At 38.1% G+C, this 144179-nt stretch overlaps 3 protein-coding genes across 3 annotated transcripts in view; 1 reads left to right on the forward strand and 2 right to left on the reverse strand.

Annotated features, from left to right (window-relative positions):
* Window positions 1–5856: 5856 nt before the first annotated feature.
* Window positions 5857–59602, reverse strand: LOC139144830 (eukaryotic translation initiation factor 4E transporter-like). The gene is made up of 18 exons (XM_070715623.1): window positions 59322–59602; window positions 39717–39832; window positions 36138–36211; window positions 34440–34576; window positions 33878–34216; window positions 32564–32689; window positions 22978–23138; window positions 22229–22370; window positions 21198–21374; window positions 20171–20430; window positions 17532–17923; window positions 16868–17022; window positions 15692–15950; window positions 15132–15225; window positions 10897–11257; window positions 9707–10197; window positions 8994–9189; window positions 5857–8399 (listed from the first exon to the last, which is right to left on the reverse strand). The coding sequence occupies exons 2-18, from the start codon at window positions 39828–39830 to the stop codon at window positions 8188–8190; spliced, it is 3690 nt and encodes a 1229-aa protein (XP_070571724.1). The 5' UTR covers window positions 39831–39832; window positions 59322–59602; the 3' UTR covers window positions 5857–8187.
* Window positions 59603–59818: 216 nt separating this feature from the next.
* On the forward strand, window positions 59819–68568 carry LOC139144831 (E3 ubiquitin-protein ligase RNF185-like). The gene is made up of 5 exons (XM_070715624.1): window positions 59819–60154; window positions 63183–63314; window positions 63759–63813; window positions 65792–65909; window positions 66663–68568. The coding sequence occupies exons 1-5, from the start codon at window positions 59994–59996 to the stop codon at window positions 66758–66760; spliced, it is 564 nt and encodes a 187-aa protein (XP_070571725.1). The 5' UTR covers window positions 59819–59993; the 3' UTR covers window positions 66761–68568.
* A 3821-nt stretch (window positions 68569–72389) lies between these two features.
* LOC139144832 (probable E3 ubiquitin-protein ligase HECTD4) overlaps window positions 72390–144179 on the reverse strand; it is a 76925-nt gene continuing 5135 nt past the window's right edge. Inside the window, 63 exon segments of the mRNA XM_070715625.1 lie at window positions 72390–74604; window positions 75400–75622; window positions 76084–76279; window positions 76940–77061; window positions 77306–77458; window positions 77977–78149; window positions 78706–78861; window positions 79366–79632; window positions 80229–80419; window positions 81160–81378; window positions 82073–82178; window positions 83079–85139; window positions 85142–85188; window positions 85392–85522; window positions 86260–86677; window positions 87773–87933; window positions 88760–89025; window positions 90121–90399; window positions 90948–91206; window positions 92054–92297; window positions 92412–92560; window positions 93003–93164; window positions 93585–93688; window positions 94662–94777; window positions 96136–96311; window positions 96952–97116; window positions 99923–100111; window positions 100659–100794; window positions 101523–101713; window positions 102335–102413; window positions 102593–102779; window positions 104288–104568; window positions 105169–105362; window positions 106064–106208; window positions 107046–107192; window positions 107579–107745; window positions 109730–109871; window positions 110435–110567; window positions 111315–111508; window positions 113326–113414; window positions 113590–113694; window positions 114093–114285; window positions 115034–115219; window positions 115591–115754; window positions 117162–117266; window positions 117494–117613; window positions 118295–118493; window positions 119132–119244; window positions 120978–121199; window positions 121737–121925; window positions 122705–122825; window positions 123207–123383; window positions 123865–123945; window positions 124145–124212; window positions 125091–125317; window positions 126288–126431; window positions 127117–127230; window positions 127637–127795; window positions 128381–128543; window positions 129125–129337; window positions 130175–130313; window positions 132228–132336; window positions 140065–140285. Of these exon segments, the coding sequence (XP_070571726.1) occupies window positions 74468–74604; window positions 75400–75622; window positions 76084–76279; window positions 76940–77061; window positions 77306–77458; window positions 77977–78149; window positions 78706–78861; window positions 79366–79632; window positions 80229–80419; window positions 81160–81378; window positions 82073–82178; window positions 83079–85139; window positions 85142–85188; window positions 85392–85522; window positions 86260–86677; window positions 87773–87933; window positions 88760–89025; window positions 90121–90399; window positions 90948–91206; window positions 92054–92297; window positions 92412–92560; window positions 93003–93164; window positions 93585–93688; window positions 94662–94777; window positions 96136–96311; window positions 96952–97116; window positions 99923–100111; window positions 100659–100794; window positions 101523–101713; window positions 102335–102413; window positions 102593–102779; window positions 104288–104568; window positions 105169–105362; window positions 106064–106208; window positions 107046–107192; window positions 107579–107745; window positions 109730–109871; window positions 110435–110567; window positions 111315–111508; window positions 113326–113414; window positions 113590–113694; window positions 114093–114285; window positions 115034–115219; window positions 115591–115754; window positions 117162–117266; window positions 117494–117613; window positions 118295–118493; window positions 119132–119244; window positions 120978–121199; window positions 121737–121925; window positions 122705–122825; window positions 123207–123383; window positions 123865–123945; window positions 124145–124212; window positions 125091–125317; window positions 126288–126431; window positions 127117–127230; window positions 127637–127795; window positions 128381–128543; window positions 129125–129337; window positions 130175–130313; window positions 132228–132336; window positions 140065–140285 (12487 nt within the window). The 3' untranslated portion in view covers window positions 72390–74467.

A 144179-nucleotide genomic window follows, 5' to 3' on the forward strand; every position in this document is an offset into this window, starting at 1 on the left:
TCGGTGTTGTCTGTTCACACGTCCAACTGACAAAGGTTTAAATTTATTCCGGTGTCAACTCCGGACTTAAAGGCCCCACTCAATTATCAGATTTATCTAATATAAATATTAGTTACTTGATGAAATATTCAATGGAAAACAAAAGAATGACAAACTGTTAATGGGCTATTGACACATTTGCTAATGCGAGAACCTGGGATTGAGAAGGGCGCCTTTAACTCACAGGTGTTAACCCCCCTTAAATGAGAAAGGAGCAGTTTTTAGTAACCTTTCCTATCTTTTGCAACGTTGACCAACCCGTAAAATCCCTGATAAATCCATCGATTAGCATAATAAGTTGTGTTGACTAATTAATTACAAGATATGTGTATATGAGAGATAAGCGTCCTTGTAATGGGGTGTAAAATAAAGAGTCAAGAGGCTAGGTTAGGCTATATAGTCATTTATTTTATTTACTATGATCAGTCAGAGCATGAAGAAAAGGAGAGGAACTGATATAGAAAACTGAGAATTTAAATTTTTAATCAGACTAAAATTGGACTGTCTTTGAATTTCAAGGTAGACAATTCAAGTGAATTAAATCTAAGATTGTAGTCTTTTTTTCTGTAAAAGATGAACCAAGATTTACTGTCTTTTGCAAAACTTAACATTTCCAATAACCCAATGTCAAGGCAACTTGGGAATCCAGTGATGGGCTGTCATTCATTCATTCACACAAACAGTGCAATATGAGATGAGCAGACGACTAAAGGGGACATAGCTGTAAAGTTTACATTGTTTTATATTGCTGATTGTCATCAAACTGAGTGTTCCAGTACCAACTGTTTCAGAGTTTGAGGCAAAAATTTACTATTTTTGATTTCAACAGTAGAATACTTCAACTGTATGCAGGATATACTAGAAAGTTCTATTCTTAGAATGATCTTTTTGACTGTAAGGGACACACCATGTGATATCCTGGGGGAGGGCTTGAAAATTGTATATTTCAAAGGCATGCAGTGTGTGTGAACCTGTCATACTATGATACGCTACTAGTGAAAATTGAAGACTTTCAAAATCTGATAGACTGGAAGATCCATTCCTCGGAAGCGCTCTCTACTACCCCCCCCCCCCCCTCCCCAGGTAGATAGAGAGCCCCTTCAAGCAATGGATCTTCCATTCTACCCATTGGGTAAATGATCAACAAGATTAATAAAAGCAGCTTTTCTTCTTGTTTCAACTCTTATATGCCATATGTGTATCGCAATAGTATTTGTATAGGCAGGCATCAAAGTGACATATGGATGAATGAATGTGTGCATTGTATATTTGTACATGTATGTGTGTGTGTATGCATTGTAGGTGTATGCATGTATGTATGCGTGTGTAGTGTATGTATTAATGACAATTCATGCATGTACATACGTATGCCCATTTCTAAATTCTTTGTTTTCCCTTCACCAAGACATGGTGAATGTTTCAAGCTATATGAGAGACTTGGGATTACTGAGAGAGAAATAACTATACAAAACCACAGCTTTGTGTGATGTATTTAAGTTTATTGGGAAAAATCTGGCAGCTTACAGGGTTCAAGAAAGATGTGCCACTTGGAATTTCTCTGTCACAGTCTTTGCAACAAAGTTTGCTGACACAAGATGTCAACTATATAGTTGTTACTGTATAATTCAACACAAAAACTTTGTTGTATTTCCATTAAATGAGAGAAACATTAGTAAGATTTTCTCCTGTAATCACACTTTGATCACAGTTTCTGTACAAGTTGTCTTCCAAGTCCTGATTAACAAGCCAGACTTTGGGTACCTGACACAAATAAGTCATGGAGGTAGCCATGTTTGCAGGTGGCATGCCAGTTAACAGGATAAACGTTTCGGAAACAAAAATCAAATGTAATAGTAATTACAACAAATCAAGCAGGTTTTTGAGACATTTACTTTAGGTAAATGAAGTGTCTATGTCATCTCCTCTATGCTTTTATCAGCATACCACTGAAGAAAGTTCCGAGTGACAGTACATATTATACATACTGGTATAGGTCTGATGAAAAGAAACGTGCGGAAATTTCAAGTTAGTGAACTGGAGGGTGCGTTGCTGTATGTAGCCCATGCAGCCATTGCTCAACATGGCTACCTCCACTAGGGCAGGCTGATCACTTTACCACAGTGACAACCAAGGAGTGACCGTGCTTGTGGTCACAAATGGCAAAACATTTAAATCTTCACTGACTTTTGAATACTGACTAGTCTCTGACTGTTCAAAACTTACATGACAATTTATTTTTGCATCTTGTGTCAAGACCAAACAATGCTTTGTGATTTTGTTGTGCAGGTATATAATGATATGAACTTGGCAAGTATTAGTATAGGTGTGTTTCCGAAAAAGATGATATCGGTGACTGGAGTAATTATTTATTGGTAATTGGCAGTTCAAGAATATTGCATTGCTGATACTAGGGGGATAGTGATAACAAACCAAAAATACATTAAACAAGTCGGGTTAAATAGAATATATACCTATTGGGTGTCCTCTTGGAGACATCCTGTGAAAATGCCATCGTTTTACAACCTGGTAAATTTATTGAAATTTATGCTGTGTGTATGAGCATATATTTTGTGAGGGATAGAAATGGGCAAGTTTGCCAAGTTAACATCATTACACTACACATCTATCTAACCCTTCCATCTTCTTTCCCTGTATGAAATGTCCAAATCAAAAACAAGATCGATGTAGATTGAAACACTAGTATTGGACTGAATGATGAAACACAAAAAAAGGTGTTTTGAACAAATCTTGAAGTACACAGACATTCTGTAGCATCAAGTACAAAAGACATCATCGGAATTCACATCAAAATACATATCACATGAAAAAACAATAACATCTAGGGTTCTTCGTTTCTTTGTGTGACAAAAGAACAAAACTTTGAAAAAAAAGGAAATTTCCATGATACTTTCTTGTCAAAATGTTTTTACACATACAATACATTCAGTCCAAATTTGCGTTTCTGCATATGGACTTCTTTCTTATGCAGAGATGTGGAAAAGTCTATGTTGAAAAAAAAGACTGTATATGAACGATTTACTGTTTTGCAGAACATGGATGCTTATAGCTACTGTGTGTGCCTAAGCATTCACAGAAAATATGCAGCAGGTGGTTCTAATTGGGCTGTTAATACAGTGATTATGTTGCTAGCCACTAATTTATTCGATCACTCACAGAATTACAAGCAGTCTCAAAGAGAGTTTCCTGTCATTGCACCAGACACTTGGTCTGTTAGATTTCTTCATTCTCAGAGAGGCATTTTGCGTGATTTTGCATGCAACTATTATCGACTTTGACAAAATTATAGAAATCAGTTTTGTTTTAGGTTTTGTAAACCATGTGCTTTAACAATGACACTTGTCAAAAAAAATAGCATATTCATAGAGTTATAAGTGATACAAATATAATTATAACCAAGTGTATTTACAATATAACATACTTTTCATATTACTTACTAAAGTTTAGACTCACACATAGTTGGTGATGTAGGGTTCACAAGATGGAACAACGTTTTGATAATTAATACTGGTAATATTTCATCCATCCCAACATAGCAATGGTTCATAGTATGTCTGCAGTAGATGCAATTTCAGTCACTGCCAACAAAACGTAGTAAAAAGTCAACGTCTGTGAGATTCTACTGTTTGGGGCATATTGGTACAACTTCACAAGACACACATTCAAGTATGCAGCAGACACGTTGCTGAAATGAAGAATTGTTTGTTGCGTCTGCAAGGATTTTGACTTTCCACCTCATGGTCTTGGGGAGCAGTGTTGGTGGGGGGGGGGGGGGGGAGGGGTGTTGTTTGAGTAGGAAGTGATAATTTAACAGACCAATACTAATGATCAATACACAGTAGCAAAGGTATGCAGATAGCTTGCTTTTTGATAAGTTCTCTTGTCAAAGGACAGTGGTTGCTGCATTTCGGAAACTCATTTCTGTCAGTTTTGGTTGAAATGAGATCTACAATTGATCTAATTAATCTTTAATTGATCAGCAGTTTTGAAAAATATTACAAGTGTGGTCAACTGCATTGTGTTTATAGTGACACTAACGAGAATGGATAAAGAAAGTGGTGACACAGTATCTTTGATGTACCAGACATGTACAGACCTACGCTGAGCAAACATCAACTTTGCTGTGCAGTATAGCAGGGCTAAATTTGATGTTGACAATATTACACATCAGCATTGCTTGAGCTTGTGACTGACTTCCAAAATGACACTATGAACCAATGTCAAAGAATGATTATAAACAGTGTCACATATAATCTTCCTGTGTTGTATACCAAAACTTGTATGCCAAGAGCTTGCAAGAGTTGCCTTTAGTGCATTTGTATATGGGTGCAGAATGGAAGAGCTTGAGCAATGTACTGAAACAGGCATTCACAACACTTTATCACAGAAATGTCTTCAAAACCTGAAACTAATATTGTACTGTCCATCAAAGCTGAGAAAATTTAGCCCAATGGGAATCTGTTGAAGACTTCCGTTCTGCACCGCACTGCATTGCACTGGCATTAACCAAAGTCACTGCTTTTGTTCAGTGGCATGAACTACAGTTTCAGTTACAGCTGATGTGCACTAGCTTAAAGGTATACAGTCACCTGTAATGTAAATATGCCCATATATGGTCAAAGGGGCGTTCCTTGGTATTGAAAATGCCCATGTGAGGGCGCTGTTTTAAAAAAGCGGCCACCCACTTAAAATCTGTGATTGGTGAGATTTTCTCTTTCCATAGTAACTGTGGCAAAATTGGAACAGGTGACAGTATACCTTTAAATTACATTTGCTGGGAAAAGAAGTAAGCGTCCTTTAACTCATAGCTGTTAGCTAGCAATGGCTTGGGAAGACCAAATACCAACACTTAAAAAAAAATAATGCTTGTCAGCTTGTGAAGACGACACAAATCTTTTTCTACCAACAGCAATTTCTCGTTAGGACTGTAGAAAACCAGTGAAATGACACAGTACAATGGTTATCAATGGCGACTGCAAACACAACAATTTCTATAATACAGTTGTTTCAATAAAATTCTACTTGTGAAGACAAAGGTCAACTACAAATTCAGCCATTTTCTGGAATTTTGAGAAAAGGGCATCATGAGCTTCAGTAAAAACTTGGAGAATTGAAAATATTTCCTACAAGTAGGAATCATGCTAAATAAAAAGATCACGATAGCTTTTGTACAATGTCCAGACTATGTTGCTGTGTAAGATGGACACAAACTATTGGAGATCTTAATTTGGTTGAGCTCTTTCTGATCTAATGGAGTTCTGGGACAGTTACCTCCCTCCCTACAACCCCCCCCCAGCCCAAGGGAACATTTACCCTTCAAACATGGTATCTATGCCTAGTCCATTCACTCAAACCTCCCCCCTCCCCTTTCGAATCCTAGCCAACACTGAAAGGTGGCACATATCTGGGTAGTAAAATGCCAGGTAGAAAACCACCTTGTTACTGATGAGAGGATGTATTGCAGAAACAGCTCATGTCATATCTACCAGTCTGAGACCTTGAACCATCAATGTATTGCCAAGTCTGGCGACTTCAAACTGGCCCAGCCGACCAATGAACAAGGCCTGGGGGTCCTGTTACAGCGACACAATGCTAACTGATTTTGTTCACTCCTACACAGCCTCACATACCATATCAGAAACCGGAGAGTTCCCTTCAACATTTGGTTTGAATTGGTTCTAGCCAAAATTGAGCTTCAAATATGTAGTTTTATATGACGCTTGTTGGCTTCACATGTTTTTGCACTTGCTCACACACACTCATTCACACATAAACACTAAACAGTCATGAAGACAAATGTGATATGCAAAATTTAATCAAGAGACATGGACAAGACTATTCACTTTTTTCATGACTGTCACTAAGCTGCTTTGCTTTGTAGTGACTTTGTTTTTACACACTGAACACACAAAAAAATTTGGAAAAAAAATATAATTTTTTTTGAACAAAAAGAATAAGAAAATCTTTTTGGGGGGGGCAAATAAAGACAACACACTACAAATTCAACAGGAAAAAAGATGCAATAGCTTGATAGTTGTGAATTTTAGCGAAATTGCCATCTGTTAAGAACAAGAACCCTTCAACAAGGTACAATACTTTTTTAAGTATAATCAGCAGGTCTGTCGCAAACTTTGATATTGGATTGAATTAATTTGCAGTCAGGATTGGTATATTGAAGGTGGATTTTTAGGGGAGGGATTTGAGGGTCTCCTCAAATTTATAGATCATCTTTAAATGGAAAATCACAACTTATACACAGCAAGCTGCACATGATATTTTGTTGGATTTATAGATACAGCTCAGAGATGAACTAATTTGCTGTTGGGATTTGAAAGGGTATAATCAAATTGAGTGAAAATTTAATATTTTCTCCATGATTCAAGTTAAATAAGGCTTACAACAAACGACATTTCCGAAAAACCCTGTCAGCATCAAAACTCTGTTGATCTTGTTTGTTTTCAAGGATGTGATTGGTTAAGTACAATTCCAGGAAAAGTTCCAGGGCGAAAGAAAGGCATGCAACAGAAAGCGTGATATGATTACATGAGAGTGAACTATTGCATTAACCCTGCCGTTGTAAATCAATAAATGCAAAGTCATTGCAGATAGCCTATTCAAAGCTGGCAAGCCACAAAGATTTAACAATCAGTGAAACTTATGCATGATAATTTTGTTTATATGCTGATGCAGTATGAAAAGGATTAGAGCATTGCAGTGGACTTCAAAATCACTGTTGTATTTCATTCAGGAACAGTGTAGATAAAATTAACTACTTTTGACAATTATTTTTTTTGCGAAAATGACAGGCTTCAATAATTGACATGTTTCCTCATGTAAGAACCTTCTGATGGCTCTTCATGTTTTCTGTTCTGATATTGAAAAATTCTTATCCACCTGCAGTTCAAGGTGATGTTCAAATCTCATGGCAGGGTAGAAAAAAAACAAAGACAAGGAAAAACACACAAATGTACTCTATGGGACAAGCTGGGAGTGACTTGAGCTCGGTGAAACTGAACATGGATTAGATTACAAAAGTTACATAATATTCTGTTGCATTGTTATACTCACACAAACTACATTTGATGTGATTGGAAAGTGACAGTTTTCAAATGCATGTATACAGGACAAGTTCAGAGGAGTGCAACATAACCTCAACTGGGACACCTATGTAATTACATATATATTCGTACAGAGAGAAGGAAATTGAGTGGTGATAATAATCAACGGCCACTGCGAGACAAAGTGTTACTGGGCAGAATAAACAAAATGTACAAATTCACAAGAAGAATAGTACTAGAAAAATGGTCATGATTGAACTCAATTCAAACTTCATATTCACAATTTTCTTTTTTTTAGATATTTTTTTCTGTTATTTAATCAGCTATCAAAAAGTAACATGACACGGGAACTACAAAAGCAAAACGAAACAAAACAGAAATATTTAATACTTTTGATATCCTTCTGTTTTTACAAGTTGGTACCGTACAACAACATATACTATCTTCAATAGCTAGATAAATTTTTTCAAACATTTTGTGATGTGGAAAACATATTTACAAGCAAAGAAAAAAATATAAAGTGTGAATTTTGAAAATAACACATTATATGAATACTCTTGTCCGTCACCAAAACCAGACAAAAAATCACAGTTTCACGGTAATACCAGTCAATGCATATTCACATCTTGAATAGGAAATTTTGTGGGATGTAAATGTAATCAAACCATCTTGGAATACGGTACATTCTCAGTTTCCCACGTGACTTCTAGATATTAAAGCAACATTTATTGCTGTGTTTACGGACATCAAGAAAAAAAACATCGAAGAGCACCGGGAAAAAATTCAACAATTACAAAACTTGGACAGTAGCACAAGACTTATTTTTTGTCTTATTCGAAAAAGTTATTTTTTGAAAACAAAAGGGTTTGTTTAGTTTATGTTCTTTAAACAGCCATATCGGCTTTTTATAATATAATGATTATATATGCAAAACTGAATTTTGACACGTGGTTTGTCTGAGCATACTTTTACAATGGGCATCTTACTGGGCTGTTCCAAGCACAATTATTATGTTGTGTATTAAATATTGCTAGTACCCAAAGTTTTCTTTTTAAATTTAATTTTACAAGACTCACTGATGGCACTCTATATCTTCAACAGAAAGGACATTTGGACCGTGTCGTACCATCGGAGGCATCTGTGGCAGTGGTTGCTGCAGCACTTCTGCACCAAACCATTTGGCCAGGTTGACCGGGGACTGAGACCTCTGAGTCAGGGACGAAGCGCTGAATGTCTGATTGTAGTTCCCAGCCGTGTTGGCCAATGGTGGTGTGTTTGGCAACTCTGTGGGACAAAAAAAGAGGACAGTGTCGATTGGAACCACAGAATCATGAAAAGAGAACACTCTAAAGGGTTCGCAATGAAAAAAAGCACAAACTTTTTGGAAAAGTGACATTGCCAGGTTGGTAAGGAGCAAGCCAAATGTTCTAATGGGGCTTTTCTAACATCAAATTTTCAAATGTTTACACTCCTCTTTTATTATCTCTGTGGATTTTTCATCGGTTCTTGTGCCAATTTTCTCTATAATCTAAATGCCCTTTGTTTCAGAATCAGACTTCTGTGCTGGTTGAGGTGCCTGTTATAACACTGGTATTGTACTATATTGACATCTATTCTAGTTGAGGGGCCCATTTTAGTGCTGGTATAGTACTATATTGACATCTATTCCAGTTGAGGGGCCAATTTTAGTGATGGTATATTACTATTTTACCACAGGCGGTGTGAGCTCTCGTCCAATCAGAATGACGCACTGGCTTACTCGACTCACTGTAAGTACTAACATTATGCATTACGTCCTCAAGCATGATGGGCACTCTATGCAATAACCAACAGATACCTGAGAGTTGATAGCGATGAAGGTAAAACTGGGTGCGTTACCTGGTCTAGGCACATTCTGTGTCTGCTGTGACAGGTTTCTCTGCATTCCTACTTGTGCCTGCATGGCAGCCATAGCTGCAGCTGTTACAGCTGCATTAGCAGGGAGTTGTCCTGCTGAAGTGACCGGGAATGGAGCCCTGGAATTCAACATCATAGATACATTGCCAACTTGCTGCATTCCACGAGGCCCAGAACCCTGCATACATTGGAAAATATGGTCTTGTTATTTGATATCTGCAAATGAAAACTTGATACAAAATACAGGTAATATCTTTCATGTATCAAATAAAATGTGCTAGTTTTTTATGCTGGTCTCTTACAGTTGGTACATCTGTAGTCCATACACTAAAGTTCATGATTACCCAGCAGTATCCTACATTGTCAGCTGTACCGGTGGGTAATTACTGAAATCAGTCTGCTTTGTTGAAGTGGAACCTCCAAGTCTGACCCAAAAATAAAACATGAAGAATGACATTGAAATATAGTACGCCTGGATAAACCTTTTTGGTAACAGGATGAATTTACTGAATATCAATGTAGGTTGAAGTGATTTACCCACTGAAAATGAGTAGTGCTTTGGAACGTACATGCACAAAGACAAGACTTTTCATGATTGGTACCGTTAGTAAAGTCATGAAAAGTACCGGGAATTGTTACTATATTCACCAATATTCAGACATTTTCTAATGATGATGGTTGGTTTCTGTACATACCTGTGGAAGCTGCATGGGCGACATGTTCCTTACATTGGGAGTCAGATTGGAATACAGCCCACGAAGCAATGCTGGATGGATGCCTGGACTGTTGGGTGGACCAGGTGGACCCTGTCCAGGTTGCGAGGGCATGCGTTGCAGCAACGGCACTGGCAGGGATGGCTGACCCATTGGACGGGTTTGCATGGGTACGGGTCCAGCTGGCATCACTCCTGGGCTGCTCTGTCCTTCAACTGCGGCTGCCTTCTGTTGCTGCTGCAGCTGTACTTCTCTGATTTTGTTGTAGTCAATATCTCCGCTGATGTTGGCACTGTCCTTCCTGGGCTGGCGCACTGGGCTGGGAGGTATCCTAGCTGGAGAGTGGGGAGGTTGTTGGTGCATAGGGACAGGTATGGGGCTACTTTGGTACATCTGGTGTTTGGGGGACACTGGGTTCATTACAGGAGCCTCACTTCTTATAGGCAGCCTCTGTGGGGACATCATTACCCTGTCTGTAAATTGACAAATTATATATGGAAGCCAGAATAAGCAAACTTTGTAGTACATCAATGAACAAGCCAGGACTATGTCCGGGATCAAATCCCTCCAGCATAAAATTACATCAACCATATATTCATAATTTTCAAGTTTACAATACTGCACAGAAATCGATTTCAAAGTCTTAATTCCAGATTTTTTAAATGAACACTAAATGTAGTTTGCCACCTTGTTTTCTCTGTAATATGCAATGCCACATGTCAAGCAACTATGAGGAGCAAAATGTAAGAGTCTACATGCTAAACATTAAAGGTATTCGGTCACCTTGTTTAATAGCCAACAACAGATTTTACGTGGGTGGCCACTTTTTAAAAAGGGCGCCCCACACGACAAGCCATGGCATACTTAGCAGAGTTGTCTGCATGACCTTTGACAGATCAAATATGGAGGACCGACAGCTCCCTTGCAGCTACAAGTAGACTGGTTTCATTTACTTCGATCATACCCACTTCAATTGCACTAAATAGGGCTATAGCAGACTGTTGGTCCATCGTATCGACAAAAACATTTAAACTTTGGGGAGAAGAAAATGGCGTCCTTGACAAAAATCAGTCGACGGTACGTACGCTAAGCCCCGCTCCCTTTACCGTATATGGAATATGCAAATTTACGGTGACCGTGTAACTGTAACTGTATGCAATACAGTAACTTACTCATCGGCGATTCAAGAGGTTTAGGAAGCTGTTGCTGTTGCTGATGGTGTTGCTGTTGCTGAAGCTGTTGTTGATGGTGTTGATGGTGTTGTTGCTGCTGATGGTGTTGTTGCTGCTGATGGTGTTGTTGCTGGTGAAGTTGCTGCTGGTGAAGTTGTTGCTGCTGATGTTGTTGCTGCTGTTGTTGTTGTTGCTGCTGCAGAGGGAACAGTTGATGTGGAGTTATATTGGCAGTGTTGGGTGTTCCCTGTTGTTGGCCTTCTCTCTCACCAGTGCTCTGTTGCTGTTGCTCCGCTTTAGTCTCATGCATTTTGCGAATCACAGAGGTCGGTGTGAATGCGGGGACCATGCTAGGAGTACTCTGAGGGTGGTAAACCAGAAAAAAAATTTGGTGATGCTTATCAATATATTTGTGGTGAAATTGTTACTGGTTTTCAAATGGGCCATTCACATTCTGGTATCCTGCATATTACTGTGGTGAAATCTGTGTCAAAAATAAATTTCAAAGTCTCATACTGTCCCTGCATATTAGCATAACAAATAACTGTCGTTACATTTATGGTGGACACTCAAAGGTTAGTTCATTACATTTCTTTAAGGTGGTTGGAAAGGCTAGAGCGTCAGTTATAAACTTCAATAAAACTATTAAAATATAAAAGAAGTCAACATTCTCTGTGGAATAAAAAAAACTTGACATTTGGGGTCAAAGGTATTGCAGAGTTATAGCCTGTTGAAACTTCTGAAAAACTGACCAAATAAGAAGTTGGGGAGTCCTTAGTGTATTGACTATAGTAGAGGTCCCCTAGCTTTCAATAAATGTTTGAAAAGGGAAAGTCATTATTTGCTTTTAGTTTTATTCAGAAAGTTTGACAAGGAGGTGCTTGCATTCAGAGTGAGTGATTGCTATTGTAAATGCATTTTTAGATTCCTTGAGTGTCAAAGAGGTGTCAAAAGTAAGATTAACCAAAAAGACTGCTCTGTGACTTCAAAAGAGGTGTGCAAATATGGCTTGTTTTCAACATTTTTCACAGAATAACAGTTTTCCTACATATTAATATTAACAAGGTTACAGACAAGATGACTATGGCACAATTTTCCTGTGTTTGAAGTGCTTTTTGAAAATTCACATTTTGAAATTTGAAAGATTTTTTAATAATTTTTGATATGTAAACCAATGTAAAATCATAAAAACAAATTTTATTTACAAATCCTGCCATACACATCTTACAATTAATAGTGTCAACATATTTATAACTAATTTGGTAATATTAGGTATAATCATATACCCATGCCCATATTGCTACATCCTAGTGACGTGCTTGATTTATTTATTTTGCTTTTCAAAAACGAGACAAAGTTTTGCAGATGTAAATATTTTTTTCAAGATGGTATGTATGGTAATGTATTCTTTTGTATTTAAGGGCCCAAGGCCTTATATACTGAATAAATCAATCAATCATCCTAGTGACGTTCACCGTAAAATACCAGCCGTGATATTTCACGGTAAACGTCGAGATATGCACGATGAACGTCATCAATTTTAGAGTTTTCCCGAACTACATTAGCAGTTTGTTGGTAAACAGCGTAAACAACAAAATGGCTGCCGCTCCCTGCCTGCGAAGCGATGTCGCCGACGTAAAAACTTGAAGGGCTTTGAGGAACACGGGTATTTCTGGTTGCAAAATACGGAAATATCACGTTGAGTCTTGAAATTTTTTCCCATGGTATTTTTTTGGTCAAGCTCTAGCAAACATTCTGCCGTTCGCACGGCGCCGGCACTGTGCACGGTCTCCACCGAACAGGTAGTGAGCGCGTGGCGTGACAGCGATGTCACGCGCGCGACGACTGTTGACATGGCAACTCTAAGGGTAAACTAACAAAATGGCGTCCTCTCCGCGCGAGCTCCGTGCCGTACGACGATCGAAATCAGGATAGATTTAAAGCTGAGCAGTTTTTGATCGTTACAGTTGTAATAGCATATTGCACCTTAAAATGTTCCTTCTGTATGACGATTTTTGTATCCCGGTGTCTTTCTTCTTGGGTTTCATTGAGATATGGACGACTTGCAGCGATGTCGCGCGTGATGTTGACATTTTCGTCGTTATACTTTATGAATGAAGCCTGTTCACATAAGATTCTGATATTTATGCGCAAGGCGTAATAAAGTAAAGCCTCAAAATTTAAGGTTTTTCGTTCTATTAGTAAAAATTCCCTAAAATTATGGGCATGGGTATATGATAAATCGGTTATTACCCAATATCGCCTGTTCCTTGTGTCATATCAGCATTCGTGTCATTTGTGCTGCATCAGACACTCGACTTCCTCTCGTGTCTGACGCAGCACAAATGACACTCTTGCTGATACGACACAGGAACAGGCGATATTGGGTAATAACCTCTAACTATCCAATTATTATTAAATTCAAATATGTAAAAAAAATATGAAAAATACCGCAATTATACAGTGTCGCTCAAATTTGATCAGAATTGGTATATACCAGTATGGGTTACCAATGATCAACAATAAATGTTGTTTCTATCTGTTCGGTGGAGGAAAATTCTACGTTGATGTTTATGACAATGATTTCTGCACAGTACAACCAGAAAAACAACAAGAAATATTTAAACCAGAAAAACAGGAATGACAAAAGTAATTAAGGTATGAAACTTTAGGTACTGGAGGTCAACTTTAGCAACATGCATAGCAGAAACAAGCCCCTCTTAGTTTGAGTATAGACGGTCTTCGCCCCCTCTACTGTCTATGGTTTCATCAGGTCTGTTAATATGTAACAGTTCATAAACAATGACAGGAAATGAGTCAAGATCAGTGGAGTTGGCCTGTTTCTTACTGGCCTGCACATTTGCAGGAGTTTACTTTTTCTTACCTCATTTGCACATTTTTGACACTGATGTGTTCATTTGAACAAATTCACATCTCAACCCCTACATCTACCTGTACACCAAATACTGAGACGGTAGCTTTGGCGGTATGGGAGCCTTTGTGTGTGACGGACATACATCCGCACACACCCACAAATATACAGACATGCAAATCAGATGCAAATGAATTGATTCAGCTTATTATACGATAACCTCACATTGGTATACCAAATGTGAGCTAAAAATTAAATTTTAATATTTACTGGTGTCATATTTCAAAATCATGGCTGCAAATATACAATTTTTATATACTTTGGAAAAATATTCAGTAAGGGAGTTATCCTGAAAATTTGAACTAAATATCTTGATTCTAACACTTGAAACTTGACATTAACTCTGAGAAAAGAGTTGGTGCAAAAATAGCCTTTCCAGCCACCTTAACCCTTACAGTGCCAAGTTCATATATGTTACCATTTGATGAAGTTGGTCAAAGCAGCAGGGTCCAGGATTCCTGGTTTTTGATAAGTGGCTACTCCCCCTAATCAAGCACGGGTCAGTTTCAGGGTTACACTTGCATTATCGCTGTCCACACAAATCGGTTCAAACCGTTTAGCACCTTTGGCGTATATGAAAGAACTAGGATACTGCATATCATGGGATCAGTATTGAATATTGGGAATCAAATGTGCTACATGATTTTCGAGTGGCATTGTGCTGGCGTTGTACACCAAACACAATAAACCTAGTGTTTCGATGATATCTCATGGTGCTTTGCGAAGTATTGGTGCTAAAGTACAGTTTTCTTGAGACAGCTGACATCACATATTTCGTCACCAGAAACAACATTAACCCATATCACGACTCTGTGTATGTGTGTAATGACAGGCATGTAGACATCTCAATATAAGTACAACACAAAAAGGAAAGCCTTTTGGTTAAGAACTAAAATCATGGGAAATAATGTCAAATAATGAAGCTACCTGGGCTTTAGAAGAGTGGAGTTACATGTTAGAAAAAATTGATGAAAAACATCCAATTCAAGCAAAACTTACAAAAAATGTTATCAACAGAAAGTATGTCCATGGTGCATGAAGGATCTCAGAATATCACTTGTACTAACGCTACCAAGTTTCTCTCTGACTGTCAACATGAAGCTCTGTTACTTATCACAGAGCAAGCCAAAAAGAACAATAACAGTCATGAGTACAATTCAGTTTGTTACCTTAATTAAACAGATAATTCATCCCAAAAATGACAATTATCTGCAACAGAAAGGGTAAGGCCACAATTCGGGCAAAATCAACATATATTGTCAAGTTACAGATTCTCTCTACTGACTACAGTAAGCCCATTTACCTTTTGGATTGCAGTTGTTGGGGGAGTTGCCATCTGTTTTTCATTCATTTGTGCCTGGGTTATATTCATACCTCCAGGAAGGGGAGACTTTGTTCTGCAAAAGAAATTATAAGTATACAATGCACTCAATATGTTTCCATGGAACGCAATAACACAGCAATGTATAGAACAGCTTAATATTTGTACCACTTCATGTTTTCACCATGCAAAGGTTTTGCATAATTATCCCTAAGAAATTTGCATAATTATTCCTAACAAAAGGTGACAATCAATGAAGAACTGTCTTTTTGGCCCCCCCCCCCCCCGATGGTTAAAAGTTATTCATGACAACAATTTGCGATATTCTTGTGTGAAGATCTAAAATCTGCAAAAGTAAAATGCAACAAAATTTAAGAATAGACAACTGTCTGTAACCATTACTGTCTATGCTGTAACACAGTAAATTCAGATGTTTGGGGATAATTATAATATGAATTTATGTATACACATAAGACAACTTGACTTGGGAGTTCCTCAGCTCCATTTTTGAGAAACTGTTGCAAAAGTTCTTTATTGCTTACCTTGCCGCTTCTCTGGCAAGGTATTTCTCCTTCTGTACCTCCAGCTGTTTCTTTATCAACGCCTGTTGGTATATGCTTTGTGTATGCGCCACCAGCTCTTGTGGTGAGGGTACGCGTGGTATGACTGACCCTCTGCTTTGCGGGGTGTTAGGAGGAGCTTGAGGTGCTAATGGGGACTGTGCCAGAGGTGATGGAGGGGGTACTGGAATCGATCCAATAGGAAGAGGAGAAGTTGCTCTTCCTGCTGACACTGGTAAACCTGATTTTAAAAGGAGCAGAGACGTATGATAAGATGACAGTTTTTCTGATTATGAAACAAATGATTAATTAGCACCTGTTTTTTTCTACCAGCAGACAGCAACTGCAGCAATACAAACCGTGCATTTTTAAAATTTTTAACGTAACATAATTGGAACACGACAGTATTTAGGTCAAAGTGGAACAATACAAATCTCAACTGTCACTGCTTCTATCATTTTCATACATAGAAATTGTTTTAATTTACTTTCTTTATTGGTAATATCATACTCAAGACAATATTATAAGAGCATGACCAAAATTTTTCCTGCACCATTTTGACTTCAAGTAGGGCTTAGTTTACGTGGAAGATTGATATCTTGGTTCTGCAGTCCACTCATGCTGGTGTTTTCTGTAGTAGTGAAATTACAAATTATGGTTTTACCAACAGCTTTGAAGACTCTGCCTGCCTTCTCTTCAGATAAAGTGTGAGAAAGCTTTTCCAGGGTCTATACACTCAAGATGACGTAATATTCAAGGACTTTTAAGGATTTTTCAACGATTTTCAAGGACCTTTCAAGGGTCAAAATACCATTAGAATATATCATTTTTACAATTTCACAACTGATCATCTTGTCATTTTTTTTAAATTGTTGATAAATTATCAATTTTAAAGGCCTTTCCAGGACTGAATTTCATTTTCAAGGACTTTTCCAGGACTTTCCGGGAGAGTACAGACTGTATTCCTTGTAAAGCAATGATCTGTAAAGCAATGATCCCACAATCATTTTTTCCAACTTGCCTGAGAATGCCTTTGACAATGACCTATCCTGCTTACCAGCCCTCAAGACACAAATATATCTACAGTACCCTTGGATTACAAAACCCATAATTACTGGAGGTAAGAAAACGCAAATAATACGACTTGAAGGTACTCACTGAGTGGGGAAGGTGATGGCCCCCTTGGGGTAGATTGTGGCTGCATCAAGACCTGCTGAAGGAACTCCTGCGGTGACTGTGGCCTCTGGACAGCAGCTACTTGTTGCTGTTGCTTCAACAGTGCTCCCAGTAATTCCTGGCTTGGTGATACAGACCTTCGAAAGAACAGAAGGAAAAAAGGGAAACGTTTCCTTGTTCTGGTTAGAATTGGTAATCAATCCCACTACGATCAAGATTATAATTGCATGGATCTTGGCAAAAGACTAGATTACCGATGAAACATACACAGAGAATCAGACAGAATTAATGTTAAACACATATTTCAGATTTTCAAATCTTACAACTCTTTTCTGTTCTTAATACTTAGAATTCAATAGCAGTAAATCTTAGCCTTTTACTTTTCCAATCCATAAATTTGCATAGTGACTTCGAACTTTACATTTTTTATTACGGTTTCTTCAAATATGCAAGCATACATGTATAAGGCAATAAGAAAAGCTATAGCTTGAGAAAGATTTTCAAAAAATTCAATAATTCAGCATTGTACTTTACCCCTCTACAGAGATTGTGGATTAAAGTCTGTGTAATTCTATTCTTGAGTTACAGACCACTACTGTCACTACACAAACACTGAGTAGATTATATCGATAGCTGGTGATCTTACCTTTGAGCCATGGTCTTTAACATTTGTTGTTGCTGTTGTGGAGTGGGTTTCATCTGGTTCACAGCCAAGAAATTAGGAGACACAGGTCTCCCTGCTGACAGCTGATTATTCTTAACCAGCTCCTGCAAAAGTTCTTTCTGCCCGGCAAACGTCGGAGTGAGCCTGCCCATCTGGGGCATGGGTATATGAAGTGGCGGTGGGGACAGTTTCTGTTGTGGCATTTTGGGCTCCGGTCTCTGAAGGGTCACCACTCCAGTGTCCTGTGTTGGCGGTGTTGGTCCTGATGGTGGCCTTACCAACACAGCTGGTTCAGGTCCATTGTGTTTTGACCGCTCTCTTTTGCCTTGTGAGGACAGATCCAACGGAGACAGTGGACGTCCATCTGATTTCAGCTGAAAGGGGAAAATGTGCCAGTAAACAGCCTGCACACATAGCTTTTTCTGCATTACAGTTTCATAAAATTCATTCCTGTGGGTGAACTGCAGACACCAAAATCTCCTGTGGTTCATTTATGTATCTTAATATTAAGTATCTCTTAACCATGTAGTAAGGCCGTAATGAGTCATGACTTTGTCATCTACTTCTATTTTCTGGCCAATGCATTTAATAGAGCTCTTAACAAACGACATCATTGTACTCTCATTAATATGCAAAAATAAATATTTGTCAGCATTTTTAGATTACGCTTTTTGAAATTTATGTATATAAGAATGAAAACAATACCATTTAGTAGGCGATTGCTAGTGTAACAATTCATACTGAAAGACATATTAACTGCTCAGACAACACGTTGCAATAACAGCCATGCATACAACGCTGACAAAATTTGTCCACGCTTCAAGTTGCAGTGTCCCATGTCCTACGCATGCAGCTGTATTTTGTGACAAACCTGTGAGCAGTGCTAATGCAAAGCTTTGCATGATTTCATGCCATATGATTACAAATTTGCACCGATTATGACTAAAGTGTTTTCAAGCCACAGTATTTGTTGTCATTCTTGATTCAATTTCGCATGTCATCTGTTTGAAAGGGTACCGTCAGTTGATAATGTGTCACAATATAGAACTGCTTGTACGCTTCTTTTCCTGATGAAGAGTTTTACTCCATTGACAGTGAAAAAATTACGCTTGATAGAAGAGGTGCGACTATCATCTCAATTTGTATCTGTAGAGATCCTGACAGAACAATGTTTTGTGAAGTTTCAATCAAACAGAATGTGCAGATAATGTATTCCTCGGAAAATTAAACTTTTGTTTTCAAGTTGTTTTAGACAAATTTGTTGATGATTTTGACAAGCTAGTGAATAAAATACATGACTAGATGGGTTAAAATACCTTTGAATACTTAATTCGCACAGTACAAAGATGAATAATTTTAAGTTACTATGCTGTACTCACTTCAGCTTTGTAAACTTGCCCACCCATCCACTCGAAAGAATCCCTTTCTAAGATGGTCAATTTCAATAGAAGACGTCTGAGAACATATATTTCTGATGATAAGCTGACCGCACGACGAAGATATTATTATCTAGACAGCATTCATGGAGGCTTTGGAAATAATTATCTTACACAACTACTCAAGCACTCTGATTCGCAGATACAGAGCTACTTACAAGTGTGAAGAAGAATCAGAAATGTTGATCTATTGTTGGATTGACCACATGGTTGTCAAAAATGGTTTAGGTATTTTCACATAACAGAAAGCACTCATTATTTCCTCTGTTCATCCCATGATTTATTCGCAGCGTCACACTTAAATTTGTTTGAAACCTGAGTTGGCAGCTTAAAATTGTCATTGTACGCTCTGAATTTTTTCTCCAACCCCTCTGCAGAAGTGGTACAGCTCAACTGGAAAAATATCATTAAGTGACAAGGCAACCATCACCCCTTTGACAACCAACACTGTATGAATAGGTCAAGAGGCACACATGGCCTATTGGCAACAATTTCACTGCTGATTACAGATTGTTCTGCTAGAAACAGTCACAATCATGATTATAAAGTGATTATTATGTGAAGTTTAGTTGATGAAATAAAGTTATGAAAATACAGACACATCATTCTCATAAAACCTAACATCAACTAAACTTCATGTAATAACACTACAAACTGGTAATACTATTGCATCACAATTTTTGCATTCAATGAGCATCTGGTAAGATAGTCTGATTTCTGCAGGTAGTACGTGCATCGAAATGAAAACACAAAATTCTGCTCAAACCTGCCTCAAATCCAAGGCGGCTTTTAACCATTCTCATCAAAAATCAAGACTGAATATCAAGGGTCACCTAACCATTGATATACCGATCTTTAAAATTCAGAATGGCCCTCATGCTTGTGTTAACTCTATGGAAAAAAATTTTTGATTTTCAAAAATTTAAGACATTGAATTGTGGCCTAAAGAGTGTAAGTGTATCTTCGAGCTTTTATGACTTTGTTAGTCAATCTAGGAATTTCTTCAAATTTCCTTGCATTATCGTTTATTAATACTTGTAATGTGTTAATGTTTTTGAGTCAAAGAATACACTCCGTGATATGTCAAATTGGCACTGCTTAAGACCTTGATATTGTCAATTTTGAAGACACTGCTCTGTAAAGTTTACACTGTCTTGTATGGAATACAAGATGAGTTATACTTACAACTGTCTTTGATACAACAGGTAGACTTCCAGATGCTTTCATGTCGAAAACAAGTCTATCAAATGCTGACATTCCACCTTCCACGTCTCCATTCTCTTGTTGTTTCTCAAACTTCTGGTTCACGGGTGGTGGTGTCGGATGCTGTATGTGTGTTACAACCACTGGTTGCACAGGCTTCTTGTTCTTGTTATTGTTTCCTATAACAAGTTCTTTCAGTTCTGCTTCCAACTCAGCCACACTCTTAGCCTTCCTGGCAATGACTGTAAATGGATGGGAAACAACAGGGGAAAACCTGTTTTTAGATGCTTTCACTAGTTACTTGGCTAGCAGAGCATCCATTACCAACTGCAATGGTTTATTTCCTTTTAGATACATGCATTCACTACATATTTCATGCCCTGCATTCAAGCCTAGGCATCAAACAATTTCTGTGTAGGTTTCTGCTATACCATGATTAGTTGTCAAAGTCAAATTGAGACTGAATATTTTAGTGATAAAACTTCTATTACACAAGAGATACACTGGTAAAGTTTGGGATAAACCTTGATCCTGGCAGATTTATTCTGGCAGCTCTAATCACCAATGTATCCAAGCCAAACTTGCCTTGGTTGCAGTATTGTTCATCAGAAATGACAACAGATCTTTGTGCACCTTGGTTATTGTTGATAGCACTGTAGATCTATCCTTTGAAATCTTGGTCATTATCATCGTAATTTTCTACCAAATTGTGCATCACAACTCAGAAGCACAGAAAAACTCACCTTGGTTATCACATGACTTCTTATCAGTAGTGCACTTTGTTAACCGTAGTAATGTACTTTGTTTATAAAATCAACTTGGCCATTATTAAGCGTTAAACTGAATTTGGCCGAAGACTTCCCATAGCCACTGTTTTAAGCAACTTCGTCTTACATATAATACTTACCTTACATGTACCTCACTAATATGTGGTCTATTACACTCTAATATGTTAATTATTCTGGTTATTTTACCAGTACTTGTCACTTTCACTAGGTGACAGACGTACCTTGGTCATTGAACTGAGCGTTTTGTTCTTCACTACAGCCAGCATTGGCATACGGGTTGATGTTAGCCTTGTGCAACATGTGCAGGAAAGCCTCTTGTCCTTCGGGCGGTGCAATAGGCTGGAAAACAGGTGCTTCTGGAGTAGGTGATGGAATTGGATTACTTCTGTTGGAAAATTCTGTTGATAATGGAGAGAAAATGCCTTTACTTCAGTAGAAAGATACTGGCTAAAAGATGTTATTGTCTCACTTTAAAGGATGCATAATGAACAGTTTTTGAATTTATTTTTCAGGCAATATTATCACATAGTTGCAATAGAATCCCTTCAAGTAGGTTGACTGAGTTATGATCACAGGCAAAGTATACATCTCATAATGCTCAGGTCCCTCAATATGATTTTGCCACTTAAGTGAGTCATAAAAGTCTCGGGGGGGGGGGGGGGGGGGGGGGGGGGGGGGGGGGGGGGGGGGGGGGTGTCAGCCATAATTTCAATATGGCGGCAGATTTCTTCAGTGAAACACATAAGATTACAGAAGCAAATGTAAAGTTTTAGGTCATACAAGAATTTAATGCCAGAAATGTCTAAAAGTGAAAAGATGGATGAGTTTAGCTAGTTTCACGAACAAACAGAAATTGTTGCCATGACAGCAATTACATTTGTGTTAAAAGTATTTATGAGATTGCTATCTCAAACTCTTGCTTTGTTGAGAAGTTGACTTTTTACCCATAATGCATTTTGATATATAGTTTGACCCCCTAGCAGAAGACAAAAGCTATTTAAGGTATTGAGAATTGAAGCACAATCAGGAGCCTCAAAATAATGCCTTTGATAGAGTATAGGGATTCTACGGTCGACAACAAACCTATCTCAATTGTAACACTTATGTGTCAGGTGCATCACTTATCTAAAATAAGAAAACATTCAAGCAAAGGCAACCTGAAGTTAGTGCTACAGCATTTACTGATGAGTCTTTTATCTTTCTGAATAGCATCACAAGGCACCATTCCTGACCCAAAGGTTGAGAGACTCACCATGCAAAGACTCCAGCTCTTCATGTGGAGTAGATCTTCTGCTGCCACCACTATGGCTGCTACTACGACTGCGATTACCACCGGATGAAAACCACTGGCTGAATCTGCTGGTCTGTGATACCTCTACAGGGGAATCCACAATCTGGCAATGATGAGAATAGGTAGTTCTTTTTTGAGTCAATACGCTTGATCAAAATCTCCGTAAACAGAATTTTGAAATTGTGTTTCTCTGTGATGAATCATGCACCACGCTTGTTTAACCCTTTCATCATTATGGTTTGGTCCAAACTCATTGTTATGAATGGTGAATGTGGAGCTGTTTACGTGGCATTGGGGCAAACAGGTTGCAATTCTTTCACAACACTGGTTTCAAATTTTGTACAAATCTATTGTTTCCTGAGGTATACATGTCACAATCACCTCATAATTGTTTTCTGCATTTACTTTTGATGAGAACTTCCGTTCTGTCCTGAACCAGTTTCAACCAAAGGCTATGTCACAATTTACCGAAAAAAATGCGTGACATTGCCTTTGCTAGATTTCACTGTTTGCTGAACAAAGCAGAAAGCATAGCTACAGCCTGGTGTCATTGTTCCTAATATATTCTTCCCTGCAACCAACTATTTATTTGTACTGGTGTAGAAGAGAAGGCAGTTATTCAACAAAATGTTAAAATGTGTACTTCAAGGTGTTGGCACTGTGATTAGTCTGTTCCGGTACCCACTCCTTTCGATACAGAAGATACATACCTCTGGTAGACCCGGTATGGTTTCACCAAAACTGAAAAACTGGTTGATATCAAAGTTTTGATCCTCTGTTGTGGCTGAACTTGTGTCATGGTCATGAGATGCCTCTGTTGAAGTTGAATGATGAGTTTCGTAACTGCCATTTCGGTTTTTGACACTTATTACTGAAACGAATAAAACATGAGTATACACTAAGAACCAGATATGAACTGAAAATGCTCACGTGTTTCATTATATATTGCAGTTGTGTAAAATTGAACCTTTGCCACATGTTTACAACTTCATTGAAAGTATTATGATCAACATAATGAACAATAATCACTGCCGATTAGGTCATGAAGTATACAAATATGTAATAAGCTGAAATAAAAATATTAAAGTTCTTTGACTGCTGTCATTGTATCTCCACTTTATATAGCAAGTGTAATTACCATTGGCCAAGTCCTTCAAGCCATATATGCCGAGCTGTGAAAGCTCATTAGACATGCAAATTATAAATTAGCTGACATGAAAATGTGAAATGACTTTTGATATTGTTTTAACCCGTTATAATCATCAATGTACATAGCATGTTTTGCCAACTTTGATCAAGTAAATCTCGGTATATATCCCTAATAAGCAAAGTTCATTAAATATGTAAATTAGGAATTGGCTTAGTAAAAATGCTTAATGATTTTCAATAATGTTGTATGATGGTATATGCAATAAAAGTAGCAAGTTTTGTCAACTTTGGTCAAGTCGATTCAGATATATATCCCTAATTAGGAAAGTTCATTAAATATGCAAATTAGGAATTGGCTGAAGAGAAAATGCTTAATGACTGTCTTTAATGTACATAGCAAGTTTCATCAAGTCAATGCAGATAAATATCTCAAATTATGAAAATTCATTTAATATGCAAATTAGGAATTGGCTGAAGTAAAAATATGTCTTTTGACTTTCAATAATGTTATATCACAGTATCTTTGATGTATACAGCAAGTTTCAACAACTACAATCAATTTAATTCAGATATATATCCCTAATTGGGAAAGTTTATTAAATATGCAAATTTGGAATTGGCTGAAGGAAAAAATGCTTAATGACTTTCAAAAAAGTTGTATCATAGTAGCTTCAATACATGTAGAAAGATTCATCAACTTTGGTCCCGTCTATTCAAATATATATCCCTAATTAGCAAGGTTCATTAAATATGTAAATTAGGAATTGGCCGAAGTAAAATTGTCTTTTGACTTTCAATAATGTTATATCACAGTATCTTTGATGTATACAGCAAGTTTCAACCACTACAATCAAGTTAATTCAGATATATATCCCTAATTAGGAAAATTCATTAAATATGCAAATTCTGAATTGGCTGAAGTAAAACTGTGAAATGACTTTCAATAATGTTGTATCATAGTGTCTTTAATGTATATAGCAAGTTTCATAAATTTTGGTCCAGTCAATTCAGATATACATCCCTAATTAGCAAAGTTCATCAAATATGTAAATAGGAATTAGCTGAAGTAAAAATGCTTTATGATTTTCAATAATGTTGTATTATAATATCTCCAATACATGTAGCAAGTTTTGTCAACTTTGGTCAAGTCAATCAGATATATATCCCTAATTAGGAAAGTTCATTAAATATGCAAATTAGGAATTGTCTGAAGAGAAAATGCTAAATGACTTTCAATAATATTGTATCATAGTATCTTCAATACATGTAGCAAGTTTGGTCAATTTTGATCGTGTCAAATCAGATATATATCCCTAATTAGGAAAGTTCATTAAATATGCAAATTAGCAACTATCTTTCACGTCACCCCTTAATGGTTCCCACTGCTGATATATCTTGGTGTGATCAACATTTGTAGCAAATCTCATCAAATTGTGTGCAGTTGTTTTAATGTATATCTGTTTTCTCTAAAATCATTAATTATGCAAATTAACAAAAAGTATGCAAGCCACGCCCACCAAAACCTTTTCAGTTCTAGCCATTTGAATTCTGAAGATGTCTACCAAATTTGACTGAAATACGTTCAGCCATTTTTGAGATAATGGGGATACAGACACACGGACACACACACAGACACACAGACACACAGACATGGCTAAACCATATGCTCACGTGTGTGAACACGTGAGCAAAAAAAAGGTGGTACATGGAAAGTATTAATACACTAGCTGCAGGTCTTTCAGCCAGTCTCTTCCTTTAAACCCTGGCTCGAAAGGCCCAGGATCGGGATTATCTGAGGTATTAAGAAGATTTAGGTGTTTCTGTCTTTTGTCTTCTTTTGAAATTACAATCATTGTGTAAATATTTAAATATTTTGCTAGATTTTTGGATTAAGTCCAGGGGGGGGCGAGGGTAAAAGCTTAAAGGCAGGGGGAGCCTATAAATACCCCCTATCTCCCTGGGCATTCATAATCCAACATGAGTGGCACATGGTAACAACGTCAACGAATGCTCCCGAAAATCTGGACCTTTCAACAACCATGGTGTAAATTAAAGAATTGTTCCAACATATTACGTTTTGTGAATACTTGTGGCATCACCTTGTTGGCGAAATTCTCTCATTTTTTCCATTTTAAGTTGATTTTTGATGCCAAAACTGCTTCGATGCTGTATTCGAAGCGTCCAACAAACAATAGATGAAAGCATTCAAACAGCTGCCAATCACGAGGGGACGCGCAAAGGTGCAAAACGATCAAACATTTGTTGTGTACATCGGATCGATTACGATGTCAACAATGAATAACGATTCTTACACTGAGCAAAATACTTGACCAACGGTTACTGAACACGGGCCTCAGATGAGTTCAGACACAAACGGACTATTTCATGGTTTCAAGCAGATTGCCTCTCCCTGTTTGTTTGTCGGTCTGTGTACCTCTAGGCCTATGAATGGGTGATGTGTATGTTGACCTGCAGTGCGATATTTTACGATAGATCTCTTTTGGAAGTATGTTGTCGCCTAGCCCTGCGTACAATGCCGTGTGTTCCCGGCGTTATACGGCCTCCGTAATTAATTGCCACGGACAAAACCGGCAACAAAACCGGCAACATGCGGATCCAATTTGGACGGAGCACGAAAAACTACTTTTCTAACTGTTTTCGCCGAAATCAACTCGATTCCGATCTATGCAGCCTATCCAAATCACTCCACCGCTCACAGACTGCGAAAAAATGCTCTCGTGACGTCAAAACCGTTGTTTGCTGGCGATGCACGCCGGCCATTGGATACGTTCATACGACGATTATACAGGTGCCAATGAGCTGCATTATTTTCTGTCGGGTCGGGGCGATGAAACTAAATCGCGATTGATTCATCTCTGTCAGATTTAACCAAAAAGAGACACTTGACATAGATTATAGCATCAAATGTTGACCGTTCAGACTGAAACATGATCAAAGGTTTGAAGATCGCCGTGATGTCGTTCATCTCTATACGTTTTTCTGAGCTTGTTTTTTACTAAATTGCTCTAATATTATCTGACGTTTTTTTGAAATCTTAATCAACTTTTCTTTCCCAACCAGGACACAACATTACCTTTTTACTTTCATAGTAACTTAGGATTCATTTAATTCGCAGATTAATAGACTCTATGTTCTTCCTCGATTGTCTGTGACTGATTTTGCTATCCCGATACCGATATTGCGTTCGCACTCAGGTGTCTTGAAACTTACGTCATTCATTGAAATAGTTTTCGGACAAAATCAAGAAATTCGACAACTACTAACGAATGTTCGGCAAAATTTACAGAGATAAGCAATAATAATTATGGTCATTTTACCGTCTTTAGCTAAGCGGACTCGCTTGGCGGAAGCAGTATATAACGTTCTGAGTTCCCATTTTTACCCTACCGTGCGAGTGTAGTATTCGAACGAGTGAGATCATAATCTTACGCTGTTCCAAGTGGCCTGGAGATTTTTTATAATATACAATAAATTGACCTTATCAAAATTGCTCTGTTTTACAATGCTTGGATATTGATATTTTTCTATACTTTTTTACTTTTGATTTGAAGTCTTTTGATTCTCCATTGGCGGCAGCACATGTACGGTCACAATCGTCATGTGATGACGAGTGTGCTTGTAAAGTTGTCGGGAAGTTGTCGGGAAGTTTGTATTTAGAGGCTGCAGTTCGGGATTTTTCAAGATGAACAACACATTATACATTTACTACATCTTTGAAACGGGGATTACGGTAATCTTTCATGTGATGAAAATTTTTTGAACGTCTTTGCAACGTGTTCCCACGATAGGTGTCAACTGATTCTTTGTTTGTAAAAATCGTCAGAAATGGTCCAGTGACCGTGTTAAAATAGACACAGATGTAAAACCATTGCGATGAAAATAGTAAAAAATTCACATTGCAATATTTGCTGTAGTATTTCTCAACAGGAATAATCATTTTTTACACGTTTTGTATAAGAACAGCAAGCAGGTGTTCGGCGGTCAATTGCTTCTATCATAATGACCTTGATCGCAGCTATTTGGCGAGAAGACAGCGGGTATTTATAATCTCGCAAAATTATTGATATCATGTCTTTGTATTGAAAATTTTCGATCGGAGGCAGCTCAAATCAACAGCCGTGCTATATTGGGAAGTGTTCTCACTGGACACCGAACTACCTGCTATCAATAGTACGTTATGTACCATCGGCGGTAACACATTGGTCGTAATCTTGTCTAATTCTACCCCGCCTTTTGTACCGTCCAGAAATTTCAAAACTAGATTCTTTTACCCTGACATATAATACAGCGACCTTGCACAGTGATCATTCCACTGTTTCTGTTGGGATTTGTTGGTTTTATAATTTGTTCCGTGGCCCCGGTAAGATTTTTTCAATACGATACACAGTTTGAATTTTTTTCAAGGTAAATTTAGTATATTCCCAGTTTGTGGGATAAAGTTGTCTGGAGTGAAAGTTTGAGTTGACGCTGATAGAGTCGACGTCGAGCCCGGCACAGTTGACTGAGATCCGGTCGAGTTTGGGGTTGTTTAGTCCAGAAACTGCGCAGAGTTCTGTATGATCACCGTTCGGCATTTGGGTGATTTTTTTGGTCAAAGTAATTTAGTAACAATATACGCCAGATTCCTTGTGTTGTTTTTGTCACTGTCATACGCGTATACGGACGGCTTTAGATTAAAAATTGTAAAAATATCCAGTCCTCGTAAATGCGTGCAAAGTTTATTTAGTGACTGTTTACGCAGCAGTCGTAAATACGACTAGGATTTACCACCACGTAACAACTGTAAACACCGCATCAACAGTTCAAACGAAAATTTTGTGCTGAATCGAGGGAGATAACAATTGCGGTAGGAAAGGTCAGTCCACCATCCGTCAAAGTTGTTGATCCGAAAAATCTTCACTGTTCACAAACTACATGAGTGGCTGTTATAGTTGTACACGTAGTTCCATGGGCTTTCCACTGTTCCTTGTTACGAGCTATGTTCAAAGTGCGTCAAGCTACGAATATTTTCATGTATGGAGTTACTGACATCGGTGAAGTACCGGATACATTTTGTTCAAAACCCCTGTCTGTTTGTTCCTCGTGTTGTTTTTTGTGTCCCTAACGTTGACTGGCTCTATGTGCGTACAAACATAGCAGTCGGGATTAAGATTTCCTGGATAAATAGATACACTCATAGTTTATTCCGCCTCTGACGCAAAGATATACACTGTTTTACATGTGCCACTCCTAGGCCCTGGGATCGATTTCCATACCTTTAATAAGAAACTTTTGACAATATTTTTTTTAGTATTTTGCACCACGGACGCCAGAATCACTTACATTTTATTGTATTTACATAAAACACATTAAAATATTCAACATTTGGCTTGCAAAATTGGTGCAATTATGTATCAGGGACTGTTATTTTGACACTCAATCTGGAGGACAAGTTATTTTTCAATATAAACAACGCACAGATAACAGATACACCGCTTTGTTGACTAGCTAACTGTAGAGTATTTCCACATGTTGTGGGGATTATATAGACTGCAATTGATAAAAGAAGAAATACTGTTGGCAAAAAGATGCTAAGTTACAATTACGTGACCTTCAACACTTTAAGTAGAGACTCCAGTTTGTAGATCAATTTTAGTGAATTTTTCATTTCAAATTTTAAAATTTGGTCTTTCTATTGTCAATGAGTGCAGGCCACATTTGACGGAGAAATGCCTGAAACACTCATAACAATGCAAATGTGTCTTATAATTTTCCTTTTGTCAGAACAGACCAGGATCACAAGCCAATAGCCACAGGATATGGACAAACAAACAGAACAGGCAACAGACAACAGGTCAATAAAAGGAAATCCTGACAAAATTTATGATTAACAGAAATCAGATTATTTTGACAGACAGGAAACATATTTGCCACGATGACATGCAGGATTAACAACCTTGAATAATCAATGAGAAGATGACAACAGTCTGTTTTCCTACATACGGAAGGTGAACCACCTCTCGTGACTGATTGTGACCTTTTTGCAAACGAATTATGAAACTTGAAACAGCAACTATGGACTGTAAAAATATTGAGTAGAATACTAACAGATTATGCACAGTGTGTCATATTAATGGTACTAGAATAATGACAAATAACAACATACTGTATTTTTAAATGTCAGGATTAACTGGCTTGTTACGCTGTGACAGAAGCCTGATACTTCATTCATTCGGCCCTTCCCAAATAGAACAAAGTGTGTTCCTATTTAGTTGCTCAGAATGCATGCTAGTAAATGTGTGTACAAGACCATAACCCTAAAAACAGACTTTTTTTAGGGTCTATGACAAGACTAATACTGGTTTACCGTACCCTGCGTATTGGCCTAATAGTGGTAAATTTCGATGAAACCCTTGAGCTCTTCACAGTCTGGCACTAGATACACACACAGCTAGGGAACAATTAACCTTTTGGTGGTTTAGCCTAATTTTGACAAATCTGAATTAGATAGACATCCACAGTGTTTTCTCCAGCTTTCTCTAACAAGGGATGAATGCTCCCCTGTTGCCTTCTGCTTGAAATTTTGGGGGATTTGGTACATATTGAGGGGGAACATAATCAATTATGCAAATTTAAGCTACGCAAATTAAGATTTTTCAAGGTATTAGTAAATTAAGGTTATTGTGTGGATCAAATATCAAATTATTGACAGCCTACAGTTTCTGCCTTTTTTCCATCTAGTTAATGTTTAATACATTTGAAGCCTACACACATTATTCACCCTTCATTCAATTCATGTGAGTTCACATACAGTTTTGTAATCTGGAGTGGGTTTCATAAATCAACAATGTGATGTTACATCATAGACAGCAATCATGGTGTAGATTGCTACAATTGATACTCTGTGTATATCAATTTCTCAAGATCTCATTATGTCTATTGTAAGGGGGATTTTATTTAAACAGGGGAGGATCCGTACAACCATGCATTCTAGAGAAAGCACTGCATCCAAAAGTAGCCAAAGACCAAATAGCCACAAATCTGAGAGCAGCTTCTAAAATTTTTGAATTCAACATAAAAATATCCTAAAATATAATATTGCTGTTTTCCTTACAATTGCAGTAGATCTGAAAACGATTTTCTACGAAACCATAAACAAGAGTTTCACAGAAACTGGAATGACTCTTTCTGAGAAGCTGAAATAAACATCTTATTACCAAAAATGAACATAAAAGAAAATTAACCACAAACAGAAATACATGTTACTAAATGACACTTCCCGAAAAGATCATTTTCACCATTTATAGATGATTTACACATATTTAAAATGGCATTTTCCTTTTACCAAATATCTCATCGAAACCAATGACATATGTACACATCAAACACCATGGTTACAAGTGTTTTTCTTGTGATTGCGCAAATCTCCACCTATTTCAACAAAGCCCTCCTTTAAAATAAACACAAACGTGCAACATGTCCCCCCTATACAATGAAATTTGAGATTATGATTTATACAGAGTATTTATAGTAGCATTCTGCACCATAAGTTCTGTCTATGCTGTAAACATCACATAGTTGATTTTACCCACTATCTGTAGCCACAGTAAAGTGATGCAAGCTTCCTATCTGCTTAAACAGGAACTTCCCCTATAAAAGTCGGATTATCGTAAATCTATGCAATGTAAAAAGCCTCGCTACTGATGAGATATGCTGTGTTTGGTCCCATAATCCCATAATTTTGCCATGTTTCAGGCATTCATTGTCATTGAATCTTGCATATGATGTCTTTGAATAAATAGCAACTACGGTAAACCCGAGTCGAAAATAAACAAAAAGAAATGTTCCTTTTTTTGTCGGAGAATGCATATTTCAAAATGTTTTCTATGTTTGACCCCTGTTGAATATGTCACGAAAGTGTCCATCATGATTGTCAAATTTATCATACAGTCAAAGTGATGTTATGAGAATTCAAAACCTCCCGCCCAGTGTATGCTTAAGGCTGCGTCATCAGTAATCCAACTATTTTGCACCCACGATCCTGTAACTTAACTTCCTGTTTACGGATGTGATAAAAAGCTAAAGACTATCAACTAGAGTTTACCTCAACAGTCCACTCTACAAAGTTGTCTTTGAACCATGTGAATGATTAGTGTAGACTTCTACAATTCTCTCCTTTGCATCTATAATTTATTGAAAATTTACTGGATTGATAAAAGAAAGATACAGGAGTGTCTTGTATTTGATATTTCATCAATGCTATGACCTTACAAAATCTTTATTTGCATGATTTAAATTTGTATAATTTATCATAGTCCCAGAGGACAACATTCCCCCCCTCTCAGAGAAACCTAGAGAAAACACTGGGTGATACTAGCAAGTTGGTTCTAAAGCTACTGCTGTTGAAAACACAGATGTACTGATACATACCGGTTCAGTAAGGGCAAACCGATATGATGCAACAGCATACCATGTTACATGTGTACACAGCAAATGGGAGCTGCACTTTCGCCTACCAAACTTTTTTTCATCTGGAGAAAGTGTACGCCAAATAGGACCCAAATTTTCTTGAAATGCAAAGACTATAATCCGCTACACTAACAAATATGAAGCTGCTGTAAATCAACATTCAGCTGAAAATTTGACTTGTCTAGTCAACACATATGTCTTTTTGCTTTAGTTGAAGATCTGTAACTTTCACATTTTAAAATCTCTCACAGGTTCCTATTGACCATTCCTCTGATCATGGATACTTATTTTTTTTGGCACAACATGGGCTATAAAACAGACATTCAAAACTTTAAAATTGGAGGATTAACAAGCAGTATTTTTTTTTCATACAGAGTACACCTAATTTACAAGGTTTCTAATATTTGGAGAACTTTTACCACTTTCTGGAAATTTCTATCCAATACCAGGAAGTCAACTCACGTACAGTAGAAGAATTTTTTATGTTAGACAGCACTTTGGGCATAAGAGACATGTCGTATTTCATCACAGTGTACACCATTCAAGTAGCCCCATTTTCAAAACGTAGGTACATAATAGACAGACATACACAGATACAAAACTATCATAATCACAAGCGTCATATTCTCACATGGTGTACATTCACATACTATTACATCTTTTGAAGTTGTAAGTTACCTTTGGGCAAGTTGACTTCTTTCTGAAGGTCTTCAGTTTGAAATCCATGCAATTCAATTGTTTCTGACTGACTAGATGGACCTGCTGAAAACCACTCTGGCTCCGGCTCCTTGTACTGGCGTCGAGCTGTGGACAATGAATTTACACTCTGAATATTTTGTCTTTGTTGAATCCCTACATGTAAATTTCTGTGTTAGGAAGTGCCCTGTAGTTGACAAAATTCACCAACTTGAGTTTGAAATATTTCCCTTCAAAAGCAAATGATTTGTTCATGTATCATGTGTAGTTTGTGAAATATGAAGTTGCCAACGTGCTTGTCAGAAGTACTAAGATATGATAAGCAAGAATTAACACACTGGGGTCGTGATATAATATCCTATAATTTATGTATCACATGGAGTATGTTTCTTCTTTATCATGGTGCAACTCTGATGTCAATTTCGAACTGGGCCTGTTCTGGGCGACACTGGAAAGCCTGGTAGTACAAGCTTGTTGATATTTTGCAAAGTGCCCTCATTTTCATATTACACAAACAATATTGCAGAACATACCACATGAGAATAAGGGAAATTAATCCAGTTGTTCCCATGGGATTATTTCAAACCTTGGTGAATACTTCAAGCAAGCCTGGTGTTAGCAATGGGCATTATAACAAAACTGAATTTGAACATGAATTGTAATCCACTTTTGAGCTACTTTACAAAAGAAAACTGGAGACTGGTGGATTTTTGCTTTTTTCAAAATTGTGTTCAGAACTCATAACACTTAGTCTAGCTTATCCTATAAAAGCAAATCATGGAAACTGTTCATTAGATCATGCTCTTGTGAGAAGTACGCCTGTAGGAATCAAGTATTTCCTGAAATACAACATATGTCTCACTTGTTAAGACTGAACTATATAACCTATAATCTATGAATATATGCACCTTACATAGATAGCAAAGTCACATTTAGAAATTGTGCTATTTCATTGCAAAAAACACACCTTGTGCTGAAAATTTTGGTCACTTAACATCAGTCACTTAACCCTTTGAACCCGGCTCGGACATAAATGTCCGATGACGTCATAGAGTACCAGGGGGTCAGGGTGCAAGGGTTAAGGTAAGCACAATTGCTATTTCACAGTATCTTCAAGGCAAACAGCTTATTGTATGCCTATGGGGTTAAATGTACTGGGTGTGAAGTATCGGTGTTTAATCCTTTGAGTGTTGTAATTTTTCCCACCAAAGTTTCAGTATGTCATTGTCTGAGATGTACATTGAACGATATATTGTAAGTCTTCCTGACAAGAACTTATTGCATGAAAAATGTTACCTTCACTCCTTGTTAATCTTCGGGTATCTTTTGGTCCATATCTGTCAAATCGCCCATCTTTATCATGATCAAAATCTCTTTCATATCTGTCTCTAACCTGTCTGGCTGTGCTTCTGTCATCGTAATCAAGGGATCGTGTCCTGTTTGTGAGTCTGCCACTCCCAATGCGTCTCTGTGCTTGGTTACTGCTGTTGCCATCTCCCTCCTTCTGTTCTAGAGGACTCCCAGAACGCCTGGTGAAGGCACTCTGCGCGGATACCTGGCAACCGTGACCAAAGCTGCGACGCTGAGGGCTGAGCACAATTCCATCTCTCTCTTCCTTGATTCTCTCTTTTGCATCTGTGATTTATTGAAAAACAAATGGTTTGGATTACAGATTGGGAACATTGTGGTATGCCCGTCTGAGCTTGATTCATGCTAAAAATTTAACACAATGTACTTCAAACTACTGGACAACAATTAGCAATTTTGGGGGTTTTCTATCCATGAAGCAACCACTGATTATCAATAAGAATCTTTTTGTATTACTTTCAACCCCAAACAACAGGGAAGAGTTACTTACCTGAAGGTCTCCTCCGGAACAGTTCTCTGTCTAAATCACTGGGTCGTCGTTCCAGTGTCAAGATCGGTGACGAGCCTCTGGATCTTCTCCCAGACAGATGCATATGCCATCTTTCTGGATCCCATTTACCATCAGGTCTGAAGAAAAAAATGCAGAAAATACTTAGTTATTACAAACATCTATGATTTGAAATCCTGATCTTATCACGTCAGATCACTTTGCTTCATCATCATTAAACTATTGACTTCTGAAATAAAGTTAGCTCCAGTCCAACAAGGGCAAGTCAAAAAGGCTGAAAACCCCAGGAGGAATTGAGAAACTAGGTTTGCCTTATACTGCTTTTTACATATGTTTCCAACCACAACCACAAAAGCAACACAATGCAACTAGCATATAAGGATCTGAGTTGTTAATGAAAACCTGCTTGTTCTGCTGAGTAAGATAAAGCAAACATTTTTATTAATGCAGCATTGCTAATGTTATGATATTGTCATTACACACATTGCTTCAACGGAATTCCTTCCTGATGAAAGAAATTATTCTTTCGCAAACAACTAAACTGTAAAGGTTTGACTTGAAATAATACGAGAGAAGGTATCACATGATAGGGATGCAACAATTGACACTATTGTTGAAATGAAAACAACTTTGAACCTTGATTGAAACTGGGTTACCTTGGTGTTAATAGCACTGCATAAGCATCTGGTAGGCACGGATGTGTTCTGGTGCTACAATTTGGGAAGCAACTCTTTGCATTGTAATATGCAATATAGCTTGGCAAGTAAAACTAAATACCTGCCTGTCTTTACTGACGTCAGCATACCTTTCATATCAAATTACGGTATAAGCTATCCTTGCAATAATGTAAAATGGGACTTTAGTTTTATGGGTTTTTTTATCAAAAATCAAATAACCAAAACTACCGACTTTTACCTTTACGAGTTTTACCTTAAAAGTTTTCATTTCTACAACATTGGACATGGTGGGTTTAGGTTGATGCCAATAGCTTTGATTTCACGTGAATTAAATTGAAACTTTAGTGTGATTTGCTTGAGCAAGCCTTTTATGAAAAGGCATCATGGACAAATCTCAACCATGAAATGGTTTCTTTGTTAACAATAATTGTAAGAGACATCTGATGCGGTGATGTTTCTTTGTTATCAATAATTGTGAGAGACATCAGATGTAGTCTCTTGTCAATGTCACTCATGGTCCCAGGGGGCTGGCATCACCAATTACAACTTATGAACTAAATAAAGAAATATATAAATCCCGTATCCTGCAAAATTCATAGTTCACAAACAAGTTAAGTTGGTTAATCAAGTGAAGCATAATAGGTCGCATTTGTTGCATTTTACAAGAAATTGAACATTTAAAGGTCCCTGAAAAGATACCATAAACATGATTTTTCCGGGCTTAAGCTTCCATTCCATACTAAGCCAAGCGGGTGAAGATACATGTGGTTTTGGCTCAAAACTGCTTTTTACTGACTTGGCAGATGGGGAAGTGATAGAGTCTGGCACAAGAAGGGTTAAATTGAAAATTTTTGACACTGACAGTGACATTTGAGCAAAGTAAATTGGACAACTGGCACAAAAATCAGATTGAATGAAAACAATAAAGCAGTTATCAACCTACAGAGAAGGACAGATCATGAATCTATAACACAATAATGAAGGCAGTAATAAAAGGGCTTACCCGTCAAAGTCTTGAGAAAGACATGGCGGTCTTACACTGGCTGCAGGACTGTTTGATAGACCTAATAACTCATCCTGAAAGATCAAAAAGGAAATGCACAACATAATTAACAATACAAATACCAGTATGTGTGGCTTGTTGTGTGCACCTCATGTCATGATCCTTGAATAGATAGGATTTTCAACATTTTTCAAGCAAAGATATACCTGTAATTGTTGAAGGACAGTTGTTTGGAGGATACTGCGACATTGGCACTATAGGCATTATCGGATAATATTATCTAAGTTATCTAAGTTAGAGTCTTATATTAGACTAGTGGGGAAGAGGCAGATGCCCGACATGCTGTTTTATCGGATAATATCCGATAAAATCGATATATCGTCTATAATCCAGCTAAGTTAGAGTCTAATATTAGACGAGTTGGGAAGAGGCAGATGCCCGACATGCAGTTTTATCGGATAATATCCCATAAAATCGATAATATCATCTAAAATCTAAGTTAGAGTCTAATATTAAACTAGTGGGGAGGGGGCAGATGCCCGACATGCTGTTTTATCGGACGATATCCGATAAAATCGATAATATCGTATATAATCTAAATTAGAGTCGAATATAAGACGAAGTTGGGGAGAGGCAGATGCCCTGACATGCTGTTTTATCAGATAATACCAATAAAATTGATATTATCGTCTAATATCTAAGTAAGAGTCTAATATTAGACAATTAGGGAAGAGGCAGATGCCCGACATGCTGTTTTATTGGATAATATCCGATAAAATTGTCTAAAATCTAAGTTAGAGTCTAAAACTAGTATTAGACTAGTGGGGAAGGGGCAGATGCCCGACGTGCTGTTTTATCGGATAATATCCGATAAAATCGATAATATCGTCTAAAATCTAAGTTAGAGTCTAATATTAGAAGCAGATGGGTGGAAAATGCTAAAAATGCTGTTTTATCTGATAAAATTGATAATATTATCCCTATTAGATCACTTTGGTCTCATGTTCATGGGACTCTCTAACTTAGAAATTTTAGACGATATTATCCGATAATAAAGAAAAAGCCTATGTCGCGCCTTCATGGTTGTTTGAACAGGTGTCATGCTATTGAAAGCTAACTGGAAAAATTCCCAGATTATCAACATTTCCAAAACTTCCTGGCTGTGTGACCTGTGACACTTCATTAGCAGTCTCAACAGTAACCTACTTTTTTATACGATGCAAATTTATCCTGTTGATATTATAATTCAAACTTTCAATTATTTAAACCACCTTAATCTTTTTCCTGTCAGTTTACATTTCAGGGCAAATAATAGAGAGGGAAAAATTGTACAATATTCTTACATATATGATGAGCATAAAATTTTCATGCTCAGTCAATCATCTCAACAAATGCAAGCATTTTTTTTCATTCTGACCTGTCTGTTTTTTATTCCAGAATTTAACTAAATTTTATGGAGTCTCGTTTGATAAGGTCAAGATATGCAAATCACAAGAGCAATCAGTCCGTTACACAAAACACCTTTGAAAGATTATCTCCCACATTATTTATTTATCACTGCAGTGTGGTGCACATCTTATGGAAAAGGGTAATGCCTGTAATGTTATAAGGAGGCCTACACAAATTTAAGAGCAAATTCATACATGTATAACCATATAAAATTATATACTTTTTTGTTTTGCGATGTATTTCTGTCTTTATGATACGAAGGGGATGGAGACAAGTTCTTCAGAAACTGCAATACCTTTCTTTTTCACTAAAACACAATGTCAGGATTGCAAAACCCTTTGAAGTCACTGTTATTATTGTACAGACAGAAGTTCACAAGATTCTCATAATTTGAGATTTTCATATTACTTAAATTAATTGTATTTTCACTGTTCAGTGCAACTTGTGTGAGATGTATGATCTGTATACGTATATCAAAATTTGGGATCCTACGACATCACATGGTACTAGTCTTCACAATTTTGCAGATTGATATATGAAATCTTGAACAGAGCAAGCTACTTGTATTTATTAAAGTGAAGGGTTGGGGGATAGAGTTGTACATGTATTCACAAAGTGTAAAAGATTTCCATACAGAGAAATATGCAACTTAAATTCGGGAAGTGAAAAGGTTGACGGTGATATTTGCTAAGATCTCCTTCCTTGTTAGCCTCTGATTTCTACACATCAAAATGCATATTTACATTTTCACAGTATCACACATCCCACTTTGACCAAGTTGGAGTCAGTTATAACTAGTACACACAGATCAACTGATACCAGCCTCTTGAAGGGCTAGCCTACTCCTATATTTCTCCTTCCTTTTTCAAAAACATGAATGATAAATTTTTTTTAAAAAGATACATTCTACGGCACCCACTGATACAAACAAACCTTGATACATACAATATTGATCACCCAAACAGGTAGCAGGTAGAGTTGATCAAACCTAAACGCAACCTTGATATTTTCAATGCGTAAGGCAGACTCCTACATCAAGACACACATCAGTCAATTTGTGAGTTGGAGAGAACTGTTCTGAAATTCATGTACTCAGGATATAAATTGCCATTTCCATATATATAATTGTCAGATACTGCAGTAACAAACATGGGAAATCACATGTAAATCATGGAAAAAACTATAATTTTCCTAGTAAACTGGGAACAAATACAGAACGTGGACATGCTCATGGCCATGTCATCCTGTTGATGGAGATGATGATGTATTGTTATGAAGGCACTTACTGAGACAGGCAGCTTTTGCTATTGATTTCTTTCAAGTGGCAGTACATTATATTTATGAAATGTAAACAGTAACAGTGGAGTGAAAGCTCGGGTCATCACTGGATGACTCATGATCAGAATGATAGATTTCCACATTTACATTTATCTCGGACAAGAATCTCATTTGAGACTTCTCTGTACACATGTCGCTTTCTTCATTTTGCAATCGCATGTACTGACTTCCTGTCATCCTCAAATTCATCAATGTCAACGGACTCTATGAACAGCGCCTAGACTTGTTTTTTTTCTTGTACGCTATACATAATATATATATGCATTTACTACTGTCCATATAATCCACACATGGGGACTTCTCTGTTTTCATGACTTGAAGCAATCTGAGATTACTAGGTATCTAACCCTGGAAGCCCTGATCGATGTCATAGAGAATAAGGTCTGATGACTCCTTAAGAAAGACAAAACAAATTACTGGTTTGTTTCTTGTCCTCGGTTTCTTGAAAACGTTAGAGTATTTTATTTTGTCTTTTTAAGACTTTCTTAAAGGTCTTGGTTTGAGAGAAATCATGCTTTAAACATTTCACACCAAAATTTCAGTATACCGGTACTTTCATAACGTAATAGCAATAAAGCAGGCTAACATTGAGTGTACAACTTAATTTTGATCAGTTTTAGCCATATACACACAAGCAACATAGAGTGCATGTATATTGTGAACTGTTCAAAATATCTTGGTCTGTCCACTGCTGGAGGTGGTACACTTCTTAAATGAAGCTAACTACAACTTGATTCTGTATCACAAGATGTGGATAACCAAAAGAGTAACAGATAATGGTAATGTACTTGCCTTTGAGTACTGATGAGCTGGAATTGACTGCCTCCTATCATCTTGACTTTCATTATTACCGGTGTGTCCTTTGTGTTCATTCTTGGGTGTTTCTGCCTTGCAGTTGCTTTCCATTTCTAAGGTGAAAACACAAATAAACAATGAACTCAATATTGATCATCAGTTTCACTAAAAAATACCGTCAAGGACACTATGTGCTCACATTCGGTTTGAATTGGTCCATTCGAGAAATATTTAAACCAGGAAAAACAAGAATGACAAAAGCAAATAAGGTCTCCAACTTAGGTACTGGAGGTCATCTTTAGGAACATGCATATCAACTTCTATAGCAATGGGAGAAGCAGATCCTAAATACATAAGCAAATGTCAACAACAAAAAAACAGAGAAGGCTTGATAAAAAGAAAAGGTGGGAGTGGGCAAAAAATGCACAAGGGATCTGGTGAAAAAGTAATGCTACATCATTGATCTTCTAAACCCTACCCCCTCCTGCATATCAAATGTTCCACCCCTTGGTATTACATAAGACCAAATGACAGGAAGTACATTTACAACCTTGGAAATTTTAATTAATGCCATGAGTGTTATCATTCTAATGTAAACAGCACTTAAGTTAGTTACAGATAGTGAAATGCCTTCCACTGTGGGTGGTGATTACAACATCTGGAATTATCCTGGATCCAAATTTCTCATCAGTTTTTGTATGTCTTACATAGAAAAGTTGCAAAAATTGGTTCAAAATGAAAAAAATCACCTCAGCTTTGTTTTCTGGATCAAATTTTCCTACAAATTGGTATCAAATATGACAAAATTACGTTCACAGCCTTCAAAATTGTCTCACAACATATCCTGGGTTAGTATAGGTCATTTAAGGTCACAAACTGAGAAAAGTACCTAAAATATACAAATTTTGGGGTTTCCCAACACTTTGAGCAGAAAATTTATCTAATAACATCTTTCGGGACTTTATACCAAATTACAAAGCTATCAAACAAGGGACTTTATACCAAATTACAAAGCTATCAAACAAGTAATGTTGAGATAAAGTTTTCTTGACCAAAAATGACAATATTGTCTTAAAAATACAATTTTTTATATTTCAGGACAATTTCCACATATCTAACTATTGTCATCTCTGTACGTCTGTGTACGAAATATGAAAGCTGTCTGTCCAGGGGTTTTAAAAAGGAAACACTGTCTAAGATTTTTTGACCAAAAATGACAAAATTGCACAAAAATAGTAATTTTCCCAATTTTGTCATAATTTCAACAAATTAGAAGAGTAACACCCTTGCAAAGAGACAACCAAATTTGAGAGCGATTGGGCCGGCGGTTTCAGAGAAGAATAATTTTTACTGAAAATGAGAAAAATCACAAAAAAATTCAGCAAAAATACAAAATTAAGGATATCTTCACAATATTCATAAAACTGTATAAGGTTAACCTAAGGTACTTGCACACAAATTTTCAAAGCAATCAAAACAGCGGTTCTAGAGTTATTAATTCTTGACCATTTTCACATTTTGTAAGCTAATTTGCATAATTTTGGCAATGCAGACTTCATTTGAACAAAATCCCATCTATAGCCCAGGATGCATCCACACACCTAATACCAAGCTGAAACGTGCAGCGGTTTGCGTGTTTTTGATGTTGACGGACATACTGTACATACATACATACATACACACATACATACAGACGCCATTGACTTCAGCCTATACGATAAACTCACATTGGTAAAACCAAATGTGAGCTAAAAACACCGCAATTAAAATGGCCTCTTGGAAAAGATTAGTCTTTCAAACCTCTACTGATGGAAATGGAATTATATTATGCATGTAATTAGCATATCCCACTTTACTCCTTTTTAAAATCAGGGTTTTTTTACCATCTTGTTTGTGTCCATAACACATTAAAAATATTGGTCCTTCCGTTCAATGTACTGTACTGGTAGTTGCCATTAATCTTGCAATGGATGGGGCACTGACGAGTGGACGTATCAAATCAAATGAAAACTTTTGGAGATGCTTGTTAAAAAGAACAATTGACAAAGTATTACAAGTTTTAAAGTATTATGGTGACCACCTGATGGAATCCTCAGACATGCAAATTTCACATTTTTTGCCATTTTCACTAATATTTTATGCAAGGTTAATCATTTTTGAACTGTTGAGAAAACGTTCATTTCAAGAAATTTATAACTTCTTATAAATTTGTAACTTCTTATAAATCCTTGTTGTCCATTGACAATATACCATACAATGACATGTAGTTTGGCGGCATTTTGCATCAGACAAAAAATACCGCAATTATTCGGTGTCGCTCAAATTTGATCAGTATTGGTATATACAGTATGGGTACCAAAGATCAACAATAAATGTTGTTTCTATCTGTTCAGTGGAGGAAAATTCTACGTTGATGTTATGACAATGATTTCTGCTCAGTACAACCAGAAAAACAGAAGCAACACTGCCTCCACAACAGGTCATAACCCATAAGAGACATGTGTATGCCATATATACTCCACATAGAAACTGGAAGACAATCTAAAACCCCTATCAACGAAAGAATTTGCAAAAGATGTACACATAATAATATTGAAGATGAGACTCATTTCCTATTTTTGTGAATACTATAAATCAGAACGAGATACATTATACAATACTATTCAATCAGTACACCCAACATTCCGATCATTATCACATAACAGTCAACTAGAATTCATGATGAATAACAAGAAATTATACATTCCCATAGCAATGTACATTAACAAGTGTCTACTTCTGAGAGATCAATAACAAACAAGTACGATGAAAAACAAATATTCTTTCCAGTTTGTGTTCCATTTATGTATGTACCTTTATTTACTTATTTATTTATTTCTGATTTTGACTTTTTTTGGCAACTTATTGTATTGCTTCTTTGAAGTCTCTATGTATGACGATGTTTACCTTTTCCTTAGGGTAAAGTGTGTCAATAAAGCAGTGATATTATAGGAGCTACAAGTTCCCTGATTTTTTTCATGATTGTACACAATTTTTCTGGTAAGGTTTCGGAAGATAGGTGAATTATCAGAGGACCTGATACCATTTCTGCTGTCCTCCTTTAAATTTACCAGGGTACTGACCTTAACAAAAACAATGATACATCAAAATGCAAAATGGTAGAATGTAATGCTGAAATAGCACAACACTGTACTTAAAATCATTTGTGTGTACATACCAAAGAGACCAGGTAAGTCAAAAGTATACATGGCTTTCTGACTTGTTATCCAAGAGTTTATAATAGTTTCTGAGTATTCATAAAGCTCAAACCATAGATCCTCTTTTGGAGGGTTTATGCTCAAACCTTCCTGTTCACTCCATTATACATATTTGTAAGTCCTCCCTATTTAAGGTTAAGACATGGTGTTTGCTGCTTGGAGCCAACTAAAAAGCTTCTGCCACTGAATTAGTGAATGATATAAACTGCTACCATGATAAAACAGTGATATGAAGATGATAAAGTCTACATGAATGACTTGGCAAGTCACTGATTCATCCATGATATCAATATCACGCTTTCATACAGATTTTTTAGTAACAAAAATATTCTAATACACTAATGTGCTGATTTCAGTGAGTGTGATGTACATATATGTGTAGAGTACAAATTTACCCATAATTTATTCAAATACTACTTGGATACTGCACAAAAGTAGACTTTACAATTCAACCAGAAGGCCAAGAATACAATAAATGAACAGCTATGTGTAAATGGAAATTAATTCGGTAATAATGTTTCACCTGTTCACCCCCAATTCTCTGTAAACAGGTCTACAATTAGCATTGATAACAATTGGATTGGGCTAATCCATGGTGGTGAAAGGGTTAGTGTGTACTTCTATGGACATTAGATCCTTTGCAAAGACCATGTGAAGTTTACAAACCAAGGTAAAAGGTCACCTCTTTCAAGAATGAAGATCTTGCTGTGTCTCTCTTGCAATAGGGTGCCAAAGTGTCAACTTGTGACAAAAGACAGCAAAATGTCCAATATTTAAAATAATGAGAGAAAGAAATTTTCTCTTGAAAAAACACTGACTAAGAACTGGTGCTTTGACATCTGCAAACACAACTTGAGTGAGAGAAAAAGCATTGGAGAAATAATCAGGTTTTTTTAAACCCTACTGAGTAAGATTGTATGTAGGACAAGAAGGACTAAGAAATACAAGGCATTCTATGAAATCAAAACCAGAGATAATGCTGCTGCAATCCAGCTTACAGAGACAAGCTGTCCTCTGTAACATTAGCAGCTGCTTTATGCCTTGCCCACGACGAACAATCCCTCAATACAACCTGAAGTTTTTAAATGTCTCACCTGATACAAATCATCTGGCTAATAAATATAGTCAATTTACCAAAAAAAGAGACTGCAACTGCATGGCAACCAAAAAATAATTACAGTATCAGCTATGTAAACATTTGTCAGGAATATTACAGTGTTTTAAGCACTGAGGACAAATTGACTTGGGGATACAACATTGCTAATGTCTGGGTCTCACTGACAGTGGGCAAATTTAATTATTGCTTCACTTCTGATTCTGATCATCTCTTGTCAAGGTCACGTTACCCCAAAGGTCAACACTGATGTCACACAATGGCTGACGATGTTCTTACCTGAAAACTGACACTGGTTCATGGTGCATATGTGCTTTGTATAAGAACCAATACAGATACAACTTGGATGTAACTGAATATTTATTAAACTTTATTCCTCAATTTTTCATGAACACAGACTTCAAAGCAAGAGCCTCAGGTAATTCACCAGAACAAATAACCTCAATACTGCACTTGAAAGGTTTGGCATCATTATTGTTAATTATAGAAATCATGAGCAGATAAACTAAAACTGCACACACTTCAATATTCTATGCTTACATGTGTTATAATATTAAACTTATTAAACAAGTATATGTCATACTTGTTTGCAAAACCAAAATATCTCCTAGGGAAACTAAAATCCCCCTTTTTTTTTAGACAGGTATAATAACAAGCTTCATGAATTATTTGCACTTGTTCAGTTCTTGCAGATGTCTGAAGGACTACTTCATCTTGAACTGAATTTTGATGTAAGCATGGATAAACATTAACAAGACTTCTTTAGAATGGCTGTCTTATTAGAAAGTGTTCTAAATAATTGATGAAGGGAAAATCTGTGACAGTGCCTGGAAATGATCTTTGAAAACTGACATTACAAAGACAAGACTGCTCATTACAGTTAAATTAATTTTAGCTTTTATTTTAATTGTTGAGAAATTAAATTTACGCATACGTAGGTAATGATGGTGAATGGCAAATGACAACCAGCAGAGGACAAATTTTGTGAGACCTTGATTCTCTGTTGCAGGAGTATTTAGCTCTTGATGTAAAACTAATGTATCAGTTGGAAGTGCAACCATATTTTTTCAAACTAGTCATCATAATGACATCAGAGTTCGTACACCTTGGGACAAATAAAATTCCAGGGCTTTCCAGGGTTTTTTGACCAGTTTTCCAGGGCTAATTCTACTAGAATCAAGTAATTTTCCAGGGCTCTTGATCATGAAAACAAATTTATACTCGACTTCTATCGTCACACCGTACCTATCTACTGCTTTAATTCCTGAGCTTTTTCTTCTAACTGTATAGCTACTGATTGTATTTCAGTTTGTTTTTCTCTTTTGCAGTCTTAGAATTTGCACTCCTAAGACTTTAACTTTGCGACACAAGACATTTCCCTGTAGATTCAGCTTTCTTGGAATACTTATTATCAGATTTGTTAAGTTCAACTACATCAGTCTCAAGTATCTTCACTTTCCAGGGTTTTCCAGGGCTAAAATAAAATTCCAGGGTTTTCCAGGACCGTACAAACCCTGGACATAGTCCCCGCTATATCAAATTGTCTTTTGGAGCTGTTGATCCTGATCCCTGTTCAGGTTTGTAACACTTGTCTGTGACTGGTGCAATCATTGAGAGGTCGCGTTGACGCTAAATCATGCGTACATGTATTTGATCCAAAAAACATTGTTTTGACTCGAAAAAATTAATAATGCGCATATCAAATTGATGTGGCCATTTAGGAGACTTTCAAAAGAAATGAGTAAATGTGCGATTACATGTACATATACACATTTTGCTGCCAAAAATATCATGTTGCATTGCACTGGGTACATGTATGGTGAACTGAGTGTCAAGCAATGTAAATAACTGTCACTAAAGAAAGCCTACCGCAACACACATAACATGTATACAGTCCGGGTAATGTCCATATAGAGGATAGTTGGGAAAAGCCAATGGCATACCGTATATATAATGAGGGTAAGGCAAGAACCAATCACATACTGTATATGTAATAAGGGTTAAAGGTTATGTGTGTTCTCTTTGAAATGTTATTCTGAGATCGGATCTGACCTGATTGATCCACCGATCGAGTGAGACTGTTGGCTTCCCGGAAGTGTCTCAGCCCGAGTCGATTTGGGACGTTCTACCGTGTTAAAAATTGTAAGAATTTCTTCAGGAATAGTTTTCTGAGTTTATTTACCCTTGAACATGTTCATCAAAGAGTTATTGGACGTTTTTCGTTCTCTTTTCCAGCTTTTGGTTAACTTCTCAGCGATTGATCCGGAGCGCATTTTTTTTGCGCATAGGGTCAATCGTACTGGGAAATGCATTGTGATCGAAAAAAATTGTGTTCCATCGTGCTCCGATGACCAACAAGAGCAGTTGACCCATCATTGCAAAGCTTGATACATTCTCCATACTACAGATGGCAAGGTTAAATTAAAATCTGAACAAAAATAGGCAGTATTTGGCGACAAATAACTTCTAATACATCTAAAAACTATTGAGTGCTAAAAATAAAGGTTGGAATAAGGTGGAATCTAGCCGAAAAGTTACGAGCTTGTTGTAATCTACGAGCCTAGGTTTGCATGGTTAACTGTTAACCCTTTTCCTGCCAAGTCGGTGAAAATCCGCTTGAAATTCGGTGTAGCTAGAATCTGAGCAGCCACGGCCGTTATCCTGCCAAGGCGGTGGAAATCGGGCTACTTTTTGGTACCCCCTTTCCTGCCTAGTCGACGGAACTACGTGTAGCAAACCCTTGCTCGCGCTAGGGGTCGTTCGAGGACAGGTTTTGGGCGAGGAACGGCGTTTGCTCTCGAAATGGGTTCACAGAGAGTCCAACGACAGGGAAAGGTGCGGAAGCTACCCAGCCAGTCCCCCACCCCGGTGGGGGACTGGTTTTTTTTTTGGGGACGAGTAGCGTACTTGGCAGGTTAGCACGTTGACGTATTCTAGCGGAGTTTGGGGTAACTTGGCTCTGAGGCACTACATAGATTGCGGCCGAAATTGACCGTCTCGGCAACGCTAATCTGTAAGGCAACCGCCTAAGACCGCCTCAGCTGGCGGTGCAATTTTTTGCCAATGGTGCGAGACGAAAATCACGGACTTGGTCCTGATTGACGGGAAGTGCGGACGGATTTGACGGACTCGGCTTTCTCGAAGGCAACCGCCTAAGACCGCCTCAGCTGGCGGTGCAATTTTTTGCCAATGGTGCGAGACGAAAATCACGGACTTGGTCCTGATTGACGGGAAGTGCGGACGGATTTGACGGACTCGGCTTGATTAGTCCCTGACATGGAACTGATCCGAACGGACTTGAGCGACATTTGTGAAGGGTAACCACCGCTTTTAACCGACTTGTTACCTTCTCGAAAAGACTACCCACTCAGATGTCGGACGTTGTCGGCTGCACTTGGCTCTAGACGTTCAAGCCGTGCAACGAAACACACCGCCTCAGCCTTGCCATTCAGGAACATGGCCTCAAAATTTGATACCATTGTTCACCGACTTGGCGGCTGCGGTTAGGTGCGTGAACCGTTGTTCACCGACTTGTTACGCCTATGTTGTCCCTGTGAAGTTCGGCTAACGGCCGAGTCTAACGGGAGTTGGCAGACCTGTGTTTGTTTATACCGTAGTATGACCGACTCAGGTAGAGGTACCTGTCGGTATATTCCGAGTTTTACGCACTCGGGCGTCAATGACGGGTCGTCATCACCGCTGATGACGTAGACGTGCTGGCCACGTTATTTGAAGGAGCCATGTTTGCCCAACGGACGAGGCCGAGACAGCCGTTGACAATTTTGGCATCCTTCATCTTTGACCGCCTTAGTTGGGTAAGCCGCTCGGCAGGCGACGGTTATGACCTAAACAAGCCGCTGAAGCACTGTTCGTTGCCGTACAAGAACGAGACGGCCAGTCCATTACTGCTTAATGGGCAATCTGTCGGGTTGGCTTGTCACCGACTTGGATGACAATACGCCCTGCGCAGGCGTACTTAGAAGGGACATGAGGTTAAAGATACGGGTTTCCCACCCGTACTAAACATGGGCTTGGGGCAACGTCCTTGGGTGGCAGGTGCGCATGCCACGTACCCAGCTGGACGGAATGTCAAGTTGAGATGCTAATGACATTGACTATGTTATGCTAAGTGCTCGATTGATTTGCATCGCAAATGAGTATTATTAGCATATCAAATGGTGCGGACAGGCAATTTACATGACGGGTAGGAATGTCAGCGCCGGTTGGTGGACTGATTGCCGTAGGTCCATTATAATAACAGGTGGATGCATATATTAACACCCCTGCGTCCAATCATGTCCAGGGCTTTGTTTCCCTGTGGCTTTAAAAGGGAGGGACCTGCTAGTCTGTCGACACTGTTCCAGACATGAGCTTGACGGACCGCAAAAGTTTTCTGAAGGCGAGCAGACGACTGAAGCTCAAAGATGCAGAGTCTCCGGGCGGTAGTGGTAGCGATCGTTGTGATGTCCCTAGTAAACGTTCTAAGAAGTCGGGCAAGAAACGCTCCCGTAAGGCGAAGCCATCTCCGGCTGAAAAACCCAGTGGTAAGCGTAAACGTAAGACGATCGTTCTGCCGATGAGGATGATGACGGGTCACCGGTTGCCAGTGGTTCTCACCCGGCTGCTCCGGGAGAGACTACTTCACCTGCAGAGACTACATCTGCTCTTGTGGGAGATACTTCACCTGCACAGACTACGTCTGCTGCTGCTAGTGAGACAGTGAGTAATGAGACGGCTGATGCCATTGGTTCTCCCCCGGCTGCTCCGGGAGAGACACCACCTGTTGCTACTATGAGCCCTCATCCTGCGTCAGGAGAGGTTCCTGTGCCCAGTGCGAAAGAGCTTGAGTCCTCGTCATCAGCAGAGGCTGCCGAGCCCGCTCCTGCCATAGTTTCGTGTGCTGCGATGTCCCCGCCGAAAAAGATAGTGCGGAGGGTTCGTTATCAGGATAGCCCACCTGATTTTGAGCCAGATATGATCCTTGATGCCGCTACGGGCGAGTTCAGGCCCAGACGCCCAGACGACGGTGATATCACCGCTGAGTCCGACTCGGAGGTTGACGAGGATGCGGCAGAGGACGATGACTTTTATGACAGGCAGTACGTAGGTGAGGCAAGCTCTGACGACGATGATGACGTTGCTGCTGTGTTGGCGGAGGACGACACACCTCCTGTCTGGCGTATGTCGGAGACTACCGATGCTAATATATTTGAGGAGACCGATTTTGACCATGAGAGAGGACCGACTTTCACCTTGCCCAGCCACGCCCGTGAGCTCGATTACTTTTTTAAGTTATTCCAGCTACACTGATCAGATTGGCCAAGGACGAGACTAATAAATACGCCAAATTCCACCAGCGACATATCGCTAGGAAAATAGATAAATACTGGCGTAACGCTGACTACCGAGAGGTGCAGGCGTTCATTGGCGTCTTAGTCTGTATGGGTATCGACCGTAAATCATCAGTGGAGGATTATTGGTCTAGCGATCCCTTTCTGAGAAACCAGGGTATTTCTACTGTGATTACCCGCAGTCGCTTTCAGCAGCTTATGCGATACTTTCATCTGGCAGACCCAGAGAACGATCCACGTCGTGATCCTGATGAGGCACGCCGCCGACGTCGGTGTCAGGAGGATCCCCTGTATAAAATCAATCCATGGATGGAGCCCATAGTTGACCGGTGCGTAAATAATTATAAGATGGGTAGAGAGATCTCCATCGACGAGGGCATGGTGCGATTTAAGGGCCGTTCTAAATTTAAGCAGAGATTACCGCATAAGCCTGATCGAGACGGTTTCAAGATATGGCAGCTGTGCGACTCCACCACTGCATACATAGCTAACTTTGCACCGTACCTAGGTGTGAAATATCGGGATCGGACTGATGGGAGACGGCAGGAGCGAGGTGTGGTGAAAAGAATTACGATGGAGCTGGTCCAGCCATTCTGTGGATATAATCACAGCCTATTCTGTGATAGCCTGTTTAGCACGGTCGTTACTGCTAGAGAGCTGATGGAGACCGGATCTACATGGTCGGGAGTTTCAACCGCCGTAATCGTCGCACCATGCCCCCTCAATTAATTCCGCCGGTAAGAGGAAGCGCCTTCCTCTGTCTGTTGGGGATATGAAAGCCACGACCAGAACGGACTCTCGTCTTAACATCACTGCTTATCAGGATAGTAACGCTCAGGTGCTGATCTTGAATACGGTCTATCCACCCTTGGAGTGCGTGCCAGTGGGGGAGGGAGACGAGCGGCGACAAGTGCCTCTGTCGCTGTATAATTATCGCCGGTACATGGGAGGCGTCGACCGAGCCAACCAGAAGCGCAAGTACTTTCACACTGGGCGCAAGAACCACAGATGGTGGACATATCTGGCATGTTACCTGATTGATGTTGCCCTGGTAAATGCATATATATGCTTCAAGCATGTACACCCTGATAGTAAGCTGACCCATAAGATGTTTCATCTGCGTGTCGGGAAACAACTCATTGGCGGTTATTGTGGGCGATCGCAGCCCAGTGTGAGAGAGGTCGAGGCCACTGTTTCTCTTGCCTCGTACATCAATCCACAAAATCAGCCGATGCACGTTGTCAGCCGTTTGGAGGGCGGCAGAAATGCTGTAAAGTATGTAGCAGAGAGGGTAAGACCACTGCGAGCGGACGACTGTCTGAGACGTCCAAAGGATGTAGTCTGTGCGGGGTTCATCTTCACGAGGGCGAGTGTTTTGCGGCTTTTCATCATCGCATGATGCTACGAGGTAAGAGGAGCATTGGCGTGCAGACCTCTACTCACACAGCCCCGACGACACCCATCAGCAAGAGAACCCGACGTAAATAACGGACAGGGGACAGCTTCGCCTAACAGTGGCTTGACTGTATTCTGAACACGGACCATGATCACATTTTGAGCACGGTTGTGCCGTTTGTTTGTGCTTTACGATCCCGCTGATTGTAAATTGAAACACGGATTATTTTGTACAATCCCCGATTGTAATCTTTGTAACACGGACCATGCACTCGGACGTCGAGACAGACTCTGAGATTATTATTCGGCATAATGTAAATTATTCCCGAATAAAATACTATCTATGGATCGCATATTTTCGTTGTTTTGTTTTGTTTAGACGGATTATTTTGTACAATTCCCCTATTATAATTTTTGAAACACGGATCTGCCACCCCGATTGTAATTTTTGAAACACGGACCATGCACTCGGACGTCGAGACAGACTCCGAGATTTATTGTTCGGCATAATGTAAATTATTCCCGAATAAAATACTATCTATGGATCGCATATTTTCGTTTGTTTTGTTTTTACCCCCACTTTCGTTTTTGGCAGATCCGTAAGGACGCTATAGTAATGGATGAACGTGCGTTGTATCACGTGGGAGGGGCACAGCCCAACGGAGGCTGTGCTCGTGCGACGTAGACGTTGTACCAACCATCTGTCGTTGGGGTTAGTGCATAGAGCAGTTGCACTGTCCAGAGCTAAGGTGGTACAAAACTGCACCTTAGTAACAACTGCACAACTAACGTGTTAGGAAACGGTAACACTAACGAGCTAAGTGTTCACTGAACTGGCCAAACTACGTACACGCCTTCCTTCAATGGCGGAACTATGTCGTTGACACTACGTCAAAGCAGACTGCAATGTGCGACTCTTCCAAGTCGTTCAAAGTACGTGGCCAAGTGACACAACCCAGGGGAAACAGGACAGGTTTGAGGGTGCTCCCGCACCATAGCACTAACCCCTGGGTCTTCTACTAACCCACGAGAGAGGTGACGTTTCCCCGGTGTGGCCGTGCGTGCCGGCGAACGAGCTTTACTTCCGCGAAAGTAAGCTAGAAAAGGGCATAAAAGTGCACGTCCCCCGGGGCAAACAACGCCCGTGACCTCGTCATTTTCTGGACACAACCTCATCAGCGGTTGCCCCTCTATACGGGCATGCAAAAATTTTTGAAGTCTAACACGTATATGGTCGGTAATCGTACCCCGAAAATGCGGTATTTTCCCGCCAAATGCCTGGCAGGAAAGCGTGCAGGAGAGCCTATCTTCTGTAGACACGGAAAAGGGGGCCGGTTTTGACCGACTTGGCAGGATAACGGACAGGGGCGCTCGGCAGGAAAAGGGTTAATGATGTTGGCGACGGCAGGTTCGCTGATTGGTCTATTGTAATATCCTGGATTAAATGGATATTACCCGGACTGGTATATAAAATATTGCTGGAATAATGAGACAGAGGACCTTACAACAAGTTTGAGTGTGCCACATATATATAATTATATATATATTGATAGGTGGCTTTCATATGAATGAGAATGATAGAAGAGATTAGTTGCAAGTTGATCTCCCGGCCAATAAAAATCCATGCATGTTGTTGATGGTACAAGTCTCTTTTTGTCAATTATTTAATATTTTCCATTGGAAATTTTATGTTAGACATGCAAATATGGATGGAAAATTCAGATCATGCTTTAACCCTTTTCCTGCCGAGCGCCCTTGTCCGTTATTCTCCCAAGTCAGTAGAAAACCGCCCCATAATATGTGCCTGCAAAAGATTGGCTCTCCTGCATGTTATCCTGCCAGGCATTTTGGCAGAAATCGCCCATTTTCAGGGTAGTTTTAGCCGTACTTATACGTGTTAGACTTCGATAATTTCTAAATGCCTGTAGACAGGGGAAGGAGCTCAAGGGTTGCTGCAGAAAAAAATTGAGGTCACCGGCTTTGTTTGCCCCTGGGAGTGCGTCATTTTATTGCCGTTTCATGTTTATTTTTTCGGAAATAAACTCCTTCAGTATTACGCACGTCCGCTAGGCACAAACATCACCTCACTCGTCTGTTAGTCAGAGACCCTGAGGGTCGTGCTAGGGGTGCAGAAGCACCGTCAAACCTGTCCTGTTTCCCCAGGGTAGGGTCAATTGAATACGTACCTTAAACGACTTGGCAGTGTAGCACAAAAACTACGTTTTTGCCGTTGTATTAACGACATGGCTGAGCCATTGAAGCACAGCTTAACGTAGTTTGCCAGCTCAGTTGGGAGTTGGCTTACGAGTGTTACCGTTCATTACTGACTTAATCGAGTGGTCCTCAGTCAGGTACGGGTTTGTACCGACATGGCTTGGGCTGCAGCTAACCAGTGATAACCAGTCACTACCCCCAAGTCTTCAGTTCACTTTTGCGATGCACGGGTGCAACGCAATATGCTTCCATTGTTCTAGCCATCGACGTGTCCACATGCCTGGCAGCCATATTGTACTGCTAGCTGGTTTGCATAACAAAAGCAGTCCCTGCTAACTGCAGGCGGTATCCCTGTAGCATATTGACCTTATGTCACCTTTTGAATTCTCTGTACGCAAACAGCGTACGTAGTTACTAATGCGCGGCAAGAGGATACGTTTGCCTGCAAACCAGAGCCAATACTTCGGACGATGGAATAAATAAAAAATCCAAAGCTACGTCCATTGAATGGCACGGCCAAGGCAGTGAAGGACGTTGCCTGGCTTGAACTTGCAGAGCTGAAGCCCAGCTTAGTACGTCGGACACCAGTTTGTAATGGTATTTCCGAGTCGTTCATATCCGTTCCATGGGAGGAACAAGTCGAGCCGTCCCGTCAAAAATACGTTCTCATTTTCAGTCACGCACAACTGAATAAGTGACTTTCGTCTCGCACCATCGGCATATCTGCCAAGTCGTTTGCAAGAGGTAGCCTTCTAGATTAGCATTGCCGAGTTGGTCAAGTTCGGCAGCAATCTCTATAGTGCCAGGCAGCCAAGTACGTCCAACTCCGCCAGAAAACGTCACCATGCTATCCTGCCAAGTCCGCTAAAAAGCGGTAAAAAAAAACCAGCCCCCCTCGGGTGTGGGGGACTGGCGGACAGGTTTCTGCACCTTTCCCTGTCTATCGACTCCCTGCGAACCCATTTCGAGGGGAAAAGGCGTTCCTTGTCAGAAAACCTCTCCTCGGATGACCCCTAAACGCACAGGGGATAGCAAAACGTAGTGCCGTCGACTTGGCAGGAAAGGGGGTACCCAAAAAGGGCCCGATTTCCACCAGGTTGGGAGAATAACGGTCACCAGTGCTTAGATTCTGGCTACACCAAATTTCAAGCGGATTTTCACCGACTTGGCAGGAAAAGGGTTAAACATCTCTTTGACCTTTTGACCTTTGATCACGCTACTTGCGGATCTAGGCAAGTCAAAATGGCGCACTGATTCAAGGTTAGAGTTTTGTAAGCCAGTTTATCAAATGTGGAGATGGTAGTACTACTATTTTCTACATTGTAAGATTCACTTGATGTTGAAAGAAGTCGTACAATGCTCCTGAAGAATTTGACAAGTGTTCATGTTACGTTCAACTTCCGATGTCAATTTTTGGATGTGCAATAAGTGTTAGCTTGTTAGCTCCATTTCTTGTATGTAGCAAGTGATTGAAAGACACTTAGAAACTTAATAAAAGCAGCTTTCACTGACATCTATTCTTTGACATGTTTTTTCTGTTCGGTGATGTCATCTTTATTGCTTCAGCAGCACATAGGAAAATATATTCCATGGTACTGTAGGTACTTGATAAAGCAACTGTGAGACAACAATGACTTTATCAAGATCTACTCTGGGAGATGGCACATGACATCAGCAACAACTTTCACATCAGTTCTTCTGTACTACCAGTGACATTGTTCTATTTTACCACATCTCTTAGAAATTCATAAATGTTGTTAGTAGGCCATACAGGCCACATTTGAAAGCACCAGACGTGGGTACATCTACGGTCAAAATACCAGAAGTGGGTCAACATGACAGTGCTCACATGATTACCCAGAAAAGATATCAATAGACTAATTTTAAAATAAATGTAGTTCTTGTATTCATCACCTGTCAATTAAAGGTATACAGTCACCTGCAATCTAAATATGTCCATATATAGTCAAAGAGGCGTTCCTTGATATTCAAAATGCCCATGTGAGGGCGCTGTTTTTAAAAAGTTGCCACCCGCTTAAATTCTGTGATTGGATAGATTTTCTCTTTCCATGGTAACTGTGGCAAAATTGGAACAGGTGACGGTATACTTTTAAAGTTCACAATAAGAGAAACACTGTGCGTAATTAAACAGTCATTGAAGTTTTCATGTTGATTTGACCTATTTTAACCCTTTTCCTGCCGAGCGCCCTTGTCCGTTATTCTCCCAAGTCAGTAGAAAACCGCCCCATAATATGTGCCTGCAAAAGATTGGCTCTCCTGCATGTTATCCTGCCAGGCATTTTGGCAGAAATCGCCCATTTTCAGGGTAGTTTTAGCCGTACTTATACGTGTTAGACTTCGATAATTTCTACATGCCCGTAGACAGGGGAAGGAGCTCAAGGGTTGCTGCAGAAAAAAATTGAGGTCACCGGCTTTGTTTGCCCCTGGGAGTGCGTCATTTTATTGCCGTTTCATGTTTATTTTTTCGGAAATAAACTCCTTCAGTATTACGTACGTCCGCTAGGCACAAACATCACCTCACTCGTCTGTTAGTCAGAGACCCTGAGGGTCGTGCTAGGGGTGCAGCAGCACCGTCAAACCTGTCCTGTTTCCCCAGGGTAGGGTCAATTGAATACGTACCTCCAACGACTTGGCAGTGTAGCACAAAAACTACGTTTTTGCCGTTGTATTAACGACATGGCTGAGCCATTGAAGCACAGCTTTACGTAGTTTTGCCAGCTCAGTTGGGAGTTGGCTTACGAGTGTTACCGTTCATTACTGACTTAATCGAGTGGTCCTCAGTCAGGTACGGGTTTGTACGACATGGCTTGGGCTGCAGCTAACCAGTGATAACCAGTCACTACCCCCAAGTCTTCAGTTCACTTTTGCGATGCACGGGTGCAACGCAATATGCTTCCATTGTTCTAGCCATCGACGTGTCCACATGCTGGCAGCCATATTGTACTGCTAGCTGGTTTGCATAACAAAAGCAGTCCCTGCTAAATGCAGACGGTATCCCCGTACATGTAGCATATTGACCTCATGTGCCCTTTTGAATTCTCTGTACGCAAACAGCGTACGTAGTTACCAATGCATCGGCAAGAGGATACGTTTGCCTGCAAACCAGAGCCAGTACTTCGGACGGTGGAATAAATAAAAAATCCAAAGCTACGTCCATTGAATGGCACGGCCAAGGCAGTGAAGGACGTTGCCTGGCTTGAACTTGCAGAGCTGAAGCCCAGCTTAGTACGTCGGACACCAGTTTGTAATGGTATTTCCGAGTCGTTCATATCCGTTCCATGGGAGGAACAAGTCGAGCCGTCCCGTCAAAAATACGTTCTCATTTTCAGTCACGCACAACTGAATAAGTGACTTTCGTCTCGCACCATCGGCATATCTGCCAAGTCGTTTGCAAGAGGTAGCCTTCTAGATTAGCATTGCCGAGTTGGTCAAGTTCGGCAGCAATCTCTATAGTGCCAGGCAGCCAAGTACGTCCAACTCCGCCAGAAAACGTCACCATGCTATCCTGCCAAGTCCGCTAAAAAGCGGTAAAAAAAACCCAGCCCCCCTCGGGTGTGGGGGACTGGCGGACAGGTTTCTGCACCTTTCCCTGTCCTTGGACTCCCTGTGAACCCATTTCGAGAGCAAACGCCGTTCCTCGCCCAAAACCTGTCCTCGAACGACCCCTAGTGTGAGCAAGGGTTTGCTACACGTAGTTCCGTCGACTAGGCAGGAAAGGGGGTACCAAAAAGGAGCCCGATTTCCACCGCCTTAGGAGGATAACGGCCGTGGCTACTCAGCTTCTAGCTACACCGAATTTCAAGCGGATTTTCACCGACTTGGCAGGAAAAGGGTTAATTAATATACATCCATTTTCATAAAGAAAGAAATTTCGGAAAGATTTACAATATAACAGTTAACATGAGAAACCACTGTTATACCTTACTACACTTTGTAAATCTAACAGTATGTTTCCTGCATGAGAGATGACTTTTCTAAAAATGATTCAATTTACGGGGTCATTTCCTGAAGTTGGTTTCTCTCGCAGATTACCAACCATACATGTGACATTTGTGTTCCTAGGTGTTTCAACTTTGAAAAAATTTGCATACTCTAGAAATTTTAACACTTTGTCTAAAGGAAAAAATACACGAGCGTACAACAAAACGAAGTGCTTCACATTGTTGCATCAATCAGGGAAGTTGTTCTTCATGGATGTAGACACTGATTCAAGGAATCCATACTTATCATAACTTTTATCACCTACGTTGCAGGACGACACCTCGCAAAAGGACAAAGGGTATGTGAGCTACACAGCACAGAAGATACATAGAATACATCTCATACAGTACACAAACAGAAAATATGCCAAATACAATGTAACGTTACTAAAAACTTAGTAAAAAGATTGTTTAGCGGTGGTCATGCAATTAAGAGTATGCCATAATCCTCTAGAAAAAGGAGATATTGGACAATGGCACACATGCGGTAAATGTCAGTCAAAGTACTTTGGCAGCCTGTCCTAAAACTGTGCTTTGACTTGCTCATTATTCATGTGGTGCAGGACAGAATGTCAAAAATGCTCAGGTCTGTAATTGCACATACTCGTCACAACTGTTTGGAAACAAGTAATTGTAAACAACATATTGCAAGTCTTCTTGAGTCTTGATAATAAAATGTCAGCAATTTTGATCTCAAATTACAGCATATATGAACTAACTTTGAGTTTCTCCAAATCTGTTTTATTCCTGTTCATGAAAACACTATCACTACTGATTTAACTTTAATTAATTACTCCGTCTGAAAAGTGATACACTTTGTCTTTCAAAAACCACAAAATGATTATCAGATCTCTAAACGTGCTTTGCTACATATTTAACCCTTTTCCTGCCAAGTCCATATTTCACCATCAGGTTAAGATGGTTAAAATTAATGAAACACAACACATTCCATATAGTGTATTTTAACATAATACTGTACATTTGAAGGCTGTTAAAAACAAAAATACTGTAAACTTGATTTTTTGGACTAAAGATGATGTAACATACCAAGCCAAGTGGTGAAAATATGTCATTTTTTGGCTCAATACCGCTTTTTACTGACTTGGCTGATGGGAAAGTGATACTGTCTGGCAGGAAAAGGGTTAACAAACTCTTTAAATGATGGCCTTTCTTGTCACTTTTTATGATTGGAAGAATGATTCTAAATAACAAAGTAGCAAATCATGTCAAAGTTTATACAAAATTCACCTAGTTCCACAGTGTTCACCAAAACAAATGGCTGTGTGAGGGCGAAAAAGTGTAGCTTCACTTTCAGATTTGCCTTTCTTGTAAGCTATTTACAAGGGCAACATATTACATGCAGGTGGCTTGCTGCACAATGAATGAGTGACTAAGAAGAGTCCAAAGTTCATGAACATTACCAATTCAGATTTGAGATTTGCTTTGGGAGTCCCTGCTATTTTTTTGTTGCACAAATATCGTTGAAACCGGTTAAATTGGATGAATCTTGATGTAACTGTGTATCCTCATGGAGGTTATTGCTGTCGTAAACCTGAATATGCAACATACATGGGGACTTCCAGTTTACAACATGTACAAGGTAAATGGCAGTAGATGCAAACAGGAGAAAGAGTAAAACTTCCGCAAGTAGTGGTTCAATTGTAACATTCAAGAGAAGCCATACAGATTCCGCACTAAAGATCCTACTGTTAATTCCCATTGAAGGAAACTCTTGTAGTAGTACAGGGGAGTGTTAACATCCCCAACATTGTTCTTTTGTTTTTATTTTTGTAAATAACAGGTGTGTCAGACACAAAAGGCAAACGAACAAAAGAGCGAGAGATGCCACTTCCTGCTTTTACATGTACAGCAAAACAAACCCATTTTAGTGCGTTTACGGTTTATGAAACGCTAGTTCACGCAAACTGCCATAATCTGTAAAAAGCATTCTCCGAAATAAATTGGGTGACTTTCATGACCAACATTTATCTTATTCAGTCTCAAGGGGTAAAGGCCTGCGCTTATGAATATGCAGACAACATGAACCTGACTGAGAGAACAAAATAACAGTAGTCGAGCCAGCGCTGCGACAAGGATGGAGACATTACAAAATTTCTGTCTTAGATTTTAACCTTCCGTGACATGGCACACTGGATAATGCTAGAGGCCTCAGATTATATGTATTTCTATTGCAAGAGAGTAATTACGGTACAATGGAGACCCATTTGTGTGTTTTGACACATAAAATAATGAAAACAAAAATGTCTAACCTCGGCAGCACACACAGGCTTGAAGCTTGCCACGTTGTTTCGGTTGTAAACCTTCTGTGCAAGAGCACCTCTAGAAGCAACTCCAAGACACTCAGGTAGACTAAATATCCACTAAATGCGGGTTAGAAAAGCAAGGAATAATTCTAAAGGCGTCGAATGTCGCTAGAGTAACAATTTCACTAACATTTTCCACGAAATATTCGACAACAAAAATGTGAAACTTGGAACAGCACAGTAATGGAGAAACATCAGAAATTGCCCGGATGTAAACAAGGTTATTTGCATAAATGACGTCACAAATTATCGCTTCCGGGTTAACCTGGACCAGTTTGTATTTCGAAGTAATTTTCATGATTCAACCGATTAAACAAAAAAATACGCGACAAAAGGGCAAAGTAAGTTATTTTATTGGGACAAAAGACATTTTGTCAGCAATGGAATATTAACGTCTGAACACGATGACGAAACTCCATGAGTAATTTAAGTGTAGGAGAACATACACACCAAACAATCATACACAGGTGCTATTTCCGCGATCGAGATAAGTGGATCAACATTGTGTTTAAAAAACCAAATTTTACACACAAATCGTGGACATGTGGTTTTAAAATTCGGTTAATTTCGAAGGCGCGATTGTCTTACACAATAAGAGAGTCGTTTAAAGCGTCAAAAATGAGAGCACAGGGGTCCGAGTCGAGTGCGGGGGCATCATCGGGAGCGTCAGGAGGTGCCAGTCCTACGACGTCAGAGGAGGGCAATGAAATGTTTGAGTGTAATATTTGTTTGGACACTGCAAGAGATGCCGTCATAAGTTACTGTGGACATTTGTTTTGGTAAGTAGCAATAAATCATAAATTTCCATGGACTTCGTCTGACTTCCTTGAGCACCAACAAATCGCCATATTTATGTTCACAAAGGCTAAGACACGTCAGCCTTAGGAACACTATGATATACCACGGTCCGTGGCTATACCATCGAGTTAGTAGAGAGTACACACGCTCACCGTGGTGGAAAGAGAGTGACCTCGTACGACAACTCTCAATGGCAGACACAAGCAATGACTTGATTTTCTATAGCATCAGTATGCATGTTTGCATGCAGACTTTTTTTTAGGCCATTGGTTGTTATTGGTTTCGTGTACTGTCAGATTTCCTTGACAATCAGTTTTAAGGTAGTTTACAATAGTACCTATTTGCATGTTTGTTAACACAAGAATCACAATAATATATATTATAGCCCAAACATGAGACTATGTGCCCGAGGGCGGGTGACCATTTGCCCGACGTAAGGAGGGTAAATGGTCTTTTGCCCTGAGGGTACATAGTCCCATGTTTGGGCTATAATGTTTTTATTACATGCCTCTCTTACACACTTTTCACTCAAAATATTTAGATTTATTGCCAAATGATAATCCAGTGCTTTATTTCCATCTCAGATGAAAATCCGTTAACAATGGAACGATTTTCATCATCGAATGGCGCAATGATATATTTAAACTACTGTTATGCGGTTTATCAATTTTTTTTTCTGCAAAATTTTCCTAAACTGGATTTCCTGTGCAAAACATGAAATTTCAACATTTTTACATAAAAAATTTGTCAAGTTGAAAATAGTTCCAGTTCACTTTCAGTCCAATGATGACTATGCGGCCCGCAGTGTCATCGACGAGTTACTATTGAATCCTATGGAGCGCGCGACGTTCGATATACGAGGCATGTAATAAATACTTCTGTACATGATTCAGTGGAATTTTTCATGATTTATTGGCTATGTTTGAGATCCCCGAAAGTATTAGCATCAAACTGATGTAACAAGCAGACCAAGTTTTAAATATAAGACTGGTTGATTTTAGCGTTAAATTCAGAACAAAAAGCCACAATCAATAAATCGAATACTTTGTTTTCATTTAAGTTTAAATTTACACTGTCCAATGGAAAATTTCGTTTTGCAACTTAAGAATCCAACTCTATGATCTAAGCACAACATCGACATGAGGTCAACAAAACAGACAAATGAACAAAAATACTAAATGTGATTTGCAAATTGTTTTAAGACTGAATTGTAATTGAGAGAAAAGGATATACAATTTATAAAGAAATCATAGCTATCGTCTCTTCTTGAGCTGTTTCCGGTAGGTTGTCAGTAGTGTTATTGATTGTTGATATTAAACACCGTCAAGACTGAGCCCTGCGTACAGGTCTGTGTCTTCCCGTCGTTATACGGCCTCCACCACAGCCCTGCAACGGTCTATGGAGATAACTGGGGTCTCTGCGGTCCAAAGTTCTGCTGTATCGGGGTAAAATCCTTTCCCTGCCAACCTTTACCTCCTAACTGACCCCAGCAAAGATGGGAGTAACTTCTCCTAACGTCCAAAACCGCTTGTTTTCTGAAACATAACATACTCAACAAGTTGTTTACCCATGGAGATCGCCATTTTGAATCTCACTGCAGAGACCCAGTTATCTCCAGGGCTCGAAATTAGCGGTAGTCCTGCGTCCACAGACTACCATCTTTTCCCTAGGGCTACCAAAATCCATGAAATGGTAGCCCACACCGACTACCACAGACTGGGACATAAAATTCAGTCAGTACTTGGCGTGCAATGGCAAATATCTGAACTGACGTACTTGAATGACAGGCAATGGAAGCCATAGACCATTGCAGGGCTGTGGTGGAGGCCATATAACGCCGGGAACACACAGACCTGTATGCAGGGTTACGTCAGGACTATACCACCACTGTCGGGACAGGAGTGGTATTCACTCCATCTTTGCAGAGTGAACAGACAGAACCAGTGTATATCAATTGCTGATTTTGAATTACCACAGAGATGAGCACCTACTGTGCATCACAGTCAACTAAGTTGCACTAGTGACCCATGGTCACTAAAGGACAGATATTGTCAGGACAGATATTGTCAGTAACATGACTGTCCTGTGCTGGAGGAAAAAATGCTACCTCAAGGATGTGACAAACATTACAATTTGTAGATTTTAATAAAATATGACATCAAAGTTTCAAAGCAACACTGTCTTCAAAAAGGAATAAGACTAAATGTAGTTGGTAACAGCAGAACACAAAAAGTGGAAAAATACCTTTTCAAACATTTGACAGGTGTTTATGTAATGCGAAATATGCTTATAAAAAAATTAGAGCAAAATATTGTAAATGTTTTCTTTTGTTGGGCTGTCACCAAAATTTGCAGTTTTAGTAATAGATGACACAATAGCTCCTATTTGTAAAACTTTTTGTCTTTCTGGACAAAGAACATGACACTTCAACCAATAGACACTATAGGGGATGACTGTCTATGGGTCTAAACATAGTCCTTCCACAAAGGAACCAAACAAAAGACAAGCTCGACCTCAATTTTACATTTTCATTTAAAGATATAAGCGTAAGATTTTTCAGTTGGTCAATCAATGTTGATGCTACAAAACAAATTCCCCATGTCATTCTCTAGCTCTCATACATTTTCTCCTCTTCAGGAAATTTGAATTTTGCTGCACTAACATAGAATGTATTGTGTCAATGTGCTTATTGATGAAGACAATGGATTGCTCACTTACATCCTGTCTCTTCCTACCTCCATGTTTCTACTATATGGGTCAACCAGCATTATTCTGACCAAATAAGCTGCCAACAATGGCACATGTAGTCGCTCTTGTTATTCTCATAAAAATCTTTTGAACCTAATCATAATGTCCATAATAGTTTTCACTTTTTGATGTAGACATGTGTTTTTGTCTCAATTTCAGAAGTAATTTTGGCGTCAAATGCAACATGCCATCACAATCAAAGGTAAATTGTGTTTGAAATTTTTTTACACAATCCTCAACATGTCTTCTGGTGAATTTCAGCTGGCCATGTTTACACCAGTGGTTGGAAACTAGACCAAACAGACAACTTTGTCCAGTGTGCAAAGCAGGAATCAGTAAAGATAAAGTTATCCCTCTGTATGGAAGGGGAAATACAAAACAGGAAGATCCAAGGTGTGTACATGGATGATGTGTGTATTTTAGTCAGATGCCAATAACCTTGACTTGCATTCATGTCTGTTATGAAAGCTTTGCATCAGTGCTGTGTTGTTGCTCTGAAAGGAGTGTAAAATCCCAAGGTCAAATTCACAAGTGCATGATATATATTCAAGTAATAAATCTTATCTTATATCTAATCTATGGCTTGTCCAGTTCAAAAATTCTTGACAGATATAAATTCAAAAGTCATTTTTTGGTTTTGAACTTCCATTTTTCTGTAATCTAGGAATGGAAATTTCACAGGAATGCCATCTTTGACTAACACTTCCCACTGTTGTATTTGTTACCATTCTTTATTGAGAATTGTGCTTTTATATCAATTTCTGTGTACTTTAGCTTCCAAAGATCTATTCCTGCTAGTTAACAGATGATAAATTGTAAATTGTTTTTGTCCTGCAGGCAAAAATTACCTCCAAGGCCACCTGGTCAAAGACCAGAACCAGAGACACATGGGGTAAGTTCATACACAACTCTACTGTCATAAGTTTAGTTGTGTATTTTCTTTTCGCGAAAATCTCACATCTGCATATTCAAATGAGGAAAGATTGTGGTGACATTTTATTATACTTATATATTATTTATATATATATTATATTTATCATATTAAATATTATATTTATGTTGTTCAGGTTCTAGTTACTGCTGAGGCATTTACAAGTGTTAGTTTAGTCTGAAGATAGTTTGATTTAACTTTCATGGTAGGACTTGTGGAACTTCTCATACGAAATGGGCAAGTTGTCTCCTCTGTTAGACCACTCATGTCAATGCTGTCAAACTGTGAAGCTGACATAAAAATATTCACGAAGCATTGATGATATTAGTAAAAATCTGTCTGCAGATTTTTTGTAATCATCTTGTTAAATCTGTCATTTTGCCAGACTTATCATATTTATATAATTCAACCTCTGCAACTGAAAAATCTGACACTAGCTTCTCCACATTTAACTTTTAAAAATCCATCATCGTCAAATGAGTATCATATATCGTTTGACAGTATGATTCTAGTCATTTGATGTATTGATGCAATATACACCTTTGAGTATCAGTGTCTGATAGTTAAACCTGTTCACCCCCAATTCCCTGTAAACAGGTCCACTATCACCATTGACAACAATGGGCTTGGGCCGAACCATGGTGGTGAAAGGGTTAAGAGAAAATAATGTATACTCATGTCTCATAGGCAAAAGCCACTGGTTGCCCATTGTTGCCAAATGCATTCTGGGATTCATTGTATGAGTCAGACCCATTTGATAATGAATCTTGTATCACGAAACAAATTCACTGGAGGTCACTATACCTTCTCATTACATACACTGATTTTTTGGCGGAAATCACTGTGGGTCAATGTTTCTCTTTCTCATAATAATAGCAGTGCTATCTAACAGTCTTCATTGCGTCATGAGAACTTGGTATTCGTGAATTATTTTTGAAGCAAGATCCCTGATATTACGTGTTTTCCCTGTGTTCTATTCTGATAATCTCTCTTTGTGAAGGGTCAAGGAGAGCTGACAGGGCAAAAAGAAGAAAACGATTTTATTCAATTTGACCTTTGGCTATAAAAGTCAAAATGACTATTAATTGTCAGAGTCACATAGACTAATCTGTAACCATGGTTACAGTAAGATCATTTCAGGAATGCAACTGAAGTAACAGTCAAAACATAAAAGAAAATTTCGCTTGTAATTTCCCGACAAAACCTTCAATCTTTGAATATCATTGGGGAACGATCAATATAAGAATCATTTTGTACTTCCACAATGAAATCTGTAGATGTTTTTAAATTCAGCTTTTGCTACAGTCATCTGGTCAAAGTGGTTTTGTAATCTCAAAACTGTTATCATGAAGGTTAAGGAGGCTGACCAAAAATCTGTACAAAGAGAGGACAAGTGTTTTGCTAAGATAACTCCTTGTTACATGTTGCTGTGTTCTCACAGTTGAGACTCATTGAACTTTCACCTTCAGGTTTACTTCTTCACTGACCTCGACGAGCACAAGCATGTATACCATGACTTAGGTACATGTGTTTCATCAGAGCTGGAGTGGTAAAAGCTAGTAAAATGTCAACATGTCAGTTGTTTCTGCGACATTCCATTCTGGAGTCACGATATGCAAACATTCATTTTCAGGGTCTGTCATGCTGTGGCAATAAGCATCTTGACAGTAATAGATTTAGAATAAGTAAACTCTGTATTTAACTGTGCAGTTGGTGTTGAAAAGTTGAGGGACATCTGTCATGTGAAATTTCTGCAAGTTGTAACATGTAACAACAGTGACATTGAAAGAGAAATTTTTTTGTTCATTTTCTTGTAGAGTATGTGTAATGTCAGTATTTAACATACATTAGGATGCCTGAATGTTTGATCTAATGTTTGAAAGTTTACTCTGTGCTGCCGTGAGAGTTAAACATAAATCACAATTTTTTTTCCTTTCAGCCCTTCCAAGGGTTTGGTTTTGGAGATGGTGGTTTTCAGATGTCCTTTGGCATAGGCGCCTTCCCCTTTGGAATATTTGCATCAACTTTCAATTTCAATGATGGCAGGCCTAGAGCAGGTAAAGCAATTGACTAGTCCACTGAATCGCCGAACAGTCTTGTGAAAGCTTCAGAACTGGAGCGCTGTAACTCACGGCAAATGCTCGGTCAATGACAAATAAAATGAAAGCACACACTCTACATAATGACTACCAGGTTATAGATGAATGAACCATAGTGTTTATACAAGGTTTGCTAAGTCTTACAAGATTGTGCAATATCCACATTTGCCATCTTTTCAATAACCATACAGTGTCTTGGACAGAATTACTATGCTTTACTATGGTTACATACCTTAAAGGATGGTGATCACTTTTGCTTTTTTCAATATGTTCAATAATCAATGGTCTCTTCTGCCAGGGGTTTCAAATTTTTGTCCTTGACCATTTTCAAAGACAGAATTACAATAAAAGCATTTGTTTTCTAAATACAATACAATGTCCATTTAAATATGCAAATTTCTTTGAATGCCTGTGGGCCATCATGCACGTGACCTTGACCTCGACCATTGGTTGGATATTATTCACTTTTAAATTAATGATTTCTTGTATGGATAGTCTTTCCTTTCCTTGTACCTGTTGTCATGACAGACATTTAAGTTTGATTCTGTAAAGAAGTGCGTGGCCATTGATGTTATTTTGCTGTGTCTCTTTTCACACTTACATGTGTTACAGTAAATAGGCTGTCAACAGCACTATTTGCTCACCAGGTAGCAGTAACAAAACAATGAAAGACATTTTGAAATGCTGACAACTTTTCCTGCTTGGTTTCAGCCGCGCCAGGAACTCCACAGAATGAGGAAGAACAATTTTTGTCAAGGATTTTCCTCTGGGTTGCCCTGCTGTTCATGTTTTGGTTGCTAATTGCTTGATTCTCTTGCATCAAGTCGGCTACGTCTCTGTGGACTGTGACTCAGGGGCTTACTGCTACTGAACCAAAGGTTGATGAACTTTTGACAAGACAAGCAGCCACTGGAGACGAAAAATAGCAAACAAACAAACAAACGGATAATATTTATGACTGGTACTTCCAGTAACCGTCTCCCATTTTTGAAAGTCAGTTCTCATGGACGTTGGGAGAAGCCTTTATTTCAGTGATAAAGTAAAATTTCTAGTGACTGACATCAAAATCAGATCAGAATCCAGGTATGATCCTAAGATTTCAAATATAGTGGATTGTACAGTGCCGACAAAAAGCCCTATTATTTATGGAATTCAGGGTCCTCTATAGATAACTGTATAATGCATAACCTGGATGATGGCCCTGATTGGCAGACAAGTTGGGGAAATTAAGTTTCATCTTGTCTCGCAACTTGGGATTTTTCCTAAAGAGAAAGGAGCATTGTCCACGGTGAGATCATTTGTAGTTAGTTTTATTTAGGATGTCATCAAAATATTAGGACAATTTCTTTTCAAATTTACAATCAGTTTGTTTCAAGCAGTAACCTTTGTAGTAATTTTGACTTTTACTGAAACTGATGTCATCAAGAAAGGAAAGGTGTTCCTTTCAAACTTTCATATCAGATGTTTATGAAATGTTATTTTTTTTCTAGTCGTTTCTTTCTCTCTGTCTTTCTGTTGTAATTTTTTTAAAATATTGTTACAGTATCCCAAGCAAAGCAAAGATGTTGTAGAGAAATAGCAAACGTTTTGTTGGGAGCCACAAAGATGATATTGGCTGTATTACTCATCCAACATTGCATGCACCAAGTATTCTAGCATTCAACCCTGTATATTGAAAGAATGAAGTCCGGTCGGATTAAAATAGAAGGAATATCAGGGTCTGTACACTCCTGGAAAGTCCTTGAATTTTAAAGCCTACCATAAAGTCCTGGGAAAGCCTTTGTAATTGAAATGAAGTCATGGAAAATTGATAAGCCACTCAAAATTTCAAAATTGGAAGATGATTAGTCATGATATTGTAAAAAATGATAAATTGTACATTGATGTCTGGCAATTGGCATTTTTGCATGTCAAAAATCCCTTTGAAAATTGCTGAAAAACTCCTTGAATTTTAGGTGACTTTCAGTGTATGGACCTTGGGATATTACCAGTATGTCAGGGAAATGGAATTATTGCATAATTTTATTGGGTCATGCTGTAGTAATGGCTATATCAGTGTTTGATAAGGCTGTTATGTGATAAGCTTAACACTGTAAGAAAATGGAAGTTGAGATAATAGTATTTCTCTGGGTCCGGTTCCAACTGAAAGAAAGGACATACAATATCAAAACAAAGGTCCTTTGTTAAAAAATAATAATAATGAAATATAATGGAAATGAAAAACTTCAAGAACAAGTTGATAGCAGGGTTAAAGATAAACTTTGTGTGGTTGCCATGGTATCTTGCCCTGCCGACTCTAGCTTTATGGGATGCAAAATAAGGTACTTGACAGATTAAACACCTCAAGTGGACACCTAGGCTCGACTGATCAGTCAAAGGCAGATAGTACTGTCTATGGATTAGAGGACAAGCTTGTGAAGTTAATTTACATGTGTATGTACATTACCTGTAAAATGTTTGGGCCCCTGTGGACTGGTATATGATTGTGTCATTTTAACGAGAAAGGTTTGCAATTTTTGATTTGCAATCAGGGTGTTTTTGATGAAAAAGTATATTTTATCCCAATTGCACTTAATTTTGGTGTAGTTCATGGAATATAGTTTTCAGTTTGATCCGTGCTCTGTCTCTTGTTCACCATTTTGTTGGTGTGCTGTGGGATTATATTGTAAATACTCTAACAAAGCCCTAACTACAACTTCTTAAATGGAGTATTGAATTTCAGTGAAAGGGGCAACCCATGCAAGAATAACGTCTTCACATTAATCACAGGGGCAGAAACTTACTGCTAGCGAAGTGTCCAAAACAGACTGTTGGAGTTCCAGAGCTGTGGGTAGGATCCAGTTTGGACTCTTACACAAAAAATATCAGCTCTTGGTTTATTGTTTTAGAAAGCTAAAAAAAAAGTTAAAAATAGGATTGAATGAGACTGTTGACAGACGAGCGCATGCAGCAATCAGAAAATGAGTCGGTTCAATGGAAAGGGTGCTTTAGTCAGCTGAGGTTACATCCGACTCAAATTTGCTCATGTCCTATATTTACATCGTAATCAATAACTGTTATGCTACTTTTTTGTTCTGTCACACACTATTTGATGCATGAATGGGGAAGGAGGGATGGGGGGGGGGGACGTGTGTGATGTCGTCTTTGTTTTAATCGTCCATGATGAGTAGCACAGTTTGCTTTCCAAAGCCACAAAAGAACTGGTAATTTGATGTATTGAGATTGTAATATGAATTGCTCTGAACAAGGAGCATTTATAATTTCAGTAATGTGTTTTTAATTTTGGAACTCTTGAGTGGTAGCTCAACTCTGCAACAGGTTTTGCATGTAGAAAGTAGTTCCTTATGGATGCATTCTCAAGGTATAGCTTAAGTCAGAAAAATCACCAGTGGCCTTTGTTTAAATGTAAGTACTTTGTGTGATTGTTCCTTAACCCTTTCACCAAGAAATTTTATTATCACTGTATTGTTTTCCAAGGCAAAGTTGGACCGCAATACATATAAAAAGGGATGAAAGAGTTAGATTATAGGTTATTTCTTACAAGAAGTGAAAATTGCGTTTGTGTTGCCTCCCTTACTGTATACCGCACTTCAGTATGTAGTACAGTGCTTTTTATTTTTGCCCACTTTTCATGTCTATGTAAGATGTTCTATTGCAAGAATTACAGATGGGCAGCCGTAACTTCACTCGTTCTGGTGTTTCCTACCTATATCCTTCTTACTTGCAAAAATGAAAGAATCTCCCGATCTGTCAGTTTGCTGGACCAGCTTTAGTGTTCAACATTGACATTGTAAACAATTTTAACAGGCCGAATTACCCATGGCATGCTTCGAAGACGCAAGGTGAGTTGTATTGTTCACCTAGGTACTGAAACCATGGGAAGAATACAGCATTGTTAACAGTAGTGAAGTATATTAATGACCGGTATACTGTAAGAAAAATCAGAACTTGAGAACATGTAAATCATAGTTTTTTTTGGTGATGGGCTTAATTCAGAAGGGAGTACAAATGCTTTTCAAGGGGGGAGGGAAGAGGGGGGTTGGGTGGGAAAGGAATACAAAGTGATGTATATTGTGGCCATTAATAAAAGCTATAAATATTAAAAGAAACAAAGAAGAGACCTTTGTGTTTATTTATGTATCATGGAAATAAACAGTTGGTACATCTCCATCACCAGGCTAAATGGCTTCTTAGGACAAATGTGAATTTGTGTCGTACCACTAGAGAGTTTGTCTGATTCAAAACGAATTATGAGTGGAAGACCAGCAGTCTTTTACTTTGGATATGTACATAATTTGTAGAGTGAAATGCTACCACATTATTGAAGTTTTTCCTGTCTTGGCAACAAATCTGAATATAGTCTAATATTAACTTAGTCCTCATTAGTCTTAACGGAGAAAGTATGGGGGACTTAATATAGATTGGGCTCTGTCCGTCTATCGTTTCACATTTGGATCTCTGACATGCCTGGCCCAATTTCAAACTTGGTACATACACTATATCATTCATATGCACATCAGTTTGTTTTGTGATATGATCCAATGTGGCTGCCAGGCAGCCATTTTCTAGGATGTGCCTTTATTGTCTAATTTTAAACTTGGCACAAGATTAACACATTGTGACTTACGTAAGCATGTCCAAATGTTTTCATGGTGAGATCCAATACGGCCACCAAGTTGCCGTTTTCTTGCATTTTTTTCATGTCCAGAGCCGTTACTAAGATGTGCCTTGACTGTTTCCTTTACCTTCCCACAGGAACTGAACACTATGACTTACATGTGCACATCAAATTTCTTCACAATACGATCCAATATCCAGGCAGCCATTTTTTTTATTTTTTCATACCCACTCTGATTACATTACGTATTAAATGACTTACTTCTTTCATTATGACAGAACCCAGTTGATGTTGAACATGTGTTTAAATATCTTGTATACACATATGCAGTTCAGTGAAATGCATGTTTGTACCTTTTACATGCTGCATTACTGCACTAGGAACAGAAGTATTTCATTGTCCTCTATGAAACCGAGGGAACCTGTCAACATCATTCACTTTTGAGCATTGCACAGGCACAATCAGGTCAACCTCATCCAGTTCACTTTGAACACAGCTACATGCAAGCTACCATGTGATAGCGCCCTCTATCAGTATACTTACAAAATATCCACCACTACTTGCAGGGTACTTGCCTCGATTTCTATCCTTTGACTTTTTCACTATTACCATTGTCATCCCCTAGGAAATCTGACCTTGCCAAAACAATTCTCTTGCAAGTATGCCACAGGCACATTCAAGTCAACCTCATTCAGTACAATTTGAACATAATCAAGTAGTCATGAAAGACTGTATGTGATAGCACCCTCTTCTGTGTATTTTCCATGTTCTGATCCCATTTGTTTAAAAGAATACAAGGCACAAAGGATATGTCACCACTTCTATTGAAAGAGAAAAAGGAAACATTCTTTTGCCAAGTTGGCACTTCTGGAATTGGGAACTGCATTTACAATCACATCTGTACACTTTTACTGATGCACATGGACAAATTTATATTTGGGGGGACTATGTCATTGACAATGACTTGTTCAATGACAGTTCTGACTTTGTACAATAGCTGGCCACTGCCAACCAAAAATTTGTCAGCATTCGTAAAAAGAACTTTTAACCCTTTTCCTGCCAGACAGTATCACTTCCCCATCAGCAAAGTCAGTAAAAAGCGGTATTGAGCTAAAACATGACATATTTTCACCTACTTGGCTTGGTCTGTTATATCATCTTTAGTCCAAAAAAATAAGTTTACAGTATTTTTGTTTTAAACAGCTTTCAAATGTACAGTATTATGTTAAAATACACCATATGGAATAAGTTGTGTTTCATTAATTTTAACCATCTTGACCTGGTGGTGAAATATGAACTTGGCAGGAAAAGGGTTAATGTGCAGTGTATTCTGATGGAGAACTGAAAACAGGTAGCGCATCACTGAGATAGGAGACAACACTTGAGATACAAAGTGCAAATTTTAGATATTCAGTCTTTTCTTTGGGTTGATACAAATTGAATTGGAGCATATGTGTACCTCTAATCCACAGTTGATTGAAAAGACAAGCTATCATTCTGTCATACAACGCTACAACAATCCATCATCAGAATCGAGAATCATAATTAATTATCCTTGCTGATCATGTTATTTTTGTCACAGTGACCACAGAGGGCGTTTTCTGTGTCAACAACGGGGTTCAAAGAATGCATACAATGCATGGGTCACTCTGGTCACAGCCACACCAGGCAATTGACTTTACAGCCATTGTAAATACCAATGCTGATGATCTTTTGGAAAGAAATTTAGATTTCCTAACTTGCAGAGTATCCACATTTCATTTTTACTTCAAATGGCACACCAGAAGAAAATCACGCAGACAGTGCAAATTTGCACTGAATAACATTACACATTTTGTTTTTTTATTCCATTTTCTCTCATTCTAAAGAACTCATACACACATAAAACAAATTCATAATCTTAAAATTCATCGTGTGTTGTCACTAAAAGTGCGCACATTTCATTCTACTCACATTGCATCTACACGGTAAGAGACACCTGTACCCTTTTAAAGCTAATCTCCATCGCCATCTGTGAATTTCACAAATCGGTGTACATCTCTGTCCGTCCGTCTGTCTGTGTATTTTTTTGGCATATGTACACAACAATAATTGAAGGGTTAGAATTGGCTGGATGTTTCCATGAACAAGTTTTCATTTTTTCATTCATTTTTAAAGGTACTATTGGTCTTTCAAACAGAGCATCAGTATTTTGAAGCGGCTAATTCTAAATATTCTCACAAGATAAACAAGTAGCAATCTTTATGATCTCTGTTCTGTGTCCATGTTTGTGATTTTCTTGAAATCTCCAAAATATTCTGATGCCTACCCTACCTTTCATTCTTCTGCCAGAATTTTGACCTCTGACCCCTGAAATGACTCCCCCAAAATGACCTATGACACTTGAAGCTTGCCCCAGCACATGGAATGTAGCTTACAGATTACAGAAATGCTTTTTCTGAAGCTAGAGAAGGGAAAGAATATTTTGCGGTTGATCCGAGGCATACCAGAATGGAGAACTAGAATTTAAGAACAACACTATACACATACTAAAATCAAACATTAGCATCTAATTTAAAGAATCACGCAATGTAAATACAAACATTTCCCAAAGCACTAATATTACACTGTTCAATACACCAAAAAGTGTAATTATCTTAAATTTTTTTTTCAATATCTTTGGTTGTCTGACCATCAACCTTTGTAAAAATCTGAAACTGCTCAGAAGCACCCATTTGCCTCTTAGAACTGATCATGAACTGTGAGCTCAGGACATTCTTGGTGCAGGAACTTATGACCTTGACAGTATGATAATCACATATGACCTTTGACATGTATTCCTATGACCCCCTAACCTCTCACAGAGCCGCATGAAAGGAGTACATTCTTCAACAATTTTTCAGGGCAAATGGTAGAATGCTGATGTCTGTTGCAGTTCTGTGCACAGCCTCAATTTTCTATAGTTGCTTTCCACCAGTTTCACAACCCAATTACCTGGTGATATTTCGATAGTCACACTGGACTTGACATCGCAAAGAAGTTCGCAAAATCTTCACACCAATACATAATCAAAACCAGTGTACACAAAGCAAATGCACTGTTTTATCAGAGACGGAGCTTGTGGCTTCTGCATCACCGTACGCTTACGAAATGATACTGTGTGCAACTTTTTGTAAATGTCGGTAAAACATGAGTTGATTTCTCAATCACTGAGGCTTTGGCAAAGACATTCAGAACAACACGCGTAAAATCTTACTGACTGGACCCCACTGTGGCAAAAAAGAGACTTTTGAAAAAGCTAAGACGCATGAAAATACAACCATTTAATTTAAATACAGTGTTTTGATAATTGTTCTCCTTAAGCTGCAATACAGCTGGCATGACATTAAAATGAGTAACACCTCTTACCATACAATGTGTTACAGGCAACCTATGACAATGCTCATGATAGTTTAAACACTGCTTAGCGCTTTCCTATTGCCAAACAATAACTTTACAATGGAAGAAATGTCTTTTTTTGTTGAGATATTTGTATATTTGTGAAAAGTTCCAAGAATCTCAGTTCATCAAAGTAAAAAAGAGTAAGCAAATGCTGAAAACTGTTGAAAATAACTTCATTTTGCACAAAGCATAATTGGAAATACAAATAGATATTCACTAATAGCAGATCAAAATATCAAATTAGTTGTTTGCTGTAGATACATCAAAAAAAGGCAAAAAAAAGAAATAAACACAATTATGAGAGGTGCATTGTGGGAGTCCATAGTTCCAATTGCAACTCACAGACATAACATTCACTAGTATACTAGCACCATCAAAATACATGTTTTGTCACATTTCAGTTAGTTTTTACAGATTCGTTTGTCTTGAACAATCCTTGACACATCGATCTCAACAGCTTTCATGGCTGTGTTACTTTTCATCCGCTGAGTGGGTCTTCGCGGCAATTGACTGCGTACAGTAGTCTCTGGGTCATGATCTGTTGGCTTGAGTACTGGGGGAGCTTGATCATGAACATGCAGGTCTCAACACGGATGAACCTGGAGTCTGGAGACCCTATCACCGAAAAGGAAAATACATTATATTTCAGATTTTGGATGTCATGAAATTTTGAAATGTTATTTGGTGATGGCAGAGCAGAATCTATATTTGCTTCCTGTGAATGACAAACCAGATGAGAACAGTGCAAATTAAGTAATTAGTGAAACATCTAATTATTCAAGCCCATTGTAAGGTGGAGAGCATTGCTTGCTTGTCTTAGTCTGAAGTTTTATGTGAGGAAACCCTGTTGTTGTATTACATTCATTAATTTTCGTATGTTTGCATATGTTTGCTTCTCTATTAAATCACTAAGCCCAGACAGTAACCCCTGTTTTTTTTCTTGATCATGAAACAATGATGTAAAGTTTTCAGAGATAGGATTGAGCAAGTTTCGAACTTTGTGTTTCAAGGTGGGATTTTTCCAACTGGCTGTTAGAAGAACTGAATCTGACATGTGCATGGTTAGTTCTCCATTTCAAAGAGTTTATGTGCCTGCTGATGCTAGTTTTCTGACAATACTACCTTTGAAGAATTCAGTGGAAACTCATGCTGCATCGCCAAACACAAGCAACTGTGCTTTTCTGTACAACCTCCATCAATATGAATATTCATGACTACACTGCGGACACTGTTTGAAAATTTCCTGGATCAAAACAGAAACTAAACAATTGGGCTGGTATTGCATGCAGGCAATTATGTTTAACAGAAAAGACATGTTACAATCACATCACATTTTCATTGACTGGTATTCCATGCATAAGTGCAGTGATGTTATCATACAGTCTACGGTCAAACAAGGGTAACCCTTACCACTTGGCCCATCTGGAGGCGCTATCTTCATTGGATATGGAGGTACATGAGCAGTGTCTGAGACTCCATCTTTGCAGGGACATGTACACGGTATCCTCTCTTGATTGCAGGCAAACTTGACAAATTTACAGAGCTCCTCTTGCGAGAAACTCTCCAAGGCGTTCCAGAAGTACTCGATGTGCGTGTCTGTCTCCATCAAACCAACTTGATACATCGTATGGGCCTACAAACATGAAAATTACGAAATCTTAGCTTTCATAAGTAGCTTGTGTTATCATAATAAAATAAATGCAAATTTTTAAAAGCCATACCTTCCATTTTTGGCTCTTCTTCTGCACAACTTTGTCAAGATTCTATTAGTGAAGCAAAGAATACTCTATGGATCAGTGACAGAGTCTAACAAATAGAGCATCTGTACCATAAACATTTCATGCAGGTTTACCTTTTTGATACTGTTGAATATAATCAAAACTTAGGAACTTCTCTTCTCTGCAATGAACAGATTTCCTTACAGCGACAACTTTTGACCTTTTCTGACCTATACCAGGGTATACACAATGACATTTACATAAACTGTAAAGTCCCCTTCACTGTAACCACAGACGTAAAGAATGGTTGGATATCATCTTCCTTTCAAATGCACCAGCGCTAATGAACAAAGCAATTAAGTTTGACATCACCTACCTTCAGAAAGTCTAGATCTACAATGGGAAGTCCACAGGTTCTGAGTTCCATGTCGTAGGGTGTCATGAGTGGTAGCAGCTGTATGGGTACTACCGACGCCAAACCACACTTCACTGCCAACATTCTGACGCTACACTCTAACTCTTGCAGCCTGAGTCTGCGGATGCATTGCAAGTATTCCAACCTGTTCTCCCAGCTGCAAAAATAACCACACAAACATAATTACTGAAGTACACTTCACTAAAAGGTAACGGGTACTTCATAATTTGCAAAGGCCAGACTGTAGCAATGGGTGTACCATGCTCACTCCCACCATACACTCCCCAGGCCTTGTGCATGGGTCCTAACACTATAGTAACAATATGCCACACAGAGGGAATGGCTTAAACGGATTTTCATGCAGAGTGCTGCTTACAGAATTCCTGGCTTACATGGAGGATACTGAGTCCCAGTCCTTTTTCTTAAAGTTGAAATATTGGTCTTTGGGTGCCTTCCTTGACAAAACAGCATTAATATACCTGGTACCATTAATTTACAATACATAGTTTAACAAGTGCAGTCATGCCCTGTTCCTCCCACTGACTTGGACACTTTACAGTAATGACGTTGACAGTTTGCATTAAAGGTATACTGTCACCTGTTCTAATTTTGCCACAATTACCATGGAAAGAGAATATCTATCTAACCAATCACAGATTTTAAGCGGGTGGCCGCTTTTAAAAAACAGCGCCCTCACATGGGCATTTTGAATACCAAGGAACGCCCCCTTGACCATATATGGGCATATTTAGATTTCAGGTGACTGTATACCTTTAAAATCAAAGTTTACTCAGCAGAGTATGATGGTAACACTCACCACAAATGAACATTTCTTCCACCTGGCTTCAGTTCTACTTCATCACCTGTCAGAGAGGTGTACGTAAACCTGTACATACACCCCTCGGAGTAATGGGCGTTGAACTCACTTTCATCCTGTAGCTGCATGAAAAATACAACAACAATATACAAAGTGTCTTTATTTGACCACTGTATCAGACATAAAATACACAGGGCATGTCAAAAAGAAATTAAGTGTTAAATATGTTTTCAAAACCTCACATTTTGTGACTGCTAACATATATTTATGTAATGCTATTTGTCATAATCAACTCTTAGTGATTCAACATCGCACACATTGGATGCACTCTTTACAAGAACTCTTGTCTTGTGTTCCTGAGCCTACCTGTTCTAATTTTTTGATGAATTTGTAGGTCAGGACATCAGCTTCTTTAAGATCTTCTTCCACAGTGAGTGGTGCATCTACCAGACACTTCCAGAATGTGTGTAGCAGATCCATGGCAATGGGAATGTCTGCCCGGATTGACACGCCAAGCAGCTAAATATGGGGAAAAAATCATGGAATATCAGCTGTGACAAGGTGGACCACGGTCCCTCCAGACTGTGGGTGGACATAGGAAGAAATCAGGGAATAATAGCTGGGATAAGCTAGACATGGGAATAAATCATGGAATGTGAATTGTAATAAAATGCTTTTAGAAGAGTGACATAATGACAATGTAGCAGTGCTCTCCGAAACAAATCTCACAGCATGAATCAACAAAGTGCACATCCAAAGTAAGACCTGGTATTCAGTTCTTGGTTTTTTACTGCCAAAAGATTTGATGGCCTTCTCACTGCAGCTTTGATTAATAAACAAGATGGCTTCATCGGAACTTCAATCACACAGGTTCAGTTTGTTGAAAGTTGAAGAGTTGAAATATCTCAATCAATGAGTAGTGAAGCCCTCTGTGAATATAAGCACTTACCCTCTTGCAAAAGAACAAACAATCCCTCTTCATGTTGTAACGAGATCTCTGAATTCATTACAAGATCGCAAAACAATAAGATACTCACCTGACCAAAGAACTGTAGTAATTTTTCCTCAGCATACGTCATAGGGCCTGGTTTTAGGATATATTTACCCTTATTTCTACCAGCAGAAGAGCTTGGACACAATATTAACAGTTTCAGAATAGGGCTCTGGAGTTCATGCGTGACCTGCCAGAGAAAATGCCTGAAGGAACCACCTGTAAGAGTGAAAGAAAATATCGTACGCTCTCAATTTTTGAATTTTGTTGGTCTCGGTACAGAAAATTTTGGCAATTCAACACCTGCACAACCTTATTAGAATGGATAGTGTTATTACATTAGTACTCATAGACAGTGGAGTGGAGAATACTCAAATATCAAAGACTGATATCTTTATTTTCTGTTGAATCCTTATTTTTCCTGTTTTGAAATGTCAACAACACCCAACGACCCTGCCTCCAACTGGCTTTAAACTCATCAGGATCATACGTTCAATTGTTAAAACAATATTTTCATTTAATTCAAAACATTTTCCAAGCAAACTATGTTTTTTGCTGCAAATGAACTATACTTTGAAAGTTCTTACACTTTTGGTTTCTTAAACTCTTAACAAGATCAACCAATTTCTTTCCGTATTTATTAAATACAGGTTTCTAGTCAAGATGCATACAAAAGTTCACATACACTGGAGGAAAGGAATGAGTCTGGACTGGTTCACACAAATCGCCATGCAAGGGAGGTTCTGATATGGAGAATTCATGGAAACAGACTTACTTGTTCCATGGACTTCTTCACCTGCTAGCCTAACATTGAAAGAATAAGTCGGATCACCACCACTGGCTATGCGGACACACAGTTGAGCTGACGGTATGCTGTTCAGCTGCCGGAATGCCTGGCAAAATTGAGTGGACATCACATCCTTGGGCTCACCTATTGTAGAGCAAAAAAGGTACCATGGTTATGTCCATTCAACTGTTGTGTTGAAGAAATACCTGTCCTTATTGTGAGAATGGTAGTTTTGAGCTCATTTACCGATATCCAACTCTCGGTATTTGTGAAAACCTCATGGAAACACTGCAGACTTTGCAGGAATAAAGTTTGACCCTTTTTGAAAGCATGATGACGAGAAAGATAGGCAAACCAGTGCTTGATTGCTACAATATTATGTTTGGAAAATAACTCAGTGATGAAGAATATGAACAGCTCAGTGGTCAAACATTATAACATATGGCAATGGTAAAAGACATAGAATACACCAAATTTTGTTCAAATGATCATGTCTAGCTTGCAAAATTTATTGAAAAACTACAGGAATTGTGATTTCTGTCTTGGATACATTCAAGGTCTTGCCCTATATCTACATTATTTTTTCCCGTATTTTTAAACACATTTGATTGAATTTCGTGAACACCTTGACCTTTGACAAAGACCTACCCCCTACTACTTCAAGAGGATCTAGATTAATCTCAGGGGCCGCTTGGTCCAGGTTTCTCTGTGCTGTGATGTTCAAGATGTGGTTCAGCAGTGCCGTCTTGGTGTCGTAGAATGTCAGGCCCCTGGCATTGGCAAGCAAGGCAGCAGTGCTCTCGCTAAACATCTTGTAAGGTCGAAGGTCAACCATGGGCAGGAAGAAAGACTGTAGAGTTGTGTTCAAGGACTGGAGTAAGGCAAACCGTAGTCGTATACTTTCTGGTGGCAACCCTGCAGACAAAACATGATACTAGAAAGTTCACACATCATCTTCGATTGCCACTACAATCATTTGTTTCATCTAACCATCAGAGGTTTTCATTCACTTAAAACACATTTTATTCAAATATTATTAAAGCACTTATGAGAAGCCTGGTGAAATTGGTGTTTGTCAATATTTTTAAAGGGACGGTATGTCATAAAAGTCTGTATGTGGTTCCACTTTGAGTGATTGCAAGTCCTTACACAATGTCTACACTGTTAGTATATACTGTACCGGTATATCTGCACTGCCTTGATGATACTTTCAAGTGTAAGCACATGTAGATTTTGTGGTACAGTGTGAGTGAACCCCCCCCTACCCTCCCCCGAATTCCTGGAGAAAAAGTTATTTTTGCATATTAATGATGTTTCTCTGATGTCACTAGGCATAAACCCTCCTACCATATACCCCCCGCCCAAATCAAACAACATGTTTCCATGAGAATTATGGCACAAACTTTTCAACTGTGGCTATGAATATCGTCAAAAGTTGCTGGAAGGGAAAAAATTACTATGCCCATTTTTTTTGCGGGGGTGGGGGGCTATTCTGAATAGTTATCACCCACCTTGTAGACAGTTGTAATCTGGATTTGCACACTGGGCCTCGGTAAGGTAAATTTCATGGGGATGAAGTCTAGCTGGTGTAACAGCCAGTCTTCTGCATAAGGAATTGATGAAAGAGACCAGGGCACAGTCCATTTCTAGTGTCCACTGCTTACAGAGCTGCAAAGCTTCACTAACTTCAGAACATGCACACCTAATATGGAAGGAGCAAAATGACATGTGTTTACAGTAATTCAATGGAGAAACTCTTCAAGTTTCAGACAGAAACTTGATAAATACTTTAAACACACATCCAACTGTTTTCATGGCAAAAAGTTCTGTTTGTTTGTGAAACTCGCTTAACTCATATATCTTGTCATATTTTTAGGCATTTCTGGTATAAAATTCCTGTATAACCTAAACTTTACTTTGACTTTGTAATCATGTTTTACCTGTAGAAATCTACCATGTTAAAAATATGGTCGACCACCTGAGACTTTCATAAATCACTTAGGTGGCAAAATTTTATTCGAGACACCAAAAGACTAGGTAGCTTTTGAATAGTTCATTTTATTGTATGTTGAGTGCTAAAGTGACATATGTACCTTAGACGATTTAACATTCAACAGTAAAGTTTTAGAAACTTATTTATATATTAATATTAATTCGTTCATTCCATTTATTTATTGATCAATAGAAACGGCTTATTTTTCATTATCTATTTTCAAGGGTATGATTTTAGTCCATAGATTCACATCCATAAAATAATCATGAGTGTTAGTGTATTAATTTATCATATGGATTAAAGTTATTATACAAAGAAAAGAACTTTCTCAGTTTCAGTATGTAACCTGTGACTGATAATTCTATGATCAAAAGCATTTCTAAAAGGGCCAGGAATGACTAGAAATGTGTTATCTTCAGTTTTTTATAAGACGAACACTTACAACTTACCTGTCAAAGTGTAAATCATACCCACAAGCCATGATGGCTCTCCACGCTGCCCTCACATCAACCTTTGCTTTATCAGCTAGGTACTGAAGAAAGCCCTCTAGTGTCAGCACCTTGTCTTCACTGGACTCCTTAACTTTGGCATCTTCTGTCTTGGGTTTCTCACTGGTCTCCTTAGCTGATTTCTCCTGCTTCCTGACTTTCTTCTCAGTACTGGTTGTTCTGATGTGAATGTGGATAAAGTGTTCATGGGTTCTTAGTATGTGCCTGGTCTACATTAGATCAGTGCTTCTGGAGTTGTGTTACCTTGGTTTTGTCAAAGTTACGCTTCAGCAAACATACTATGGCTACCCATCATCAGGTTTTCTGTGCCAAGGCTTACCAGCCCTCCCAACCAGACATTTTTTGATCATGGACATCCTCTGAGATGGAGCCCTTGAAATCTAACCTTGAAAAGGTTTAGGTCTAGGGTTCAAGTAAATCAAAGACTAATTGATTGTATCCCCAAAAAAGGTTAGTAGCCCTATAGTGTCATATAGCTGTAACATTTGATGCATGTTTTAGTAATTTAGTTCTGTCTTTCAACAACAGTCTGTTGTTTATGTGGAAATGTCTGGTGTATGTTTGCAATGTCCACTTTTATCATGGACAACTGAGTTTAAGTCTGGACCGGAATTCATTTGTCAACAATAAAATTACATTGAGTGAGCATGGCTGATGCGGTCCTTTTGTATTTCAACATATTTTGTGGAAGAAGAATAAGAAAATGCCTGTGTTTTACAGAATAAAAATACTTCAAATATTGTCAAAGGTTACAGCTATGGTCCCTATCAGAAAGTCGTTTCCATTTGGTTCAGTTGGTCATTTGGAGTTAAAACTTTTCATGGGGGCGTTAATCCAATTTTTAGAAACTCACTTGACTTTGACAGTGGTCACATCTCCTAATGCAAGTCTTTCTTTGCTTCCTCTACTGTTCCTCTTGACCGGTTTAGCACCTTTCTCTACATCTTTCCCATTCTTTCCTGTTGGAGAAATTACATTATTCATGGAATATATAAAGTATCAGGACTGTGTGAGAGTCATCATGAGGCTGTACTCAAGAACATCAATGTGTAGTCTCTTCATGAAAGAATATGGGTGTGTTACATTTCAGATGCAAAGATTCAGTTCTGAGAATTTGAAACTACTTCTTATCAGACTTCTTTAAGGTAGAATGCATCTCAGGGACTGATATTTTGACTCTTAAACTTTTAAAATTCTGATCTACCACTTGTGGGGGGTTCATTTTGAAGCAGCTTTCGCTGTCTTAGTTGTTTGATTTTAAATCGAGTTAATCTTTATAGAATTAACACAAGGATGGCACCAATTTTGAAATTCAAATATCAATAAAGCTTGGATAATTTGCATCTCTAGTACCAAAATTTGTGCCGTGACCCCTGATTTTTATTCTTGTTTTTGAAAGAGAATGGTTGAAAGATTCCTTGAGGAAAGTTGAGCAAAAGCTTAAGTCTTTCACTTTCGAGGCACATACAACCTTACAGTTGTTTGAATGCTATCCTCAAGAGAACCTGACATGCTATACAGAGAAACCCGACACCGAGAAACAATCATGTGTTTGTAGACCTGGTGTTTTCCACAATAGTGATGTTTTGTCGTCAAAGATAGCTTTGCACTTTGATCAGCATTGACCACCATTCATTTAGTGTTAGGGATGGAGTTCATAGCTAGGGGTCCCCCTCCCTCAACACCCTTTTTGCTGAAAACCCGTCACTTCCTATCCAAAGATTGTGTGTGCACTAATCCTCGCTTGTGCTGCTTTCTGGTGGTATGTGGTCTTTAAGAGGATACTGGCATTAAAAAGACCATTCTGTCAAACTGCTTTTGTAATAGTTCTATGACATTCTTGCAATGGGCTATCTCACCTTGTGCTTTGACTTTGCTTGGTTTTCCCACACCATACTGTCTGAGTACGTGACTCACATGCTCCGACACTGATTTCTTAGGAGGTCTCACATTTGAAAAGAACTGATAAAGCAAGTTTCCTGGTGTCTGTGACAGCATCTGGTCCTTATTCAAATACAACTCGCTGGCTATGATCTCCTTGGTGGCCGTGTCCAGTCTAAGTTTCTGTTCTGCGTAAGCACAACTGGTGAATATTTCAGTGAGGGAGTCAACAGCTTTCGGGTGCAGCCCTGCGCTAAGTTTCTTTGTGATGAGTTTCTGTTCAAAGTATCGATCCAAGGTGTCGTTGGTGTGAGACTCGGCTAGCAAGCTCTGATTGACAGGAAACACAGACAGCATGGTCTCAGAGGTTACATTCACAAGGTCATCGTCCTCGTAGGTCGTGGACAATCCGATTGGCCTGCTCTTAAGCAGCGCTGCTTTGATGTCCTCAACTTTAGCCTTTGACCTCACTTCGATCACCGCCACACCTTTGACACAGTGTATTGTTTTCACCTCCTCCTTCTTATCTCCCTCTTCTGTTTTCCGTTCTCCTTCAGTTGGAGCTGAGGGAACATCTTCTGATGATGGTGGAGGTGGAGGCGGTGGTGGTTGAGGAGGCTGCTGTGGTTGTGGGTCAGATGCACTCTCTGCATCCACATTCGCCTCTGCCTCTGTAACATCCATGATTTCAATGTCCTCTAAGTTGACCTCCGACCTCTCCTCTGCAAGTGGCTCTTCCCGCTCCCCTTCAGCAGTGTTCTCACCTCCAGGGAGTGAACCCCCCTCTGGTACTGCGGTTGGAGCCACCGCAGGCGGCTCTTTTGACCCCTGACCTTCACTGACCTCGCCTTCACTACTCTGGGCCTGTTCCTTCACCTCACTGCCCCCAGTGTCCATTTCAATTTCTTGAGTTGGTATGTAAATTTCTTCCTTGTAGAGTCCCCCTTGTCCATTACAAGCCTTCATGATAGCTTTCCTCACAACTTCTTCTTCCAGATGAGTGGGGATACCTGAGACTACAAGTAACCGGGAGTGTGCAGTAGGCACCATCAAGGACTGACAGGCATCGCTGATGGCGTCCTTCGTCACTGCTTGTCCTTGTGATTCGCGATATGCCAAGTGTCTCAGTATCAAAGACATTGTAAGTGCTCTGTGAAACCACAGCATGTCTTCTGGTTTGGATCCATTGAGGCTGACATCACCCGAACTGTCACTTTCACTAGGCTTCAGACTGCGTTTCGCACTGCTCAGACGTTTGGTTTTGATCTTCTTGCGCTTGGCGGCTGTGACCGGGCTAGTTGGAGTCACTGGTAGCGGAGGCACGCTGGTAGAAATGCCAGTGGCGACTCCTGGTGCTGTTGATACCGTCAGTGAAGAGGCAGAACTCATGGGCATGCTGATTTCAGATAATGCCAAACACACCTCCATCAAGGCATGGAAATACGTGGTATGCCTGACTAGACCCGACGCACCTGATCCACTGGATTGTGTCTCACTGTCATACAATTTGCGAAGTTCGGTCTGCAACTGCTGTAACTGCATGAGCAGCGACAGCGACGGACTCGGATGAGGCAATGCAAATTCCATTTGCTGTGTCTTGTGAAGCCTGCGCAGAAGCTGGGCCAAGAGCAGGAAAACATATTCCTTGATCAATGCTGGAACATCCGTGTGCCACAGATAGTAAGTCAACAACTCGGTTGCATGCAGCAATACGCTTGCTGTTATCACAACAGGCTCCTCATCCTTCTTGTCAAATGATGCCCTCTCTTTAAAAGTCTTTCCGCTGGCCAATGTTTCAACATATGCCATGGCTAAAGGAAATTCCGGAGGCAATCCATGCAGGTTTACAGCAACTCCAGGGGGTGGCGAGACTCCCATCTGTACCTGTATCCTATCACAGGGCAGCATTATGGTTGGATACTGATCAATCTGGCTGCTAGGGGGCGCTGTTAATCCACCAGTACTGCTGAGAGATGCTTCTATTGGATAACTGATGACTTCTTGCCTCGATGATTGCCCAGTTTTCCTAGTATGGTGCCGATGCCATAACAGTAGATCCTGGCCCAGGGTGATTTGTACAGTGATGAACTGTTTGAAGAAAGAGAGAAAAAAAAACTTACACAGTTTACACCTTCCTCATGAATCCCGAAACGATGAGAAAACTATGACTTGACAATTTCATTTCACATCCTGTAAATATATTTCTCCCATTGACGGTGATGAAAGGGTTGTGTTGGGACTACGGTCTCCAACAGAGGAAAGCGTCAAAATTAGTAACGAACTTGACTTACTCTTTCTTGGATGACTTTGGATCTGTTTTACAGCTGACCACTATCAAGGACGCACCAGGGAAATGCACATCTGAGTTGAGTTTACTCTCTGACACCGGTAGGACTTCACACAGAAAATTACTTGGAGCATTCTGTACAGGAAAACCAAAGTATAATCAAGAAAGATCGGTACTATCCCTTCCTGTCAACCCTGACTCTGAAAGCCTTCCTACCCAGTCTCAGTGAATAATTTACCATTTCCTAGCATGATACAATTTTGGAAATGATAACAATAAAAGATGAATTGTCCATGAAGTTTTGTAGCTGACTGAAACTCTGTTTTCAATTTCTACATAAAGTTAAAAAATGACTGAATTACATCGAAACAGACCCATTTGTTTCCACAATTTTACCCCAAGTGACAAAAAAAAGCTTCAAAAAGGATAAGTAATGCAAATTAGGCAGTCTACTGGCTGAAATCCACTTCAAACCGATAAAAATCCTCACTGACTTTGATGTATTGTTTCTCAGTTGATTACATCTAAGATATTCATATGGAAAAAAAGCATGGCTGACTGTACAGAGTGGATACCATGTAATCCTACTAAAGAACAAAATGACGCACTCTGAGAAATGCGGAGTTTTACAGAAAATGGAGGTACGAAGGCATGTTACAGCGGTACCAACAAATACTTGTGGACAAACATGTCCTCAGGAAAATACATATTCTAATGTACATTTATGCACAGGTTTAGTTTACACCCTGTTCCATTTAATTTCTGGTTTTCAACTATTTATTGTGTATTTAGCGTAGTCCCAGCTGGTAGCCGCAGAAATGTCTCATGCTGAAGACAGGAACCATGTAGAATGTAGTTGACCTTTGACTTACCTGTAAACAGGTACAAAGCTGATTGGTCAGTTCCATCAGCTGATCTTCACCATGCCTGGCAGCAGTTGCTATGGCAATAGACAGTTCCTCCCTCAACTTGTAGTTGTCATGGTAAAACACATCAACGATGGAGCCTGTGTTGGAGGCGAGGCATTGCCATGGTGACGGCGTGGATGTTAGGGAGGAGGCTGTGATACCTCCATCTGTCTGTGGTGATGCCAGGAGGTCATTGGACAACAGCTGAAGGTGGGTCAGATCAAGTTCAGGGACAGCTGTTGCCGCGGCAGCAATCAGGGCTGGTTCGATGTTTTCAAGGAGTGAAGGCTGCCTGACTGGACTGCGGCATTGGTTGATCAACTCCAGCAGAGCACCTCTGCAATGCATTCTTGCAACGGCTGCTTCATAGCGAAGTAACTCCCTATTGAAATGGCAACATTTAAAAAATGTTATCTATCATCTAAAAGCTACATGACATACTGTTTAACCACACAGTTAGACAATTTTACTGAAGTTTGAAATCTGAAGAGATTTGATATCCAAATGGGATCATGAATATGTCTATATGTCAATCAGAGCATTCTTCAAGCAGATCCACCCAATTTTAATATCAACCATAAATGAAAATATGTTGTAAGTGTATGGATTCATCTTGAGAAAACCACAAATCCCAAATAGTTTTTCACAAGAGATCAAAGCAATATTCTGAGGCATATACCGTACTTGTTCGAGTATAAGCCCCCGGTTCGACAACACAAAACGGCGGTAAAACTAGGGGAGGGGCTTATACTCGACGCTTAATTTATGCTAATTTTACAAACAATTTTTTTTCAACACCCCTTGAACTTTCTATCGCTTCCAAATTGACTTACACATCCAAAGAAATTGATTATACAATCTCTGAATACAGAAGTGACGTTTTGGTGAAATTTCAGCGTCAAAACAACCCTAAACTTGAAACAAAGACGTCATGCATGCTGCTGATCAACAGTAATGCGAACTGGCATGCACTGCTTACACGGAAAGGCAACTCAATATTCCAGTAAAACTGTCTACATCTTGTGAAAACAACAACATAGCAGTGAAAATTGTCATAGTTACCAGGAAAGTCTCCACAAATGAAAGGATAATTGCTTTATACAAAAGAAACTGCACGTATAGAGGATGAAAACATCACGGTCATGGTCGTGAATAAAAATAAACAATGGCAGACGTGAGTGAGACTATTCTATTTAGGGGACAGGGGTGAGCAGGGTCAAAGAATCAAGAAAGTACTAGAGAAACGTGTCATTTTCCTTACGATGCTGTCAAGGGAACTCCAGTTGCACTAGGGTAGGGGCTTATACACGGATGTAATGCATTTTCAAAAATCCTCTGAAATCAGGGGGGCTTATACACAAGCAGGGGCTTATACTCGGACGAGTACGGTACGTTACAAATTTCAACAAAAGTCTGAAAGACATCATCCGTAGGCACCAACAACTAGACATGAAATACCAATGGCTGAATGGTATACCTGTGTATGTGTAGATTAGAGGTGTCGATATTTGAGAGACCTGTTGTAGAATTCTTTCGATACCCTGGTGGTGGTCTTTCAAGCATGTCGATAGGATACCAGTATCTCACCAGCACTCCTTCACTGCGCAGGTATGTCTCAACTTGGACCAATTCATTATGCTGTAGGGATGGAAGAGGTTTGAGGAAGTGTTCAAGGCACTTATGGGGGCTTCACAGAATTCTCATATTATGTACTTCCAAATGAGTTTTACCAGTTTCTCAAGATTTTCATGTCTTTTTTTACCAATACAAAGTCAGGGTAACAGCGGAAATTGAAGTTCCTTTGTAAGGGCTGCACAGCAACACATTTGGTTCAACTTGCAGTAATATCATGCACTGTGCTAACTAACAAGAATTTATTCTCTTTGGATAAATATGATACTGTCTGGAAATTCCCTCAGGTCATTTGTGTGTGAAAACACTTTCTTGAGTTTAAGAGAAGTCTTTTGCATTAGCAATCTGATTAAAATAAATTAAATGATACATGTAGCAATTTCAACCTTTTCTAGCTCTTTGCAATAGGTTAAACCCAGATTTCCAATGGACCTCGGTATAAACGAAACTATTTGCACAAGCGTGCACAGAAACACATGTATATCCATACGCATTTGTACACATGGGTTTTTTGTACCACCATCACGTGATCTGTCAGGTGTACCAAGTACATAGAACATATCAAGCCATTTTTATTCCAGAGGAGAACCATTCTCATTTGCTAGTCTCCTACAGCATCAGTGAGGCATGACTGACAGTAAAGACGGTGCCACATCTACGTCTGATTTAAGTCATATTGAAGCATTACGAGCACATCACATTGACTCAGACAGTACATAGAACAGGTCAGTCCTTCCATAATGTATATCCAAAATAACATAACATTGCTTTTACAGATGCATGTTGCATAAAACACTGACATCAGCATTGATCACTTTGATATATCACTCACAGTATCAACATCCAAGACACCTCCAGTCAGGCCAAACGTCTTCAACATTCCCCTAACGGCAAACTTTGGTAGCACAGTTCCCCCTGACACAGTCTCACTATTATACTGCCTGATGACCACAGATGTTCCCTTTCTGACTCTCTCAATGGTGAACTTGGCCGCCTCTGCCTTGATGTCTTCGATGGTTGGCAGGTGAAGATCACGAGGCATGCCACCATTCTCCTCATAGAGAAATTCAACTGTCTGTCTGGCAATGTCCGTCATTCCTGTGTGGAAAGCAAGTTTTATACATAATTATTTCAAGTCCATTGAAAACAGGGTATTCTCCACAAGGGGAAAAATAATATGGTTTCACTTTCCAATTGGTAATAAATGGTTCATTTGTACTTGATGTTACAGCATAGTTAATTTGTTTGTATTTTGTTGTCCTCCAGGCTACGGCATTCTCAAACATTAAAAAGTAGACAACAAGTAATGGCTACACACTGAACTGACAAAAATTGTAGTGATACTGAAAACCCCAGTGATGGTATTGAAGCTCTTTTTTGTTAGAATAACTTCAGCCAGCAAACCATAAGTACGAGAGATTCTTTTTTTATGTTAGTTATCAATCTGTGTACAAACACATGAAACATTTGCTTTGACTTTATCTATCAATCTTAAATCTATCAAATCCTCCTTCCTGTTGTCATGGCAATAAGAGCACAGCAGGGCTTAAACGGGGCAAGTATTTCAAGGATGTAATTTCAATATCTCTGGTCACATCCTGTACATTGGTTTAGCACTGTCTTACAATCCTCTGAGTTCAATGTATAACATGAAAGGTTTCACAGCCGTACCAAAAGTCAATTTTCTACATTTCCCCTACCACGTACAATTTTTCTACATTCTAACATATGAAATATAACATGGAATAGAACTGTGGGAATCACTGATTGTGGAGTATGGTGTTATGGTAGCATCAGCATTATTTGCAATGAAGGGTGGGTGTTCAGAATTGTTTTCAAATAAGCGGTAACATACTTGACAGCCAGGTAAGGGCAAAAATCCATAAAGGATGTATTCTTTTTGTCATCAGACAACTTTTGATGGGAAAATAGCATGCAAGAATAGGCAAATACCAGCTCAACTTTTCCTGTTTCTCAGCTAAAAATGAGTACTCTGACAACCCTATTGTCATGGGGAGGACAAATCAAAATGACAAATATTACGTATTTCTTTCGTTGATTTCCAGTATGTTGGCTCTACAAGATCTTGGGTCCACCCATAGTCTAGGTCAAAGGCCATTATTGAAAACAATGATGTTCATCAGTCTGTACCAAATCATTGTAGTGAAAAAGCAAAATATCAAAATCCTTTACCAAGTTGCAGTGCTCCTTTGATTTGCTCTAATCCAGATCTCCTCTCGGCTTCATTCCTGAACCTCCTCCGAATGACCGGAAACACTTTGCATTCCCAGGCCTTCACTAATAAAGCGTGGTGATCCTCATGTGGTTCATCTTCAACATCGCCATCATCACTGTCTTCATCTTGAACTGTTGTGGTGGTCGTTGCCATGGTGTGGATGTCAGGTCCAGTGGTTGTGAAGTTGTCATAGCTATGGTGCAACTTGTACAGCACAGAGATATCCGTGTTGTATTCTGTTTGAGATAAAATCAACACAGCATTAGAATCCGTAACTTTTCATTCAGAAATAAAACGGCATGATAATGTATAGGTACAATCTTATTGAGCATTGTATATTATTTGTACTTTGATGTAGATGTAAATAGTATTTACATAGCAATAAAATATTAATACATACTTTGCATCTATGCTAAACTAATATTCCTGTAATACTACAGTAACATAACAACTAAGTTTGGCCCAAAACACTGCTATGAAAGGGTGTCTCTGTGGCATCTGCAATGCTGACATACACTATATATCAATTGTGGTTGAATGTGCGCATGATCTTATGCCTTTATTCTAATCTGTGCCTGTGATTGTGTACAATTTTTACAGTATGAAAATATTTATTTTTATCACCACACAAGCTGGAAGTCTCTTATTATTGTCACAATTTCCAATAAACTATAAAACATCTCAACCATCTAAGTGGTGATTTGCATTAATTTCTTTTGTTTAGATTGTTAAATGGAATACTGTGGAAAAAAATTGGAGACAAAATCTTCACATTTTCACTCACCTTTCAATTCTTTGGAAGATTCCGCTATCCTGCAGGGTGGTCCTGGCGGAAAGCTATCGTCTGCAGTGGATACTTCAGGTACGATGTCATTTCCTGTCCCTTCATTATCGCTGTCTTCCCCAAGGTGAAATGGTAAATGCCCAAAGTTAGCACTGATCTCCTCTGTAAGGTCTGAACATTCATCAGCCGCGTTGCGGTGCTGACGTCCCTCGGCATATGCAAATGAGCGTGAGCCGAAATTCGCACGAATGCGGGTGTTCTGAAAGCAAACAGAATTAAATCATGTACATGCAGTACAGTGTTCCTCTTACAAAGGGGGAATAAAATTGGTAAATTTGACTCCGATTGATGGTGATCTTGAGAAATGATGCAAATTTAAGTTACCATTTTTCAAGGTGTTTACAAATTAAGATTATCGCATGTATCAAATATCAAATTGAAGACAGTCTTTCTGTGCACTAAGTGTTTGATATATCAGAAGCCCACAAATCATTCACACTTCATTCACATAGTTTAAAATACAGTATCAATACTTTATATCTATATCTTAAGATCCCATTGTAGAGGGGGGCCTTGGCACACATTGGTTTTTATTTTAGAGGGATTTTGTTTGAAAAGGGGGATTTGCACGATCATGCAATATGGAGAAAACATTGATAGCAATGAAAAATATCAAGTAGACAAGGCACACATAATCCACACTAAAGTACTAACAATATTGTATCAATGGTATTGGAAATTTTGAGTCACACTACAGGAACAATATTTATGTCCCATTTTAACACTTAAACATGCAAGAACATTATGACTTTTAGACAAGTACATAAACTTAAAGATGTGTTTTTACAACTTTAGTTGAAATTTTGCTATTGTCACAAACTTAGAGCATTTTAAAACATCATTAAGCATACAATAAAATGTCAAAATTAATCTTCTTTCTCCCAAGTTGTATTAAATATGGTTTGTCTATGAAGCCTGGTAGAATGAGGATCAATCTGTTATCTACACTGAAAAAATAATATAGCTAATTGTCAGAATTTGAACATGATTTACACAGAAGGAATGATATATCTCTGTCTGCGAGACAATTGTATCTTCACAAGTACCTTTTTCTGTATGTGTACCACTGGCCAGAGACCACCAGACACATCATCTAACATTGGGTTCAACCTCTTGCCATTGTACGTGAAATAGACATGACCTTTGACCTGTTGTCCAGGGAGAGGTGGGGTGTCTCCCTCCCTCTCCCATCCACAGCCTGCAATATCCCCTGCATTGAGTGTGATGTCGAGTCGAACACTCTTCCACTGCAATAGACTGGATCCGTTGTAATGCACAGCACGTCCATTACTGGAATGTAGAATATACAGGGAGTCAATTTTCTGCTTCGTCTGAAAATTGCTTTTTTAATAGTGGAGTGAAAGTAAAAATGTTTCCTTTTTTCTGTACTTATTGTATACTCACTTATGAAACAGAACAGTTCCGACTGGGTTAGTCCATGCCCCGTCTTTTCTCTCCGCCGCTGGAGCAAACCCGAAGGACATGATAGGTCCAGATTCATCACCAGATTCTCCATAGGAGCAGATCTCCAATTCCCAGTAGAATGACGGAGCCTGATTGTGACAAGGGAACGGAAGTTATATCAATAACCGTGGAAAAGCAGTTCTGTATAAAGCTTGGAATGAGAGGTATCAATAACACTTTAATTCTAGCAAGACCTGACATGTAAAACAAAAGAACCATCAGCTCCTAACAATAACATCACATAGTTTGATTCAATGCTGTACTATTTGAGGCTCTGAAGGGATCACAGATCTTACAAACACACCAGATCACTTTTCTGTTTTGCCAATCTTTTTGCAGTAAGAATGAACTTGCTAGTTCTAACTTTGTGTTTTGTATTGTTAAATGTAATCAAATTATCCATTTAAACAACGACGAACACAAACAAGCTGAGATCTTTTGGTAACATTTCATTTGTCATAGATATGTTACAGTCACATGTAATGATGGCATTGTTGCTCTGTATGGTATAAACACATTGCAATGCATTACCTGTGATGGTATTGACTGTGTAGCATAACAGAGTGTTCCTCTAGGAAGCCCACTGCTGGCGCTTGGATCACCAAGGAATGTGACTCCCGTCAAACCGTGGGAGAACAGACACGCGCGGACTGGAGGAAATGTACGTGATGGATCCCAGGTGATTTCTTTGCTCTGAAATTGTAGACAAGGATTTTTTGTAATCAGTAGATGGAAAGTGTTTTTGTCATCAAATTACAATGAATCAACCATGAATATGAATATAATATGATTGGATGGATGGACGGATGAATAAAAAAGAGCAAATATTTAGTCAAGATGGGGGTTACCACTGTGCATATCATTCTGTTGCAGTACAAGGGATAAACCTGTCAAATTGATGTTTGAAGAATTCTATGTTGCAGATACTTGTTCATTTTCCATCCTATAAACAGAATCTGTAAAACCATCGAACAATAGTTTTCAAATCAGTAAGAACAACACACCATTATTGGACGATGCAATACTTAAAGTAATGTTGGTATTATCATATCAGCTTGTGTTTGTACGCTGTCAAAACTGAATACAGCTGGAATACACTGGACATCTACTTACATTTCTGCCCGCTGTTTTGCTTGGTGGAGGTGGAGGCCTAGCACAGTCTCTGTACAGCATCCGTAGTCTCTCACACTGTGTTTCAATCACAGGTAATCGTTCACCTGCAAAATGTACACAATAACATGAAGAAATATCAAATTAAAAGCTTACTTCTTGATGAGAAAAATCCTGAAAAACTGAAAATTCCAATCTAATTTTTTTATTTTCACTAACTTATAAAGTACAGAAAGTATTGTACTTTTTGGCATTTTTCTAACACTCCTAGCTTCAGGTATGTTTTGGAGTTGGATTGAAGGGCCGTTGAAATTTTCTTGACATTATCATTATTGAAGCCAGCTTTCACATTATCTAAGCTGTCAATCTTGAAATTTGTATGCAATAAATCAGGTAACATTGGCCACATCTCACTGAGATCTAATAGTAACTATATCATACCATTTTATTGATGGTGGAAATGCTGCGATCTGATTGGTCGAGACGCGATAACAACCATGGTATATTGGCGATATACCATGGCAGGCATGAGCACGAGCTATCAGCTTGAGTAAAAGTCCGTTTTTGACATTCCACGCCAGATTTCAATTTACTGTTATGATATAATAGCAATAAATCACACCCAGCGATGGCATACCACTCGATTTTGACCAGTTCACTTCCTATATGCACTTGCTATCGCTTGCGCATATATGTCGTGAACTGGTCAAAATTTTGTGGTATACCATCACAGGGTGTGCTTTATTGCTTAACCGTATCACAATGCACTTCACTTGACTTTTGGTGGGTTACTTTGTCAGCCCAAACATCCCTATGACCTCTGATGGGTATCTTTGTCAGCCCAAACATCCCTATGACCTCTGATGGGTATCTTTGTCAGCCCAAACATCCCTATGACCTCTGGCGGGTATCTTTGTCAGCCCAAACATCCCTATGACCTCTGGCGGGTATCTTTGTCAGCCAAAACATCCCTATGACCTCTGATGGGTATCTTTGTCAGCCAAAACATCCCTATGACCTCTCATGGGTATCTTTATCAGCCCAAAAATCCCTATGACCCCTGACCTCTAGGTGAATTACCTGAGTTGCACTGCTGGGCGAGTGATTTCAAGATTTCCATTGGCTTGGTACTTCGTCTTATGAACTCTGCCGCAAATGTTGACTCCTTCATGTGGGCAGACAGCACCATACATGCCCTGGTGAGGGACAGATGAGATGCATAGAAATGTGAACAACAGACACTGATTCAAAGATACAGAGATTGTTGAGGTGAACCCTAGAGAACAGAGACAGTTGCAGAAAATAATTGGAGATTTTTTAGAAGACTCTTCCAAGATTCCTGATAGAATGGCATCCTTAAATCTAACACTGAACAATTAATTACCCTACTTCACTGAATATGCTGATCAAATAATGTACGTTTACAAATTTGAGTGTGATGCTTTGCAAATGTAGTGTATGTAGTTGCCATGAAATTCCAAATGAAGTCTTCTGCAACCAATACTTTGTTCAGTATTATTGCTTTTAAAGGGACATAAGCTGTAACTTGTGGCAAATTTTTCAGTATTCTGCTTCTGTATATCAACTACCATGTCTGACCCTAATCCGTTTGTCATGCTGAAATTTCAAGCATTCTTTTTGTCAACACAGCTTGTATGTATGTAGTGATCATTGTTTATTGTTTACAAATGAATTCTAGTCCGGACTTGAATACAATTTTCAACAATAACAATGGAGATTATACTCATATAGGTTGTGTTGATATGCTAAATACTTGGCATTAAATTACAGTTTAGGGATTCTATGCAGAAAGTGTAGGGAAACCACAAAACAAAAGTTCTGAAAAAATAGCCAAAAGATACAGCTTTATTTTATAATGCGCCTCAGGGAAAGATATAAGGACTCTAAAACTATGACAACACCTCTCTGATCTACCATTGCATAGTCTGATTTTGAAGATCATGGAGTAACTAAGGTTCTCACGTGCTTATTTTGTGCAAATCGAAATTAATTTTCCCTCATTGAGTTAATACAGAGATGGTGGCCATTTTGAATTTGAAATGTTGGTAATTTGAGTATTGGTTAATTTGTTTCTCTAGTACAAAATTTAGCATGGTGAGTTTTGTTTAGATTTCGCAAGGAATGATTTACAGTTCCTTATGAAAAGCTTAAAGGCGCCCTTCTCAATCCCAGGTTCTCGCATTAGCGAATGTGTCAACAGCCCATTAATAGTTTGTTAACCTTTTGTTTTCCATTGAATATTTTATCAAGTAACTAATATTTATATTAGATAAATCTGATAATTGAGTGGGGGCTTTAAGCTGAAATTTACTTCTTTAGATTTGGAGGTGCGTACTACCTTAACAGTCATGGCTGGGTTTTTATGAGGGGCGATAGAGTGAGAGGTAAAGTGATATTAGTGGAAACACTTCAGATCAAGTGAATTTGCAGAAGTCAAAGACTGACTAGAGGGTCTTAAACAACCATGTTGACCTCATTCAATACAATACACCTGAAAGTAGTCCTAGGATATTATATTAGCAGCAATCCTTACCTCGTTCTGATTTCAGCCAGTATTCTGCAAGTCGCCATAGCAATAGAGGAGCCATCTCCTGTTGCAGGTAAGGGTGTTTGCAAGGGAGATAACCCACTCTCATCAACAGGAAGCAGTAATGAGTGTAATGCCATGGCTACTTTCTCTATCATTGACAGCTGTTCCAATGACAGGGGCTGTGGGACAGAGGGGAGAAGTGTTCTTGGTTAGTCTGTTTGAGTTGTAGATTCAGTGACTGGTTGTAAGTTTGCCTAGATGCTAGGGGGTCAATAATAAAGAGTTGAGTCTCAACAAATCTCCTATTTTACCTTGGCTGGTGAATTAGACAATCAGTGATTTCCATTTTTTTAAAACTTTCATCCTTCTCATTTCAGTTTCCTCAACACAAATCCACCTACTAATCTGAGAACAATACACAATAGGAAGGCACCAAGTCTATTTAGTAGTGAAGGGGTTAACCTGGTAGCCCCTAATTCTCTGTAAACAGCTCCATGTCCATTACTGATAACAATAAGTTTGGGCCAAACCATGGTGGTAAAGCGGGTTAAAGTGCTTCTTCCTTTATGCATAGCAGGTTCTTTATTCAGACTTACAGAAACATACCAATTTTACCAAACTGTTCAAAAGACAAAGAATTGTTTGACAGAATCTCCCTGGCAAATAAATAACTTTGATTTAAATGGCATAAAGTTTACAAAACTTTTACTTTACTTCTGTAAATTGTAGCCCTCTCTTTTCTGTATGTACAGCTCACCTTAGTTGTGATAACATTATTTAAGAATCTTTAGGGGTCTCAATATGGATGATGATACTCACCTCACTCTTAGGGGGTCTAAGTCTTGATATGGGTACCTCCATGGTATCACTTGCCCTTGGTGCTGTATCATCTGGTGAGATGTCAAGTTTGACAGTTGCCAAACCCTGTTGTTCCGATACACTGATTACCTGGCCTCTCACTGGCAACACTCCTTCCCCAATGATCTGGGAACATGAATACTAATTATCAAATCCATGCTACAACAATTCAAATTCTCTAGTACACCATGGTGACTTGCCAAATTTACATGTAACAATGGGTATGACAAACTATAGAATATAGTTTAACCCTTTCACCCTCAAATCCCTGTGGATAGGTCCACACACACCATTGAAACCACGGGTTTGGACCAAACCATGGTGGTGAAAGGGTTTACAGTTTTGCTTTTCCATCTTCAAATAAATCATCCAAAAAGTTTCTTCTCTTTTAGGAAGAAGATGTTTTCATCATTATTGTATGAAACAACTGTTGAAAGAAAACTTGTCAAGAATCTCATTTGCTACAACTTTGAATCTAACTTCCATGCACATCATTAATGATCACAAAATGACATAATTGGAATGCTTTTTGTCAGAATGCCAAGTTTACTTTGTATCAAAGTGCAACATTATATTTTTCATCCACACATTCTGTATTTTGTGACATGTCATTGTGTGTCATGAGCTTTCACAAAGCTGTCACTACTTTTGTCCACCTGTCACAATTAATCTCTCACTTTTAATCAAACTATCTTTAAAGGGCCTATGACATGCCCATAACAACCTAACGTAAAATCACTCTTGGGTCTTGAAGTTAGCTCACGTCACGGTCTTGCTTTGCGAATCGCCCCCCTTGTCCACATAAAACGCAAGTAAAAGTTACGGGTGGGCGTGTACCCCTTGCCCAACTTCTTCGACTTTTTTCGGCTTTTCGAAGTTGAGCCGACGACTTATCTTAATACGGGCAAACAGTCTTTCACACCTTCGCAATCTCATGTCCGTAAGGGTGTTTGGCTAGGGCTTCCCTTACCCAGCGAGTAACGCACCAGAAAACATTGTAAGCTTAGTGTTTAGTTTGCTATAATGACATGGTCTTTTCAGGAGCTCGAGATCACCAACGGTAACATGTCGCGTACGGTCAATCGCCTCGCCGATCGAGTATAAAATAAAATGACTTGTCAGGCTATGTGATTAGGTATACTATGCTTTCGTGCCAATTATGGCAAATAAACATTACAAGAAGGGTGACAGTTGATGTCACATTCTCATGTATCGGGAATTAATTGTGCGGCAGGAAGCTTCCCATCTCTCTCTCTCTCTACACAATCGTGAACGGTGAAGACGGCGATTCAAAATGGCGACCCGACAATGTGGCTACAAGCTTTCTTTGTTTTACTTCATCAAAACATGTACAAAATTGGGACTGTGGCCTAGCACATCACTTTTTGTAGGATTCGTTTGCTCTTGAAATGCACGGGAACATGGGTCGATTGCATCATTTGTCTCGTGCTCCAAGGAAATGAAAGTTCTGCCAAAGGTCTACATCCAACACAGCTACACTCAGAGTGATAGTTTTCGGCAGCGTGATAGTTTTTGGAAAGGGTAGTGAATTCCCCCAAGCCGTTTCATAAATGACGAGCACTACAAATTCTTATTACCATACGTTTTGAATTTTGTTTGTTTTATCCTCAAACTGTTAACACAACGGACGTGGTATTTAGGGCGTCAAGTTACAAAATTGTTGACATCGTGTGAGTGCGTAGTAATCGGACTGCTATCGCAGTATTCGGAGGTTGAATTTGGAAAGTGATTAGGGGATAAATGTTGATAATTTGAAACTTGAAAACTGCGATTTTCATTTTCGATGTTTAAAAAACTGAATGTAAATATTTCGTGATAATTAGTTACGTTTAATAGACGACATAACCATATTTCGACGTGTTTGGCGCTTACCTACCGGACATATGGGCTGTCTCTGTGTGTTGCTTTCGGCACCTTTTATCGTGTGGTCTGCCCACTTTGGTGGAGGGACTGTGGTCTGCCTAACTTCGCCAAATTTGTATAGCCCGAAATAGCTTCTAATAAACAAACTATCCAAAACGGGACGGCAGTATCACTTCACTTAATATAAGGTCACTCAACTTGTAAAACACTATCATTACGGAGCGAAGTGAGTCGGACGAACAGCATGTGATTGAATGTCTGTCACACATACTCATGGAGGTAGGAAGAGATTACTGTACTGCAGCTACAACATGCAATGTATTGAATCGAAACACTCAGGCGCGGGATTGATCCACTTTTTATAAAATAAATTCAACCGTGAAAAGTTCAAACTGAGACTGATACTGTTTATTTCATACAAAGAAATGAAATGTAGCCTCATCGTACTTTCAAATCTGTCCCGAGCTACTCGCGCTTTGTTCTTCAGAGTCAGAATCTGACTCTGATTTTGAACCACCCGTCCCGGATGCCTGGAGTTGCCTATGCGCCTTCAAGCTAATTCCCCTCGAAATCACTTTCTGAATTCTGGTCAACACTGTCCTCGCTGGAAGCAACTTGATAAGTCCCTGCAGCTGGACCGCCGGTGTGCCTTTCTTGCCAGTGTTTACTGGGCGTCTGTGAGCACTGTTTATATAGCTGACATTGTTTGTAGCCTAATTTATGCGAGGACCGCTAAGTACACTTTCGTGACAATAGCGTGGTCAAAATGACGTCAATTGTCCATGTTGGTCAATATGCAAATACCGCTGCCTGGCTCGGGTGCGAAGAGGCCCCCTGATCACCAGGCATGAAAAAGGAGTCAAATTTCGCCCTTCGCGCACATCTTTCCGAACTGACACTATATGCAATCCATAGACAGGTCCCCTGGCTAGGTTTTTGAAGGGAAAAAATAAAAAACTTTGGAAATCATGTCATAGGCCCTTTAATACCACTCTCATGTTTCACCTAACCATTGTGACATATCAGGTAACCTCACAACAACACTCACCTCCACAGTGGATGCAACTTTAATGCTCTCTCTAAAACCACCCAGTGCACAGAGCGCAGCCACTGCTTGCCGACACACTGAAGTCAACCCATCAATGACTTCGCCATTTGAACACGATGACAGCAGATCAGCATGATGTAATAAAGTATTGGTGAGTTGTGATACACAGGTTAGAGCATGTGAGAGTACCTGTTGTGAAAAAAAAGACACAATCGTTGCTGACGATTCTCAGGTTGTCAAATCTGATCAATTTACTAAGAGTGTAATTTTAACTCATCCAATCAATAATCCAGTTGTGATTCATCAATTCATGGTCATGACGGAAGGGTCATTTTGGCAGTTACCAGTTACAAAAAAAAAGTTTTGGAACTGTTACCCTGCCCAGCAATCGCATATTATTTGAACTTTGAACTGTGGATAGATGTGGTTTGACAGACAACTCAAAAACTTTGCTGGTATAATTTAACATACAATTGCAAAGCAGACTAAGATTGACTTTGGGGATTCCTCAGTACTGTTATACTTTGGAACTAAAAACTTATACATAAAGAATGAATGTGGGCTGTCATTCCAATGTGTTCCTTATGGAAAACTTTATATGAAGCGAGAGCCGATAAAAATATTATGGACCACATTGATCTCACGGCTGAATTTTCCAGCTAAAGGAAGAATGGTGCAAGATCAGCTGCTCTGTCTAGCAACGTAGTTGGGTGTATGAAACTGTAACATGTCTTACCCTTTCCACAGCAGAGGCCCATATCTGTGCTGTGTTGGTTTCTGGTGCCATCAGTAGCCCATGGAGCAGACCAATTACTTCTGATGCCATGCTGTTGGCAACATGGCCACTGATGAAAGGTCTAACTGGATCAGTCCTGCCGCAAAAAAGCACAAAAATATTGCTGTTTATGATCTTTCCTCACACTTTACAAAAGCATTCACAATTCTTAAATCTCAATAACCATGCTGTCTACCATGCTTAGGCTAGACTTACTTAAGAAAGCATGGACAAGATATGTTAATAAATTAACTTCTATCTTATATTTAAGGTTATGTAAAGGTCCTATGAAAGTCTACTTTGATAACTTTGAAGGGTAGTTCATAATCTAGATTATCAAGCACTTCACGTTGCTTTCAATGCACTTTCAACAGAAATCAGGATAATACAATTTGGGCAAGTTTGAAAATATTTTCACTTTCTTCAGTATTGTATTCGGACCATTATAATAACAAGCACAGCACAATACTATAGACAAGGAAAATATTTTAAAATATTTAAAAACCAGTTTTTCAGTCTACACAGAGGAACTTTTCAAAACATTGTATGAGCCAATAGGCTGCAGATATTTACTCTATTGATGTCCAGCTTTCCTTTGCCAATAGCAATATAGACATGCAATGTTATCAAATGCAGTCTAATTAGCATATGTAGGGGATTTGTAGGTTACATCTCACAAAATAAATTTCTTGTTTGCTATGTGTATAAATCTATAGTGGTATCTCCAATATTGCGATGCCCATAGCTGACTGCACAATGGTGTGATCTGTGTCAAAAATGTAGATCAGACAAACAGCTGTCAACTCCTCAGTGTTGTTGTCTTACCTTGCTAAGTCAGCGTTTTTCTCCCTACAAACTGCTTCACTTGTGATCTTCTTCTTGTCTCTGCTCCCATTGTCCTGGCTACCGCTCTCTGCTGGGGGTCCTGTACTGACAACCAGTCCACTCTGTGCCCACTTGGCCGCCCTCCTCAACGCTGTCACCGCATCATCCATAATTACCTCAGCTTTGTTGTGCTGTCAATCAAACAAGACTTCAGATTTTCCTGACAACTTCTCTGCACTATCGTTTACCTTACACATGTAAAGGTCTATGTGATTGTTGTAATACTGATACAGAGATACTTTTCTTTTCATGGTAGTTTAAAATGGCAGTTTAAAATTTTACTCTATGCTTGAATCACCATGTAACATATTATTTACTGTAAGACATGTTGAACTCTTCATCAGTATGTTAACTTTGTGGTACAGGTGAAGTATTAGAAGAAGCTAGACTTTATGTGAAAGCTTTAACTCTTTCACCTCCATTTCCCTCTCTAGAGGTCTAACTTTACCATAGAAAACAATGGCATTGGGTCAAACCACTATGGTGAAAGGGTTTATGCATATACAATATCAAAGCAATTCCTGGCAAGACTTAAGAAACAGATATCATATAAATCATTGATAACATATAACGGAGCTAGCCTTTGGATCAAGTGAGACACTATCCTACATTTCATCTATACATGATGTACACATGGTACATGTTCAATACTTTCCACACATTATCTAGTATGGTTCATGAACAATACACAAATGACCATTTATGATTCGTAACAAATACACAAATTAGTCAGGCAAGAAATACAGCCATACCTTTGTCATTTCCCTGTCCATTCTCACGACTTTCTCCATGTTAGCACCACTCCCAAGCCTGAATGGCCTTCCATCAGAGCTTAAAAATAATCAAAGCAAATTTAATAAAACACTTCTTGGCTTATCAAATGCAAATCAAAACATTCTTTATATTGGAAATGCTCTTGTTCTTCGCAGATTAAAATAAACTTTCTGAGGCTTTCAAAAAAACTTTATACAAAAACATCATAACTCTGACACAAAATCAACATTAGATACCTAAGCAGAGGTTGGATGACTTCATGGGAAGACTGATCTTCTCTCTTGTGTATAAACACTGATATCCTCCCATCCTGGGCCTCAGACTCTTCGCCTCTGTCTCTTTCAACTGTAGAGGGCACTGTTTGGCTTTGAAGCATTGACTGTTCTGGGAACTCGGTGGTTGGTGTGGCTGTGGTCTGACCACCTGTGACAGGAAAATAAGAAAGTGAAAATAAGAAAGTCATTCTTCCCTGATTATATACGAAGGCAGCAAATCAGAAGAGTTTGAACAAGGTCTATTAGAGCATGTCAGATATCAGGATTGTGTGTTCAACACTTTAAGTTCATTTTGAGGCGGACTGGCTTTAAATAGGTGATTTTCACCAGTTTCACTCAACTCTGTGAATATGTTTTTTGTTTTGTTTGGATGACTCTTAAACTGTAAAACATTTTGAATTGGCTGAATACTTTTTTGAAGCATTTTTGAATTTTCATGGCAATCAGCAGGTTTGTAATTTAAAAAGTCATTGTATTAACCCTTTGAACGCTGTAATTTTCTCCCGCCAAAATTTTAGTGCAAAATTTTACCAATTTTTCTGAATTTTTCTGGAATTTTTTGATAATTTTGGACCAAGTGGACATCATATTTCATTGGCTGAGTTTTTTCTTAAAATTTTCACAAAAATATGAGAAAAATTGACTTGAGTTTATTTTATAAAGGGGACAAAAATAGACTTTTGCGCTCAAAGGGTTAAACCGTGATAAATACAGGGAAAAGTTTAAATTAGCGGAATCTTAAATCAAAGAATGGACAGACTTAGCTTAATTTGCTAAAAAAGGATGCTACCTAAAAAAGACATATTTTAAAAGTAAAAAACTAAATAAATAGACAAATACACAAATGGAAATAAAATACATTTTAACTGCAATTTTTTGGATGAACCTTGACAAATAAAGAATAATTACATTTTCCTCTAAATCTTATCAAATAAAGTAAGACTGTTTCAGACAAATGACTTTGGTAAATTATCAACAAAGGGACATAAACAAAGAACATATGGGCAAAGACATTCAAACCTTTGTAATACAATATGCTGCTGAATGACAGTAAATGCCCCCTGAATGAGAATTACACCTGCCATCATGTAATGTCGACATCATTAGACGCTCTCCCTAGGGACTTCAAATCATTTTCCAGTATCATTTTCTAAGTTGTTAGGGATTCCAGGGGGACTGCGTCTCTCTTCCTTATATCTCACTAAATTCCTAATCACAACACGTCTTGAGTGTGTTATGGTTCTGCAATTCAATACCTTTACATCAAGCCTAGGTGTACACTGACTAGACTTTCATCACCACAGTACATGAGATGAACACACCAGGGATTAGCTGCGTTCTTGGAAAATATTATCACAGCAATGTCTTTTGCATAAAACATATTGTCGCGTCCTCCATTTGTATTTTCTGGAGGCATTTTCCTATGAGCACAAACAGGGGAATTAGATTGCTCCCACCCTCAGATATACAGGTGCATTCATCACTACTGCCCCCAGTCTCGTTTCCCACAGTAACAATTTTGTAGTTGATGATTTCGTCTTCCAAACATCCTTCAACTCTTGGTTTACATGTAGAGAAAACTAATGGACAATATATCCATTCACTGTATGGACATCTGGCATTTTTGATATTTCCCAATGAATTTCAATAACTTACCTGGAACAACATAGTCTCCTAGCTTAGCGAGAAGCAGACTGCAGATCTTGGCTGGTGGGTCGGACAAGTTTGCATCCTCACCAGCTAGCATGGACACTTCTTGACCCCACGAGGGCAGTTTTACATTCTCACAGTCTTCGGCATTCATGAGAGGCAGGGCAACATGGCACAGTTGTAGGATTATGAGAACAAGTTTTGGTGAAGGTCTCTGATCCAGAAGTAGAGAAAGTAACTTGGAGACACAAGCTGGCTGGCTTAGTATGGCTTTACCCATGTGACTTCTGCAATAAACAGATCACAACAAATTCATCACTGGAAACCATACCACATTTAGAGGTTCCGAAGTATTTTAACATTACCATTGGATGGACATCAGTATGCCTATTCATTTTTTTGAATGACTGTAAATTTTAAATATTTATATCTAGTTCATTGTTCAAGCTCAGAAAACAGTTACACGAATTTCCTACCAAACGGTATTTAATCATATTTTCATCAACATTTGTTGATACCACATCATATACTACACTTTTTTAGACCCTCAACAAACTGACTCACATTTTTAGAATTTATGCAGAGATTTACAGCTGTGTGCAACAGCAGTTTCCTATAGATAGAAACTGTGCCAAGATCAACATATTTCACTAGCTTACAGATATTTGAAAATTTAGCATAAAACTGATACAAGGATTTTGAGTGAATATCACTTAGTCTTGAATAAATTCAAACAAAGTTTTGATTTTTGAACTGAACTTCAAAGAACAAAGATAAGATAGTATTGTTGCTAGTATGTCATAGTGAATATACAGACAACAGAAGACAACAGGATCACATGAAACATTGGGTCAAAGGTCAAAAAATCTATGTGACCTTCAACTGACCTTGAGAGATTGTTCAACAGGCTGAGGACTTCCTGCAGCGCTTCACTGCCAGCGGCTTCATTGCCATTACACTCTGTGGCCCTTGCTAGGTGATTGGTCAACAAGGCTGATACCTGTCTGGCTAGACCAGCATGCTCTAGTACATCCTGACCACCTTCCTCTGTCTCCCAGGAAACACACCTGTTGGCAAGTACCTTAGCAACAAGAAATTCATAGAGGATATTTGACAAAGCCGCTTGAGGGTATGATAGAAGCAAACTCTGACATCAATCACAATATTTCACAAACTTGGCATACATGTTTCAGTTTGAAAGACGTAACTTAGCAAATGCTGCTTCAAGAATAAATTATTTTAAGTTTAATACTCATACACACTCTATTCAGGTTATTTGATATGCAATTTGGAGATCAAGGAAAATGCTAAAAATTAACATATAAATCCATTACTTTACAAGTCTGCATATATGACACTCTATCTCTCATTTATGGTTTATTAATTTGTGATTACAGTCCCTGACTGGATACAGAACACCTCATGAATCAAAGTTACTGTATACAATAGTGCAATATGAAACTGAAAGGTGGATGGTATGACATCAACATTACTGGGTAATCATGCAGGCATGAAGAGTAAATGAGGGGTTGTCCTTGACAATCAAGTTTTTATTTTTCAATATTGTTCCAAACACACTATTATTGTATAAATTCCAAAGTTTGGATGCACTTGCGAAAATCTGACCATTATTGATGACTAGAAAAACAAAATAGATCTTCACTGGGTTGAGTCATCCATCCAAAAATCTATCAAGAGTCATGGAAAATATGTGTTTTTGTAGTATTTCGTAGTTACCTAGTTAGAGATCACGACAGTGGATAACCCTGAACTTTGACCTACCTGAAACCCTGCCCATGCTAAAGCTGACACTCTCTGTCTAATGCTCTGTGTCTCAGCATTGCCTTCACCTCTGTCACTTCCAAGACTGCATAACTTATCCAGCAGCTGTACCAGTCCACTCCTGACCAAACACGGCTCTTCACTCCTAAAGTATAATGCAGACGGTAGGAAAAAAATCAACACAAATGTTCACCAAGACACATTTTCATTTTTGCATTTCTTCTCATGTTTATCAGAGAGGGGCAGAGTATAGAGATGAGTACATCCTTTACCAAAAGTCCCCTTTTTGTTTCAGACAAGACCTGTACTGATTTGATACAATCTAACTTGAAAGGATTGATTTCAATGATGCCTACATGCACACAATGCATACATGCCTCATGCAATATAATGACAACCTGAAAAATTTACAGCTTAGATCACACACAATTGAAATAAATCTAGAATTGAAGCCACGGGGGCTTCCAGTGTTCCTTCTTCCTGTGATGCCACATAGTGAACTTGGGAATTACCTTGTGTATGGTATTAACTGAAATACATCGTATGGTATGATCTACAACAGACCAATACTCTAACCTGTGTATGGTATACTTAAGCAATAAGGCACACTCAGCGACGGTATACCACAAGATTTTGACCAGTTCACCACATACATGCACAAGCGATAGCGAGTGCATATATGAAGTGAACTGGTCAAAATTGAGTGGTATACCGTTGCTGGGTGTGATTTATTGCTATTATATCATAACAGTATATCGAAATTCTGGCACGGAACATAAAAAATTTTTTTTGCTCCTGTCGAGAGCTTGCGCGTTTGCTAGCCGTGGTATATCGCAAATACCCCACAGTTCTTTTCGCATCTCAACCAATCAGATTGCTGCTTTTGCACCATCACTATACTGGTATGATATAATATAACACATTTTACACAAATACTGGTACCTTGTTTGTGGTATAACACACAGAAGACCGATAAATTTACCTTGTGTATGGGATAACACAGAGCAGACCAATGCTATTACAGCAAGCTATGGGATATCTGGCTGCAAGTTGAACAACTGTTGTCATAGTCTCAGCGAACGCTTCTCTCACATGGTCCACCATCCCTCCACATGTCAACTCCTCAATTCTGAATTGGAAAAATAAACATACAGAATAAACAGACAATCACAATAAAATACACTATCCATTTTATTTCAAAAGTGCTGATTCCTTTCCTCAATTATTGTTGATGCAACAATTTTGATAGAATTTGACATGCAGATGGGTTGTTGACGTGATATACAACATCATCTGTTGCCATATATTCATCACAGTTTTCATTACATCATAGATGCAGAAGTTCATTGGACAAAAGCAATGACACGTGATAGACAACACACTGTAAAGCATTCCTCACAGGAAAATTCAACAGTTCTGTATTCACCATACACAAACACTACTCCTGTTGTCGTCCAAGCCCGAGTCGAGTTTCCAAGCTTACAATAACCCTGAACTATCACAGTTACACTTTACCTAGGTCCACTCTGTAACACTGATGTGACTGCGGCTACGAGATGAGTTCCTCCGCCAACCCTGGATGCTGCTGTAAGTAGTTCCTTCATGTGAATCAATGCCTGCTTTCTGGTGTTACCACGGTGCCATCTCACATGTGCCGCTGACAAGAAACTCTTGCATGATACCTACACAGCCATGACACAAAGGTATTATATATGAATGAAATTATTGTAAAATTTATTGATGTATTTATTTAGTAAATTTTGTTTGTTTGTTTGTTTGCTCTTTTGTTTGTTTAGGGTCTTGTTGGTATCTGGGCACAGCTTCTGAAACTGTTCTCACAGATAATTTGACATATCAATGACAAAAACCAGAGTTCCCTTTCACTCAAGAATTGAGACATATTACATGTAAATGTATTGGTAAAGGGTTGACTCTGTAAAATATTCACAAAGTCCTGATTTGTCCCCAAGAGTCAAGATCTGAAAAAGTTTGACGGTTCATTGTTTTGGAAAGCAGCCTGATACACAGTCTACAATCTCTGTTACACTGTCCAGTGCTATTGACAGTGTTTCATCTTGGCTGCGCGATTGCGCGATTCCCCCTCTTTGGTGTGCTGCGTGCCGCCAATTGCACGTAGAAGGGGTGACCCGTTGCGCACTGCACTGAGCTGGCTGGAATGGCTGCTATCAAGGTTGTCACACTTCAATGCATTTGACCTGTTGTCGGCACCTGTTAATAGTGTGGCAACAGGCATTGTATAGTGTAGCAAAACATTTACATGAAAGGGACTAATTTTAGTTCGATTTTGATACTTTTTGAACTGCTTCAATAAAAAATGCTGTTGAAACTATACCACGCGTAAATTTCCGTACGCTGATTTTGCATATGAAAGCCTATATCAGCCAGTTGAGAGTTACGTTCACAAAAGTTCATAGCCCTAGCCTGATAAGGTTGCTGTGTCACATCATCTCTTTACGATTGAGAAAAGGAGACAAACTGAAGTTTTTGTGCATCATATGAATGTCCATAACACTCTGAAAATAATTCTGATAGAAAATTGACACGAAAAATTGGACTTACTGTCACAGAAACGTGTTCAGTGTAGACTGCACAAGCATAGCGCATTGAAGCAAGCTGTGGTGTCAATGGGCCCGGTTTTTGAATTCAGTGAACAGACACTGACTCATTTTTCTGGGCAAATAAACCCTAAAATTAACTGTCGAACAACCAACCTTTCTGTTTGTTATTTTCCCCATTCTAAAATGACTGAAAAAAGCAACTGGAGCGAATCTGACATCGAGAAAAACTCGACTCCGCAAAATACGGGATCTGACCCTCTAAGTTGTTCGTTTTAGCTCTACTGAGTCTGCGCACAAAACTACAAGACCAGCTAGGTCACTAGAAAAATACAGCTCACTGGTTTGCAAAGGGCAATCTTGATCCAAACTTACAGTAGTGAGGGATGATATACGCACAGTAAAAACGTGACAAACAAGCACATTATTTTTTCAGAAGCTACAAAACATTCTTTTATAACTACAATAGATTTTTTTCTTTGTTTGTGTAGTGCAGACAGTTCAGTGAAAAATGAAAAAATACCTTGAAGGTACAGTGGGAATGACTGGCTGATGTTAATTTTGATGTTATGCTATGAAAGCAGACTTACAGAATATGTGCAAACAAACATACAAAATATTTAAGCATGAGGGAATATGCTACAATTTTTTAGGGATATTAATGCTTATGAATATTAATGAGCTGTCCGCCACTCTTGGAAGCCCTATACATTCACAACAGTGATACCTAAATTTGTTGACTTTTGAAAAAATCTTATAGAGGATGGTCTTTGCAGCCAGCAGCTTGGATTTTGTAAGCAAGTGATTTATGGCTTGTAGTATGTATATCACAAGTGACATCACTGCAACATTAAAATTATATATAAGATGTCATTAAATGTTTCAGTTAAATCCCCCCCCAAATTTTAAAATCCCCCTCAAAAATTCCAGTACAGGGGGGACCAATCCCCCCCTGTTGTAGTATCCTAGATGAAACACTGCTATTGATGATATTTTTGATGAAGTGTAGGTTTTGTCCACTATAGTTGCATATTTGGCAGCCATACCAGGGACAAGTGGAAAAATTTCAGCAAAAAAAGTAATGACTCACTGTCTTTTCTAGATTGCTTCCAATGAATGCAAATAGTTGATCCAGAACTTGCGAGTGTAGTGGTTTGTCTTTGTCACCCAGACTCTCTTCAGATATCAGTTCTTGAAGCAGAACCACAGGACCTTTACGTGCTCCTCTCCACCTGGAGATGAATGTGACATGAGAATTTATCAACACTTGTGCAATGCGATATTGTGCATTGGGATACGCATGACAGTCACTGCATTCACTTGATGCACACAACAGATACGGCCTCAAAGCTGTGTTTCTAGACAATATCAGCACGGGAATGAACCACCATAATGATAAGACACTGCCTTACTATGTGAAGTAACTGAAGGTCAGAATCAACTTTTCATCATTCTTCAAAACAGCTTGTCTTTCATCAAAATCTTTTTAAAGAATAATCTGGCAGACACTGCACATCAATGTCACATCTACAGAGGGCGTTTTTGTTGTAAAATATCAGGGAAAAATATCTCAGACCACTTCTTTTACAGTGTTGAGAAATTTTCTTTATCTTTTTTCCAAATTTTTTTGAATATTTACTTCCCTCTCTATTAAGGCCCATCTATGTGTTTTTGTCAAAGACTTTCTCAAACTATGAATGCTACACCCCTATCCCCATCGATGGATCTGACCACACCAATAAGATGGGCAGGATTAATCCAAACCATAGGGGTGAAAGGATGACAGAACTTGTACCTGTGAGGCCTTCTAATGTCATGTCCACCGTCCCACACATCAGTATTGACTTCAAGTTCTGATGGTGCTGACATACTTCTTGCCAGGGGTACAGGACCACTGTATGCTGGAACCGCTGTATCGGATGTAACGGCTGTTGACAAGACACAAACAAGTTAATGGTGTACATTTATAAAGTAAATACAACAGGATATATCACCAAAGGGAATATTACAGGATAATAGAATGGAGTAGAACAGATAATAGACTTTGATTGAGAAGTAAGGCTGTATCAGTGAAATCAGTATTTCTGATGTACATTTGACAAGAGATCTAGATTTAGCTAACCTGTTTGATGACTTTCATCAGCAAAATGTCAAAGTTCAACAGAAATAGCTGTACTAATACACTCCTTTCACATGAAACTGGCCTACACAATGTGAATTTGCTAAACCTGTAATTGGCTAACATAGCATCCTCCTGTGAGAAGTGGGGCAGTGTGATTTCAGTATTCCCTGAATTTTGATCAAAATCTGACTTGAAGAACCAAACATCCACTGATTGTGATATATGTTCACCTTGCACACATGGTAAAGTTATGATCTGCGTTGAAGACAAATTTCCCATCTTACAAACTCCCAATTTATCATGAACTATGGTATTTGTCACTATCTTTTATCCATTGCTAGCCACTCATCTTTGTAATGATATGTACTTGTTTGACACTTTTTTTATGATTTTCACACTTTAATTTCTATTTTGTTTCTTCCCAACACCTGCTGCTGGCAATATTTTTTATTCTGCGTATCTTTCCATATTTTTTAATGCATCCTTATTCCACACCAACATCTCCAGAAGGAGACCGTAGATTTCCAAAGGTCTATTCCACATTGCTACATACCTGTAACTTGACTGTCAGGGTACTGCGACATACTTCTGGCAAGAAGACCAATGGCTGTACTTTCATTACTTATGGTCACATGAAGCAAAAGTTCGGCTCTCTCTGAAATTCCACTCATCAGAGATTTGGTCTTCGACAGTGTCCGTTTGGTGTTCTCTTCCTCTTTCAGGCTGGCTTCTGCTTCAAGTTTTTCCCTGGAATCAAAAAATTGAATAGCATTGAATAGACTGGGATTGTACCCATGTTACAAAATATGATCCAATATCGATTACAAACAGAAATTCCAGACCAACTTTGTTGGTTTTTTGTTTCTGTATTTATTACTGTAGTTTATAGTGGGGACTTACAGTCACTGACTATCATTCTTGGCAACATTCAAGAAGTGGTACCACCACAAAATGATGATGTTGCACCTGCTATTGACAAGACACAGAAGCCCTGCATAGGCAGCACGTCCAGCAGTTTCTTGCCATTCCACTTCTTGAATATTGCCCCATTCTCAGCCTGTACGTATAATTTCAAAGTCATGTTGAAAACTTTGAACAGCTGCTTATTTTTCGCATATTAATGATGAGAGTTTGGTAACATTTTAGAAGAGACATGGATAAACATAGGGCCAAAGTCCCTGAAGCTACTATAGACATGGATACAAAATTAAGTATTTCCTGACTGTATGAAATTATCTCACTAAGGTCATCCTAGGGACTTGTAAACCAGTAAGTTCTGTTGAATAAGTTGAGACTGTACGTACTCAGAGAAAGCACACTGAAGACAAATGTTTGAAACTTAAGAAGTTCAAGGTCATCAAAAGCATTATAAGGAATCATGTTACACTTTCATTGCACTGTTTACACAGATTGCATAATTGCTACAAATAGCACATGAGGAATCTTACAGCCAAGCTTTACCATAAAAAACCATATCACTTTGACCACTCTTTTAATTGACCACTCTATTTTTTTCCTCAAAAAGTAATCTTATTTTATCCTTACCAAGTCAACCATAAATGGAAATTAGAACTTTCTCTATCTCTATTTATTTGACCACCCTATCATGGCAAACTATTATGAGCAATTTCTTTTAGATAACATAAATGGTGGTTCAGAATATCAAAGTTGGGATTCAGGAAAGTTGCCTTTACATGTTTTAATCCTCAAGATGGTAAGCATTTCACTATGAACTGTCAAAAAAAGTTGAACTTTCTGATAATTCCACACTAAAATTATTTTGGCTTTGATGATTTCCTAATTAATTCAATTATTTAAAATCATATTAATTATTTTTTTCTGGGTGAATTGATAGGGTTTATACAGTACAAGAATTCCATACAATGTAAATCAAATTTTGACCAAAAATGACAAAAAAATTCCTTAAAAATACACATTTGCATATTTCATCACAATTTGAACAAATCTAAGTTGGGTTATCCCTAGGGACCTGTACCAAATAACAAAGCTGTCTGACCAGCGGTTATGAAGAAGAAGATTTTTTACCAAAAACACCTTTTTTGGCATTAATTTGCCTATTTTCAACAATATCAAAAATTAAAAAAAAATAGTTTCTCAAAATCATATTTTTCATCTACACAACAAATATCAAATCAGTAAGTACTGCGGTTCTCAAGATATTTGAGTGGACGGACGCCTCACAAACGGACATACATACATACATACATACATACATACATACATACATACATACATACATACATACAGACTGACGACGGACGCCGGACGGATACCCATCCCAATAGCTTCTATAGACTATAGTCTATAGTAGCTAAAAATCTGATGACTTTGACATTGATGAGTAATTATGTGTTATCACTACAATGGTTGTGATGTCATCCATTAGTGGCTATACAACTTCTTGAATGTTGCCTTTGAAGAATTGTGACATCACTCGGAATTAAACCTGATATTATACTTTTGAATAATTTTTTTCTGCCAAACGACCAAATGGAAGTAAATACAAAACAAATACATGATTGTAAACGTGATGCAATCCTTACCTCAGAGAGCTAACAGCTTCTTCAAGATTTGATGGATCTAGTGTTAAATCTTTCAGATAACACAGGAAAGCTAACTCCCTTCCCTTTGTCTGGAAGAAGATGCGAAAGCACGATGTTATAAACATTCATACAATAAGAATTCAGAATACAACATAAAACTTTCTGCAGAGATAAAGGCTAAAACCGATCATGGCAAATAAAGTCCTCTGCTTATAGCTAGAGGACTTTATGAGAAGCAAATCATTTAATTTTTTTCTTACTTACTTCTTGTAAATGATAATCAGCAAAGAAGGCAATTCCTAGCGGTAAACTTCCTTTCCTCAGGTCATCCACCTCATTTTGCCATTTCTGCTCCAACTCAGCCAAAGCCTGTGAAAAAATTCATGCGTAACATTGTCAAAATTCATGTTATTTCACTTAAATATTAATACACCAGGAAATCATCTTACTGTCCAGACACTTCCCTTATTATTACAAACAAATACGTTTCACATTTCTCAATAATTTTCTGCAATAATTGTCTAATTATTCTGAAAAAAGTTGTAATTTAATTTTATGAGAGCAAACAGCAGACATAAGTGCTTGAAATGTGGAAAAATATTGATAGATCCGAACAACATGAACTGCTCTCAGGCTGGTGGTACAAACGCACCATGAAGAAAATATCATTACAATACCTATCGTTTCTATTATACAGTTGGACTTTTACAAAAGTGAAATCGGGGTGATAGCACTGATCTCAACTGCTTTTTATCAGTTTATCTTACCTGTAGCTGTCTCATGACAGCGTCAAATCTCCGGTAGACTTCAGAGATGACATTACACAGAAGTTTGTAGTTTTCACTCTGTTCCTTGGGAACATCTTCACTTCCTAGATACTGCAGGCTCTCTTGAAGACCTAGATGTTTGATCACTGCTGAAATTATGGACTCCTCTATGACATCAGGTTGAAGTACCTCCCTGTATCAAACAATGGCCATGAAATACATATCTGTTACCATATATTTATGAAATGGCAGTGATAACAAACATGTATTTTCTGCGGCTTTCTACTGAAAAGACAAACTTCATTCATAACTATGCATCTAACACAATGGATAGGATTTCTTCTTGAGAGAACAACCCAGTGGTCATACCATATCAGTGGTATGATTATCACTGATTATCAGTTATATTATCAGTTATACTGATTATTACTGATTATCAGTTATAGCTGGTTCTGATTTAATAGTGAACTGAACTTTTTCCAGAAAATCAGCAAATATATATATGGCTCATGCAGAAAATGTAAATGGACACCATTCAGCCATATTGGATCACATAACACAAAGTGACATCTGTATCAAGTCAGGCCACTGGCTATGCAAGAAATCCCTCTGAAAAATTACACAATACATGAGAACAAATGAAGTGAAATCTGTCTCCATTTAGTACTTCATCTTTCTATAACTTGGAGCACATGACAAGTGTGAATGATGTCTGTACAAAACACTTCTGGGATGGTATAGTAAATTTTCTTTTCTTTTTAAATATCATCTTGAGCCAGGCAGGATAAGTTTTGAGTTATCTCCCTCTAAACCTTTAAGACAATCAACTCGGAATATTCTTCAGAAAGACACAAATGATACCAACAGTTACAACATGTTCACACTCTGAGCTTGAAATAATTATTTGAACATTAGAAATCAGTATCCAAAAGAGGACTTACCTGATGCTTGGTCTGAAATGAGGGGCCACTCTTCCGGACAACTCCCTCAGTTTGCATATAATGTCAGTTGTGAGTTTGATCCGGGGCAAGACAGTTCCAGCGACTCCAGTGGGTTCCTGATCTTCCCTGACAGCAACACTAACAGGTTCTAAGGGCATTTTGCCAGACTCCTGCTGCCAGATACACCTGTGGCAAACCAAAGATATGAAATATGTAAATGCTTATTTTTAACAGGAATTTGGATGAAAATTTGTCTATATTTACATTAAAATTTAGAAGTCATTTCGATCTGGTGTTGGACAAGACTAGCTGAATAGTTTGAATTAAGATATATGAAAAGCAAATAACATGTTTTGGATTACTTTCTCACTTGGCCCTCTAAATTTAATATCTCGATATAATACTTTTATTAACTATGTGGTAAAATTGGATCAAACATAGGGAAAGAGACGGTGAAAAGTTCTAACTGAAAGCAGGACGAAATAACTCTGAAATGTTCAACGGATTGTCCAGCCAAGTTCAATGACAAACTGGTACTAGGATTAGCAGGTTCTGACCTTTGTAATAGTTTGGATTTCAGTAAGTGTTGGCAGGCCTCCTCATCTGGGCCCTGTTCTGGGCCTTGATAGAGCAAATGTAACATGGTACAGCCTAGTACAGAGAGTCCTAACGCTAGATCTGCTAGAAATGGTAAACCAATAGACGCCTCCTCTGCCGACTCCTGCAAATATAAGTTTCAATAGTTAATTTCAAAGTGATATTGTGACAGCACAAACACTGATCATGATTGTAGGTTTGTTAATATAGCACTATCAGCATGACATTGACAGCTGCCAACAGAAATTAGGACAAATTTTTGTATTTTCTTTATTATTGATGCAGCTTTATTATCAGTGTGTTTGACACGTTATTTCAATAGTAACTGCTGCGATCAGAACATGGAAGGTAACAAAGTATCATTTCTGTCAGAACATGGAAGGTAAAAAAGTATCATTTCTGTCAATCTTGTGATCACTGATTTTCAAAATCTTGACAAAATTTTAGACAAGTCTGTCTTTGTGATATTTCTGACTGAATCACTGACACAATATCAATCTCCAGAAGTGGTTTCAAATGCTATCCCCGGCAAATGTACTATCATCCCCTTTCAGGCGTTTTTGCGTCTCATTATATTACCATGCCCTGCCCGTCGCATTTTGATTGGTCGAGCTGAACCATGTGACTGACCACAAATACACAGTAATGGTTTGTTTACATGCCCGTGAATATGAATAATAAGATTAACAACTCAAAGTATCATAACTTTACAGCTCAAACGTAAATCATAATCAATCACAAAATAAAATGGAGCACTTGTAGGTCAAGTTGAGATACTTTTTTCTGAAAGGATATCCGGATTTGCCAATCTTTTACAGCGTGCGTGACAGTGCGTCGCGTATTGCTCAGTTTCTGGGGCCCAGTTGTCGTTCTCTCCTGAAATTTTCGGAAATTTTGACGGTTTTCTTGGGTTCGCTGATAATATAATGGAAATAACAGACTCCGCTCTGACCATTAACGTTTATTTGTGGGCGCGGGCTCAAGGAGAGCCAAATTAACCGGCTCGGCAAGCCTCGCCCGTTAATTTTGGGCTTTCCTCTCGCCCTTGCCCACAAATAAAAGTTAATGGTCAGCGCGTCACCCATTATTTCTATATTATACATATGGTCTTTGAAATGTGATCCCTTTCTGCAAATGCAATGTATCTGTTAGGCAAAAAAGGCAAAATTACAGCACCTGACTCTAACTATTAGTAATTTTTTAATATTTGAAATTTGTACTGCACAAAATAACAAAAAGCTGGACTTCAAAAATTACTTAGAATAACTTGTGGAGACCAAAGATAAAAATACTTGTAATTCTCAGACAAGATGTGATGTGTCTTAACACTGAATTTCAGCAATGCTGTGTTGGTGTTGAGACAAGGCATCAATAGAAATCAGTCCACAGCAAAATGCTAAAGATAAAATTTTTGACTGATTATCTAAATTCCAATCTTCATCGAAAAAGTTATTCTGTTATTTTCCTGTATGCTTTTCTATAAAGAAGAAAGGCTTTCCTCTACAGGAATGTAACCTGTGTTTGTTTTTACCTGAGCTCTGACAGTGCATCCAAATCCCCACATGGCCTTGTCTGGTGTGTTGTGCTCACGACCACTGCGCATCTCAAATGCAAAAGTCACTGTATTACCTTCAACCTGTCAATTATAACACAGACACTGTAATCAGCAAAAAGCAACCAAAAAAACTTAGTACATGGACAATTATTTGCATGAGTTAACATTTCAAGTATCATTTCTTGAGCTCTGTAATTCTCAATCACTTGTTTACTGTCTAGAAAGAGTGAATAAACAGGGAATTCCGGCAGATTTGAAATTTTGATTTGATAGTATTTTCTCTATGATATTTCTTAGCTCAATTTTACCTTGACAAGATCTTTTGGCCACCCTGAACCAAGGACACTCCTACTACCGTACCCATGTGTGTTACCACCATACTCTGCAACCTTACGAGAGCTCGTTGTTGGACCTGCATATATTACAAGCTGTGAAGACATACACAAAAGAGAAAGAAATAAGAAATCATCAATGCAGCATGAAAAATAGTGTCTGTTACTTTGCACGGCATTTCATTCTCTGCGTGACTACTTATTTGCAAAACTGAACAACTGGAACATTGCACAGGATATGTATGATGACTTATCAACTTTGCCATGGTGAATCTTTTTGGTAATTGTTGCCAAAAGTTCTTAAGTAAAAGATAGAAATCTCAGAATTCTTTTCTGATACTATGAGAATTTCGGTATGCCAAAGTTTTGGTATTATAAAGTAATTATATGCCTTAAAACTGAAAGTTTTAAACTTTCACTCAAACATTCTCTGTGGAAGCTTTAAGCCATTTTCTTTCATCATCAAAGAATAAAAGTATGGGGTTACTGTGCAATATTTGGGAATAGAGAAACACACAACACATACACTTTAAAATTCAAATTCGCAGCTTTACCTAATGTTAAGTCTATGGGAAAAAATTTTTATTTTCACAAAAACATGAAGATGAAAATTTCATTTGCTCAACATGCTTTCAAACAAGTTGCAGATCACAATAGTCAAATACATGAGAATTTGAAGATTTGTCCTGAATGAGCAAGTTTTTCTGGTAAATGATCATGTATGCAGCAAATCTATCAATGAAATTTGAAATTCTTCCATTGAGATTCATGTCATACCTTATCATAATCATACTGCGATGAACATCTTGGATCAAATCTCAAATACAGACACCTTGCACCCGGTATATGTACAGTTTCTCTGAATTTGTAATTATCTCGGACTGGATGGATGGTTTCAACCGTCTTCCCAGTTGCCCAAGGGGCTGGAATCTTCAGCCCTGCTAAAAAGCCTGTCTCTTCTTGCTCCTGTAAATCACTGTTAAGATGGAAACCGTATTTGTGACATTAACCATTTGAGTGCCAAAGTCAATTTTTGTCGCCTTTAAAGATATAGGAAGTCAATTTTTTTCAGATTTTTGCCAAAATTTTGATAAAGAACTGTAGCTGATGAAATGTGATGTCCATTTAGTTCAAAATTATCAAAACAATTTCAGAAAAATTCATGAAAATTGGTAAAATATAGTGCTAAAATTTTGGTGGGAAAAATTACAGCACTCAAAGGGTTAAACACACACATACATTCTCATTTATGATTATTGTTCTCCCTTGCTGTACAAAATCTGAAAAGCTTATCACTGAAGATTTCAAATAATTTATCAACATTCTTTCATAACATGCAGATTAAATGTACCTGTGTTTCTTTATATTCATGACACAATAGGGTAAAAAATATTAATAAGTACATAAATTAATCTTCAGCCTAGTGAAACACACTTCTACACAGAAATGTTAACAAATTATACAACGGAAGATTTGTAATTTCACTTTGAAAAGATCCTGAAAATGAAAGCATAAACTTTCTTACAACTGCTATGAAAGGTTTGAACAAACTGAACACCAATTGAACACTGGCCTTGTGACCTTTGCTGACACAGAATCTGACCTTTGACCTACCTGTCAGAGGACAATGCTCCAAGGAGTTCAAAGACATCAGCATCAGCGCTGGCATTTACGCTCTCATCCAACTTATTATTACATGGACTCTGTACCTTCATCAACAGTGCAGCCTACAGGAAATATGAAAATATCATTTTGAAACATGAGTCATTGCCAAGAGTCACTGATGCAGTCAGTGTCAAAGGTCACTGCAAAAGGTCGCTGATCCCTAGTAAGGTTGAGGTAAATCCGTGTTGAAAGCTTTGATGTAAAATGTTGCAGGGAGAGAATATAGCGAGTGTGATAAGCAAATGATGCATGTGTAAAAGATTAGAAACACATAGATCTTAACACTGAATCAATTACCATTATCAGTTTCCCCCAAACGGGAGTGATTTCTTCATAAAAATTCTGTGTAATCATTTTGCATTTATTTTGAACTTTGCTGCAGTATGAATTGTAGTCATTTTCCATCTCTAGTAGCAATCATACATTTAGGAGTGATTGTAGCATAATAAACTCAGGGGAGGTTGAACAGTTGATGTAGAACAAGTCATCGTTGATGACACAGTCCCCACTTGTTAATGGGTATTTTGATTACAGGTCCTCAGAGAGGATAGAGTCCTCTTCATTAGGTCTGTGATAAAATACTTTTGAATGAATTCGCTTGATACATGTCTGAGTTATGGTTCAGGACATGAAAAAATCGTAACAAAATGGTCGCACAGTGGCCATATTGGATCGCATCACAAAACAAATTGATGTGCATATGTATGACATAGGTCAATGTCCTTGTACCAACTTTGAATAAATCGGTTGAGATATGCCTGAGTTATGGCTCTGTACATGAAAAAATCGTAATAAAATGGCCGCACAGCGGCCATTTTGGATCGTATCACAAAACAAATTGCCGTGCACAGCTATGACATTTGTCAATAAGCTTGTACCAACTTTGAATAAAATCGGTTGAAACGTGCCTGAGTAATGGCTCTTTACATGAAAAAATCGTAATAAATGGCCGCCTGGTGGCCATATTGGATTGTATCACAAACAAATTGACGTGCATATCTATGACATTGGTCAATGTCCTTGAACCAACTCTGAATAACATCGGTCGAAACATGCCTGAGTAATGGCTCTTTACATGAAAAATCGTAATAAAATGGCCGCCTGGCGCCATATTGGATCGTATCACAAAACAAATTGACATGCACAGCTATGACATTGGTCGATGTTCTTGTACCAACTTTGAATAAAATCGGTTGGAACATGCCTGAGTTATGGCTCTGTACATGAAAAAAATCGTAATAAAATGGCCGCCTGGCGGCCATATTGGATCGTATCACAAAACAAATTGACGTGCATATCTATGACATTGTCGATGTCCTTGTACCAACTTTGAATAAAATCGGTTGGAACATGCCTGAGTTGTGGCTCTGTACATGAAAAAATCGTAATAAAATGGCCGCCTGGCGGCCATATTGGATCGTATCACAAAACAAATTGACGTGCATCTGTATGACATATGAAGTAATCCTTGTACCAAGTTTGAATGAAATCGCTCCAGGCATCTCAGAGATATCTGCGTGAACGCACGGACGCACGGACGCACGCACGCACGCACGCACGCACGGACATGACCAAACCTATAAGTCCCCTCGGACGGTGTCCGTGGGGACTAAAAAATTACTAGAAAACAGGGCCCTGTTTTCTCTAAACCCCCCCCCCCCAATAAACTTTTCCCTTTGAATTTCAGCCATCAAAGGTGGCTCTTTGATCAGCAAACATCAATCATAAATTCTCAAGATTAATATCTTCTGTGTTCAGGATTTCTGTACTTGGCCATGACATTTCTCAGCATTACCTGGCTTGTTTGTATGACAAGTTGAACCAGCTGTGGCATCAATGCATCCGCCATCTCTAGAGATCTTAAATTCACATGTGTTAACGATGTTATAAGTACTGGCAGCTGATGACCGAGGACTGTGGCTTTAAGAAGACGTTCAAAGCCCTGGACTCTGGCTTCGATGTCAGGAAAATTACTATTTACAACAGCATTGCAGACTTCAAGTAGAACTCCTAGCACCTGTACAGAGAGGAATTAACGCAAGAAGAAACACACATGAAGGGTCAAAAAATTTCTTCAACAACAGAACAAGAGATGTGGAGTGACTCATGCTCTAAGTATCATTTCATGTCACATTAAGATGAAAAACACTATTTGTGCATGTGTCAGTGACATGTGAAACAAGTCTTGTGTTTTTTCTTCTCACCAGAATGTCAAAATAACAAGTCATGGAGTTAACAATCAAAATCCATAATTTTACTGGGTTCTTCACAGCAAAAATATGACCTCCTTTCTATTTTTGCATGAAAAGTAGTCATGAAAACAGGGATCAGCATAATCAGTGGTCCAACAAGGTCAAGTACCACTACATTGTTTGGAGTACATTCACTGTTCTGGTGGTCCAGGACGACTCAGCTAGGTGACCAACAACAGTGGCTTGACACTGATCCTCACATCAAGGAAAGATGACCAGATCTGTCAAACCCTGCAAGGTACCATGCAACCACTATTAGGTGCAGTATAGCAGCCAGTGTACATATGCAAAAAGTTGCCTACCTCTTCACATCCACTGAAGATCTTTTTGGACAATGATAAAATTGCTACTTGAATGACATCTAATGAAACTGTTTCATCTTTGCTACTTTCTTCAGTTTTCTTTTCCTCCTTTGGTTTGGCATACAGTACTGCTTGTCTGAGTAAGTATGACTGCAACGCCATCATGTAACGCAGACATGGGGAAGACAGCTGTAACAGATGCAGAATGATGAAATGAAGCTCTGTTTGGAAACTTATAACGCAACAAGTTTGGGTCTTTTTGCCTCATTGTCTAAATTTCCATATTCTTCCTTAGTTATATCACATGGTAGTTTAGGCTATGAGATGCAAATATGGCCTACTAGATTTGTAAAATGTCTTGTGGTCACATGACTTTGTGGCCATCTTGAATTTCTATAACACTGAGGAATTACCAGTCAAAAATCTAATTACCATATTTTGTGCCTGATAGCTAACACAAAACTGTAAGTTTGTCATGGACACTGACAAACCACATAATTTTGCCCACTGTCATCAGATTTGAATAAAGCTCCACAAAACTTGATAACTCTTTCAACAAACTACAGTACAGAAATATGTTTCACAACAGAGCTGTGTTGATGGATTATAGATAAACACAGGCCGATTGCTGTAGGATTCAACAGTGCTCGATTGATTGATTTGTCGATAGGCTCAAGACATGATACCATTACTGCACCCAGGAAGGAAGGAGAGAAACTATCTTACAACCCTCTGAACAGTGTATAATACTAGCTCTCCAAGAATGGGTTGAAGCTAAAACCAGAACAGCACATATTTGTACACAAACGTTGTAATCATGAAATTTACATCCAATACACCATACGGACACTGGTATGACATGTGATAGCCAAAAACATATCAATAAAGATTTATACGAATCTCTTTCCATGGGAAGTTATTGGCACCATCCGTTATCTTTACACTGTCGGGCCACAGTCAATACTCACTGGAACATTGGCAACTTGGGATTCAAAGTCCTCAGCATTGGCAGTCTGACACCTCCTCAGCAACAGACACGATTCTCTCACAGCAATTTTCAAAATGTACAAAACCAAATCATCATTCAATCTGAAATCAAAACAACAGCTATTCATTATAAACAAACTGATTTCAATTTTTTTTATTAACTGAAAAATTGCTTATTTGGTATCTCCATACTATATTTCTTTATTCTTTCATTTATTTATTCATTTATATATACTTTTTTACTTATCTCTTTATTTAAATTGCAATTAATACAATGATTCATCTCATTTGAATAAACCTTCCAGGAACTAATTTTTGGAAAAATTCCCCATTTTTTTAACAAATGTTGATGGGAAATTTTGACACATTGCAAAACATATCATTAATAATCAATTGGGCAAAAGTTACAAATACAAGTACACAAATTTTTGAAATTTATTTTCAGAAAATTCTGACGTATCAGAAAATGTCGTCTGCTACTACCTGCTCATTGTATTGAGCTCCCCTCTTTCAGCATCAGTTTTCAACTGTTCTGACATATCTATGAGAATCATATCACGCAGTCTTGCCAAGCCGGGATTCATATCACCTTCTGTCAATAGTTTGTGCAGTAAAGTGTTCTGGTCTTCTGGTGTCGGATACAACACTGCTGAACCAGCACTGAAAGTCAATGAAACACAAAAGTTTTTCATTCTGAAACTCTCTCTTTTTCATGTGGTGTAGCTTTCACTTTGAGGCGTTACTGTGTACTTCGATACATTATTTGGAATGAGCTTTCAAGACCTAGTTTCTTTACTCGGGTGCTGGTGTGGAATAAATGCAGTAAACATTTGACCAAAGGCATGGGTTGCAAGGAGTAGAGTTGCAAAACTAAGACTGTAAGAAATGGCAAAACAAGCACATATACCATAATTAGAAAGAGAGAGGGACAGCAGACAGAAAACTGATGGTGACAGAAACAAAATGACGTCAGATATGTCTCGGAAGGAGCATGTAAATTATCTAAGATATAAAAATTTACTTTTGTGAAAATCCTACAATTACTTCCTCTATTGGTTCAGTCACATCAACTTACCCAATCTAAATGACTACATTTGCTAACAGGGAAACTGCTATCTAAAGCACGGTATTGCGGTCTTACCTGATGACTTTACAAGCGTCTTCTTCAATACCCTGTACGCCAAGAGATTTCATGGAAATCAACAGGTGCCAAACTATGGATCTGAAAGATGAGAATACCCACAATGTGACATTTAGTCTGTTGATATGTCTGACATTTCAAGTGACATGTTTCTGCATCTGACCTAGTAATAACAGCTGTCCAGCTTTATCTGTCAAAACTAAAAATGGTTAACAGTAAGGTATTTCTATGAAATTGGGAATTGGTGATATAAAACGACAAAGCATGACCAATAACTTACCCAACTCTTTTAACCAAGGCCTTCTCTTCGTCTCTTTCATTGTTGAAAAGATAAGATTTAAATATCACCTGATATCAAGAAAATAAACCAATCAATAAGTGAATGATTTATAAGAAGAAAATATTAACCATTTCATTAACATCGTGTCGAAATACAAAATTTGAAAATAAAGAAATACAATTTGCTATAAATTTGCATCCAAAACATTGGTATTTCTGCACATCCAGCATAACAACATGATAAAATTTTTCTAAAACTTGTAAACTGGTTGTCGCCCATGGTTTACAGCTATCTAGAGGAGATCCTCCCTACACTTTATTGGTCAAATGTCCTTTGAACTTTCTGATGAATTTTATTAGAAATCTTAATGATATTCCTATCTTATGTCATAACATGAGGAGCGACAGCTGGATTGATTTTTTCACACATTTGGTATTTTTGTAGCTGATGAAAGCTTGGTTGCTTCAAGTTTGTTGGATCAAGGAAAGGAAAACATACCATCTGAGCAAATACAAAGCTTATGGTAAGCAGTTTTTTTTATGGCTGGATGAGCCAGTTTTTGGCTTCTACTAGCCCAATAGGCTGGTGGCTTATTAAGATGGTAATAAGATGTTGACTACAGGGCTAGTGGAAACTGAGGCTGAGCTGGTGGTTTTATATGACTACCAGCGAGTGGGCCTGTGGATCTGAAGTTGATTTGCCCACCCCTTGATCTACATAAAGTGTAGATAACGTTGACAAAATAATCATCCAACATCATAATTGCTTTTTTACACCAATAAAAATAATTTATTCTATATCTACAGATTTAACTTTAGGTATTTCCCACAAATTATATAAAATACAATAAAAAGTGTATATATACACTTGACAACTTTTTCTAGACATGAAAATAACCAACATTTTCCGGACACTGGTGCTTTGCAAAAACAAATACAGCACACACCTGAAGTACTATGAGCATACACCTTGTGATTCTAACATCTTCCTCTTTAATGGCTTTGTCCAGGATGTCACATATCCTCACCATGTACGTCAAGTCTATGGGATGGTTACGAAGCAGGATGTTGCCCAACGGAGTTGCCATCATATCACTGTGGATCTGGTGACAGCACATGCTACCAACATGCTTCAGTAAGTGGTTGATCACTTCAGAGATTTCAGAGGATGAATCTGTGATAGAGTACAGAAGGACTGTCATTATACTGTGTAATGGATATATGCATTACATAGCCAGGTGTCTACTTGCTGCTTAAGGTGGAATGTGCATCAGGGACAGATATTTGGACTCTAAAATTTGCACAATTCTTTTTTGATCTACCACTTGGGGGGGCTCATTTTAAAGCTCTAGGTAGGAAATAATGGTAGGAAATATTTTTGTCTTAGTTTTTTAAAAATCAAAAATTTTATTCTTCCCCATAGAGTTAACACAGAGATGGTAGCCATTTTGAATTTCAAATATCGGTAAATATTAGGTAATTTTTTTCTCTAGTATCAAATTTTGCACAGTGACTCCTGATTTTTATTCTTGATTTGGTAGAGAATCGTTGCAAGTTCCATTGAGGAAAGTTTGAGAAAACATTTTTAAGTCTTTCACTTTCGAGGTGCATACTGCCTTAACAACCTAACTGCAGCATGACCTCATGTAACCTTCATAATGTAATCACTCTCATTGCCCTGTGGCAGTATTATGTGTGCTACCTCTACACGCTGACTGGTGAATGTAGTGACACCTGATGGATTCTATCATCAACACATCAATAAGTTTTGGCATAAATAGTTCAAAGTGACTTAAAAGCAGTAAGAAAAAAACAATGCTGATATGACTGGCTGTGATCTTTCTAAAGTTGACTCTTCTATGAAATCCTGCCAGTTTCTGAGGCCTGTTCAGATCTGTGCACCATGAACAACGAATCATGAGATTATTTGTACTGAGTGGATTGCACAGTTGTATTACTAGAACATTTGAACATTGTTTATATTTTTAAAAATCTTATTTTGCCAAAGAAATTTCACTTGCTCAGAACACCATGCATCCGAGATGCATCAAATAAACCTTCATTCTACAAAACGCACACTTTGCCAATTCTCAGGACTGTGACAGTTGTCTGGGAAACATCATTTCATGAATGTTTTTATTCACCTGTGGGTGGATCCATTTGTACATGGGGGATGCCAAGCTGTTGACTAACATGATGAGATGCCTGGTGACCTGGGTTAAACCACTGGTCTATCCACTCACTTGAACATGTCCAAAGCATGTTGTTCCACATATCATAGCAGATACCTACAATATTGAAAAATAAACAGAAAAACAGAGAAGTGAGTGATATTCTGACCAAAGAATCCAGGCACCATAATAAACTTCTAAAAAGATATTGAAAATAGAACGTCTCCATTGGTACTAATAATTGTGTAATCTAACTAACCATCAGTTTAATTTTTTCTTACATATGCTAGCCACTCTGGAAAGTAAAAAAAGTTATGTGCTGATGATAAACATCACAGTAACGTATATCTTAGCCTGCAGAGTGTAAATGATTTTCATGCTGTACAGAAAATGGTGCATTACAACATCACACACAGCTGAGACCGTGACTGTCTCATTGATTGAGTACTCATCCATTTTATCATTGCTACAGATGCCATCTTGCTGACTGTTGGTTAAACATACTAAAATTTGAGTAAATTTCAATGCTATTTCTACACCAATTGAAGTACATAGTGATGTGTGAAAACCTCGACCAATTATGATAACTCACTTTGATCAGAAAAATTACCGTAAACTTTTTTTAACAATTAAAACACTCTCTAGACAAGATCTCAAGACTCCTCTACATGTAAGAAATGGATACACAACATACAATTTTTCTGTGAATTTAAATTGCTTGAACGCATTTCTTTTACATCTTTTTCATCTATAAGATACAGCTTCATATTTTTCATAGAGGTCAATTCCTGACCATACTTACCTAGACCTTGCACTGACGCTCCCCTTGCAAGTGAACACGTCGGTGAATCAGATAACTCACTCTTGGAATTGAACTGACCATCGCTGACATTGAATGAGAAATTAACACCTAGGGCTGCAAAGACACAGAAGAAAATCAAACACTCAGATAAACAGCACATACAACAGAAATAGTGAGACTCAAAATTTACATTAAAGAAATTCTACTGAATAAATCGGTACACTTTGAGGCTATCTGTATTTTACAAAGAGATCTCTTGAATGTATGATAGAGTCTCAATAAGAAATGGTCAGGTTATGTCTATTCATACCATTTTCAAAACCAAGATAAAAGCATTACTTCAAACATTTCCCATCGTGACTGACCTCATGCACAGTTGAAATATAGATATTATCTGATTAGTTATACTTCAAGCCCTATTTAATCATGGCCCGAACCAGTACATTGTATACTACCTGCTAGGATTGTTCCACTCTCTAGCAAGGGTATTTTTTGGGAGGGGAGGGGTCTGTGCACTTACTTCTCATTCCTGACAGGCCTGAGCTGCTGCCGAAGAGAGATCTTGCTGTGGAGTTACTGTTGCCACCTGGGGGCGCTGTCACCATTACAACAGCAGTGCCACAACAGTAGACAGGAGTTTTCCTCAGGACCTTCAGTGTAATGCCACAGCTTGTTGTACCTGTCATATTGATGTAATCAATGAAATCGGAATATCATTATTCATTTAAAAGTACAATAAAGCAATCTCAATAATTTAAAACGTCTGAACATCTGGTATGGGCTGACTGAAAGAAATTCCAAAATCAACTCAAAGAGTGGAGAAATGTTGTAAATTAGAGAGCACACTGTCCATGTGCATAATAATGATAATTCCAGTGGAATTTTGCCAGTTTTCTTGCTAATACTGGTAAAAACACATTCCACAAACTGGCATGCAACAAGCTTTATTGATTGACAAGGTTTACATTGGCGAGCCTGCACACTTGCGATATATTGCACAGTATATGTGGATAAGCATTTCAATATATGTAAAATTTCTTCAGTATGAGGGATTTTTAAGCCAGTAATTAATCAGTTTAGCTAGGAAGGTAGGCTGCATGGGATTGCCAGACTGCTAGCTTACCAGTGGAAGAGGTTTTTCAACATAGGACTACATACAAACAATTGTTCGTACTGTAGAACATTTGATGCCAATAACCTTCAGAAGTTCTGAAATGTCATTATGAAACATTTACATGGGAAATTCTACAAAACTGTCACTTACTCGGGTCTTCCTTTGTAGTTGTTGTTGTGAGAGATCCACCAGTTAACGCTACCAGTGTTGCCGTGGTGCTTGATCTGTAAGGTCTCAGTCTTGCTAGCAGTGAGTCTGTTATGTTTTTTGACGTCTCATCTTTCCTCTGCAGAAGTAACTTTCTGAGTGACAGGTACACCTACAACTTTCCCATCTTTTTCCTGGAAGTGCAATCATAAACAGGGATGGTGAAATCCCGGCTCCTGAAAATTCCAGGATTTTCCATCACATTTGTAAAAAAATTCTGAGGAACACTGAAGTTCAAAACACATTTTGCAGAAGTCCTAACATGTCAACAAGTTGAGGATCATGGCTCTTATTGCCATATAGACATTCATAATAGTTGACATTTCACACATGTACAAGCAATTTTTTGTGGATAGTGCACTGATTTCCACGACTTACAAGAAAAAGCTAACTTAATTTCTTTGCAACTTCCATGACCACAGGCATGTTGTACCACATTTACAGCATTTTCAAATGGAGAATTTTTACACAGAGGACACTTGATGAAAGTGAACCTTCTATTTTGTACAATTAAAAAATCTCTTCTTTGACCCTAAAATTCTTGAGAGCATATCACATCTGCATCTATTGCCTGAAGTGTGACATAATCATATTCATTTATGCAAAGTGTCCCATGAATATTGATGAAATATGCAAATCTAATGATAACAACTGATTTTTAATGTTGAAATATTCATAGATCATGGATTGTGTGCTACATATTTGAGAGTTTCTCACCTCTAACTTGAAGACATCTAGGTATACATTGTGACCCTTGTTTGATGATTTATCAATCCCGACAGTGGGTGTTGGAACCCAAACCCAGTAAAAGAAGGTGCCATCGCCACATAGTTGTATGGTCGCAAAGTTGGCTCTCTCCGGAATCAAAAACTGTTCTGGCATTATTAGACGACTCATCACCTGAAATGGACAGAGGAAAAATCAATGATACTATAACAGGAAATATTTACATATGTTTTATACAATTGAATTTCAAATATGTAAATTACTCATAAATATGTATATATTTGACACTATGCATTCTTTGTTTCATTTTCAATATTTGTTTAACGTACTTTCTCCAACTATACAAATGCCCTTGTAACTACTTTAATACATACATTTTGCTTCCAAGGTGATACAGTACTATATGGTTCATATTTACAAAGAGCATTCAGAAGTATTGTATCAGTTTGCAAATCTGCCAATAAGGGTCTTCATAAATCATGAACATTAACATTTCTCTAAAAGTCTACTTTCTCAAATAGTGTGCAAAGAACAGCACATTTGTACATGAATTACTTTCAGCTTTGAACTGAGCATGTTTTGCATGAAAAAGATCATTCAATCGCACAAAAATTTTTTTAGATTTTCAAAGTTTCATATTACTTCAAATGATTTGGCTGCTTGAAACATTTTTCAGACCAAAAAAGTTTCACAGAAATGACAGACATCATTCAGATGTTCTATCAAAAGCAAAAACTTCGCAGATAGTCATAATTTATACATTTTTTACAATGCTTCAATCAGACTGTCTGAACAGTACCTTTTGACTCAGAATCAATATTGCTATTCATTCATCTCTCTGACATTCAAATCCCTGAGGGATTTACACAACATGAGCAAACAAAGACACAGCATCTGTTGTGAATAGGATATTAACATGTACACTCCTGTCTCATTAAGATAGAAATTATTTCATTTTTTTTTTACTGACAACAAGAGACAGATTTTACTGACATCTAAGTGTGCCTATACCTTCAAGGAGCTGGCATCCATAATATGTACAAACTGCGCCGGCCGGATGTCATATTCTGCTGGCCTGTGTATCAGGTAGCCGTCCCCATATGCTACCCATCCTGTCTCGATTTCACTGTTGCGGGCATACACATATCCCCTTCAAGAAAACAGAATAACGTAAGACAGGCAGAACATACCTCAAGGCAACATTACGGACTGTCAGAATCTTACATTCCTTTGCTGGTATAGAGTTTGTAGGGGTTCATTTTGACATCTGCAGAGAGAATTCAGTTTCTACCGTCTTGTTTCCAAGAAAATTGAAAATTATGTTATTTTCAAGGAGGACAGCAGCCATTTAGAATTTAAAATACTGGTAAATTTGTGGTACTTTGATTCCTTGATCAAAAGTCTGTACAGTGATCCCTAGCATTCAGAGGCAGCCAACACCTGTCTCAGAATTGTTTTTTTTTAATCAGTCAATGTCATATATTTTTTTGTTGGACTAATCTGTGAATTTGTAGAAAAGACGTATAAACCTTATGACTTAAATAAAGTCATATGTTCAGCTTCCAAAAGGCTGAAGGCTAATGCTATATTTATTCTTGGTTAGGGTGAAAAAGAAGAATTGAAGTTTCCTTGCACAGATAATATGCAACCGTTTATTATTGAGGTAAGCATTATTTTAATACAACCATGCACATCGTAACTGGAATTCACAGCTTTTGAATTGATGACAAGTCAGAGCACATTACAAAGTGAATTTTGCTTCACTGTATACGAACTGAGCAATTGAACAAACCCTCTAAACAACGAGTCTGCATGCTTTGTGCATCATTGATGGCTATCTACCTTTCAATCAAAAACCACATTTAATAACACTATTAAGTCTTTGTACAACATCTCTACTCAAGGAATTTACATCCTCCTATGTAGTCTAAACTGTATAAAAAAAATGAAGTTATGCAAATCCTTTTGCATGCTTTAAATGTGTTGAGATAATGGTCTGATATGAAATACGACCCTAACTGTTACCTAATCACATTTCACAATGCATGAAATTGAAGTACAAATATGTTTTTCACTTGCTGATTTGACTGAAATGCATCACGGAGTCTATGTACTTGTTTGTGTGTGTGTAATTTACAATACCTATTGTTTGTAAATTGCATTGTCCCTAGTTTACTTGTAAAAGTGGATGTGCATGGCAGATATCAATTGGACATGGTATTCATACTATTATATTTCATGGACATTTCCTTTAGAAGGAACGTGAACAGATTTTTACCTTTTTTTATTCAAGGATAACTGTATTTGCCACATCTACCTGATGAAAGAGACTATTGTCTTTTGAAGCTTATGCTAAATTTTATATAATCAGTTGATATATCAGAGTGTCACCTTCCTCACAGTTAAGACCTAATTGGGTAAACTTTAAATTCACTGCATATGTAATAAGTTCAATGGGTTCAGTCCCCAAAGATACATTCACTTATTTCACTTGTGATGTTGACTCAAAATCTTTGTAACACTAGAAAGGCCACTGGGCAAAGGGTATACTTCACTATGGGCCTGAATGAGTGAAGTCAAATTTTCTAATGAAACTAATTATAGCTTCCTTGCGTTTTCATGAGGTCAACTAAGGTCTTGGCAAATATCCAGGACAAAGTATCATGCCGATATTTATGACATCCAAGAAACAGGATAGCAAAGCTATCGGAAAGCAACGTGCCATTAACTGACAATATTTATGAATAGCCTGTCATGTTCTGGTATGTGGTCTGAGTTATCGAATTCCAAAGGTTGAACAGGGTCTCATTACTGTTTGACCTGAATGTCATGAGCATGTATCACGTAGAGAAAGTGCATGCAGTGCTGTAATTTATCAGTCTAACAGGTGCTTGTTTTGTAGTGCTCTGCAGCTAACATATACGAAATTAACGAGTAAATAAATAAATAAATAAATAAATAAATAAAATAAATTCATAAATAAGTAAATAGTTATATTAAAATATATGAATAAATAAACAAATACATAAATCAGTCAATCATTCATTCAATCGATCAATTTTACCTTAATGTGCCATGAAGTCCTGTTCCGATCTTGGAGATGCCTCGACCAGAAGAATTTGTGGTGTAGAGAAATTTGCCATCAGTTGTTATGCTACGTCCAATTTCCATTTCTACAGGGTGAAGCACACAGGTGCATGCAGTCCATTAAGAATAAACCGTTATTGCTTTGATCATGATTTAAAATTGGTTACTGAACACAGCAATGGATACATGACATTGCCTACTACAGACACAAAGTTGGATATATTTTTGTGCCTCAGTGACCTTTACGGTTTGCATCAGAACAGTTAACAAAGCAATACTTTCGTTATTCTTGCAAACATCATTTCAAAACAAGGGTCAAAAATAATGGTAAAACTGTGATATTTTTTGAAATCACTGATAATTTCTGTTTAATACATTGCTACAAAGTAAATCTAAAACGTGACATACAAACAATTAAAAGCCACAATCTCTTATTTGTTTAAAAGTCACAACAATTGAAAGCTGACATGCCATCTATAGGACTGGTTCAGTTAACATTGCTGTGGTATTGGTTTTCTCGTCTGACTTTAAACCAACACCTTGATTGCAGGCGTGCATTCCAATACTGATCTTACGGTAACATATGCATTATTAACATACACAAAGTGCACATTAAAATATGACAGTCACGTCTGAAGGAAGTACTGTACACTCAATGTAATGTGGACTTACGTCAGGGCTTAGATATGCTACATGTCTCGTTTAATGTTTCAGAAGTACAAATGAATAAAAAATTTGTTGTTCACAATTCTGTTTTATCAAATGTCAGGCACCTCTACAGAATATAGTGAACTCCTCGACAGGTTAATGAGAGCATCTCTAGACATCATTCAGAGGCACTGATCTATTATAATCTACAACCCATCAATTCATAATTACTGTTCCTGAGTACCATTATGGTATAAAAGGTTAGACAAGAGGTCGCCAGCAAGCAGGTGGATGGTGGTTTTCAAAACTGGTCACGATTCGGAAGATATTGGTCTGTCTAGAATTGAGAAAAACTCATCTTTTCAGGAGACAGATAGGTGCCATGCGAATATGCGAAGGGAAAATTTACAGAGATTACCGACGAGTCTGGAAAATTAGAATAAGGCTCTGCTGCCTTTTGGAAAGTAGCCACACTCTGTTTGAGGATCAATTTCATGAGAACTATACAAGTGCAAGTTCGTAAAGCAAGGTTATCGCAAGTAAAAGTATCGCCATTTTGCATGTCTGAGCTTCAAATGTTGATTCGTGACCACTCAGTATATTGTAATGACCAACAGACCATGCACACTGAATGGCAATTAGAACTGTTTCATGATACCCATACAGACCATGGAATTATCCCTAGCTTAAACGATCAAAGTGATTTTTAATTGATTAATACGTAAGTTCATCGACAGCACTAAAAAGCCCAATATTAAAAGCTTAAAACCAAAAACAACACTGACAAAAATAATCCCACAAGAGATTAACTTCATAATTCCAATATTTCTTTTTCAAAATTATAAATTCCATTGATATTTCAATTGCATTCACAATAATTTCAGACGAAAAAATGCAAGGTGCTTGGATATTTTTCATACAACCTTCATTGTTTTGACTGTAACTCAATATTTTGAATTTTTTCTCATACTTTATGTTAAATATTACACATTTCCATACAACCTTTATTGCTATGTCTGTAACTCAATATTTTGAATTTTTTTCTCATACATTATGTTATAAAAGATTACACATTGTGCATTTTTTGACCATGTCAATTTCCGCATACAGTGTTTTAGTCCAAAATTAGTACTTGAAGTACAGAATTAATACAGATAATCTAGGAGACGGAATAAAAGAGAATTTTCATCTGCAAAAGGAGATGGTGGGAGATGATTGATTTTTGTAGCAAGTACATGACATTGAACAACCTCGCATTATCATTCAGTAACAGAGGTTACACACCAGCTGTCCTCTTTTGACGGAAAAATCACAAAGAAATCTATTGACAGGAATTGATGATTCATATGTAACGGATATCAATACCGGGAGAGAGTGCAACAAGGATTCTTCACTTCAGAACAAGATCAATTAGTTCATAGAAGGGAATATTGAGTGCATTGAAGCTTTATCAATCAAGCGGAGGAAAAAAGGATTAAATATGAGGCCTGACAAAAATTTGTATTCATTCTGCAGGTGTCACTGTGGTCAACATATTCTACTATCACAGAAAATATCTACAGAACCATATCTTTGCATCACAAATAAAGAGTAACATTCTTTTTTCAATATGATTTTTTTTTTGCTTAATATGTCAAGTTGACAATTTTTAAAGTATTTCTCATTATCTTCAAATAAAACCTTTGAGAAAGCATACTTTAGCCAGCATAGAATTTCATAGCATTGCAAGTTAATGTTTTAGATTGGTTCTGAAATATAGTCTTAAAATTAGATATTTAGAGCCACAGCGAGTTTATATTGTAGCTATAACAGCAATCAACTATGCGTTCAAGGTTAGGGTGAACTGAATTTTCAAACTTATGGCGAATGCATTAGCATGAAATAAATGTCAGCTATGTATCTGTAATAAAACCTATTAGATACAAATGAACTGCATGTAGTGAGACATGATATATGTATATGTGCTGTATTTGAATGGTTTTCTTGTCACGATCATAGTTTTATTTACAAACGACAAAATCACACATCGCTTTGTGACTGAGTTGCTGCATTGACCGTAGAAAAAGAGGGTCTACAGTAACTGCGTACCGGTAATAAGTGTGAATAACAAGCATTGAAGCATAGTAAATATTGGTATTCTATATGCTTGCTTAATTTTCAAGTGTGTACGCAACAAGCACACATCACTTAATTGTTGAACTTTGAACTATTACAAGTGATAGAAAGTACTGAAAATTTTGTGGAGTTTGTGAATGAGGCTTGTGGAAATGGCCGTGTAAAAATTACTATCAAATATGGTAGTTCAACTTTGGGGTCATAGGTCAAGTACTGTCTGAAAAACATCAGACCTCCAACCCAAAATGATACTATCGTGAGTTCTGGATGACTGAACATCAGCTATGTAAATGCATGCAACACACTCCTATACAGAAATAAATCACAATTATTTGCAAAGGGGCAATAGAATATTTACTGTCATCCCGGGAAAAATATCAGAAATTGGACATAGGAGTGGGTAGTCCCAACTTATATTGACTGCAAAGAAATCCTCTTTCGACTAACAATTATAATATACTATAACTTATCATTCAAATTATACTACATTACAAATTATGATAATAACAGTAAATTATTGTTTTGTGACTGATATTACAATTTATAGCTGGTGGTTGCTGTCTTAAAGAAAACAACATTCTTTTACATCCCCTACGGTGACTGTAATATTCAATAGAAATCAACTGTTTGCAAGGTGTGAATTAGATAGGTACATACACAGAAATATGTCACTATAAATCATGAAATGTAATTCAAGCCAAAATTGCCCCTGTGGAGTTCTGTTAATATCTTATATTCAATTGAAGTATGACACTACAGTATCAATTTATGCAAAATATATTAATGAGTACTGTTTTATTATGTAGATATAATTACAATGCCTCATTACCAGAGGAGAAAATCCATTTTCACTGCAGCACTGACAACAGTAAACTGTTGTAATTTTTATTCAGTTTGGCATGATGACCCACTATTATGGTAGTCTTGCTTCTCAAACCATCATTTTTTTCAAAATAACAAAAGCTTCATGAGTTTTACGAGGCATATCTGTTTATTGGAACAATACCATTCATAGAATGAATATATGGCTACAGAGATAGGAAATTTTTTTGAAATAATAGAAGTACTACCAGCAGATGAGCTTAGCACCAGCCCAAGGCTTGCCAAGCTTCAGTTAGAAAGAAAATATCTAACTATCCTCTTTATCTGCCCTACTTTCAAAGGTTTCATGTCTCACTTCCATTGAAAAAAAAATTCGAACTCAGAGTCTGAAGATTGAATTTCAAAGCTTAATCTGATTTTATGCTGCTGGGATCTGGGGCACTTTTCTTTTATCTGACTAAAATCTGAGTGTCCATTACTCTAGATTGAAATTTTAATTAATAAACCTACAAATGCAAGCGTGAGTATGACAGTAGACATCTTTTAACTAATCTGATGTATCTGGGCATCTTGCCAAATTGGAAATTATATTATATCAGCATGTCAGTCCTGCCAATGCATTGTTCTGATTGGACAAGAGCACAGGCTGATATCTGGGCATCTTGCAAAATTGGAAATTATATTATATCAGCATGTCAGTCCTGCCAATGCATTGTTCTGATTGGACAAGAGCACAGGCTGATATCTGGGCATCTTGCAAAATTGGAAATTATATTATATCAGCATGTCAGTCCTGCCAATGCATTGTTCTGATTGGACAAGAGAACAGGCTGATCAAAACTGTTTGACCCATGCTAAAATGGGCTCTCGAACAACATGTAGCATAGGAGTTTAATGCGGAGACATAGAATATTTAGATGGCAGGAAAATCGACGTTAGAACCTCACAAAAGATTAAATACATGGCAATCATTACAAAACGAGTGTAAACGTTTAGAATGTTGCTTATAAAGCTGCCTTAAAAGAGCTTGGCTTGCACTTCACCAATTCAGTGGCGTTACTTTTTGTCGTCTGCATTGTTTCCACTGCCATTGCATAGCAAAGTACGTGTGTACGTGTGTCCTGGGTACGATATTTCCATTAGACAATGATCAACCAATATTTGAATCTGCTTTCTCCTTTTTCTGCGCTAAAACTACGGAGGAAGCAACTTTTGAACACCATAAACACTAATGTTAATATACAACACAAAAGCAATAACCCCTTTGCAGGCAGGTATACACTCAAATTGGCCACATTGCTCTATATAGCCCTTTTTTAATGGGTCATGCTATACATGTATATTATTCATTGTACCCAAATCTTGTGTATACCTGCCTGAGGCATGGGTTATTGTGTAAGAGGAAAGTTCAGGTTCATTTTGCACGATCTTGATCTCAAGATATTGATGAGACTCATGTACACCTCTAAACAGTAAATTTCTAAATGATACAATCAATGTCCAATTGAACATCACTCTTTACACTGGAACGCAATTCTGATATCACATCAAAATCTACAAGCTGTCAAAATAATCATTAACACTTTCGAGAACATCATGTATTAAATTTAAAATTATGGCACATTGTTAATCGGCTTTAGTCTCTGTCAAATATACATGTGAAAATAAAGACATGATTCTGCCCACCAAGTTGGACAGATCATGATCTTATCATCTTCAAATGACTTTTCGTTGAGGCTTAAGCCACTGATTCAAATGATTTGATAAAAATTATACAAATACTTAATTTTATCAGTATCTTTGCAACACCAGTATTTCTTTCACCTTGTAATTAACAGTTTGAAATATTTTCATGAAAGATTTTTTTTTGTGAGCTGTAATTTCAGACTACCGTACTGTACTTTCATTGACTGTGAATAAAGGCAGGATCAACATGCCCTTTGACCTGAAAGCAGGATGTGTTTCAACATGACAGGTACATCTCAATGCCACACTGACACATAATCCATGGCAACACTGATGTAAAACTGAAGAGTGATTACTGTGATAGATTAAGTGACTTATCGGGATTCTCACCTGTCAGAACACAAACCGGAATGGTGATTAAATCAGTCGATCAGACTGAAATTATAAATCAAGGACATATCAAGTAACCAAAGGAATGAAAGTTCATACTTAGACTGTCACATTTGTGTCATTTATTCATTTACGGAAAACTTTCACAATCATTGTTTGTTCCAACCCCAGGCAAGTATTGTCCATGGTAAGGTTGGACCTGTGTACGTAGAAATGGGAGTGAACGGGTAAACTATTGATTTTCTTATGTCTTACCCTGCAGCAATATTGTTCTGTAATCTTACAAATACAACATTTTAGTATCAACCTAAGCTGTGATAAAAGTATTCACCTAATTGAGTTTTTAATCTTAATATCATAATTATTGTTTTGCGTACAATAGTTTTAATTTCATGAGTAGCAAGGTTAATGCCCTCTGTACTACATGTAGCATTTGTGCAATCACACTGCGGTGTAATATTACATGTGAGAGGCCATCTTACTTCATATCATAAACATGTGAGAGATCATCTTAATATCATATACATCCTGATACTGTCCATCTAATATTTGATGAGTGTCACAGAATGTATTAAATGTAAATACAAAGCTATTTTGCAATCTCTTGCAAATCAAAGCCTTGGATACAGTATCATTGGCATCAGAGTGTATGCAGCACTGTAGAACTAAGACATCTATACAAGGGACAAAATAACTCTGCTGGAATTTGCACAGTTATTTATTAGTAACAACATCCAAATTTACATTCCCAAAGGATCAGTCCGGTTAATTTTGTGATTGTCAGATTGTTGTGATAAAATTACAAATATGCAAATACTAAATATTATTCAAATACTGTAAAATGGCAACGGGAATACAGCATTTAGACTGTACATTATCTTTAAATCTTACGATTTTTCCAGCTAATTTTACAGAAACACTAGCATTGCCTCAGCAGTCAGTATACTATGATGCAAAATTGCCTTCAGCTACTGATTTCAAATTCATAAACAACAGAACTGATCTGTTCAATTTTTGATCGCAGAATTTCAAAAAGTTCAACGAGTATTGTCCTCACTTTCAGCTAATTTCAAAGGCTACAGAGTGCTTTATTAAATTCCCTACAAGAAAAAGTTTTCTTGGGAAACACTGTCATCAAAATCTCTGTCATGGTCTATATATCACATTCTAGTACAGACCATTTAAGGTCTATGACCTTACAGAGCTATGACAAACCCACACCATTAAATGCCTGTAACTTGATCCTCAACATCAAGATTGTTATACGCAACGCTCAATTACCTGCACATCCTAGCTTTGATATATTTTCCAGAATTTTTTTTTTCTGACAATAAAATACATTTCCTTCCACTACTAAACAAATTCATGTCACAATGCTGTGCGTGAACAAGTCTGTATGTGTGTATTTGTTCATTGTTTATTTGTGAAAACTCCACTTTGCTTCCGACAAGTATTCATTTGTCAACAATACCATAGCATGTTGTGTGAAAATGTACTGTGTTTACAAGGCTATTGCTTTATATATAATATATAAGGAAAATGCAGTGAATGAATTGAATGAATGAAATAAAGTTAATGAAAATACAGAAAGTCCTTAAAGCCCTAGTAATGCTAACTTTCGATGATTTTTTCATTATTTTTATTTTATAAATCAATTGCAACTTCTTATTCTACTCCCCAAAGAATGTTGAAACACCCACTATTTAGCTTGTCAACGTAGCGTCTATATGTGTAAAATGCATTGTTATTGTTTACATTTGAATTCTAGTCCAGACCAGAAGTCACTTTTCAACAATAACAATGCAGTTTACAACCATAGGGGCTGAGTTGACAAGCTGAATACTGTGTATATCAAGATTCTTTAGGGAGAGGAACAAGGAATTATGGTTCACATTCAGAATAAAAATGGTGAAATTATCATAAAAGTTAGCACTACTAGGGCTTTAATACAACCTGTTTTTCTCCCCACTGAAATTGATGGACAAGCCACTTCTGAATTTATCTGACCACCCAAAATTCATCTTTTTGCCCTTTCACTCCCCCGTTTGCCAAAATAGCTCCACCCACTCCATCAAAAGTATAAGGAAGGTACCAATGTATCAGTGGTACTTGGGTTAAACATTGTTATTTTTCAGTCAAATCCTATGACTAACCTTTGTTTTCTTTATCCTCATTGGATTTCTCTGCTGCACTCAACATGTCTTCGAAACCCCAACACACCACATGCTTGCTTCCATGGAGTGCCGACGGGCAGCCAGATCCACCCTCGAGCTGCAGCAGTTTATGAACCACATCGCTGACAGGTAGGGTCTTGATAGAGTTCTGAAGCTTCTGTAGCAGATGAACTGTATGAATAAACGTCTTCATGGACCCCCTGAAATACAATGTGACAGAAAGTCCTTTTCGTATACATGTATGTAAAGGTAATTTCAACATATTATTCTGATATACTTGTCTCATTTATATGGTACATTGTAAACTGGCCGAAAGTTATTTAACATGCTAGACACTTATAGATAAATAAAATGTGAGTCAATGACATACATTAAAATGTACTGTTCAAAATTTGCTTTTATATGTCAAATAATGACATATATTACAGGTTGAAAACGATATTGTCCGCTCTTGGATGAGAGTTTAATACTGGGGAAGGGTGACTACAGTACTATAGATTAGCAATAATAAGCATATCAAAAATAATTTTGATGTTATATTTTAATGAACAGAAATAACAGTATAATAATTTGTGCAGTTGTGATGCCTGCCACCGATATAAATGACTGGAATGAGTTTTGAAAATAATAATGTACAAAGTATTATAGAACGTTTATGGAAAATAACAACCAAATATCCACGCAGGTAACTATGAAAAGATTGCCTTCCCATTCAAAATAATATCTGGCTCAATGATTTTGTGTCACACACTGTATACCAGGTAACACCTCGGCCTCTGTTCTCAACAAACCAAAAATCAGCAATTATTTCCCCATCCACTGGGCATGTAGCTAAGAAATTTGACCTGTCCAGCAAAAAAAAATCTGCAAAGAGCAGGCAGGCAAGCAGGCATTGTTTCTAAGATTTGTGCACAGTTTAAACAGAGTCCTGTAGCCATGTCTGGAGAAAGACAGGCAGTTTTTCAATATTTTATAATATTTCCTGGGGACTAGCAAACTTCAGTAAATTTTTTACATTTTGCTGTTTGTGCAGAAAAAAACGTTCAGGGTCGGCAGGTTTGATGGGTTAGGTCAAGAGTGATACACATCTCTTTCCTGAGCTTGACATAACTACTCTGCAGAATTCTATTTTCTTGTAAGTCTTGACCCTAAGGGGATTGACACATCTGTACAAATGAATGACTGTACGTGGCAAACGTCATTGTAAAAATATATCTCCTACGGTAGCTCAATGAAAATTTCAGTCTCATGAGAAAATTTGGTAGAGTTTTATACATATTTCAGTATGTGTCACCCTAAACTGCAAACATCTATATTACACTTCAAACAAAATACAATAGACACACAAAAACTAAGGCCATACATCGATTAAACCTAAAATAAATTAATTAATATTAATTCCTACATGATTTTTTCTCATCAAAAATGCATGTTCCATGACAGAAATTCAAAAGCACAATGTCTATTAAATCTTTACATAAATTATTTTCTATAAAATGACTTATTTATTTTTTTAATTTTGTGATAATGCTTTCAATGGGACAGCTGCATTGATATTTACAAACAATATTTCAATAAATGATTTTGAAAACATCACTGCAGAACAGTTTCAGGAGCAATTCACAATTCCTACATACTTGTACTCTGTTCAACAATCAGAAATGCACCTTAGGGTAGTTTTTTCTACAACACACAAGGATTATTTTTTTCACTGCGTTGGACATGCTTCCTGCAGGTCATCATTACAGGAAAACAATATACGGACTAGATAACCATTTGACATTTGTTTTGGCGGTACTCAACAATAATTGACCTAATTTGAAGAAAATTTTTCAATTCTGGCAAGGCTTTTTTTCTGTCATAATGATGGTTAATTGGTAATGATGATGTTGACGTCTAATAAAATGTCAGGCAAATTCATACATACATGTATGTAAGAAATGTTTTTTGTAAACAAAGCATAGGAAAATCATTACGTTGGAGATGTTTATGCTCAACGATCAAATGGTAAGTTCCCATTGCGCTAAGACTGGACCTGCTATTTTCTAACAACAAAAAACTTATCAAAGTGAAATTTTTTGCTTGGAAAATACAACATGAAAAATTTACACCGGTTTAAATGATAAATTAACTCAAAATGGCTATGATGATTGGCAATGAATGGGGAAAAAAATTAACAGCTGATTTCCTTGAAAGCATTCAAGAAATCCACAGGATTTGTAATAGTTTTTTAATTTTTTTTTCAATCACAAAGAAGACAGTGTGAATCAGTAACAATTTTGAGTGAGATTTGAAGACTTTCAAGGCAAAGAATAGGTAAACACATCAGAAACACTCTACTCTATCAATGTATTAAGTGTTCTATTCACTGTATCATTTGATGGAGTTGACAATGTTCTCTCCCTATAAAATACGTAGTTTCTTGTTCAACTACAAGAATCATGTCAGTCATACAGACTTGTTTTCAGCTTGTAAATAGTCAATATAACAAAATATGTATATTTGGCATGTGGCACACAAGGCTACAACTGAATAGCATTGATTGCGATTTCGGGTTTGTTAATATAGCTGCACGCAGGTGACATCAGACAACACTGCCCAAAATTCAGACAAATTTTGCTGCTGCATGCATAGCTGTTGTAGCAGCTTGTAGTCTGACCATAAATTTATACGAATAAGTGTGGCTTTTAGTAGCCATTCTAACACTAGCAGGCTTATTTTTGTTTTTTATGTGGAAAATGAGGACAAATATTTATTTATGCATATTAATGACAGAAAAAAGTGACTTCATTTGCGATCAGCACTATTCATTTGTTGAACGTATAAAAGGCTTATACTTTATATTTTGACATCTTCACAAAAGGGGAAAGGAAAGTTTTATGGAGCACTGAACTGTTACCGTGGGAATGGTGCAGGTGCAGTTGGATGTAAAGGATACAATGTATGACCTTTGACCTCCTGCTAAGTAAGAAGACACAACTGTGGTAATTGTGACATGGTTGTACGCTGGCAGGATAAATCTCAGCCAGTGAAAGCAAAGTACACACTGAAGCACAGCTAAATTTGGATGTATGTATGTGTGTAGAAGAAAAAAGCCTTAAATACATCTCTAGACTTGGCAAAATATCCCTACATTTTAAGTTTTTAAAGACTCCATGTGATTTGGGTCACTGGGTCAACTACACAACTTTACAGGCCCAATACAGTTTGTGTGTTGTAAAATGAATTATTCATTTCTGATATCATACGTCTTCCATGAGCTCACTCTTTTGGTAAAAACAGATGTGTTCATGTTTTTGGTGGCTAGTTTCAGGTATTCAGCATTAAGTTTAAATTTTGCCAAATGTATGCAGCATGATTATTTCTGATAGTGTATATGATATGTGCACAGAAAACATTTCCTGGTGTGTGTGAAACTGGAAGTTCACAATGGTGATATGCCAGCACCAAGTCCTACAAATACTGTTCTGTAACTTTATACAGGTGGAGCACCATTTAATATAAACCAGGCCATTGACCTGAAAGTATCTGCTACACTGGTTCACAACCTTTATTTCTCATACATGTAAATGTTCACCCATTTGTTAAATATCATTAAATTTCATTTATCTCTATTTCTGCCATGTGTTTGCCCAAATCTATCATTTATGATTGTAAATGTAGATCTGTATCCTGGAACATGATAGTGAGAGTTCAGTATCTTCTGGGTGAAATGCTATTCCACAGTCCAGAGCGGCTGTGGCTATTCCAATAGTTTTCAGATCTCCCCCCTCATTGAAGCTACCATGCTTTGACATTGTTGCGATCACTGTTTGCTCACACTTCATTGTTATTTGCTATATACATGTCAAATGACAGTGAATGTTACAAACCTTGCATTGCAATGATGCGTATTAAAATGCTACCTTGATCGAATTGAATGTTAGAACCATGTTTATCTGAATTCCAATATTGTACCACATTACATCACTTAGCCCTGACAAAGGAGCTCTGCCTTCATACCATGTACAATGACTTGCAATTTATGAGTGTATTGCTTGCATAACGTGATGAATCTATAAACAAGCTGAACTGCACATTTGTATGTTTCTGAC

Source organism: Ptychodera flava, chromosome 12, assembly GCF_041260155.1.
Source record: "Ptychodera flava strain L36383 chromosome 12, AS_Pfla_20210202, whole genome shotgun sequence".
Classification (NCBI taxonomy): domain Eukaryota; kingdom Metazoa; phylum Hemichordata; class Enteropneusta; family Ptychoderidae; genus Ptychodera; species Ptychodera flava.

Bases quoted from the DNA above. Each gene is read 5' to 3' on its own strand.
- LOC139144830 (XM_070715623.1), bottom strand. From the start codon at position 39,830: ATGGAAAGCAACTGCAAGGCAGAAACACCCAAGAATGAACACAAAGGA. The intron at 17,924-20,170 runs GTAAGTATAACT...TTCCCCTTTCAG, and splicing joins CTGTTGTATCAAAGACAGTT to CTGAAATCAGATGGACGTCC. The intron at 15,951-16,867 runs GTGAGTACCTTC...TTTTAAAATCAG, and splicing joins GCCATCACCTTCCCCACTCA to GTTTACCAGTGTCAGCAGGA.
- LOC139144831 (XM_070715624.1), top strand. From the start codon at position 59,994: ATGAGAGCACAGGGGTCCGAGTCGAGTGCGGGGGCATCATCGGGAGCG. The intron at 60,155-63,182 runs GTAAGTAGCAAT...GGTGAATTTCAG, and splicing joins TACTGTGGACATTTGTTTTG to CTGGCCATGTTTACACCAGT. The intron at 63,315-63,758 runs GTGTGTACATGG...TTTGTCCTGCAG, and splicing joins ACAAAACAGGAAGATCCAAG to GCAAAAATTACCTCCAAGGC.